This window comes from Phacochoerus africanus, chromosome 13, assembly GCF_016906955.1.
Source record: "Phacochoerus africanus isolate WHEZ1 chromosome 13, ROS_Pafr_v1, whole genome shotgun sequence".
NCBI classification, from domain to species: Eukaryota; Metazoa; Chordata; class Mammalia; order Artiodactyla; family Suidae; genus Phacochoerus; species Phacochoerus africanus.
The window spans coordinates 63,515,718-63,659,896 of record NC_062556.1 but is presented as its reverse complement, the minus strand read 5'-3'; the positions used below and the strand labels follow the sequence as shown (position 1 = coordinate 63,659,896).

At 41.6% G+C, this 144,179-nt stretch overlaps 2 protein-coding genes and 1 non-coding gene across 5 annotated transcripts; 2 read left to right on the top strand and 1 right to left on the bottom strand.

The window, feature by feature from the left end:
- Positions 1-44,179: 44,179 nt before the first annotated feature.
- GPR180 (G protein-coupled receptor 180) lies at positions 44,180-77,699 on the bottom strand. The gene is made up of 9 exons (XM_047756179.1): positions 77,221-77,699; positions 74,357-74,515; positions 65,425-65,625; positions 57,551-57,731; positions 57,357-57,406; positions 53,683-53,840; positions 50,653-50,844; positions 48,756-48,833; positions 44,180-46,855 (listed from the first exon to the last, which is right to left on the bottom strand). Exons 1-9 carry the CDS (start codon positions 77,363-77,365, stop codon positions 46,697-46,699), a joined length of 1,323 nt encoding a protein of 440 aa, XP_047612135.1. The 5' UTR covers positions 77,366-77,699; the 3' UTR covers positions 44,180-46,696.
- Positions 77,700-80,861: 3,162 nt separating this feature from the next.
- Positions 80,862-101,372, top strand: TGDS (TDP-glucose 4,6-dehydratase). Of its 3 annotated transcripts, none has more exons than XM_047756180.1 (12): positions 80,862-81,070; positions 83,062-83,128; positions 84,379-84,447; positions 85,819-85,909; positions 88,342-88,484; positions 90,800-90,898; positions 92,096-92,155; positions 94,147-94,190; positions 95,222-95,387; positions 97,101-97,159; positions 98,042-98,139; positions 99,651-101,372. In XM_047756180.1, the coding sequence occupies exons 1-12, from the start codon at positions 80,985-80,987 to the stop codon at positions 99,734-99,736; spliced, it is 1,068 nt and encodes a 355-aa protein (XP_047612136.1). In that variant the 5' UTR covers positions 80,862-80,984; the 3' UTR covers positions 99,737-101,372. The 3 variants fall into 3 exon arrangements, with proteins under 3 accessions (XP_047612136.1, XP_047612138.1, XP_047612137.1); XM_047756181.1 differs by having other exon boundaries at positions 81,037-81,074; positions 99,651-99,923; XM_047756182.1 differs by lacking the exon at positions 98,042-98,139 and having other exon boundaries at positions 80,933-81,070; positions 99,651-99,745.
- A 17,779-nt stretch (positions 101,373-119,151) lies between these two features.
- On the top strand, positions 119,152-119,224 carry TRNAF-GAA (transfer RNA phenylalanine (anticodon GAA)). Its single transcript has one exon. It is a non-coding gene; the product is annotated as a tRNA-Phe (tRNA).
- Positions 119,225-144,179: the final 24,955 nt, after the last annotated feature.

Sequence of the window (144,179 nt, the reverse complement as noted above, 5' to 3'; positions counted from 1 at the left end):
GCAGACGCAAGGGTGTTCTTGCCTCAGTTAAAATTTCCCCCTGGGTGTTGAGAAATGTGTAGCTCTGGCCTCTCTGCATTCATGCTAAGCTCACCACAGTAAGGCACAGTACCCTAGGCCTGGAGACGCGTGAGGGGACACTCCTCATTCTCTTCTGCATTTTAGTTCTTTTTTTTTGTCTTTTTTTTTTTTTTTTTGTCTTTTTGCCATTTCTAGGGCCGCTCCCACAGCCGATGGAGGTCAAATTGGAGCTGTAGCCGCAGGCCTATACCAGAGCCACAGCAACGCAGGATCCGAGCCGTGTCTGCGACCTACACCACAGTTCACAGCAATGCCAGGTCCTTAACCCACCAAGCAAGGCCAGGGATCGAACCCGAAACCTCACGGTTCCTAGTCGGTTTTGTTAACCACTGAGCCATGACGGGAACTCCTGCATTTTGGTTCTGACCACAATAGGGATACCTGGTCCTGAAGAGGCTGTAGTGGTTTTAAAAACAGCCCTATAGTGTCTTCCCTGCTCTCTGCAGCCAGGAGTGCATTTCATCTCAAGGGCCTTCCCCTCTTGGGCTGCATCTCAGCTCACTGTATCCCTGCAGGAGTGAAGTGCTCTCCTTGTCTCCGTGGAGGCTGCTGGGCACTCAAAATCTCACATGCCAGCGTCACAGCAGTGAATGTTCTCCCTAAAGACATCTGAGTAGACAATGCCTCTGTCCCGTCTCATCTTGCTTTCCTCCCTCTTTGGGGGAAGAACCATGGGGGGAAAAAAAAAACTTCATCAGGAAAGCAACACCAGATGCTCAAGGATGTCAGGTCTTCTTTTTTCTTTTCTTTTTCTATCTCTACCTCCTCTTTTTTTCTTCCCTTTAAACATATTTCAGGAAGTTCCCCTTGTGGCTCAGCGGGATACGAACCCAACTGGCATCTATGAGGATGGAGGTTCAATCCCTGGCCTTGCTCAGTGGGTTAAGGAGTTGGCGTTGCTGTGAGCTGCGGCATAGGTCACAGACACAGCTCCAATCCCGTGTTGCTGTGGCTGTGACGCAGGCTGGCAGCTGCAGTTCCCATTCGACCCCTAGCCTGGGAACTTCTGTATGCAGTGGGTGCTGCCCTAAAAAGAAAAAAAAAAATAAATAGACATATTTCACCGGGGAACAGGTGTGCATAAGTCCTGGTTCTGGAAGCCAGAGACACAAATGATTACCGCTGCAGTTGGCATGACCCTGGTCACCAGCCAGAAACTTTTCCATGTCATTGTGTCTCTACTAGACCTCTGTCACTCAAAGGAGCCCCCCCCAGGGTGAGCTGATGCCCTTTGACCTGTTTGTCCCATGGGTCCCAAAGGGTGCTGCAACAGTTTTTGTTTCTTCTAAAAGAACATCAGAAATGTTATTTCAGGAGTTCCCGTCGTGGCGCAGTGGTTAACGAATCCGACTAGGAACCATGAGGTTGCGGGTTCGATCCCTGCCCTTGCTCAGTGGGTTAACGATCCGGCATTGCCGTGAGCTGTGGCGTAGGTCGCGGACACGGCTCGGATCCAGCTTGCTGTGGCTGTGGCATAGGCTGGTGGCTACAGCTCCAATTAGACCCCTAGCCTGGGAACCTCCATATGCCATGGGAGCGGCCCAAGAAATGGCAAAAAGACAAAAAAAAAAACTAAAAATAAAACTACCATATGATCTTGCAATCCCATTCCTGGGCATATATCCAGAGAAAACCCTAATTCAAAAAGATGTGTGCACCCCAAAGTTCATTGCAGCACTGTTTACAACAGCCGAACATGGAAGCGACGTAAATGTCCATCAACAGAGGAATAAAGACAATATTTTATTTTTCACACAAAATGAATTATTACTCAGCCATAAAAAAGAACAAAACATGGGTTTCTCTTGTGATTCAGTGTGTTAAGGATCCAGCATCGTCACTGCAGTGGCCTGGGTCACTGCTGAGGTGTGGGTTTGACCGCTGTTCCAGGAATTTCCATCATGGGTGTGCCCCCCTCCAAAAAGAAGAAAATAACGCCATTTGCAGCAACATGGATGGACCTAGAGATTATCATACTAAATCAGAAAGGGAAAGATAGATATCATATGATATCACTTACATGTGGAATATAAACAATGATACTTATAATCTAAACTTATTTGCAGAATAGAAACAGACTCACAGACACAGAAAATAAATTATGGTTACCAAAGGGGAAACGTGGTGGAGGAAAGATAAATTAGGAGTTTGAGATTAACACATACACACTACTATATATATATATATATAAAATAGATAACCATCATGGACCTACTATAGAGCACAGAGAACTCTTCTCAATACTCTGTAGTAAGCTATATGAGAAAAGAATCTGAAAAAAAATGGATATATGAATATGTATAAGTGAATCACTTTTCTGTACACCTGAAACTAACAACATTGTAAGTCAACTATAATATAAAATAAAAATTACTGGAGTTCCCGTCATGGCGCAGTGGTTAACGAATCCGACTAGGAACCATGAGGTTGCGGGTTTGGTCCCTGCCCTTGCTCAGTGGGTTAACGATCCGGCGGTGCCGTGAGCTGTGGTGTAGTTTGCAGATGCGGCTCGGATCCCGCGTTGCTGTGGCTCTGGCATAGGCTGGTGGCTACAGCTCCAATTAGACCCCTATCCTGGGAACCTCCATATGCTGTGGGAGCAGCCCAAAGAAATAGCAAAAAGACAAAAAAATAAAATAAAATAAAATAAAAATTACTTCACTCAGTATGAGAGTCTCTGGTTCCATCCATGTTGCTGCAAATGGCATTATTTTGTTCTTTTTTATGGCTGAGTAGTATTCCACTGTGTATATATACCACATCTTCCTAATCCAATCATCTGGCGATGGACAGTCACTTACGATGGAGCATGACAATGTGAGAAAATAGAATGTATACATGTATGTGTAACTGGGTCACCATGCTGTACAGTAGAAAAAAAAATGTACTGGGGAATAACAATTAAAAAAAATAAAATAAAAATTAAACAAAAAAAAATTTTCGTCAGTGAGATCTCAGGTCATATTTTGTGTGCAAGACACCCAGAAGACATCATTTTCAAGAGTTTGAAATCGTTCTGAGCAGGTGAACTGACCCTCACATCACTTGTCCCCAGTTAAGGTGACAGATAAACATTTTTAGACACTGCAAATACTACAGAGCATACGGCTTAAGGAAGTAATCTGTGTTAAAAAGCTGTCCTAAAAGAGGTAGGTTTTGATGCAGATGAAAGTGGAAGAGAGTGGTATATAAAAAGATATATTGCTGAGTCAGCGTAATTCCTACAAGGATGACAGGAGTTTGAATAACACACGGAATTCCAGATGAAAGTTCCCTTTCTCATTGGGCTTGAAGCACAGATTTATCCAATCCATCTTCATATCCATAGCAACCAGCACAGTGCCAGGCACAATAAATGGGCTATAAATGTCTGGTAAATTAACGCATGAAAATTTAATTGTTGCAGGATCACTATATCTAATAAAAAGTTAACTAGTGTATTTCTAACTTTCTTCTATCTTGGTATAAGGGTTTTTTTCCCCCTTCCCCTATTGTCTGCTGCTGAACTTTTTGAGTTTATGACAAAGTCGAGTGGTGAATGCCCAGATTATTATTATTTGCACATCTGTAAAGTTCCATTTGACCCATGGGGGTGTGTGATATCAGAATGATAATGCACTTTGATCCCTTCCCAGTGGAGAGGCTATGTCAATGCTTAAGAGAGATAATAATACCACCAACGTGTATTTAAAAGCTTTTTGTTATTGGATGGACATTAAGGTTCTCAGAGACCTTCCAGATCATTTATGTTCCATGGGGATCTTCTCTATAAAAAATTCAACTTACCCAGAGTTTTATTCCCCAAGTCAAAGTAACAATTGCCACGACCCTTACTTGTCTGAATCCAAACCTTACATAATATAACCTCCTAATCTAAAGAGGTAATCACGACAATTTCACTACAATTCGAAGGTCATACATAGCGCAGAGCAGAAATAGGAGTAGAACAATCATTCTTTAGAGGGGAGAAAAGATGGAAGCCTTTCCCTCCGTGTGACCTTGCAAGTCTCCATAGTAACTGCGTGCTAATTGGCAAATGGTGCATCCTCAGAGGAGGGGCGACAGCTCCCTGACCTCCAGGCCCATGAGCGCCACCTAGTGAGAAAATTTCTCTTCAAAACTCTTCAAACAAAACACCCTCAACTTGTCTCACGTCACTTGCCCTTGAAAAAGGATTAAGTTCACGCGGACAGGTATATAATTTTAAATATTTTAACCAAGAACCCTAATTTAGGAGTCAAAAGACTAGAGCTAGTTAAAGAAACTGAGAGTTAGGAAATTTAAAAATTCAATCAACACTTTGTATCGCAATTTAAGATTTCTTTTCACTCCCGTATATTTTCAAAAGCCCCGATAATATGTTATTTTTCAAATATAAAGAAAAATTTCAAAACGCTGGAAGAAAACAAAAGAGGTGGGGATGAGTGGGTGAGAATAGGGTGCAGGGGGGACAGTAGCGAGGTCTTTCACTATGTGCTATGTTGTTTACTTCAAACCACATGCCTGTATTGCTGATCAATAAATTAGATTTAAAAAGAACAGTCAGCATATATTCATATGGCAAGCAGCTGTGTAGTTTCAGCAAAAGCAGTATCACTTTGTCACATTAAATTTACTTGCTAAATTTAAAAATAATGCGTCCTCGTGAGGTCAAAGGACTTTCGCCATGTAAAAGTACTTGTCTGCGAAACATAAATGGTACATATAGAAACTTCATCTCAGTCACACACACACACACACATACACACACACACACACCCCTCCTCTGAGTTTCTTACATCGTACGTAGGCACACATCTCAGCTACTGATTTTTTAAAAAACACTTATGTCAATGGTACTCAACTTCCCTGAACAAGCTCTACCAAGTACTTTACCTAATTTGATCCTTGGACATACTAACTAAAAAAGTAAGTGGATGTTAAAAGCTACAAAGCAAAGCTCAAAGGACGCGTCCTTCAGGTTGCCACAATGGCTGAAAGAAGACTTCCATTTTTCTTCTGCAACTTAGAAAAGGCGCATGGAAGCCTATGTCAAATGCAGCTTACTGTAGTGACAAAGACGCAGACGCAGACCTAAAAACATCAGGCTGGCCTTGTCCATGTTCCTGGGATTCCGGGCCACCCGTCAGTGTGTTCACGCCTCCCATCACACCACTAAATGTATGACGACTTGCTTTGAGGTCATTTTATAACAAACTTAACTGTCTGGTTAAAAAGAAAAAGGAAAAGTAGAATACCGTGTAGTCCTGAAGATATTTTGCCTTTTAATTGTGATTGAATTTTGTCTGTCTACAGATCACTTTAGGATTAGGTCAAAGACTCTGGAGACTCCACAACTGTTCCCACAAAATTAAAACAGAGAGAGCTACGAGCAAAACTGAACAGCTTCTGCTAAGCAAGTGGGTGGAGTTTTTTTTTTTTTCAAGTTCCTTTGGGGATTTTGAACCAGATCTTCAGTGAATAAAAACCACAGCATGACCATATTTTAGTTTGGATGAATATTTGGGAAAAATGCATTTCTGTCCTATTGAAAGCATAACAATAGAAAATAAAAATACAGGTTTGGGATTTTGCATATTTTAGCTATATTTAGAGATTGTGACAGCGACCTCATCTAATCTTAATAGCATTTGTTGGTGTACCTAATGTCAAATATAAGTACTATCTTCATATTATACAAACGAATAAAATGTAGAAAATATTAACTTCAGCGATTATTATATGACATGTGTTCACATTTTTCCCTTACTTATATTCCCTTCAAGAATTACACTGAACAGAGGCTGATAGCTAAAAAGAAAAAAAAAAAAAAGTTGAAGTGAGGGTGTTTGGAGATTTTAGATACATGCATGTCTATCTTTTACTATATAAGCTTGTAATTTTTGCAAAAAACTATAAAATGGGTAGAATCAGTGATAACATCATTATCCTGTAAAAATGTACTAAAATGAGCGATTTTTATTTAACCGACAGTTGGTTTTAGCATTATTTTTAAAAGGGGGAAATATGTACAACTGCCACTGCTGAATGATATCCAATTTACAGCCCTCGTCACATGGCTACAAAGCTAAAAAGAAGTGAAATTGAACCATCCTCCAGTAAATTAAACTCATGCCAATATCCCATCAAAACTGTTGGTCCAGCCATTCTCTTCATTTCCTCTGAGTTGATCCAACCCTAACCTGTGTGTCCTGAAATTGTTCTTAGATCAACAGCCAGGATCCAACATTTAGTAATGGAGCATTAAATGGGGGGGGGGGGAACCCCACAAATCAATCAGAACTTGATCGTGGATTCTCAATTAGAAAATATTCTTCTTGCTAGAGCTATCAGCAGTATGAGAAAAATCTTTGCTATGCCTGTATCTCTGTGATTTTGAAGTTATTATTTTCTCGCAAAGTATAAGCCATTTGGTTACTTAGTTCTTACAGCTGAGGAGAACCTAACATTCTCCATTAAATATTATAACTCTTTTCTTTTAAAAAAATACTGTATAAGACATATTTTACCACTTCCTGGAGGGGTTCACATGTCCAACTGAAGGAACTATTTACAGCTCACTCTCTAATTAATGGAGAGGAACGCCAATTGTTTCAACTTGACCATTTAAACAACTGAATTGGGGTTAATAACTCTTCTATTCAGAATTCTACCTTAGAACAAACAGCAGCTCTATTAGCAAGATTATTTGAATTAGATAAAGCTCTGGTTCATATACAGTTCCTTGAACATCTACTTTCAAAGATGTAATTACATACCACATGATCTGAGATATTTCAACACTATACTCTCAACAGATGCTGTGAAAATTCCATTAACTTCCTGAAGAATCACATTTTTCTCTGTAAACCTGTTTAAATCATTAGCTCTTCAATCAAACAAATTAACTAGAAATAAAGCAAGACAAGGAAATCTTCTCAGTTAGACTTTCCCTTCTCCATTCACTTATTCATTCATCCGTTCAATGCATCAATATTTATTGTCTAATAAGTGCCAGGCACTGGGTATTATAATAGCAAACAAGAGGCATAATCCCTGCCTTCATGGGGAAGACAGACTTGAATCAAATAAACACAAAAATAAAAATCTATAGTTACAAAGCAGGCAATGTGAATGCGGTGCTGGAGGAGGGGGTGGCCTGGAGGAGATTAATAGACTACCCTACTTTGGCTGAGGCTTAGAGGGTGTGTCTTCGAGGAAGTGGCACTTAAAGCACCTGAAGGATGAACCCGAGGCAGCCTGTGATGAGTGAGGCAGGATGGGCTTTCAATAAACAACACATAATTTTTTAGTGTAAGTCTGCGATATTTGGGACATGCTTCAACCAAGAAAGTTTTGTTGTTTCTCTGAAACCTGAATTTAACTGGGCATCCTGAATTTCATCTGACAATGCCAGGTGGGTACCTGAGGCAGGTGAGAAGGCCCTGACGTGAGCCAGGTTCCCACCACTTGGGAGGAGGTGAGGCGGCTGACATGAGGTGGTGGAAGGGGGAGTGGGTGAGTTGAGACTGGGGAGCCAAGAGCCCAAGATTTCTGCACGGCCTGTAGGTATCATTCTTTCATGCCTTCGATTTTACCTGGAGCAAAGTTTGGCAGCACACTAACCAAAGGCTAATTTCAATTTGATATAACTTTTCAATTAACACAAAAACCTGAGAAACATGCTCAGCAAATATGTGAGCTATGAATTCCAAGGAGATTTGCTTATTTTCTTGAAAGACAAGCTTATGAGGCACCAGTGGATAAACCTATAGATGCCCAGTCTCTGCTTTCCACTTGGCTACTTCATCCTGAATTGGCTGAGTCTGACATTGTACGTGCAGGGGTCCTGAAAGATGCTGTCTGGGACACTATTGCACTGGGGGGCTGAGGGGTCCTGCAGCAGCATGTGGTTCAACTCTTGCCTATTCAATGCCATCCACTTCAGCCCCCTCGGCAAGTCTCACATAAACCTCCCTGAGTAGTACAGGTGATTTAGCCTTTTCTGATCTCCGAGTCAAGTAAACACGCCTAGCTTCCGTTTTATAATTTTCTACTAGGTGTTGAAATTATATAATTACACAACCTCCCCTGCTGTCTTTCTCCCACCTTCCCCAAAAGTGTGTACAAGTGTCAAAAAGTTTATCCTATATTTCAAATTCATTAACAGTTAGCTAGTAGCTTTTTAAAAAAAATTTTTTTTAAGTATTTACAATGTTGTGTCAATTTCCACTGTACAGTGAAGTGACCCAGTCATGTACGTGTATATATATATACATATATACACATTCTTTTTCTTATACTATCTATTTATGAGATCTATTATTTAATTTTATATTAAATAATATCACAAAGTCTTTTGGTCCCAACACTGAAATATGCTAGAAAATAATAGAAAACTCTACAAAGAATTAAGCTATTTCCACCTTGCAAAGAACTAAAATACTCTCAAGCTGCTACAAAATCTCCCGGCCTGTCAGATGTGTATATGCCTGCCTCTTCTGGAATTCATGCACTCAATATAGATAAAGCTCCCTGGAATTCCTGTCGTGGCTCAGTGGTTAATGAACCCAACTAGTATCCATGAGATTGCAGGTTCGATCCCTGGCCTCGCTCAGTGAGATGAGGATCTGGCGTTGCCATGAGCTGTGGTGTAGGTTGCAGATGCAGCTTGGATCTGGTGTTGCTGTGGCTGTGGCACAGGACGGCAGCTACAGCTCCGATTCGACCCCTAGCCTGGGAACCTCCATGTGCTTTGAGTGTGGCCCTAAAAAGAAACACACACACACACACACACACACACTAAGCTCCCACTATGGGCCACACAAAGTATTTCTGGCACTTTCAAATACAGCTTTATTAAATTTACTAAATAACTCATGCATTGAGGGTCTATCAGGTTGAAAACCAAGCACAGTAACAAATTCTAGGGGTACTTATTAGATCATATTTAGAAATAAAGATGAAATAATACTGGAAATTCAAAGAATCCCTAAAAAAACAGTTTAAATAGTTATGAGCAAAGGGTTACAAACCTCCTTTCCTTTTTTTTAGATCACCAAGGGTGCTTTTCTCCAAATATATGTAAGACTTGCAACCTCACAACTGCCTTCAGCAAAAGAAAAAAACCAAACACACACGATGGAGCCCACAAAAAGAAATCTGTGTTTCATATTCCTTTGGGGCTTCCTGAGGCTGTGGTGCAGAGTACCAAGCCTGGGTGAATTAAACAACAGAAACTCATTGTCTCGCAGTCCCTGAGGTTGGCAGTCTGGGATCAAGGTGTCACCAGGTCTGGTTCTTTAGGAGACTGCGAGGGAGAATCTGCTCCAGGCCTCTTCCCAGCTTCTGGTGTCTTGCTGGCCATTGGTGGCTCTCCTTGGCTTGTAGCTGCATCACTGCAGTTCTCTGTCTTAACCAGCCATCCTTCCTGTGTCCTCACATTCTCTTCCCACCCAAACTTCCCCCTCATAAGGACATGGTCATGGTGGAATAAGGCCCATCCTAATGACCTCCTCTTAACTTGTTTATCTGCAAACAGCCTATTTCCAAATAAGGCCACATTCGCAGATCCTGAGAATTAGGACTTCAGCATATTTGGGGGGAAGACAATTCAACTCAGAACAAGGGGGCTTGGACAACAAACCAAGTACTTCTGGGTTTACAAAAAGGAAACGATGCTAAGCTGGTATGATTTGTTTTAATGTCAGTTTTGATTCATGAACAATGAATGTTTGAGTCCAAAAGCATCTTAACGTAGACAGTCACAAGAAGGCACGTGTCACACCACAAGACACAACACAAGATGCTCTTAGATCAGACGGCCATATGGGAGCTGATGACAACGCATGTCCTGACCCAGTGACCAAAAATAAACTATCAAAAGCTTCAAAAAGACCGATTTAAAAGGCTACTAGTAAAGTCTGATTTTTGACAAGTCACGATTCCTCATAGAGACAGATTGCCTAGTTATGCAGGGAAAGGGGACACAGGACAAAGAGGCAGAGCTCTGCTTTCCAGTCATGGTTTCCTCAGAGAGCTGGTAGATTTAGGCAGAAATTTACAGAGGCCCTTGTATTTGTGGGTTCCACATCCTTGGATTCAACCAGCCATGAATAGAAAATACTTGGGGAAAAAAATTTCCAGAAAGTTCCAAAAAGCAAATTTTGAATTTCCTACTTGCCGGTAACTATTCCCACGGCATTTAGATGGCATTAGGTATTATAAGTAATCAAGAGATGATTTAAAGTACATGGGAGGATGTGCATACGTTATGGTACACAAACCACACCATTTTCTATAAGGCACTTGGGCATCCACAGATTTTGGTATCTTCAGGGGGGTCCTGGAACCAATCCCCCTTGGATACATAAGGATGACTGTAGTTTTTATCAGTCTCAGCATCCTTAGGAGAAGTTGGACAATGATCTCTAATTGCTTCCCCAACTTGTGTATCTGTCACCACTGCACACTCAAAGACCTGGTGAGGGAGTTCCCGTCGTGGCGCAGTGGTTAATGAATCCGACTAGGAACCATGAGGTTGCGAGTTCCGTCCCTGCCCTTGCTCAGTGGGTTAACGATCCGGCGTTGCCGTGAGCTGTGGTGTAGGTTGCAGACGCAGCTCGGATCCAGCGTTGCTGTGGCTCTGGCGTAGGCCGGTGACTACAGCTCCGATTCAACCCCTAGCCTGGGAACCTCCATATGCCGCGGGGGCGGCCCAAGAAATAGCAACAACAACAACAACAACAACAATAACAACAACAACAAAAAGACAAAAAAAAAAAAGACCTGGTGAGATACACTCATGCATACCTGAGACAGGGCAAGAAGCAGCTCTTCCCATCGCGCTAAGGTGAGATCCTCAGGCCCTAACCCATGTTGTCTGCACACTGTGGGCTCCACTGACTGAACTTCGACTTGCCAATAGATGTGACTTGTGCTCCCACAAACAGTGAGGGGATGGGGGGCAGGGAAATATCAGATCCCATGAAATGAAAAACTTAGACCAACTCTTACTAGGCACCACGTCCAGATGCTCCTCTTGTTTCTTCATGGCTTCCTCTCCACTCACTCATCAGCCCTGGGGAGTCACTCTGAACAGCCTGACCAGGGACACAGGAGCTAAGGCCTTCGCCCTTGACAGACTAGGTAGCCTATGTGGATGATTCAACAAACAAAGGTGTCCGTGAACTAAAAGGATCATGACCAGAGTTCCCGTCTTGGTGCAGTGGAAACGAACCTGACTAGGAACCTTGAGGTTTCGGGTTCGATCCCTGGCCTTGCGCAGTGCTAAGGATCTGGCATTGCCGTGAGCTGTGGTGTGGGGTCATAGACGCAGCTCGATCCTGCATTGCGGTGGCTGTGGCGTAGGCTGGCAGCTACAGCTCTGATTCGACCGCTAGCCTGGGAACCTCCATATGCCTCGGTTTGGGCCCTAAAAAGCAAAAAATAAAATAAATAAAAATAAAAATAAAAGGCTCATGACCACATGGACAAGGGTCCACGGAAGTAGAGAGGAAGAGTCATTTCATAGGGCAGTCGGGTCTGGGGACTCTGGCCACCTTCACTGGGATGATTCAGAAATGCGTAATGGCGAGGTTGAGAGACTGACTTGTGTCTTTTCAGAACAAGGAAACCACCGTCCACAGAGCAGGCGGTAACACCTGCATGTCTGCGTGACTGTGAATCCACTGATGGCGGTCATTAGCTGAACGACTGCTTTCACACAGTTTTCACCAGGATTCCAGCTCATAGTGACTGAACAGTGTCTTGAGAGCCTCAGCAAAGTCCCCAAAACTGGCTTCCATTTGAATCCCTGAAAACCTCCTCAAAACACACAGAGCTGGGCCTCTGTACATCTATGGATGAAGACGCCTCAAGACTATCTCCTTCCCAACATCCTGGGCAGGGTGGTACTAGAATTCTTCGCAAAATTGTCTAGAAGATAGTCTTTTCCCCAAATATCATTTGCTGATGAAGGGTAAGTCAAGCTTCTTGAGGGCAATTCCTCCAGAGAGGTGGGAATGAAGTTAGATTTGGTCTAGTAAATTGCTCTGAATTTCCAGAAGGGTATCTGAAGAGCCCAGCTTTCCTTCCAATGTCTATTGGAAAAAAGGCTCTTTGGAGCCCTTGCATATCAGAAATAGGAACTGCTGTTTTCCCATCCAGACCACATTTGAAGGGGTTTCTTCTTTCTACTTTTCTTTCTTTCTTCCTTTTTTTGAGGGGGAACCACACCAATGGGTCGCAGCAGCGACCTACGTGGCAAGGCAGGATCCTTGACCCACTGTGCTAGGCCAGAGATCAAACCTGGGCCCGAACCTGTGTCCCAGGGCTCCAGAGATGCCACGGATCCCGTGACACCACAGCAGGAACTCCTGACGGGACTCCTTTTCAGCCAACAGTCATAAAGCTTCCAGCATTCCATGGAGGGAAACAATTCTTCTTTGGCTGGATGTTTAGACTAGCTACTTGGTTATGAGGATAGAGCAGTGATTTTTGTCGGAGAGCAAGTTGTTGGTTCCCCTGGAGTGGGAAAACTGGAATGGCGTGTCACTACTCAAATCAGTAAGACTAAGATTGTCAAGTGATTTGTCCGCTGCCACTAAGATGGCATGCGGATGCCGCTGTCAAGACTTTTCTGGCATATGGCACATTGCAGACGTCAGAGTGGGGAGCATATGTGTGTTTTTTACAAAGGCACATACTATGGTGTTGATCGAAGGCACACGGTATGAGAAAAGAAATCTGCTGAGGGACTCAGTGCAGCTTCTTCTCATGGAGAGACTTGATCAGATGCGAGCCATCCTCAGGTGCAGATGCTCAGGTGTGCGGTGTCAGGTGTGCTTTTGAATTTGCATGGGGCTTTATGCTTGGTAAGGGAAAACACAAAAAATAAACAAACAAAAAAAGCAGCCACACAAATATACACAGGAATCCTTGATGAATCTCTGCAAATACAAATCCCTCGTCCTTTATCCAGACCAAGGCAGTGAGGTGCTCTCTTCGTTGTCATAATTACTTTCAGTTACATGTGTGTGCAAGTTGTCACCAGTGCTTCCTCACTCACCCAGCTTCCCACAGCGGTGACGGTCCCTGGTTATGAGGGCATCTCAGCGGGTGTGTCGTACAGAGACACGGCAGCATAGGAAGCGCTACTTTAGGCGGAGAGACTCGCGATCACTAATGGCAAGACGAACAACAGTGGGTGTAAAGAAAAGTTGGGATGCGGAAGGAAACAGTCCTTTATCACCAGCTGATCTTCCCCATCAGAGGTAAAGGGGGTCCTTGGACTGGATGGTTCAGATCGGCTGTCATTTTGGCTGCAGCTCACCCCTTTCTCGGTCCCATTTATCTTTCACTTGATATTGTCTGTGACTCAAAGACTCCCACCCGCAACAGAGACTCTGAATAGGTGGGGAGGAGAACTAGGGGCTTGTGGGCACCCAATGGGAGGCGACTGGGATTTAGGCTGAGACGTTACAGGATCTCCATTTTAACACCTCAAAGTGTTCATTTTGTGCGGTTTGGAATGTGATTTTCAAAGATGACCCTAATCTCGGGGGAAGAGAGAGTCTGTAGGACAGATGTGAGTTGCGCCAGACAGCCCACTTTGGCTTCCCTGCGAAGAATTAAAGTAGATATGCTAAAAGGTTGTACCTCTTTCAAGGCTGATTCTCCCTGTAAGAAAGTGTTAAACCACAGTCGGTGATGGAAAAGGCTGATAAGGCGTCTAGTCGGTGCCACCGCCTCCGTGGGTGGCTGCTCTTTTGACATATCTGAATTCAAAGTGAGGGGCTGTTTGTAACAGTCTCATGTACAAGATTTCCGTGGTCAGAAAGGTCTGCAGTATAACGAACACCAGTATCAGCGTTCGAATCTTCACAACTGCTTGGATGACTTTTTAATTGGGGCTTAATTCAGTTAATGACGGCAACCCTTCCCCATTTTCCAGGATGATGAATTAATATTACAGATCATTAATGTTACTAAATTGGCATAATGATAGAGTAGATTTAACGTCTCGGTGACGTTAAGGCCTGCTTTATAATTTGGCTCTTTTGTGATGTGCCTTAAACAGGAAAAGCATGCAAGCAAGCCTCTTCATAGGAGGCTGCATGTAACGACTTGTGTCATTTTCCTTAATAAATTATTGATATAGAAAATCCCAAATGGAAGACTTCTTCATCTTCAGACTGTCCGTGAAGCCCACATTTTCTTTCTAATATCCACTTCATCAGTGTAAAAGTTAGAAAGCGACAGCGCCTGAGCCAGGTTTTCTAATTAGACAAGACTGTATTTTACATCTGCAAAATACTCGTGCTTAGCGAGGAAAAAATGAGAAACGCGATATGTTCCATTCTGTTGCAATGGTTATACCATTTTAATCTCTTAAGTTCAATATATATCCTCTAGCAGGCTATACTTCTAGGATTTCATTTTTAGATCCTTAAGGCTGCATATATCTGTCAAACCGACATAATGAATTTAAAGTGCTAATGCCTAGAAGACCAGAAAAAACATTGAAATATATCCTTGGTTGATTAAATTACCACCTCCAGCTACTTTCCATCCTTATGTCCAAATAGATTTTCTTTTTACTTACCAAGTGCTGGATCTGGAAGATGTGGAAGATGTAATTTTATGGTAAAAACATGCACATGGCTTTAGACAAGAGCATTTTATTTAAGCATCTTTTTAAAGTCTGTAGAGTATTTCTGCGATAGGGCCTGCAATTTGATTACGGGTCCTTTCAATTATGCTCAACCTGCAGGTTAACCAGGAACTTTCACGTGTATTCTCGGAATGGAATTTATGTTAAACATCTGGAATGCTAATAATATTCAAATGCTCATGACGGCAATATCTAAAATAATGTGAACTTGTTTTGCAAAAATATAAGGCAACCATGAGTACTAATCTTCATATTAAAAGTTGTTCCTTCAAGGACTGCTTAGATTGACAGACCGACAACGTAAGGCAGCAAAAATGACTCAAGAGACATGCCTTTCTCCTAAACAGGGTGTCTTGGGTGTCTACGTGGTCTGTCACAAAAATGGGACTGGGTGCAAAATCTTATTTTTCCTTGCAAAAGGGGCAGTCGAAATAACCCTAGACCTAAAAACGCTACAGACCTAAGTAGGGAGAAAATACTGGTCCACTCAACTTTTACTGCTGGAATTTAAGGTAGATTCACATCTGGAAGATATGTCATATCTTTCTATATGCCTGTATTCAAAGGCAGTACACTGCCTTCAACACACAATCTGTACGCACTCATCACATACTCCAACGCAGACACACGTACACACTCAATTACACAATCACAGAACTCAAATATACACGTATTTCAGGAACTGCTCTCACACAAAGGAAAAGGAGCAGCAGATGCAGCTGCAAGGTGTGGGGCTCCTTTTCCATTGGAAGATGGCTCATTATAAGCATCCACTGGCGGACACCCTGTCCTGGTCACCAGGCCCTGGAAGGACCAATTCTGACCACACGGTCACTGGTCACACCCCTCAGAACCTGACCAAGGGCATGAGAGAACAATTCTGCTATCCCCAGGGGGACGTTTCTAGAACCTGGAAGTATTGCCACACAGTGCAAGGACAGTGAGTATCAGTGGTTAGACCTTGGGGTGCTGTGATGTCTGGGGGTGAAACGAAAGACCAAAATGAATGCAAAATAAAAGGACAAGTATCAGAGGAAACTGGGGCAGGGACGGAAGGCAAGAGAGCAGATTTGTAGCGCTTTGAAATGAAACGTTATAATCCCTGACGATCCTGTTGACTGTGAGCTATAGCACTAGGAGTACAACACAGGAGAAAAGATACATTGTGGGATAAACAGCTTCTTATAAGGTAAAACTGAATGGCCCCAATAGATGAATAAGGACGCACAATGGAGAGGAAAGAAGAAATGAGTCAGTGGCAATATGAGAAAAAGGCAAAAGTGAACAGAGGACAGAAAGGCAGAAAAGAAAAAAAATGTAAATGAGTGAGACAAAAAAGCCAAAAGACGAAAAAGAAAAAAGAGAACAAGAGGGGGAAAGAAGTAATATTTTCCTTGATAAAAATGCACAAAAGGGAAGATGAACTTTGTTCTTTTTCTCTTTCTACTCTCCTCTCTTTTTCTGCTTTTCGCCTCGCAGCACGCCAGCCTAAGCTGAGAGCTGTAATGTCATTAAATTGCAAATGCTTTTTCATTTCCGACACACACTGTTTACTTATCTGGCAAAAACATATGTTGGAAGGAATCCGTTAAATTCTGCCCATTGCCTTGGGTAAAAGTGCAATGGAAACGGACCCACCGAGCGTCCTCTTTCTTCTTCTTTAGCACTGCCCTTATCTACAAGACGGCTTCGCAGAAAACTGGCTAGTTCAATGAAAAATGAAGATACAGCGGGAGATTAGGGAAGAACACTGAGCACAAAATTCCTGGAGAGAGGGTCACTCCATTGCAAATGATTTCACTCCTCTAGATCTGCATAAATTACTATTTTTAAGGCATCTCCAAAGTCTGTATATTTTTCTCACTCTGTCAAACATTTAATTTCACGCCCCGTGTTCTGAATATGCTAAAATGCATATCTCTGATGCACCTTTAAGCCAGAAAAACGAATGCAAAATTGAAGATAAAATGATGTGATTTGCACTACAAGCCTATTACTTGAGGTATTTACATATAGTTTACCTCTGCAGTTCTGAGGATGATTTATTAAAAAAAATCTGGATTAAGCTCATATAAATATGTATAAATCTTTGTTTAGAAAATAGATTTTGCAGCTGTTGTGTCAAAAAAGTTCTTTAAGATTCTGTGAAGAATTTTCCTTTTAGCATGCTTTAAGAGGGGGGAAAAAAGGGGGGGACAGAATTTGACATTCTGCTTGGTGGGGTGGGGGAGAAGAGAGTATTCCACCACCCGGCAGTTATAAAGACTCCTTTATTGCCCTTCTTGGCCCAAAGCAGGTTGGCCCCTCCTCGCTCTTTTACTATATTTATTTAATTTTCTCCCCCCCCCCTTTTTTTTTGCTTGAGCCCACATAATAGTGCCCTGGATTACTAAACTCAAATTAAATATCGGTGTTTAATGACTGAAACAATCACGAGCCTTTTGGATTCGCGTCCCCCCGCTCCCCCCCGCACCATCCAGCCCCTTCTCACGTCTTTTCCTAACATGTTCTTTTCCAACCCATCCTCCAAGGGTCTCCTCACTGACACCAAGCTCTGGACCTGCCAAGCAACTTCCAGCTACTGATTTGAAAATGATTGTTAACACACTGCAAGCAAGAGATCTTATCTGATGCAAAAGCTATTCTAAAAATACTGGTGCTTCCTCTAAACAATGCCCATGTGTGTGTGTTGGCTTCTCTCTCTCTCTCTCTTTCTCTCTCTCTCATCTAGAGTTTTGCCTCTTTGTCTGAAAAATGCTTCATTTAGTCCGGCCTCTCACATACCCCTCTGATCCCTGTCCCTCTGTAATCATTGCGAGGGAATTACTCTTTGCTGTTTTCTTGTTAGGCTTTGGGTTTAGGAGAATTTAGATAACAAAGTTGACTAATTCAGGGCTGAACACACATTGGACTCTGCAAATATACCTCCCGCCACACGATAAGGGCAGGGCCAGCTTCTGGGCTGCACCTGCCGAGATGCTGTGGGAACAGCTGCTTCTGGAAGCAGGTACTGCGAACAGCTATTTCTTCAAAGCCTGCATTAATCCGTTTGCAATTAAACAAGAAAGGGATGTTTACAGGCATTTGATCGCTTTCAGGGGGAGATACGAGCTTGCTTACAGAGATTGAATTCCAGTTCTGGTGTGCTGCGCCTGCTTTAAGTTGGCTAATGACAATTGAAAAGAATGAAACTGCAGTCATTTTTAAAAGTTAAGAGTCATTCTTTTCACACAGAATGGCTTAACAATCCCCCCTAGTGGTCTGTTTCCTGTTACTGTGATTTATGAACACTCTCCTTTCCAAAACTGCCCACTCGGTTTGTTTATAGGTTCATAGCAAAGAAACTGGGAGAAAAAAAAGAAAAGGAAAAAAAAAAGTCAGACTATTTAGAGTTGAGATGCGCTTTCACTGAATTCCTCCTTTCCTACGCCCAGACAGAACCTAATTTCCCACACAGTGATTGGACTAAATCCGACCATAAAGCCAACTTTCGATCTCGAGGGTTTTCTCAGAACTGAAGCGTAACCTCAGAGCGGTGGGGTCCACACCTCCTCACTGAAATCGAGGAAGCGCCCAGGGCTGTGATGCACCCAAAATGCTGGCTCTGGGCTTCGGAACGGAAAAGGAGTACATCATAGAAATGGCCTGTGCCCTTCTTTCCAGAAGGTTCGGCCCGAACTGGATTATTTCAGTCCTTTAGGATGAAATTACCTTTACGTGATTAAAGAATCCTATCTATTTCTCAAGAAGAACCACTAGGAAAATGCCTGGTCATGGATGCCATCCAGTGTCCAATCCTTTTCTTTATTCTGCGCCCCAAGGGGGCGAGTCCTGCCACCTCCAGTGTTTGCAGGTGGGGTGAACCGCCTGACGCCCTCCGTGGCTTCCTTGGAGGACCCCGCCTATGCACGAGGCCAGCTCTAACTGGGCTGAGGCCACCCACGTTTTCCCAGCTTTGAGTGCTGAGATGAGGTGATATCCCACTCCCCTGACAGCCGGCTTCCTTTCCCCTGGCTGGGCCCACTCATGCTCCCTTTCTGGACTAGACAGAAATAGAATCTAGGGCAGGCACTGATCGTGGAAGAGGCTAGACAGCACTGCCCCTGGACAGCTCAGATGGGAAGAGTGTCAAGACTTCTTATATGACTGGATATCTTTGTTCCGACTGTCGGGACAAAATACCACACCCTGGGCAGCCTATAAACAGCACACATTCACTGCTCACAGTTGTAGGGCTCAACATCAAGATCACGGTGCCAACATGATCGGGTCCGGGGAAGGTCCTCTTCGGACGGCTGACTTCTCACTCACATGGTGAAAGGAGGAGGGAGCTAATTTAATACTAATGCCATTCCTGAGGGCTGAGCCTTCACGACCCAGTCACCTCCCAAAGGCCCCAGCTCCTCACACCATCATATTGGGGGTTAGGAGTTCCACATTTGAATTTGAGAGGGGGAGGCACAAATATTCAAAGCACAGCAGTGGAACACGGAAGAAGAAGAATACCAGATTTTGACTAAATACGCATCTGTCAAAAACAGTGCAAAATAATCCTGAAACCCTAAGCCCTGACCCATAAGAAGCTTATGACATTTGGAAAAAGTAACATCGAAAAATGAATCAGCTGCTAACCTCCTCACATGTCCGCACGGAAAGCTTGGCTTTTAAGTCTGGTTTTCTCCCAAATGTCTAGACTATCTTTTTTTTTTCCTAAGAACAGCTGGACTTGGCTTCATTTCCTTCCTTTCAGTTTCTGCAGTCTTTATTCTGGTCTATAAATTATCATTTCTTGCTAGAAATATCTCTGGGAGCCCCAGGGCCTCCTTTATTTATTTATTTATTTATTTATTTATTTATTTATTTAATTCATGTTAATCCCAGTGGCAAAAAGATTTACCTAACTATGCAACCTTCCTTTTCAGCATTGTGCTCTAGTTCCCAACTACATCATCATGAAACTGAATCTCCTTAGCTTTGAGGCTCCCAAAAAGGACTGGGGTCTCTTCAATCCATCATTTAGGAATGCAATTGTCACCTTCCTCTAGACACGAGGCCATAGTTAGTGAAAACTGCTTGCTCTGCCTTGAACCATGACTTAGTTTTTGACACGTACACATTTCCGTCCTGCAGAGACATGTTCCCTGTCGAGCTGGTGAAGCTTAGGCCTCAGGGACTACTGCAGAGGTCATTTCTAAGGACTTACACCTCATTCTGCCTTTCTTTTCTTTCTTTCTTTCTTTTTTTTTTTTTTTTTTTGCTTTTTAGGGCCACACCCGTGGCATATGGAAGTTCCCAGGCTAGGGGTCAAAGTGGAGCTACCATCACACATCACACAGCAAAGCAGGATCTGAGCTGCGTCTGTGATTTACACCACAGCTCATGCCAACACCAGATCCTTAACCCACTGAGCGAGGCCAGGGATTGAACCCGCATCCTCATGGATCCTAGTCAGGTTAGTTAACGGCTGAGCCAGGAAGGGAACTCCTGCCTTTGCTTTCTTAAAAAGGATCCCTTCCCCTCAAACTGCATAGACTTCAGGCCCCACAAAATCAGTGTCTGCCCCAGCCCTTTATCACTCCACCTGGATGTGGGCATTCACTCAGTCCAGAACCTTCTTAGGAGCCACATACATGCCAGCCCATCCTCTTTTTGAACAACCTGGCCTGTCTCGCTTGTGCATAAGGTAAGTTTTAGGAGCTTGAGGGCTTTCCCCTACGATTATGTTACCTTTTCCATAAGACCATCTAACAAATGACTCCTCAGTAGAGACTAACTCTTCTTTACGTTCTGTACCAAAATATCAAAGTGCTATTTTAATATTTTTAACGTACTGAAGAAAACATCTGACTATTTCTGAGGAAGCTGGAAATTATTTATTTATAGGTTTTTCATTTTTATTTATTTATTTTTTTAATAAAAATTTGTCTTTATAGGGCTGCACCCACAGCATATGGAGGTTCCCAGGTTAGGGGGTCCAATCAGAGCTACAGCTGCTGCCCTACACCACAGCCAAGCAACGCCAGATCCTTAACCCGCAGGGCGAGGCCAGGGATGGAACCTGCAACCTCATGGTTCCTAGTCAGGTTCGCTTCCGCTGCGCCATGACGGGAACTCCCTATAGGTATTTTATTAAAGATTATTAGAGGCTAAAGCTGTAACTTCCCAATCTCAAGGTCATTCAAAGACGCATTAAAACAAGCAAACATTCGTGGAGCGTATTCATGGCTGTATCTTTAAACCCAGCATGGGGGGTGGTAATGAATGCTTCTTGAATAAGTCAGGACTGGAGGTGGTGAGTGGAGATGGTTACCCACTGGTTGGTACCACTGAAGAAGCAGGGGAATTTAACTGGCTTCTGGCATGGGATGCATCCGGACATCAACCTCTTCCCCTGCTGGTTCAGCTGTCTTCGGCGTTGGATTCATTGCGGGTCTAACTCTGTATGCTAGCATGGCCCTCAGTATCTCTAAGCATATATCCTAATGAGCACAGAAGCCCCAGAATAAAAAAACAAAAACAAAACAAACAACTACAATAAAACTCCTTTTCCCTTAAAATTTCCAACACAAAGTTGTGAAATCAAGTCTCACTGGGCCAACTTGAGGTACAAACTGAGTTACTGCCCCTCCTGGCCTGTGCCTGGGGAATGGGCCACCACTGGGCTGTATGTGTGTCTGGGGAGTGGGAAGGGGACCAGCCCCCCACTGAGACTACGTGATTGAGGAAACGGGGAGAGGGTTTCCTAACAGAAAACTGAGGAGGCCACTTTCATTTCTCTATAAAAAAATGTAAAGAATAATTACAGAGTGATGGAAATCTCCATAAATGGCTGGTTGGAGTGTAAGTTGGTAGAACCCTTGTAAAAGATACTTTGGGATCATCTTGTGAGGTTGAACTTGTGCATTGGCTGTGACCCAGCCGTCCCCTGCCTTGAGTGTGTCCCAGAGAACTGCTTCCACACACACACAGGAATGTCCACAACAGCATTACTCAGACTACCTCTTGGTTACCTGGAGGCCCAGCACGGTGACAGTTCATCATCCCAACCCTTCTTCATTTATGAGCTGGAAGACTTGTACAAAGAGAAATGTCCCCTCATCTATTAATACAGTTCATGTAGGTAAGACAGGGTAAACATTTGACTTTGTTCCCCTTTATCAATTTTCAAAATCAAGATTTAGTTTTGCAATGGCAACCAATTTTTTGGTATCCTTATGAACTCAATGCGTTTAGCCATGTTGGACGCATTTCAATACATTGCGGTTTCTGCTCTTACTGGTGCTCAAACTGATCCACCTTTGGCTGCCGGGAGACTTTTCAAGTTGGCTCCTAAGTCCATTAGACAAGACCTTGGTAATCTTTGATAGTTTCCTTTCTTTTTGGTTTGACAAGATGCTCTGAAATCATTTTGGACCTTCCATGCCCCAGTCCTGGGGCAGCAAGTTCTCCAAGGAGCCCTAGCTCCTTTGAGTGAGAAATGATATATGGAGCTGGCACTAGAGGTGCCATTGCTACTGGCCTCACCATTGTTTCTGGATTTTTCCGGTGGATAGCACTAGGCATGAATATATACTAAAGATAAACTATATCAAGAGTTCACATGAGGGTTTTAATTTAAATTCAGGACCGCAAGGCTTTACCGAGCTCTTTCTATATCACACCGTATCTTTCTCCCACATTGAGAATGCGGATTCTCAAAACACTTTGCTTTTAGTAGTTGATCATTTTTACTAATGGGACAATTTAATTGGCAATACTGTTTCAATTGTTCTTACAGTTCTAATTAAGGTCATTCAAAGAAAATTATCTTAAAGATATCACTATTTTCCTACAGAAAAAATTAAATTGCGATATTTTATACTTCAAAACATTATGGGATATCCCATTTTATCTTCTGGTAATGTTGGTGATACATAAAGTTGGCAGTCTTAGTATTTTCCTGTTAGGGGTCTGAAGTTCAAAAAACATGCCTTTTGCCTTTTAGTCAAATTTAGTCGTAGAAGTGTTTCATTCACACATTTCACATGTCCTTCCATGTAAGACATGTGGGACTAAGCCAGAGCAATGATTATTTGGTGTTGCATTAAAGAATGTCTGTGAGACAGCCTGCTGATGGCGTACAATGGGATCAATATATTAAAAAGATAGACCCAGACTTTCAGTTCCTCATTGGTACATTAAACGTTTTTATCCCTCTCCCTAGCAGGTTAGGTAGGATTAAATGCCTGAAGGGTGGCGGGTGCTTTCCTTAGAAGGCCCTTCTCCCTTCAGAAGAGAGTAGGAATTTAGGAGTTCCCCACGTGGCTCAGCAGGTAACGAACCCAAATAGCATCCATGAGGACAGGGGTTTGATCCCTGGCCTAAGTCAGTGGGTTAAGGATCTGGTGTTGCCAGGAGCTGTGGTGTAGGTTGAAGATGCAGCTCAGATCCCAAGTCGCTGTGGCTGTGGTGTAGGCCTGTGGCTACAGCTTCGATTGGACCCCTAGCCTAGGTTCCCATATGCTGCAGGTGCGGCCCTAAAAAGACAAAAAGAAAAAAAGAAAAGAAAACTGTAGGAATTTAAATAACATGCCCAATGTTACACCATTAAGTGATAGAGCTGGAGTGATCCTTGAGCAATAGAGGCCACACATGTTCTTTTCACTAAGATAAACTGTTGTGACTTTAAAATACATGAGCCATCCACGTGCCTCGCTCTCCCTTTATTTCACCCTTTGTATTATTTGTGTAGTTGAAGGTGTACACCTGTGTATGAGTAAAGCTCATCTATAAGCATCTATGAACATGGATATACATACACACATATATTCATACATAAATAAGATAAAGGTAAGTTTGTAGAGAGCCAGGCATTTATACAATTCACAGATATGTCTAATACATACATAGAGCTAACGCAGCCTCTTCAGGTAATGAGCTTTTTTTATATTAACTATGTGTCTGTTTGTTTGTTTTTTGTCTGTCTTTTCTAGGGCCACTCCAGAAGCATATGGAGGTTCCCAGGCTAGGGGTCGAACTGGAGCTGTACCTGCCGGCCTACACCACAGCCACAGCAACGCCAGATCCTTAACCCACTGAGCGAGGCCAGGGATCGAACCCGAAACCTCATGGTTCCTAGTTGGATTCGTTAACCACTGAGCCACAACGGGAACTTCTGATCTGAACTTTTCTAACCAAGACAGATGCTAAGAAAAAGAACAATGCTCCAAGGAGAGGACGCACTGCAGGAAGTGTACTGATTTCTGAAATCCCTACTTATGCAGATGCTTAGTCTGGCCCCTGAAGAAGGGTGGAGCAACTTAATTTTAGCATTTGATCCTAACTTTAAATTTCTCACAATTCAGAAATCTACTAGATGTACTTTTAAGCAAACCTCCTAGTTTTTGTAATACATTAGACCTCACACCTAGTAAATACAAATTCTCATCTGTTGCAATTTGGCAAAAGCAGATGGTACGAAATTTTGTGTCTCCTGGTTGGATGTAAGGAGAGTGGGCTAAAGCTTCCACTACACCATTCCACAAATGTGGAATCCAATGAGTGAACATAAAATACAATGAGACACATCTGAAAAGTAGCTGCTGTACTTAATCACACCTCAAAGCATAACATTGTTTGTTGTTGGGTGTTTTTTTTTTTTTTTGAATAACATAAGCAATAAAATCCTATTACAGATTAATCTTGTGCCAAATTTCGTTTTTTAATCAAATCTATTTTGAGCTAAAGAAAATACAAAAATGCAAATGAAGGGCCTGACCCTCAGATCTTGTGAACATGTAAGGAGTGATACACTTCAAAGACATTTTTTTTAAGTCAAAAATTAAAGCCATCAGGCAACCCAGCAAAACATACTTGTTTGTAAATATTTTAATTTTATATTCCATGTGAAGTTTCACCCTAATCAGTCTTTAGGAGGGAGGGTTTTTAAAATCCTGAAATTAGATGTTTACTAAATAAATACTGACCTAATTTCACTTCTCACACTCTCAGACAGCAAGTGAGAATTTAGTCGTTTCATGTGACGAACCAAAGCAAACAACAGCAAGAAAAGCCACGTTTGAAAAGAGTCAGTGCTCTCGAATGCGCAGCCCCATGCTCTCCGCACACAGCCCTTGAACACAAAGGGTGGGTGAGTTCACGGAAGGGTTGCTTGTGAGGCATTCCCCTGTGGGGTCCCTCCAGTGGGGATGAAATATTCCTTAGTCAACCTGCACAAACTCTTCAGAACATTTGCATCTCAAAGTGAGAAAATGCTGTTCAAACGGGATGTGGAGTTCCTGTCATGGCTCAGTGGAAACGAATCCGACTAGGAACCATGAGGTTGCAGGTTCGATCCCTGGCCTCGCTCAGTGGGTTGGGGATCCGGCGTTGCCATTGAGCTGTGGTGTAGGTCGCAGAGGCGGCTTGGATCTGGCGTTGCTGTGGCTGTGGTGTAGGCCAGCGGCAACAGCTCTGATTAGACCCCTGGCCTGGGAACCTCCACATGCCGGCGAGTGCAGCTTTAAAAAAGATAAAAAGACAAAACAAAACAAAAACCAAACAGGATGCTAATGAAGCCGTCCACCACCTTGTTTGATGTTGTTCTTGAAGTTAAGCGAGCTCTGAAAGGCTCCGGGACATGTACCTACTTGTGGCTGGCACCTGTTTTAACCTTTGTGGGGCAGCTGTGTAGCTGTGACACAGACTCTTCTCATAAAAGGCCAACCCACACGCCGTAAATGTACAATATAACAGTATTTGTGGACATCAACCATATAATACCAAATATCACATAAACTACACTTTACTGCGTGAGATTATACTCTGCAGAAGGACATAACCTATCATTACAAGGATGCTTCTTCTTAGAATTCAAAGCATAAGGAAGAATGCGTTTTGGTTTCTGTCCTAAAGCAGGGGAACCCAGAAAATATTAGGAAATAAATGTATACTGTCGATGAAACACGTTAAACAAGTGGTTGGTGCATCCATCTTTCCTACTTAGAAGTAAATATATGACGGGAAAGAACTTGGTATTATTTCAAGATATGTACACACACATAGGCACAAAAGTATAAAGTGTACAAAGTTGAAAACTTACGTCAAGGCTGCAATGATACAGTCAAAGAAATTTTAAGATGTTCTTAATCATTTGTGTGATTACTACTTCTGCCTCATTGGATGGGTGCAGTTATTCAGAAGATGATTTTGCAGTATTTGTGCACAAGTGGAACAGTATTCTACATCCAGGGGACACACAGGCATTGCAAACTCAAAACCTCAGATATTAAACTCAATATGTGACATGAATAAAACAGCCCCTCTTCATGTATTTTCTCTTCTGCTTCATGACACATTATCTGTGGTGGGCAGAAGTCTAAGGTGACCCCCATGGACCCACACTCTTGATGTGGGCAGCATCTGTAAATACGGTGGGATTCCACTCTCAGCATTAAGTTACATTGTGTGGCAAAGGGGAAGGGATTTTGCAGATGTAATTAAAGCCCCTCATTGGAAGACTTTGAGTTAATCAAAAGAGAGAGAAAACTGAAAGGATCTGATTTAATCAGGTGAGCCCTTTAAAAGAGGGTAGAAGTCAGAGAGATCCTCCTTCTGGCTCTGAGGAAGAAAGCCACTATGTGGGGGAATCTGTGAGAGGACCGTGTATGGATGGCCTCTAGGAGATGACAGTGACCTCTGGCTGACAGCCAGCAAGGGACTGAATCGTGCCAGCAACTGCATGAACTTGGAAGAAGAACTTGGGCTCCAGAAAGGAAGATGGCCCAGCTGATACCATAATTGTAGCTTTATAAGCCTCTGGGCAGAGGATCCAGCGAAGCCATGCCTGGTCTCCCAACCCATGGAAACTGACATAATCAATGTATATTGTTTTAATCCACTAAGTTTGTGATTATTTGAAAATTGGAAAACTTGATACAACATATATATACTAAGGCGAGCACCAATAAGCAGAATCATAACTGGGGGATGTCTAAAAAAGTCTGGGGGAAGGGGGAGCTAGTGAGGCTTCCCAGAGGAGTTAACACTTAAGTTGGTCCCAAAGATCAAAATTCAGGGGATTCTTTTTTTTTTTTTTTTTGTCTTTTAGGGCTGTACCCATGGCATATGGAGGTTCCCAGGCTAGGGGTCCAATCAGAGCCACAGCTGCTGGCCTACACCACAGCCACAGCAATGAGGGATCTGAGCCATGTCTGCAACCTACACCAAGCTCAAGGCAACACTGGATCCTTAACCCACTTAGCAAGGCCAGGGATCAAATCCCAGTCTTTAGGGATACTGCAAGTTCATTACCGCTGAGCCATGACAGGAACTCCTCAGGGGATTCTTGTTAATTAAACAATTAACACTTTCCTTCCTTCCACAGTTCACAAGAACCAAAATGAGTGAGGCTGTGTACTGATGTAGGGGTTTCCTCTAGTGCATCCCAGATGTTCACCAGTTCAGGGCGGTGAGGGGCCCTCAAAGGCCAGTACTTCTTCCTGTGCTTGTAGGTAACCCCACTAACATTGAACTTTTAAGGCTCCAGTGTCTGACCTTTGGCAGGTGCGAGCATGTTCAGTCACTACGTTCTTTCTAGAAACCTAAATTAAATTGCTCTTACTATAGCTTTGGATTTTTGCATACAATTGTCATTTTGAAATATCAAAGAGCTATTTGTTCCATACACTCTTTTACTCATATTGTTTGTTTGTTTTTTAAGAAGCCCCCTCCGCCATTTCTTATACTGCAATTGTCCTTCCTTTCACATTTTCTCATAGGACATAATTCACATTGCTTTGTCTTCTACCCTCTTCAATATATCCACAGTCCTGTCAAAATACTAAAATCCAATCGAACTTGTTTCGGTAAAAAAATAATGCCTTTCCAGCTCTTCCATGGAAGGTTTCTATTTACTATATCCAGGTCTTATAGAGTAAAATATACTCCGCTGCTCTGTAATATTCAACAGCAGTCCAACATGAATTTTGCTTCCATATCCTGTGTCTACTTAGTTATGCCCCCATTTTATGTGAAACATATTTGTTAGCTACCTTCATAGCTATGAGTACAACGGCATCTTTTAAAAATACTTTTTAAGGTAAAAATTATATAGAGTAGAATGCATCAATCTTTTAAGTGTACAATTTGGTGAATTTTGATAAACGTGTACATCCATGTAATAAACATCGCGTCAAGGTAAGAACATTTCTAGCACCCCACAAAGTTCTCTCTGTCCCCTCTAATCACTTCACTCACTGGTCTTGTTTCTATCACCATAGATTAGTTTCGCCTCTTCTAAAACTTAATGTGAATATGAGCAAACTCCTTCATGTATGGCTTCTTTCGTTTAACCTAATATTTTTGTGATTCACTCATATTGTTGCATGTATCATTGTTTGTTCCTTTTTAATGCTGAGTGATACTGAATTACATGAATATAGCACTATTTGTTAATTCATTCCCCTATTTATGGATATTAAGGTTGTTCCCAGGTTTGGGCCATTTTGAACTTTTTCTTTTTTTCTTTTCTTTTTTTTTTTTTTTTTGGTCTTTTTAGGCATCTGGAAGTTCTCAGGCTAGGGGTTGAATCGGGGCTGCAGCTGCTGGCCTATACTGCAGCCACAGCAGTGCCAGATCTGAGCTGCGTCTGCGACCTACACCACAGCTCAACACCAGATCCTTAACCCACTGAGCAAGGCTAGGGATCGTACCTGCATCGTCATGGATACTAGTCAGGTTCTTTACTGCTGAGCTATCAGGGGAACTCCCGCTCGATATTTTTTTTTTTATGGAATAAAAGGTTGTGTATTGCAAAGGGATAAATAAAATGCTTAAAAATTACACTTGTTAATAATGGGATTAGTAAATACACAACTTAAAAACATACTAACAGGAGTTCCTGCTGTGGCACAGTGGTTTAAGGATCCGACTGCAGCAGCTCAGGTCATTGCAGAGGTGCAGGTTTAATCCCCTCTGTTGCTGCAGCTGCAGCACAGGTCACAGCTGTGGCTTGAATTCCATATGCTGTGGGTGCAGCCGCTAAAATTTTTTTTAAATCATAATAACAAAATAAAAGGTTCTTATTTAACTGGCCTCAATAAAAGTGTCATATTCAATAAAAAAAGGAGTGATAATATGGTTGATGGAGCAGACTGACCTAGGAGATTTGAATGCCTTTTCTTTCCCTTCCCCACAAATACAGCACAACAGCATCAGTCAGAGATTCCTCCCAACAAATGCTGCCCTTCCTATCCCTCTCCCAGCTGCGCCTATGAATGTTCTGACAAGTCTGTCAAAGTGTCTTTTGCAGACATGAGAGGCCTAGGATGTCCGTCCTCCATGCAGCACAAAATACTTCACTTGAAGTTTGTTTTAATCAAAAGGGAGTAGAGTGTCGCAGTTAATAAGCTTTAGAGCCGACACACTCTCAATTCTGTCACTTAACTGTGTAACATCAGGTAAATTACTTAATCTGTCTGAACTCATTACCCCTCAAGGTCGTCAAGAGGATTACCTTATACGAAGTTCTTGGCGACCAGTGAACCCCATGAGTGATATACATCCGTCATCACTGCTCGTTTCCTTTTTTAGATGTTTTTTTCCCAAAGTCAATGAAGCAAACACTTACAAATACGCTAAAATAAACATATAGCTTACAGATTCAGTGCACTTACAATTACTTAATCACCATAATCTTCATCATATCTCTGAATACTGGGAAAGTTAACAGTGGAAAGGGTAGGACTGGGAGCCCCGGGGGCCTGGATTCTAGTCTTGGCTCTGCCTCTGTGTGACCTGTGTGATCTTGAGCAAATTATTTAGCCCCTAGAGGCTCTAGATTGCTTATCTGCAAAATGAAGGGATTAAGAGAGTCCCTGACACTCCTTTACAAATCTATGATTTTAATTTGGATGAAGTAACATAATTGCCACTCTGCTCAGATCTGACTAGTCAAACATTTATGATAAAATGTTTCACATCCCCTCACTCCCCTCTAGCACTTAGGGAAGAAGCCAAAGCTATGGCAAAGTGGGTGCCTTGATCATTTGGCCAATTAGAAAGCTTTTGCTGAAGAACTCTTATTAGCAAGAAGACTTTACACTTAATATGGCAGAAACAAATACCTCCAAACAGGTAATTCAAGTGTCCCTTGGATTGGTGGGAAGACTTGGCCGCTGGTCTTTCTCAGGGTGACCTTTCACAATACTTTTATCATCCAGACTAAACACGTCTCCTGACAAATTATCAGATGAATCCTTTCTTCACCAATCTCAGTTACAACATTTACAAATTAATGGTCCACTGGTATAAAACAATTTGGATATTAAAGTTTAAATCCTGGATGTATTGGAAAAGAAAGTCTCCTCATCTTTCTGTATTCTCATTTAAAGAGAAAAATGCCTATATTTCATTTCTAAGGTGCATATATGTTTCAAATTTTAAGATCCTAAAGTTGAATGCACCTGGAAGTTCCTGTTTTCGCAGCAGGTTAAGGATCTGGCATTGCCACAGCTGTGGCACGGGCTGCAATTGCAGCAGGGGTTTGATCTCTGGCCTGGGAACTTCCACATGCTGCAGGTGTGACCAAAAAAAGAAAAGAAATTGAATGCACCTAATAGTGTGTATACCTTTTTTTTTCTTAGTAAAATTAATACTAAATCTTGGAATTCCCTTGCAGCTTGGCGGGTTAAGGCTCTTGAGTTTTGTCACTGCAGTGGCTCAGGTCTGGCCTGGGAACTTGCATGAGCTCCGGTGAAAGAAATGGTCTTCATAAAGTCTTGGCAACTGTCAACATAGCAACAAGGACCTACTGGACAGCATAGGGAACTATATTCAGTATCTTGTAATAACAAAAATGGAGAGGAATCTGGAAAAGGATATATACACACAACTGAATCACCTTGCTGTATACCTGAAATTAACACAACTTTGTAAATCGATTATACTTTAATTAAAATTTTTTTTTTGTCAACAGGAAACTGGATTGAATGTTTTTTGTTTTGTTTTGTTTGTCTTTTTTGTCTTTTTAGGGCGGCACCCATGGCATAGGGAGGTTCCCAGGCTAGGGGTTGAACCAGAGCTGTAGCTGCTGGCCCAAGCCACAGCCACAACAGCAACGCAGGATCCAGCCACATCTGCAACCTACACCACAGCTCATGGCAATGCCAGATCCTTAACCCACGGAGCAAGGCCAGGGATTGAAGCTGCATCCTCATGGATACTAGTCAGGTTCCTTAACCACTGAGCCACGACTTTGACGGGAACTCCTGAATGTTGTTTAAATCTCAAAATTCCTAATGTTTACAGAAATCCTACATGAATGTAAGATCTCATTATTAAATTGAATCCCTTCTGCAAAATGGAAAAATGTGCTAACACAAGCTAAGATAAAACCATATTGGCCACTATGATTTCTCATTGGCCAAAGAACTCAGTTGCTGAACTATACAGATTCTCTTTGCCAATCTTGCCAAAACTGTATTTTATTCTCAGAGATAAGTTGGTGGTAAAAAGAAAACATGTGATAAAATCAGTAATAATTTAAATCAATACATGGCTAACAAATAACCATGTATTTGTTTATAAAAATATAAGCAGCAAACAATAAAACTTATGGATGCAAGTACAATGTTCTTACCTTATATCTTCCTAAGCCACAGACTTAATTTAATGCAACTGTCATAGTTTAAATATTTCCCATACACTTCTATGTACCATTTAAAAAATAATGTCTAGAAATTAATCTTTTCAAAAATTAAAGTCCTTTTGCAACTAATTTTTCTTATTATAAAGGGCAATAAATGTTCCTTGTAGAGAATTTGGAAAATGCAGAAAAGAATAAATAAGTTCGAATCCCACCATCCTGAGATACTCATCACTAAGATTGGAATGTATTGTTCAGTCTTTCGTGTAATGCCATATACATTAGTGTAAGGCTGGAATCAGAAGTTATTGGTATTCACGCACACATGTGTAAAGTTTATGTCATTTTTTCACTTACACCTATTTTATTGTGACCATTTTCTTATTAGTAAATATTCTTCAAAAACATCTTTGTAAGGTAGATTGGAACAATTTGGATAAACAAAACATTGGACCCATACTTGACTCTTTAAATAGTGGTTCTACTTAGAAATCTATACATAGAACTTCCATATGACCCCGCAATCCCACTCTTGGGCATCTATCCGGACAAAACTCTACTTAAAAGAGACACGTGCACCCGCATGTTCATTGCAGCACTCTTCACAATAGCCAGGACATGGAAACAACCCAAATGTCCATCAACAGATGATTGGATTCGGAAGATGTGGTATATATACACAATGGAATACTACTCAGCCATAAAAAAGAATGACATAATGCCATTTGCAGCAACATGGATGGAGCTAGAGAATCTCATACTGAGTGAAATGAGCCAGAAAGACAAAGACAAATACCATATGATATCACTCATAAGTGGAATCTAATATCCAGCACAAATGAACATCTCCTCAGAAAAGAAAATCATGGACTTACTTGGAGAAGAGACTTGTGGCTGCCTGATGGGAGGGGGAGGGAGTGGGAGGATCGGGAGCTTGGGCTTATCAGACACAACTTAGAATAGATTTACAAGGAGATCCTGCTGAATAGCATTGAGAACTTTGTCTAGATACTCATGTTGCAACAGAAGAAAGGGTGGGGGAAAAAATGTAATTGTAATGTATACATGTAAGGATAACCTGACCCCCTTGCTGTACAGTGGGAAAATTAAAAAAATTATTAAAAAAAAAATAAATAAATAGTGGTTCTAGACTCTGGTTGTACATCACAAATCATTTGAAGAAATCCAAATACAATAGCCAGACCTCACCCTCAGAAATTCTAAGTGAATTAGTCTGGGATGGCATCTAGACACATAAATTTTTCTTTATATAATTCTAATGCATAGCCCTGGAAGAGAACTACTGTTTTACATCCAGATAACTTCCAAGGAGATTAAAAAGTTGATTGTAAAACAAAAGGAACCATTGAATTAGTGAATAAAAATATAACTGTACATATCGTCTCAGGGAACTAAAGAACTCTAAAGGCAGAAATGGCAAAGGAAAATACTCATATATTTAACTACATGAAAGCTTTAAATTCCTGAATGCCAAAAAAAAAATCACAAACAAAACAGGAAAGCAAATCACAAACCAGGAAAAATACTTCCGATATACATTGTAAGCAAAGCTCTCGAAAAGTATAAAGGAAAGGATGAAGAACTAAATAGAAAAGGTCAGCTATAGGTACATCACCCAGAAAAAAAGAAAAGTCACTACATGTATGGAGATTAAAAAAAAAAAAAAACATTTCTTTTTTAAATGAAAAATAAGCCGATCTTCACTCCAGAATATATTCCTCCTGCCCTGAATCCTCCCCTGCCACTCATAACTCAGGGGCTATACAGTGGCGTTTACATTTATACCCTGCGGCTTTACCTCATTAAAAAAAAAACAAACTCTGAGCAAATACGTTAAAACTGAAATATGAATACATAAAGAGGAGAGTCACACCGCCACATAAAGGTCTCATCAAATCAGATGCAAAGGAACGTCACCCCGCTTTATTACTGCCCGAGTCCAGCTCTGCACAGGTTCAACTGGCAATAAAAGGAAGTCTTTTCAATCTGCTGCGGTGACTTTCCCTTATTAGAATGCATACTCATTATTTTCTGATTACTCCTCGACATAAAGCATACCATTTTGTACCTTGGTTTCCACACCCCTTGTACAGTATTCATATTTTATCTCTAAAGATTGTAATAAATCACTTCAAACACAATCGCCCATTTAAGCATGGATTTTATAGGCAAAAAGGCACACCTTTGGTGATGTGATCACAGTCCTCAGATGTGCCAATGCTCCTCAAGCACGTATTATGCGATGTGTGCATAAATGAGGCAGCATGGAAAGGAGAGGCGATTACAGGCGGAATGAGTCAACGCGACCCAATGTGTACTTCCCGGTTTCAGGGTGTATCCATGGGAACCTTTTGAAATGTTTTGTTTTTTATTAATTTGGCTCCTTTCTATTTTTCACTAGTGCCAACACTTTCAAGATAACGCAGTTTAGACATGTCACAGCTGTTGAAACTCATAGCATGAGCCTGAGCTGACAGAGGTGTATCATCAAGAACTAGAAACACCAAAACAACATCATGATAAAGAGTTAGAAGTATGGGAAATAAGAAGACAAAGGGCAGGAAATATGGCCTTACCGTCTTAAAGCAGAGCCCTGGGGGAAAACATCTGGTTTGGAGCAAAGCGATTCTTTCAGCACAGGGAAGGGGTCCTTCTGGCTAGAGTGAGAAGTGGCCAGATGAGGGAGATGGGCTCCTGGAAGCTGAAAGGCAGGCAGTGAAAGGTTGCTTTCTGGAAAGGAATTTATATTTAAAAAGGTAAGAGGTCTACAACCTCAAAATCTAGATAGAAGCCATAACTTGTGATTTTTTGCTCATGCGCTTAAAACCTGACTTTACTACATCTGGAATGATTTCCATCTTGATTCTCAAATTAAGCTTATGAACCACTCTATATGCTTTGAGGAACAATCAAAGATGGAATATACAGGGGCTTTTTTTAAAGGACGGTCAGTTTGAAAATACTAAACTTTAACACTTATTGAATGTTGTTTATTTCTAAAGAAGCTGATGTCTTTACAAGAGGAACTAAAGAATGTTTCAGTTTACTAATGTGATATAGAACTTCAGTCATAGAAATGAGTGTATCAGAGAAGAAATCACTTTCCACCTTAACACCCACCTTCCCCCGCCAAAAAAAAAAAATCTTTTACAAACACTCTAACTTCTGGGTAAGTCTTACAAACTAATCTTCTGAAAGATCTATAAGGCTCACAGGCTAGGCAAGAGATTTAAAAGTTTATTTTGTGTGGGTGGATGCTGGAATGTAGTGGTGTGTGAATTAGATAGAATCTTGAATATATTCCAAACACACCTACTTTCTGTTCTAACCACATATGTTTGATTATTTAAAATAAACACTTTCATCTCATGGACATTTAAATATTATCCTTATGAATGAAGAGATTAGGGAGAATGTCAGGTTCACTGAAAGTTTTGCACACAAGCTTCAGGCCTTTAAATAAAGAACACTACACTGGGGAGGCGCAAGCACCATACGTCATCTTTACACTAATCCCACGGGTTAGTAATATCAGAAGCCATCCCTCACATCTGGACACTCCTCATTCTATTTAGAAAGGCCCCTCCTCCATGCTAAAGGAATCTCTGTTTGCTCCAAAGCCAGATTACACATGAGAAAAATCAATGAAAAAAGGCAGAGCTACAATTTGAAGTCAGTCTGTCTTGCCAAAAAGTCCCTGTTCTTTCCCGTACATCATCATCATATCACCTAAATATGAAAGACTTTGGCACTTTTTACACCTAAGCAACTATATTCTAAAGCATCTAGTGGCAAAAAACAAAACAAACAAACAAAAAAACCAAGCCAAACAAAAAACACCTGAAATATAAGTGATGCATAAAGCAAAAATTCAAAATACAGTTGATTTTAAACTCATTTTCCAGAACGCATATGATTCTTGTCTTTCAAAGACATCTAAAGGAATGAAGGAATCTGAATAGTTTCCTTCTCCAAACTGCTGACGTTTATACGTTGTCTCATCAGTATGGGTTAGTAAAACTAACAAAAATGTATTGAATGATGGTTCTACATCAGGAAATCTGTTAATACTACCCATTATTCAATAAAACAAAAGAAAAAAATCATATCACCATATTCTTGGATGCTGAAAAGCATTAGGCAACATCCAACACCCATTTTTTAAAAAAATTATTTTTGGAGTTCCCGTCATGGTGCAGTGGTTAACGAATCCGACTAGGAACCCTGAGGTTGCGGGTTCGGTCCCTGCCCTTGCTCAGTGGGTTAACGATCCGGCATTGTGGTGAGCTGTGGTGTAGGTTGCAGACGCGGCTCAGAACCCACGTTGCTGTGGCTCTGGTGTAGGCTGGCAGCTAAAGCTCCGATTAGACCCCTAGCCTGGGAACCTCCATATGCTGCGGGAGCGGCCCAAGAAATGGCAAAAAGACAAAAAAAAAAAAAATTATTTTTGTCTCAATTATGACACAATAAAATTGACTTTTTTTAGCGTGCAGCTCTTTGAATTTTAACACATGTATAGATTGCTGTAATCACAACCACAATCAGGATAAGGAAACATTCCATCAACCCTCCAAAAACTCTTTGGTATTAACCCTTCATAGTCACACCCTTCTCTCACCTGTAACTCCTGGCAACCCCTGATCTTCTCTCCAACACTACGGTTTTTGTCCATTAGAAAAGTGCCATTGAAAGGGAATCATACGGTATATAACTTTTTAAGACAGGCTTTTAAAAATCAACCTAAAGCCTCTGAGACTCATCCAAGTTGTGTGAATCAACAGCTTGCTTCTTTTTATTACTAACAGTATTCCTTTGCATATATATGTCATATTTTGTAAATTAATACATGTGGGCTGTTTCTGTTTTTTAATGATTAGGAATAGAGCTGATATAAACATTTGTCTACAGATTCTTTTTTTTTTTTTTTTTGGCTACGCCTGCAGCACACAGAAGTTCTGGGACCAGGGGTCAAACCCGTGCCACAGCTGTGACCCAAGCCACAGTAGTGACAATGCCAGATCCCCAACCCACTACCCCACCAGGGAACTTCTGTGCACAGATTTTGGTGTGCACGTGTTTCTATTTTCCTAGGGTTACCATCAGAGGTGGGTGTGCTGTGTCATTTATTTAACATTATAAGCATCTGCAAAACTACTTTTCCAGAATGGCTGTGCCACTTTGCATTTCTCCCAGCAACACAGGAGAGTTCCCTGGTAGGGCTTGGTATTTTTATTTTAGCATTCTAACAGGTATGTAGAGGTATCACGCCATGCTTTTATGTATATTCCTCTAATGAACATCTATTCACGTGCTAATGTGCCATCTCTATATTCTCTTTGGGGAAGTTCTTGTTCAAGACTTTGGTCCATTTTTAATTGCATTGTCTTCTCACTGTAGGGTTTTAAGAGCTCTTTAAACATTTTAAAATATAGAGCCCTTTGTTGGATATGTGACTTAACAAAAAATTAAGGCTCCCAGACTCAAGCTTGTCTATTCACTCTCTTAACTGTGTCTTTTGCAGAGCAAAAGTTTTAAATTCTAATGAAGTCAAATATATAGATACGTTCTTTTGCTTTTGGTGTCTAAGAACACTTTGCCTCACCTTAAGGCATGAAGAGTTCATTCTATATATTCTAAAAGTTTTATAGTTTGTTTTACATTTAAATCAATGCTTCATTTTGAGTTAATTTTTGTATAAGCTGTGAGGTTGATGTTGAGGTTCATCTATTTCGCATACGCATGTCTCATAGTTTCAACACGGTTGAAGACATTCGTTTCTCCACTAAACTGCCTTTGTACCTTCCTCTCTCTCCTCCTATATTTTTCTGAAGATGTTGTGTAGAACTGGTACTATTTCTTCTTAAATGTTTGGTAGAATTCACCAGCAAAACCATCTGGACCTTCAGAGTTCTATTTTGGAAGGCTTAGACATTTTAAACAAGAATTCCTAAGTCGTTATAGGACGATTTGGGATATTTAGTTCACCTTGACCCTTAACCTGCTGTGCCTCAAGGTTTTAGTGATTTGTAGTATATGGAAGCAATAATCCATCAGGGGCCCTATGAATCCCTGCATGCCTTTGCTGGGTATGTCAAGAATGCAAGGCTCCAACCCCTCTTGATCTGGACTCTTTCTCAGGATTGTGTTTGTAGCGAGCAAGATGAGGGAACCTTTCTCTCTCAACACAAAGCCAGTTGTAAAAGAGAAACTCCCCAGGTTCAAAGTTCCTTGGAGCTACATGCATCCATTGCATGTGTGGCGTCCATCTAGTCCCATCAGTACTGCCCCCATGGACTTAGAGGGTATGTGTAACCAATGCGAAACAACCTAAAGCTCATGATGCTTGCCGTGTTCTGAGTAGTTAAGTCCTTTATCTCTGACCTAGGAGTCTCATGTGTTCCTCAGCCTTTGTAAAGCAGTAACAGGCTAACTACTTAGGTAGTAAGTAGGCTAAAATCTCAAGACCCCTCGCAGTTCTTTACACGTGGTTTTCAATGAATGACCTTAATCTAAATCGTCATATTTATGTTAGTAGAGGTTTTGTTTTTGTTTTGTTTTCTAGTATTTCCTTGTTAGCGTCTTTATGTCTTCAGAGTCTATCTTCTTTTTTACTCTTGATAACCGAAATTGTGTGTCTCTCTCTCTCTCTCTTTTTTTTTTTATCAATGTTGTTAGAAGTTTATCAATTTCACTGATTTTTTTTCAAAGAACGAGTTTGGGTTCTGTTGATTTTCTTCATGGTTTTTCTGTGATCAAGTTCACTGATAACTGTTCTTACCTTATTTCCTTCTGATAGCTTTGGGGTTTTCATTTCCTTTTTATTTCCTTCAGTTGGAAGCTGAGATTATTAATTTGATACTTTTCTTCTTTTCTATACAAGCATTTGATGCAATAAATTTCCTTCTAAGAAATAATTTTCCTTCCTCCCACTGACTTCCATATGCTTTATCTTCATTTTCTGTCAATTCAAAATATATTTGGTAAACCATGATTCATTTAAAAAGTGTTTGGTTTTCAAGTGTTTGTAGATTTTCTAGTTATCTTTCTGCTCCTGATTATGATCAGAGAACACATTTTGCATACATTCAATTTCTTAGATTTATGACCCGGGGCATGGTCTATCTTAATGAATGGCCCACGTGCACCCGAAAAGAATGTCTATTTTTCTGCTGCTGTCTTCAATGACTATGAATATCAACTAGATCTGGTTGATTAGCAGGGGTGTTCTGTTCTATACTCTAGTTGATTTTTTTCTAGTTCTGTTGATCACTGAGAGAAGAGTGTTGAAGTCTCCAACTACCGAGTTTGTCTACTTCTCCTTTCAGGTCTGTCAGTTTTTGATGTATTTTGAAGATCTATTGTTTGATGCATACATTTAGGGGTGCAATGCTGTCTTAGTGAATTGACCCTTTTATCTTTCCATTCTTTCTTTATCCTTGGTCATTGTTGTTACTCTGATGTCTACTTTGCTATTAATATAGCGATTCCAGCTTTCAGGTGATCATTGTTTGCATGTGTATATCTTTCCCATTATTCTATTTTAACTTACCTATATCATTATATTTGAAGTGAGTCTCTTATAGATAGCATATAGTTGGGACATTAAAAAAAATCTATTCTGACAATCTCTATCTTTAATTGGTATATTTAGAACACTTACATTTAACATAATTATTGATGTGTTTGGATTTAGGCCTACCATTTTGTAATTTTCTGGCTTTCTCTCTCTCTTCTTTTTTTTTGTTTTCTTTTTTAGGGTCACACCGGAGGCATATGGAAGTTCCCAGGCTAGGGGTCAAATCGAACCTGCAGCTGCCGGCCTAAGTCATAGCCATAGCGGCACTGCATCCGAGCCACGTCTGACCTACACCACAGCTCATGGCAACACCAGATCTTTAACCCACTGAACTAGGCCAGGAATCAAACCTATATCCTCATGGATACTAGCCAGGTTTGTTACTGCTGAGCCACAGCAGGAACTCCTATTTTGTGACAAAATGTACAGTTTGGGTTTTTTTTGGGGGGTGGTTTGCTATTTCTTGGGCCACTCCCGCAGCATATGGAGATTCCCAGGCTAGGGGTCAAATCAGAGCTGTAGCCTCTGGCCTACACCAGAGCCACACCAACATGGGATCCGAGCCGCATCTGCAACCTACACCACAGCTCATGGCAACGCCGGATCGTCAACCCACTGAGCAAGGGCAGGGACTGAATCCGCAACCTCATGGTTCCTAGTCGGATTCGTTAACCACTGCGCCACGACGGGAACTCCCAGTTTGGTTTTTTTCACAGTTGCTCTTGGGATTACACTATACATATGGGGTGAACTTTTCACAGTCCACTTGGGACCATTTCATGTGGAATGCAGAAATCTCACCACCATGTTACCAAAACGAATTAACATTGTTCTGGAGATACTAGCAATAAGGAGTAAAAACAAGAGGTAAAAAGGGAAAGGACAGAATTAAAATGAGCATTATTTGCAGATGACATGATTATTTATCTAGAAAGTAAAAGAGAACCAACTAGAATGTTACTACAACTGTGAGGAGATTTCAGTTGGGTGATTGAAAGCAAAATTAAAATACAGAAACCAACAGTCTTCATATTGTAAACAACAGCCATACGCAACATATAATGAAACAAAACATTGAAATATCCAGGGGTGTCAAGAGATGTTCGTTTTATATGAAGAAGTTTTTAAAAACTGACTGACAAACACACGCTTATATTAAAGAAATAGAAAGGTATTTCATACCAGTTTCTTGGATCACTATGGAAGCAACCACAGTTCAGACAGTTGATGACATGCTTGGCTAAGGAGCCAAAAGGACGAGCTACCATCTGTGAAATTAACATCCAACATGTTAAGGAAGTCAAATCTCCCTAAATTGATATGGAAATTTACTTCATCCCATTAAAAACAGTCAATAGGACTTGTTTTCTTTTGAAAAATCAGGGGAAAAAATTGTTGCTAAAGCTCACATGAAAAAACTAGCAAGAATAATCAAGAAAACTATGAAAAAGGAGAGTACTAACAAGAAATTATCCCTTCCAGACAGTAAGGCATATTTTAAAGCTACAATAATTAAAACACTGTGGTACCAGATCATGAATCAACAGTTTATTTAAAAGGCTTAAAAGTCCCAAAATAGATTAGCTACGAATCAATAAAGAAAAGGTTAATTACACAATAGATGATGTTTCGATGAGTGGGCAACCATCATCATCTGAAAAAAATTAAATTGCATTCCTGGTTTATATTTCACAGCAAAATAAATTCCAGGTGGATCAAAACTTTAAACATAAAAAGTAAACATAAGACTGCTAGAAGAAAGTTTGGGGGGTAGGTGTTTAACATGATCTCCAAGAGGTAAGGCTTTTCTACCTGTGACAGGTAGAATACAGTGGCCGTTAAAACAAACAAAGTTAAAATTCTACTTGCTTAAAAAAACCCTACAAGCTCATCGAGCCTCAATGTGCAGAGTTGTTGGAGGGTTTCACTACATCGGCTTGATAGGTTGGGTCACTGACCATAAGGCTGAATTTAATCCTCATCCTCTCTTCCCTTCTCAGAGGCCAGGCTGACAGCCCTGTGACTCAAAGCTGGACCCTCTAATCACGCGCGTTTGGTCTTTCTGGTGGTGAGCCTTCAACCTGAGTCATCTCATTAGCATAAACTGTCAGTTTCTCCGTGAATAACAAAGACTTTCCTATCACTCTGGAAATTCCAATGATTTAGATCCTGGAAAGTGGGGTGGGGGTAGGGCAGGGAGGGTCTGGGAGTAGGGGGAGAGGGTCAGGCAAATTTTTTATTCCAAGAGTTTCGGGGCTACCTGTAATAGCAAAAGGCTAGAAACCGACAAGGTCCAGTAACAGAGGATGAATCCATAAAAGGGAGTGCTAAGCAATCCACGAAAAGATGGGGCAGCTCAGTAGGTAGGGATACACAATATGCTGCTGAATGTGCAAAACAACCCGTGTGCTATGCTCCAATTTGTGTTTCACATGTTTATACAGACATGGGACCATCTCTGGAAAAACACACAAGAAACTATAACAGAGATTGAACCCAGGGAAGGGAAACGAGTGGGTAGCTGTGAGGACTCACGTTTTTACCTTTTCAATCTTCTAATTTTTGTACTATCAATGTACATGTACTACTAATTTAACAAGAATGAAATGTTGAACAAGATATTTGAAAACTTTTATGAGGATATGAACTTAATTTATAATTTAGCCTTTGAATACTAAAGGCTGTCATGGGCTATATAGAACAATGAAGCTTTAAGTGTCTACTGAGGCACGCAGGGCTATTTTCACCCACATCAAATAACCCCAGGCTGCTGTGATTTGAGTGCTAATGTTATTTTTGGTTTTTGTGTCTTCTTCCAGCTGCTTCTATCAGCATTCCTTTCTCTAGCAAACTACAGCAGTTTTTTTTTTTTTTTTTTTGGCCTCGCCCATGGCATACGGAAATTCCTGGCCCAGGGATTGAGCCTGTGCCACAGTGGCAACCAGAGCCACAGCAGTGACAATGCTAGATCCTTAACCTGCTGAGCCATGAGGGAACTCCTTAAGCATCTTTTCAATTGGAGCTTTTATCTGTGGTGGGCTAAGATGCTTGTCACATGGTCCTAACACAGCCTAGATAAAATAGAGGGGAACTGCCTCTTTGACAACTTGAGGAATCCTATTATAATTGATGAGCTTTAAAGAGTAGTCTTTATTAACAACCACTTGACTATTCAAGATTTTTACACATTCTCAATTCTCTATAACTTAAGGACAGGAAAGTCATTACTGAAGTCACTGTATCGGAGGCTCTCATTTAATTAATGCTATATCATTAAGTACGTGATTGAAACTTTCTCAGAATTACTTTCATCCATTCATTCCAAAGTATTACCCAGCACCGACTGTGCACCAGAGGTGTTCCAGGTACGAGGGACAGAGCAATGAACAATACAGATAATGGCCAAACTCCCTCAGAATTTACAGTCTAATGGGGAGAGAGGCGACAGGCAAAGACAAAGCACTAAGAAGAGAGAAGAAAATAGTGTAATATAGATTAGGATGCGGAGCAGCATTGGATAGGGTGATGTAGCTGTAAGGTCTGACCAGAAAAGGAGAACCGCTAGGACATCACACACACACACACACCACACACACACACACACACATTCTCCATCTTTAATATATAAACGAGGGATTTATTATAGGGATTTTTAGGAGGCTGTTCTTGAGTGTCCGACAAGTGAGAAGGGAGGAGGGATGGGAGGTGGGGAAAGCAAGGATCCACTGGGACCTGCCGGGATGACAGAACCCATGGGACCTGAGCAGAACTCATGAGGATGGACTGGAACACAGGCCAGTCTCTCACTGCCTTCAAGCCTTTAACCTCAGTGATGGGGCTGTACTGCAGAGCCTGGCGCCCTCTGCCACACAGTGATACATACACCTGGCCCAGGAGTCAGAGAAGCTGAAGGAGGTGACCCAGCAGCAGCCGTGACCAAGATGAGCCCGCAGATAAGCAATAATGTGGGTGAGCGGCAACAGCGCCTGCCCTGCTTGACCTTTCCATTGTAAAAAGAATCTGGATCTGGCTACTTTACTTTTAGACCACAAAACCTCATGCCAAACACCTCTTTGACCCATAATCTTCTGCAATTATGAGAGGTAACTCTGAGGAACAAATGCCCAGCGTAGCTACAGGGGCCCATATAAATCCACCACAGATGGTCAGAGGTCCCTGGAAGATACTTGAACTGAGAAACTGAAGAATGAGGATTCAACCAGGCAACCATGGCAAGATTTGGAAGAGAATATTCCAGGCAGAAGAAATAAAGCAAAGGCTCTAAGGCAGTGATATAAATGAGGTATTTTTTGGATAAAAATGAGGCTGGGGCATGGTGAGAGGGAGAGTGGTATGAAATGAGACCAGAGGGGAAGGGACCAGATCACATGGGGACTTGCAAAACAGTCATGAGCATGAATCACTTTTTCTAAGTGCCATGGGAAGCAATGGAGAGTTTCTAATCAAGTAGTAGTAGTTGATCTGATTTACATTTCTAAACTTGATTTTAAAATAATTTCAAATGGGACCCCCAAATAAGGTATAAGGTTAGCAGAAAGGACTGCATCATCCCGTGGATTTCCCTTTGCTTGGTGGAGATTGGGCGGTAGCGGGCAGGACCCCTCCCTGGTGGTCTAGGTAACTGTCACTCCCAGGGCACAATGTGCAGGATGGCCTTGGAGTTGGGCAGAGAAGGCGTCCAAGTGCGGACGCAGCAATATTAGAAAATTGCTACACAAGTTCAGGCTGGCGTGCATGAGTTTTCAGATCTCATGGGAAAACAAATGTCGTTATTTTAGTTCTCAATTCATAAATACATGTTTGAACAAAAACCGCTATTACCTCTTCAGATCTAGTCTCAAACTGACTGGCTATCATATCACTTCTCAAAAACAAAGAATCTCAAAAATGTGACACCACTGAAGCTATTGAAAGTGAACACTTCACAAATAATTCCAGAGACGATGCACAACCTCCTAAGGGAAACATGCTCTGCAGGGGCCAATGTTTATGTTGATGTATAGATTCTGGTCTCCTTATGTAAGAACTGGCCTTAGACGTGCATATCTTCTATTTTCATCAGGCGAGGCTTACTTTACCTGAGATCATGAAAATTTTTCCTAAAGCAAGCTCTTCTACCTGGATTATCTCTCCCTGCTTAGTAATACTGCCTGGCGGAAAGCCAAGGTTCAAATATTGAAGGGAGCTGAGGTGCACACAGATATTGAAGCTCGTTTCTCATTTCAGCACAATTCTAGGTTTAATGTGAAAAATCAACAGCTAACATTAACTACTGATAGCCATTCATTTTCACTACAGTTTAACACAACATCGAATAGGTGCTCATTAAGTCAAGAGGGTAAAGAAGAAACATAAAAGCAGTCAGGTGACTCCAGGGAATCATTTTTCTCTCTTACACTCGGTTAAAGGGGAGCGTGGTTACTGCACTAGAGCTCAGGGGTGAGTGTGAAGGCCTGATGCACAGCAGGCCCTCAAATTAAGTACAGGCTAACATTATACATGTCAACAAAAATGAACATCATATATCTATCTTCCTAAGGGAAGAACGAAAATGCTTCTAAAAAAAAGCTCTGGACAGACCATTCATTCTTCCTTAATAAAAAATGTAAGAATAGATTTTTTAAAAAGCATTATCTGACAGAGAAAGGAGAAAAATTTTGATCTTTAATTAGTTTGCAGTATACACTTATCTTTCCATAATCTGTGGTGACAACGCTCCATGTAAACATTCCGAGAGAGAGAGAAAGAGGCCAAGCTGTACCACGACTTGGGAACTGGAAATTCTGAGCTCTGATTACTAAACTTTATTCACAACTGTTTTCCTTCATTTATCAATGGCGCTCGAACAACAAATTACCAGCAAATTCAACCACAGATTTAAAAATAAATTAAAAAAAAACATCTGTTCAAGCCTCAGAAATGCAAGCACATCCATCTGTTTCATAAATGTTGATTACAGTTTCAAGGCTCTTTGGGGAAGTAACACAAAGATTATCCTCTTCCCACTGTTGCAAGTTCACAACATTTATGAAAAGGCTTCACCTTTTTTTTTTTCTCAGCTCAATTAACTGCACCTCAGTTGAACACAACAGGCAATAACTGGGGTTATTAGTGAGACGTGGTAAAAGAAAAGGTCATGACCACTCAGAAGATCACGTAAACCTAAAATACACCTCAGACTTTCTAGTCTCAACCTGTAGCTCTCATTTATTAAATAATTTACAAAGAACTGTTAGATGATTTAATGAGCAGGCTGAACTGTCACGCTGCCATTTTGCTAGTCACACACACACATATTTTGCCTTTAAAGTGAAGCAGAATACTATTTATTTCCAACGAGACTAGGTGTAAAAGAAAAACAAAGACGAAGCCATAGATGTTTTTATGTTGTGCTGTTACTTTAACTGTTTAATCAGAGAGTTTAATTAGCAGATCAGCACACCATTTCTTACTTAAAAACACAATAGCCTTGAAAGTAGATAAAAAATATGTTTAAAATAAGCCAGAGGTAAAAGTGCAAAGGCCTGAATGACGTGAAAAACAGAAACAGAATAATTTCCAATCAGTGACTGCTGATGGGAACAGACATTTTACACAGCAAGTACTAAGGACTACTTCGCAATCCTTTAAGCGGGCACTTGATAGAGTATTTTTTAGCTAATATACTCAGTACTGGGGCATCATACACACAAATATGGCTTCATTACAAAGGAGTCAAGATGGCAACTACTTAGAATCCAATGCCAACACGGATTATAACAAATCCAGTGAGTATTTTGTTTCTCAATTATTCATAGAAAATTTAATCCTGATTAAGTATCCTTGGGCAGGAATTCATGGGTAGTTGATGACTGAAACCAACATTTATGTGAAATGCTTCTGTTAATTTAATCTGTGTATACAGCTTAATTATGATTGGGGATTCAATGTAAGAGAAATGAATTATATCAGGATTAAAATTTTAGTACCATATCACATAGTACTTTTTCTTTCTTTTTAAATATGTAAACCCGCTTGTCCCTTCACCTAAGTGCTCAGATTTTAAAACCCTTTGTACAACCGACACAGCCTATCTTTTTCATAATCTATCAAAACCCTTTGATAATCAAGCTTAAACCTAACTAGAGCCAAAATAGAAGAAAATGAAAAATAACCCCACCCACAAATAAACAAAAGCTTATTCATTTAATATGAATGCATTTATATTAATTTTCTGAAGTAACTTAATTTTCAATTCCTTTCATCTTCAATATGAAATGCATTTTCCTTAAAGCATAAAAAGCAGCAGTTTTTAACCAGTGTATTACACTGATTTCATAATGGGACTTAGTTTAGATATGCTTAAGCAAGTAATCATTTAACTGATCACTTTTTATAAGACTATCAAACCTGAGTTAACTATCGATATAAGATGAAGCATTAAAAGTGGTGAATTTCTTATGAAAATATCATATAATTCTGTTCATCTTTATTTCCATATGGAAATTTGTTAAATCATCTTATAACAACACTCTTTCTTCAAAGTTTATTAAGTATATTTCAAAACACTTATTACCTTTTTTTCAGTTTTGGGACTGCTTAAATGCAGTTGTATAAATAACATGCTCTGCTTTCTCTGTTCAATTTTTCATACCAAAAGTATGAAAAAAGAGTCACTGTATTTGGCTCCTTATTGCACTCTGGTAAATCAATTCACTTTTCCTCTAAAGAACATCAAGTATCAGAAATGAGGCCGACTTTTGTGTCCAGATGATATGGTCAGTGGAAGTGTTACAGAGGAAAGTGAAGAAACTTCCCAGTATAGACTGTGGGATAGAAAGAGTCTGTAGAGAATGACCATGGAAACAGACTGGCAAAGGATAACACCTATTGTGACGACCTGAAAAGAAAGAAAACGGAATGATTTACTAGATGCAAACACAGAGAAATTACATTCACTTTCTCATGAACCTGTCTATACTTCATACATATATAAACTTACACATACTTTACTTACACATATATAAACTTACATATACTTTATATAAATAAAAAACTGTATCCTCCCCATCTTTACTGAGGGTGCATTTTATCAAGGAAATTTTCAGTAGGAAAATGCAACCAATGTTCAGAACTGTAATTGTCCAAAAGTAAAATTCTTTTAACCATTATAGATGTTAAAATAAGACACAAAAGAATAATTTGCTGAATGATTCTCTCCTCAGGGTGCAAGCACTAAAGAAAGTAATAAGAAAAATCAGGCTCCTTGACTAATCTAGTAATAGGAATAAAGCATGCCCCTACCTGAATCTTGAAGAGTACCCTAAAAACCCTTTCAGAAATTCTGAAGTTGCTTCTCTATTTTCATAGACTACCTTCCCATTTACCCTTTGTAAATACCTCAGGTTCACGAAACATTTGTGCATTCAAGCACATACCGCATTGCTTGTAAAGGGCTCCTGGCAGAGCTCCACTTTGAAATAAGAAGGTAGGTATCGGGAGTTCCCATTATAGCTCAGCGGTTAGCGAACCCAAGTAGCATCCATGAGGATGTGGGTTTGATCCCTGGCCTCGCTCGGTGGGTTAAAGATCCAGTGTTGCCTTGAGCTGTGGTGTAGGTCACAGATGCAGCTGAGATTCTGAGCTGCTGTGGCTCTGATGTCAACTGGCGGCTATAGTTCTGATTGGACCCATAGCCTGGGAACCTCCTTGTGCTGCAGGTGTGGTCCTAAAAGACAAAAAGAAAAAAAAAGAAGGTAGGTATCAACACAACCAAATTGTTGCATATTTGAGCATGGCATTCTAGTCTGCAGGCTGCCAAGGCAACCAGACTGATTTTTAGAAAGCTATCATGATTTTTAACATTATGCAACAAGAAATTTTAATCATTTTTTAACAAAGATGTGTTATAAATTCTATAAATTCTTTTTGGCCGCATCTGTGGAAGTTCCTGGATCAGGGATCAAATCCCAGCCTCTGCTGCAACCTACCCCACAGCTGCAGCCATGCCAGATCCTTAACCCACTGCACCATAGCAGGAACTCCTGTGCATTCTATAACTTAATTTATAAAACAATGCTATGAAATAGGCTAAAGTAATAATTACAAGCTATTTGCCATCATTTTGCTTATAAACTAAATTTAAATACTTGCTAGTTCAAGATTTTGTTTCAAAGTTTTATTTTAAAAAAACAAAGAAATCTTTGAATGGATAAATAGGCCCATCTACCTTAACTTTAACAATTTCCCAATAAAAGCTATAAAAAACTATTCTTTTTTTTTTGTCTTTTTTTAGGGCTGCACCCATGGTATATGAAGGCTCCCAGGCTAGGGGTTGAGTCAGAGCTACAGCTGGTGCCCTACACCACAGCCACAGCAACGCCGGATCCTTAACCCACTGAGTGAGGCCAGGGATCAAACATGCAACCTCATGGCTCCTAGTCAGATTCGCTTCTGCTGAGCCATGATGGGAACTCCTAAAAAACTATTCTTTTTTTTTTTTGTCTTTTTTGTTGTTGTTGTTGTTGCTATTTCTTGGGCCCCTCCCACGGCATATGGAGCTTCCCAGGCTAGGGGTCGAATCGGAGCTGTAGCCACCGGCCTACACCAGAGCCACAGCAACACGGGATCCAAGCCGTGTCTGCAACCTACACCACAGCTCACAGCAACGCCGGATCATTAACCCACTGAGCAAGGGCAGGGACCGAACCTGCAACCTCATGGTTCCTAGTCGGATTTGTTAACCACTGCGCCACGACGGGAACTCCCTAAAAAACTATTCGATAATGTATATTATTTACCTTTTCTCTTTGGTAGTCATTAAAAATGAAAGAAATGCATGCAAGACCTGGATGGCATAAAAACCACAAGATACAGCCCTGAAACAAATGAAAAATAAGTCAAATAAGCACAGCTATACTTTTGTTTTCAGCATGTACCAGATAAAAAGCATTTTTAGCATATTTAAGGTCCCAATTAATCTCAATTGGCCTTTAGAGTAGAACTTGCAATAAAATGTAGAAATAAATTTGCTTTTGTTGTGATAATGATATTTCATTTCTAATCAAATGAGTGTTTTTCAGAGTACTTAAAACCTTACATCTTTCACACGTATTTTGACATACTACATATATGTTAATATAAATAATATATTGATAATTGAGAAGATCCAAGTACAAATGTGTAATATTTCTGTAAAAAATAAAGAATGTACATTCATATTTGCATATAGATACACAAAAAAGTTCTGCAAAAATACACAAATAATTAGTAGTTGAGATTTAGTACAGACGACATTGGACAAGTAGGAATGGGAAACTTCTTAACATGATAATTTTCACATATATCTTTTCTACTTTTCCTAGAACATGGCAACATATCTTTTTTCAAAACTAAATTCAAAATAAAATAATAAGTTAATGCTAGTAGCTGTTGAGATGCTTTGTACATTGAGGATATAGGGGGAAAAAAAGCAAATGTAGAAAAATGTGTTTGGTATGCTACTATCTGTAGAAAAGTGAAGGAAAATATCAAGTACCACATGTTTTAAATTCCCTGAAAAATAAATTAGGAATTAATCGCAGTAATTACATGAGGAGGCGATAACTGCGTAGATGCGAGAGAGGTGAAACACGTTTGGTGTTCTTTAAATACCTTCGGATGTTTAAGCCTATTCTGATAGACAGTTAAATTAAACCATATGAAAATAAAAAATTTTGGTACTGTTTTAAACATAGGAAAAAGAGGAAATTTAGGTTTTAAATACCTGAGTATGTAAACAATAAGCACTCCTGTCTCTGTAAAGAACTCCAAAGTGAAACAGCATATTCTTGCCTGTTCGGTACTGAGAAGCCTGAGATGGATTTGCAGGGCTGCAGCAGCAGCTTTAAAATGCTCCACATTAGGAATGAAGAGGGAGCTTGGCCCTCCTTCCATTGCCGTGCTGGAGTGCCCAGAGACTCTCTCTGGACCAGGGTGGGCTGACCACGCAGCTTATCAGAATGCTGCTTTGAGCTGCCAAGAGGATGGGTTATGGACTCCCCATCCAGCAAGAAAATATAACCTTCTAGGGTGGGAAGTTTCTGTAATGGCACTGTCCCCACCCTGTCCTGATCTTTTCCTTCATTAACCTCTTACAGGAAAAAAAAGTCAGTTTGCTCTTATATCTCACTGGCACAAGAAGGACGTGAAGAAGGGGAATGAAGTAACATGATCTTGCGTGGATGCCACGAAACGGCTGAAACACGCTCTCTGTTCCCAGCCTCCTGGTCCCCTCTGCTTATGCTGAGGGACAGCTCCTCACGGTTTGTCATAAAACACTGGATAATTCTAGGAGTGACAGTTCCTAGTCAATCAATAACTTTTTTGAGAAATGCAAACTGCATTCTAATTTTTTATGAAAAAATTTTGACACTACAGAAAAAATATAAAATTCCTATTGATAAAGAAATTGTAATCCAGGCAAACTGACCTGCCAAAGATTACATGGAAACTGCCGTTTCATGGATTCTGTAAAATGGGGACAGTATCATTTACACCTCATCGGTCATGAAGATTAAATGAGCTGAAGCACAGAAAGGGCTTAGAGCAGCGCCTGACACCGTAAAAGTTTACTAAATATCAGCATTGCTTGTTAACTTCCCAAATAAGGCAAAGCGAAGCTGATAATCGGAAGTCATTTTCTAACCAAACCCATACTTTCGCAAATGTGATGTAGAACTCCCTTTTGAGTGTACTTCTCTCCACTGTGATGATCTGGTAGAGTCCACAGCCTAATGACAGTGCTAGGCAGATTCTTAAAACAATCAGAAGGATCCCTGCTAAGTTGTGGTGGGAATGGTGGCTGTGAGGACTGGTATCTTCAAACTGTTCCCAAAGCAGCAAAATACTCTGCAAAAAACAAGGTTACATTCAGAGGGAAAAGGTCATACTTACTTACAATGAAGTACTTTTTTCAACACTTTTATATATCCCCTTAAGCAGTATGTCAACATTCCTAAGAGGTTCTAAGTTTTATCAGATTATAAAAGATGCCAATAAAGCAAGGCAGTTTTTCCCTCGTGGATACTCTTAACTGAAGAGAAGGGACTGTTATCAAATGAGACCACATACACGAGATAAAAAATGCTACTGCCAACCAAGATTCAAGGAAGCCTTCTCTAATGACGAAAGTAAGTTGAAAAGATGAGAGAATAAATACAAACTTTCTTCTAAATCAATCTCTTTCTTATTTCAACACCTTATTAGGAATCAAACTATGCTGCATTCAAATCCATTATCTCAGGATAAACTTCCGAATAGCTCAGTATTGTCTGTAATCCAGAAGTTAACAAGTCAGAATCGCTGATTTCAGAGCTCACTCTTTCCACTGTAACCTCCCTGGATAAAGGAGGGTATTTTCAGTATTCGACCTAACATCCAGGGCATAGTCACTCATCTTTTTTTGTTTGTTCACCTTTCTCCCATATTGTTACTATAACGATAAACAAGTTTCTCACTGTTCTGTTCTGTTCATTGCTATTTAGTAGAAATCAGTGCCCACATGCCCTCCATCTTCACCAAACGTCAATCACTTAAATTACTATAATTTTTACCACCACACATGTCAGTAGCCCTCTGTGCTCCCTTCATTTGCCCACTCAGCCCTCAGAATTGGGTCTTCAGTGGCTTCCAAAGAATTAAATCAAAACACCTTCACTACATCCAATTTTTAGGCTTTAAGGGGCTTACCAGCAACCTCTTCCTTACCTCGTTTTCAACTCCTCCACCCTAATTTTACTCCTGCTACCATTCTTGCTAGCCTTGTCATCCTGCACACATGAAGCTTCTTCTTAGACAGGCTGTTTGCTCTTTATTACTGAGAGTGGTGCTTCTCTGCTCCACCAAATTATACCTTTCTGATTCCTTACCGTTTCTAAACTTAACTTTTTATAACAAAGAAGTACTATTACAGAATTTCCAACTATGTGAGGTGATGGATATGTGAACTGGTTTGGTGGTGGTGATCATTTCACAATGTGTGTGTGTGTGTGTGTGTATCAAATCATCACATTGCATACCTTAAATCTACACAATTTCGATTTGTCAGTTATAGAGCAGGGAAAAAACCCTACATTTCCCATGATTATGCATATTTTCACATATCCATACTCCTGTATTTTCGCCTCCCTGTGCCGACACATGACCTGTGGACGACCCTGTGTGTTATTTCTGTGGTTTCTCCCTGCCCGTCTCATCCACCACGGCTGGCTGTTGAGGATCAGGACCATGTCTAACACACTCTGCACAAATTCTGATATAAACTCCAGAGTAGTGTTACAAGCACAATTTGCATTTGTTCATGGTAATGAATTTAAATCACAATGAAATAATGAAAATTCAATTTTTAAAGAAGTTATTGAGAAATGAGAATTCAACTTGATATTAACACTACTCTTCATAAATCCTGGGTTAGAAATATTAAGTTGGCAGAATCTTGCCCTTATTTTAATCACCTCTAATTCAGTTCTTCTCATTAACCCTCCCTTCCTGGCATTATCTCCTTTTTTAAGTATCAGTACTTGTGATATGGTCTTTTCCTAAATCAATCATGTAAATTCAATAGACCTTTCACTCAGCACCTACAGAGATGAGCAAAGCACAGACCTTAGCCACCATCAGTGAGTATTTCAGTTTATCTAATGCATTAAAATTCAGGTTATACTGTCCTTTATAGAGCACAAGTATATACTTCATTTTCATCTATAGCTAATTATGGTCAAAAACGTAGTACAAATTTTTATGTTTATATCTTTCTTAATTATATTAAGTCCATTGCACACAGACATACAGAGCATACAGAGATCCTAAAATAATATCTAGAGATTGTTATAGAGGAAAATGAAACAAAAGAAGGCAGAGAGGGCCTTTCTGAAAGACCAAATTTGTTTTTGAATTTGTTTTTAAAAACAAGATCCCATTCTTTTTTATTTTACATTTTGTTTTTTCATTAATCTGATATTCACTTAGATTCTTTCATGTACAAAGTAGATCTTGCCAATGAATGAATCTCAAATTCATTAACTGAGTTAATATTGAGTATTTACTGTATGTTAGAAGATAGGAAAGAAAGCTCTTAATTAGGAAGTGAGAATCTAACTGCATATTAAACACACGCTACTTAAATAAGCTGATATGAAGTTCAGATTCATATAAATTACAACGAAATTCTACAATCTACATATACCAGTACTTAGAACAGTGTTGAGTTAGTTGCTGGTATACAGCAAAGTGATTCAATCACACACACACACACTTTTTTTTTCATATTCCTTTCCATTTTGGTTTATTACAAGATTCTTAATAAGGTTCCCTGTGCTATACAGTAGGACTTTGCTGTTTATCTATTTTATACATGGTTTGTATTTGCTAATCCCAAACTCCTAATCTATCCCTTCCTCCCTTTCCCCGTCTGTAACCTTAAGTTTGTTTTCTATGTCCATGAATCTGTTTCTGTTTCATAAGTAAGCACATCTGTGTCATATTTTAGATGCCACATATAAGTGATACCATGTGGCATTTGTTTTTCTCTCCCTAACTTGCTTCACTTGCGATCCATCACTCTTTAAATCCATACTTTAAAATGACACAATTTCCTCATGGCTCCTAGGTTTCAATTTTGACATGAGACATGTTTAAGTTTCTATTTCTGAATATCGCAAAGCAGAAATCTTGAGTCTCACCGCTCACCTGTGTAATGACAATGAATACAGCAATGCCAGTGGACGCAGGAGTGGAATCCCACTGGAGGGGTCTGCTCTGAGACTTCTTCATTCTGACTATTGTCCAGCCCATGCAGAGGCTCAGAAGCAAGTATAACATTTGAATTTGGGAAGCGATGTCAAAAACTAATGGGAAATGAAAATCAAAGTCAGTTGAGTTTTCGCAATACAAAGAAATTGATTCTTTTTATGTTGAGAATATAACTATTTTTTGAGAATATAATCATTTTATTAACCACAAAGAAACAGGGATTTTCAAAAAGAAACTGATGAAGTTCCATAAGAGAGAGCCATATGTAATAATTCTAAAGAATTAAAATTTTGCCATTAAATTTGTAAATATTTCTGAAAATCTTTAAAAAAAATAGCAATACACCTATTTTTAAATATATATATGTGCCTGTAGCGCATCTTATGAAGGCCAACTTTAAATCTCTTCGTGTTTCTTATTCTTCTTAACTTTTCTAACTACAGTCTACAACTCATGGCTTATTTAAAAGAAACACATTTTAAATATAACTTCTGACATATGGAAAATACTAGTGCCTACATTTCTGGGTTGTTCACTTTTTTTTATGGCTGCACTGTAATGTGAAGAGTTTAGTTGTTTTCTAAAATGATTAATAAGAAATAGCGTGAAAATAAAATGCACGGGTGCTGTAACAACCAGTTATGTTGGCTTTGGTGTCAGAGTCCCGAGGACAAATGAGAGGCTCTACCCATAGTATAATGTGCCCCCAGGTGGCCATCACTTACACTGCAGGAAAAGCCTGATGCTGGAAAAAGGAGGCAACCAAACCGCCTGCATCCAGCCCAGCACTTAAAAGAAAACAACCATCAGGAATACTTCAACTTCCATGCGTATTTATTTTAGAAGGTATGTGTATTGGCTTTTTTAAAATTATCAATTTTTCATCATAGTGTATTTTCATGTGGGTTTAGGAATAAACGTGTGATCACAATTTAATAAAATAAAGCTTTCTTCAGATTGTCATTTATAACTTTGACATCTACAACTTTTACTTCTTTTATATAAATGTATTCTTAGAGAAACAGATACAATTAGCTGTAGTATAACACTTAAATCAAAAGTTACAAGCCAAAAACCTATTAATAAAAGACCTTTCAGGATTTGACATATTTTTTCCAGCTCTACCACCTAAATTAAAACCAAATACTTTACACTTAGTATATTTGTAATAGCGAAGTCTAATAATGAACTGTCACCATATTTCAATGATATAAAACGTCATGACCTTTCAGATCAAGCACAACTTTCTTTCACCATAGATTTATGACTGTGATGCCAATTATTATTCTTTCTTCTTTTTTTTTTTGCTTTTTAGGGCTGCACCTGTGGCATATGGAAGTTCCCAGGCTAGGGGTTGAATGAGAGCTACAGCTGCTGGCCTACACCACAGCCACAGCAATGCTGGATCCAAGCCACGTCTGCAACCTACACCACAGCTCACAGCAACACTGGATCTCTGACCTACTGAGCAAGGCCTGCATCCTCACAGATACTAGTCAGATTTGTTTCCGCTGCGCCACAAAGGGAACTCCTGATGCCAATTATTTTATTGAACACTTTACAAATAGATATTCAGTTACCTAAAGAAGTTAGCCAAAGGAATATCCCTATGTAAGTTGCTAAATAAATACCAGGGCTGAGGGAACACTGCTTTTTCTGGATCGCTTTTTATGTATTAAGCAATGTATACATTGATATAATACCCTACCTGTCGACAGGTAGAACTCTGCTTATCTATTCCTGAAAAGTAACTAATTATAGATAAAATACACAGATCACACAAAAATCCCATTCTGTGGAATCTGACTAAAAATCTTGAAACTTTAATCATTTAATGAACCAAACCTGTTGTTAGAACTACCAAAAATGATCAATACTGACTTATTGTTGTTTTTTTAAAAAAGACTTTTGTGGAGTTCCTGTTAGGGGTTATAAACCTGACTAGTATCCATGAGGACGTGGGTTAAGGATCCAGCGTTGCCATGAGCTGCAGCGTAGGCTGCAGACTTGGCTCAGATCTGGCATTGCTGTGGTTATGGTGTAGGCTGGCAGCTGAAGCTCTGATTCGAACCCCTAGCCTGGAAACCACCATATGCTGTGGGTGCGGCCCTAAAAAAGCAAAAAAAGAAAAAGACCTGCTTTTTAACCTACCAGGAGGATGCCTAAAACACTGCTTTAAATAGAGCAGACACTCACAAACTTCAAATGTCCTTGATGTTAGTAACAGCTTCGCTACTGTCTGGGCGCTCTGCCTCACTGGACTTCAACTCCCTCATCTAAAACACAGAAGCTAAACTATTTCTGCGCTCTGTCCAGAATTTTATGAAATATCCTGAGTTATCTAAGAGAACACAGTGTAAGAAACCAGGGTTGCAGATAACGCCAAAAAAGGAGAAGCAACTCACGTGCGGGTCTAAGAGGTGAGGAGTGTGTATCCTCGTCACAAGGAAAATGAAAGGTTATAGAAATTTTACAATCTTAAAATAGGCAGCAAGATCAGGATAAGTGGGTCCTGAGACAATTACAGAGTTACCATAAGATAACTAGTAAAGAGTGAGGCGACTGGAAAAGAAATATGGAAATACAAGGAAAGAAACCCTAGAATGGTTTTGTAGTTGGAATCCGCTTTTTTTTTTTTTTTTTGGCTTTTTGCCTTTTCTAGGGCTGCTCCCATGGCATGTGGAGGTTCCCAGGCTAGGGGTCCAACCAGGGCTGTAGCCGCCAGCCTACGCCAGAGCCACAGCAACACCGGATCCTTAACCCACTGAGCGAGGCCAGGGATCGAACCTGCAACCACTGCACCACGACAGGAACTCCTGGAATCTGCTTTTTTAAGAGCAAATCTTGTTTCCAAGATTGAGAATGACATGTGACCTCTGCAGTTCTCTTTAAAAAGCCAAGACTACAGGAACTTTTATTTTTAACTGTCATGCTTAATTGAAAAATTACCTCATAACAGTTCCTCTTATAAATTAAGGGTACTGCAAAATTGAGCCATTCCAAAAAATTATATTTCAAACAGTACTCTTAAGAATTTAAGGCATGGTAGTGGACAATGAACAAAATAACAACAATTAAAATAAAAACAAGAAAAAAAAGAGTTCCTCTTATAAATTAAAGAACAAAGCTGAGAGGTCAGCTCAATTACAGGTGTACTCTATGGCTCTGGGTCAGAAAGAGAGACAAAGATTCAAAAAAGGAATAAAAAAGGAAAGAAAATTCAGTTTTGTGGTCAGAAAACTTGGCTTTACCACGCACTAGCTGACTGACATATGGAAATGTGCTTCCTGTCATTGAGCCCAGATTCTTTATCTGCAAAATATGGATACGAGTACCTACTTCACTGAGCTTTTATTGAAGATAAAAAGAGGGAATGCATATAAATATGCTCTAAAGACAATGAAGAGCTACACACATTACCTATTACATAGAAGAAAGGAAATAGGATATATGGAAACTAAATCTGTAATCTTGTTTTCAGTGGAGCTGAATCTAACCGACCTTGGATAAAATAAATTGTATTATCACAAAAAATAATTTACAAAAAAGGAAAACATACAAGAAGCAGATAGAAAGTTTATTAAAAAAAAAATGCTCAGTAAGGTACTCACATTCTGCCAAACTTCCCATAAAAGGTACCCCTATTCCATCTTTGGAGTAACTGAGGAATGGAAGAAGAGAGTATTAGTATAAATTACAAATGTGAAATAAAAACTGTTCACAATCAAAGTAAGCATAATTTTGGTGGACTAATTAGGATTAATTAGATGTAATGATGAACACAGTTTTAATGGTTTTGAGTTACCTGGAGAAATGAATGTAATTAGCGAAAGCTGAACCAGCTTGTAACAGCAATGCAGTTGTCAGAACCTTTAAAACCATGTGCATGGGTCCTCCTTTCTTAATAGCCTGCCACAATGATTGAGCATAAATGCAAGCAATCACAAAGTACACTAGGACTAGGAGGAAAAAGAACTCATGTAACCCTGCGAAGAGAACAAAGGAACAAGCCAGTTATGTGTTGGGCTGCTTTTAAACATTCCCATCAATATATTTTCAGAAATTGTTTTTTAATAGGAGGCATAGCATTTATTTTTGTAAGAAAAAAAAGGGAGATTATTGAAACAAATAATTGTCTACTTTGGGATAAAGTGTTCACTATAAGAATGCAGATTAAACTAAACTAAAGTCAATCTATAAAAAAGCATGGTAGTCAGGGAATAGGCCCAAAGACTAACCACAAGATCATAGTTTTGTTCAAAATAGTAAATTAAAACACAGTGATTTCAGCTTTCAGTTAGATACGCTTTTTATACTCAAAGTGAACTTCTTTCCTAAGACGTTTAAAAACAGATTTAGTCAGTCAACAAAGTTTAGTATACTCTGCCAATGATTCTCAAAGTGCGAGCCCTGGGCTAGCAGCAACACCATAACCAGGAACCAGTTAGAAATCCAGATTATTGGGTCTCACCCACATCTACTGAATGAGGGACTCTGGGAGTGGGGCCCAGCACTCTGAGTTCTGACAATTCCTCCAGTGATTCCGATGCAGCTAAAGCATGAGAACCATAACTCTGGAATTACTCATGACCTTAAATTTCCAGCTGGACAAAGGGTAGCATCTATCATGACCACAGACTCCCTCTAAAGTAAACAGCCTTCACCTCTTGTCAAAGAGGAAAACCTATGGAGATCACTAAACTCTACTCCACAGGTAACTGACACTAAAACACCTGACCAGTGGCTACCAATCCAGAGACCAGTCACTGGCCAGCGGCATCACTCTGTTCTCAAAGATAAGAGGCTAATCATATTCTCTTGGCAAATCAATGCATAAAACATGGAAAGGAGGAACTAAGAGAAACTGAGTTGAGTCCCTCTTTTCTCTCTTTCCGGGGTTTGGTTCCCCCTTTTTCCTCCCCTTATCCTCCACCTTCCCAAGCTCCTCCCCCACCCCACCCCCGGTTCCCCCTGCTCCCCTCCCTTGAACCCTGGGGAAACCCTCTGAAAAGGGAAAAAAAAAAAAAAAGGAAAGAAAGAAACTGAAGTTGAAAGGGGCTGATATTGGGACAGGTCAAAGGGGTTAAACCAGACTGCTATAAAATAAACATTTCGAGCAAGCAAAAATTTTGACTGAGCAAAAGAAGGTGGTTATAAAGATAAAAACAATGTAAATGTACAGACTTTATATTAAAAATGGTGCCAGTCATTAAGCGGCCTCTAGTTCCTACAGTACTTTTCAGGATAATCTTCATGCATCCTTCACATAAACACACCTTTTCCTGTGTTCCCTGGAATCTTTTGACTGTGTTGTCATTTTTTAAGAAAATTCTTGTTATAAACCAGAGAGCAAGCTTTGAGTTTAATGGCTTACATTTACCTGGTTACATCTAAAGCTAATCCCTAATATGGCCTTTTTTTTTTTTTTTTTTAGGGCCGCAGTCGTGGCACATGGAAGTTACCAGGCTAGGGGTCAAATCAAAGCTGCAGCTGCCAGCCTACACCACAGTCACAGCTACACAGCCACATCTTCAACCTACACCACAGCTTATGGCAATGCCGGATCCCTGACCCACTGAGTGAGGCCACAGATCCTGACGGATTCTAGCCCGATTCCTTTCCACTGCGCCACAATGGGAACTCGCCCTAATACGGCTCTGACATTCTATCTACATAACGCCAGACTGAGTGGTAATGGCTACGAAGAGAGCTGTCTCTACTGAATCTATGGATGAACAGTCTAAATTGTACTTACTTCCATTCCAACGGCAACCCCTGAACCCACTCCAGCTTCCCATCTGGGATAAACTCCAACAACAGGCAAAGAAGGGAATATTTCCATTACATGGAAAATAATTTTGGAAAGTAATCCAGAAGATACAAGTAGTAGGAAAAAATGCTCAATAAACAGTTGTATCTCAATCACGCTTTTGGCATCATGAGGAGAAAAGAGAGAGAAAAAGACATCAAGAGAGAAAGATAAAGAGAAAGCAAAAGAGAGAAGTATTTCAACCACTGGGTGTCTCTCCTGCTCTATGTATAGAAATGCCGATAGGCTGCTTCCCTAGCTCAGGTGAGAAAGCATGTTTAGACTTCAGAAGAGAAGATCAAATAATAGAAAGGGTGTATTTTCTTTTAAAATTCCTGACACAGAGACATATTCTAGCTTTAGAAATAATGGGGCAATGAGGCTGGGATTGTTATAGTAATGGAACAAAGCAGAAAATAAGCTAAACATATAACTGTGGGTCAGGAAGAGTCTTTATGCTATCCTGTGTGCCACATCTTAGCTTTTATCTTTCCTTCTTAGTATAAAGAATCAAACATGGCATTCTATTTAAAATTTTATTTATTTATAATACTTTACAGAATATTTATCACAAGACTCCATTAGGTTAGAAATATACCATGAAAAGAAAATCCTCAGACTGCTTATTCACCAGAATAATATAAGAAGGGACTTTTGAAAATAAGACAATATGTCACTAGCAAAAAAAAGTTTCAGAATTATTCAAGATTAAATGTATCTTACTAAAAAAGCTAACATTATAAGCAACAAATTATTTCACGGAGATCCCGTATCACCCTGAATGCGCTCGATCTTGTCTGATCTTGGAAGCTAAGCAGGGTCGGGCCTGATCGGTACTTGGATGGGAGAGAATACATTCAGTAACGTGAACTAGGGCATTCATCCTACGCTTTGTTCACTGTATTCTGCATAAATTATTCTTAGCTTGACCCTGATATTTTATAGATAAAACTCCAGTGCTATACACAGGGTTCTTTTGAATAAACCACCTCCAGGGGAAAAAAGTCTGTTTATTTTTCTTTCCGGCCATCAAGTTTACTTTTGATCTACCACCATCTTTCACAGGAAAGCAATCTATGTTCACCTTGAAATTAAAATCTAATTTTAAAACAGCTGGATACTAGGTATTAAATCTTACCCATCCACAAAAGAAGAAAGACATTCTTAAAATGAGTGTCCAACAGGCAACAAGCACTTATAAGGGAATGTGTAGATTTCAAGGCAAACTTAATGGGAAGAAGCGTTAGCCAAATTCAGTAGGAAAAAAACTTCCAGGATAGCTTCAAAAAAATTCAGCCTCAGCCAAATGATGGGAGACGGGAGAACAGAGCATAAGAAAAGGGGAGAGTCAGCAGGTCACGGGGCAGCACCTGCAACACTCTCACCTACCTGTGATGCTCGCTGTCTCAGAAGCCCAAAGCCCAGCCCACCCTCAAGTGCCTCAAGATACATCCTGATCAGTCTAAACCAGTTAGAGAAATTCCAATATTCCCCTTGCCCAAAGAGGTAAAGCTGTCCCTTGACTCTGGCATACTGGCTTACCCTTATCTCCTTTCTGACACCCTCACTTATATTCCTCTTATGACATGTACAGCAAGATCATGCGTCGGGTTCTAGCCAAGAAAATGTGAAGAGAAAGCTTCTGGGAAAGGTTTCCTTTCTCTTAAAAAAGAGCCACTGAATCCTCCCATTATCTAGATGTAAGACCCAGAACTGCTGCAGTTAACTTTGAACACGAGGAAACAGATAAAGCTGACAATCAGAGGATAAAAGGGTTGAGAGATGCTAAAATAAACCTCCCTGAAGAAGCCTCGGAAATCAGTGTTCTGTAAGAGAATTAATTTCCTCTTTGTCTACACCACTTGCACTAGAGTTTTCTGTTACTCTAAGTTACAGAGCTAAAGGTAAGATCCAACCCATTATCTTTTGGGATAACAGAGGGGAAAAAAGGAACAAGAGGAAAGAGTGAACGTATCTGGAATGTTAAGAACAGTGAGATGGCAGGTATGACAGAGGCTGTAATACTATGAAAACTAGCCTACTTTAGCCTTTAGACAATAATGCTTTAGCTCTCAGGATTCTGAGTACTTCTTTTGGTCTTTAACAAGAGCAGAAACAGTTAACAAGGATCCTCATTTTTTAAGAGGCAGTTTTATTTTATTCTATCTTGAAGCATGATTTTCTATGCAGTATTCTGTCAAATAACATAAAACCTGCCTTAGTCTAGATTTTAAAAAAAGAATAAGTCCAAAAATATATAAAATATATGATTAATCAAAGTCTGGTAGATATAAAATACATAACCAGTTTGAAAGAAAACAAACTATAAAATTTAACCAGAGTAACATGTACCATTAATTGTAGCTTTTTGCACCAGGTTATTCTACTTCAAACCTCTAAAATACATGGTTTGTCAATTCTCAGGAAAAAGCATAGGAAATCAATTTTTCTCTACCGAGGGCAGAAAATCAGTCAAATGAGCAAAAGTTTCTAAAATGAACTAGTTGGGAATTATTCCCTGGAAACAAATTCTATACCTGAGGCTACAGAATAGAAGAATCCATCTTGAGGCTCTACTTTAAAACCAACACATTACCAAAACAATGCAGAATATGGACGTTTAGATATGTGGTTTTGCACAGCAGAATCAACCTCAGAGCTTTGACCAACTACAAACGCCTGGCTTCCATGCTAAAACCAAATCTATCTCCGTCTCTGGTGGCAGACATCCCTATTTTTTTCAAAGCTCTTTGGATGGAAATACAATGGTGGGTTGAGAACCACCAATTTAGACTTCAATGTAGAATTAATCCTATTTTAAGGCTTTTAGGAATTTAAATAATAAAGTGATCTTTAGAAATTATGCCGACCACAGAGCAACGAATACTTTTGAATACCTATGGCACACATCTCACTAATCAATCCCCACAGATCAGCCTTGCGCAGAATCCCATGCTTAATGAAAATTCATACTATAGTGAGATTTTTGTTCCTCATTTAAATACATGGCCAAAGTAACCCTCCCCATTCTAGCATAAGAAAGACTGACCTTATACATAAGCATAAGCATCAAATCAAAATCAGTCACAGGAGGAGGTAGGTCAGAAGGAGTCAAGACTGAGAACCGAATCAGAATGGTTAGTGGGAACCTTAAAGTAAAAGGCAATCATAATTCAGGATGTTGAAAAAAAACACTAGAAGATACGGGCAAGGTTCAGGAAGAGCCAGTGTATGACTGACGTTCAGTGGTCCAAGCACGGCATAGGCACCAATGTGATTACCATATGGCCTACAGTCAAAGTTCAGATGTCAAAATAGAAAGAGGAAGAGAGTCTGGAAGCGAGGGCCCTGATAAGGAGGCAAGAAAAAGCACATCAGGATCCAGAGTCTCATGGGTCCACACAATAAAGAAAACAACCTCTCAAGCTAAAGGCCTATAGCCTGGAAGGCAGGAGGGGGAAGGGCTATGAGCTCGGGACTCCACTAGAGACACTAGGTTTGCATGTACAGTGACCACAGAAGAGCATCAGTTCTTGCTGAAGCTTGACCAGTCCTAGAGCTAAGTGTCACATGAAATAATGAAGCCTTATAGCCAAAAGGAACCTTAGAAGCAAGTTAGTCCAACCACACATCTAATGCTACCAGTAGACCTGGGTTTCACCGATGCCCTTCCAAACTATGGAAAATAAATGTCAACATCTTTTATTAAAGATATAAGACATGGAAACAACCTAAATGTCCATTAACAGACATACGGATAAAGAAGATGTGGTACATATACAATGAAATACTACTCAGCCATAAAAAATAATGAAATAATGCCAGTTGCAGCAACATGGATAGATCTAGAGATTCTCATACTAAATGAAGTCAGTCAGAAAGAGAATACCATACAATATCACTTGCATGTGGAATCTAAAATATAACACAAATGAACTTAACTACAAAACCGACTCAGACACAGAATAGATCTGTGGTTGCCAAGGCAGAAGGCAAGTGGGGGAGGGATGGATTGGGAGTTTGGGATTAGCAGATGCAAACTATTATATACAGAATGGATGAACAATAAGGTCCAGGAGCTCCCACTGTGGCTCAGAGGTTAGCAAACCCGACTAGCATCCATGAGAACGTGGGTTCGATACCTGGCCTCGATCAGCGGGTTAAGGATCTGGCATTCCCGTGAACTGTGGTGTAGGTTGCAGATGGGGCTTGGATCCCGAGTTGCTGTGGCCGGCAGCTGCAGCTCCAATTTGACCTCTAGACTGGGAACCTCCATGTGCTGCGGGTTCGGCCCTAAAAAGACAAAAAAAACAAAATGACAGGAAAAAAAAAAAAACCAATACAGTCCACTGAATAGCAGGGAATGATGTTCACTATCCTGCGATAAACCATCATGGAAAAAAATATGAAAAAGAATGTATATGTGTGTATAGCTGAATCACTTTGCTGTACAACAGAAATTAACACAACTTGTAAGTCAACTATACTTGAATAAAATAAATGTTTAAAAAGATAAAAGAAATGGTAGGGCAGGATTAACTTTCCATAAATGATTCACAGATCCGAAGTACCATTAAGAGAAATTTAATCTTTACATTCATTTGAATTCAAAAACAATTTAGGAATGACTATTTTAAAACATTTAGGACTCCAACCTATCACAACGTATGTACTTTCTCAAACTAAAGGATATTAAAAAAAAAAAAAAAGTTTCTCTCTTGACACATTAAGTTACTTATGACCTATCACCTAAAGCACAAGCTCCTTGAGTTGCCTTTCTAGGTACAGCAATCTACTCTTTGAACTAAACAACTGGTTTAGTCTAATGTGGCCTCAACTCCTGTCATACCTCCATCCACCCACCCTGATGGCAAATGTCATGAGACTGAATTTTTCTCTAAGCAGACTGACTCTTCCAAATGGGTAATGAAGAGGTAACTCCTAACCCTTTTCTTTGACAGATGGCCTAGAGATAGTTTTCATTCTGACATGCTAATTTACAAATCCATAATGATACTTTATGGCATGTCTACTAATCACAAGAAGTCATTCATTCTTGTTTGGGCTAGGAATCTCGCTTCAGTAGGGCGGAACTCAAAATTCTGCCAACCTAAAATTTTGATAAAATATTTTATGGGGGTAGATTTGATTTTGGAAAATTTTATCCACTTTGATCATTCCTAAAATGGTTATAAGCACTAATGAAATCTCTAAAATATGTTCAGACAACCTGGTAAAAGGAGAGCTATACAAAGGAATGAAGTTTCTCTCTCACTTAGGCATTGGGTTTCCAGTTTGGATTGCTCAGCTTATTAACATTTTTCTGTTTATAAAATGAAAGCGACAGTGGGTTAAGGATCTGGATGTTGCCATGAGTGGTGGTGTAGGTCGCAGATGTGGCTTGGATCCTGCACTGCTGTGGCTCTGGCGTAGGCTGGCGGCTGCAGCTCTGATTAGCACCCTAGCCTGGGAACCTCCATATGCCGCACGTGTGGCCCTAGAAAAGACAAAAAAATTAAAAAATAAGAAAATAAAGCAAGCTTATCACAAAAAAACAACAAAAAGACTTAGAATGTAGAGACAAACTAAAAACTATCCATATATGGAAACAATCTGTTAATATCTTTGTACTTCTGTTTATTCTCTGCATTTTTTAAACACTTGAGAGCATACAATATAAAATTTCCAGTTCTGCTTTTTTAACTTAATAGTGCAGCCATTACAATGCTATAAGATTTATTTAACCATTTCTCTACTGTTGGACACGTACGTTGTTTTTAATTTCCAATGTTCTAAAAACACAACATGAAGATACTTATGCATAAATCTTTTTCTATATTTAAGACATATATTTAAAGACATGTTCTTACCAGATTCCCCAGCACTGAAATGATCAAATGGATTCCCTTCAGCATCTGGGTTTAGTAACATCATTTCAAACGGGATATCTTCTCCCTGAGAATTCTCATCGTCCTCTTTGCACGTATACTTGTCTGCATAAAACACGTGCCACGTTTGTGGATGTGGAATCTGGGACACTGTCAGATTATGTTCAGTCTGATTCATGGTCACTTTAAAGAGAAAAATAGCATTTTCAACGCAAAACTCTCAAATGTATTCATTGTTTTAGTCACATAATCAATTGGAAATTAGATTTTTTTTTTTATTTAGTTCTTACTGCCTCAACTGTCCAAGCCCTGATATGGTACTGGAATAAGGTCTATAAGTCATAAAGCAGATAACAATATTTTAACTGACCAAAAGAGTCACTATAAAAAGATCTACGAAATACCACAAATGACTAGAATGGTTTCACTGCAACTACGAATTTCAATTTTACCTGCTTTCAAAATTTTCAAGTTGGTTAGCACCATTTTAAAAAAACTGGGCGGGGGGAGGTCCCCATGTGATACAGTGGGTTATGGATCTATGTTGTCACTGAAATGGCTGGGGCGCTTCTGTGGCACGAGTTCTATCCCTGGCCTGGGAAACGCCACATGCCATGGCCGAAGCCAAAGTTTTTTTTTGTTATGGTTAAATGTGGTTAAACAACACAAAAGTTACCATTTTAACAATTTTTCTGTTTTTTTTTTTTTTTTTTTTAGGGATGCACCTGCAGCATATGGAGTTTCCCAGGCTAGGGGTCACATCGGAGCTGCAGCTGCCAGCCTACACCACAGCCACAGCAACATGGGATCTGAGCTGCATCTGCAACCCACGTCACAGCTCACAGCAATGCTGGATCCTTAATCCACTAAGTGAGGTCAGGGATCAAACCCGCATCCTCACGGATACTAGCTGGGTTTGTAACCTGCCAGGCCACAGTGGGAACTCCCCATTTTAACAACATTTAGGTGTATAGTTCTATATTAAGTACATTCACAATGCTGTGTAACCATCAAAGTGATATTTCTGAAAATTACTTATTTGAGTTAAAATGGAGCATTCAACTTTGGAAATTATAATATCTAAAAACTATGACTGACAAACACCTTCAAAAGATTTTCCAAAATCTCTTCCAGATTTGTTAGTCTTTAGAAATGGACTAAAAGTAGAAAAGCAGAAATTACAGGAATATAAGAGTTGTTATACTGGGTCAGATCTATATAGTGTGTGTATGGGGGGCAAGGGGGACTCATGAATGCTGGCCTCACACAGACCTGTGTATGAATCCTGGCTCCAGTACTTACCTTCTATATGACTTTGGGCTAGTTACATAAGCAATGACACTTCCTTCCTTCATCTATAAAATGAAGGTAATGCTTAGGGCAAAGAGCTGATGCAAGGATTAAGAGTCACTTAGCATGGCATCCATAACATAGAATTTGCTGAATAAAGTTAATTGTCCCTTCAATTGTCCTTCTCCTTGATTTATTTATTTATTTATTTATTTTGCTTTTTCAGTGCCACACTTGCAGCTTATGGAAGTTCCCAGGCTAGGGGTCGACCGGAGCTCCACCTGATGGCCACAGCCACAACCACAGCAAATGCAGGATCTGAGCCATGTCAGCGACCTACACCACAGCTCATGGCAGATCCTTAATCCACTGAATGAGACCAGGGATCAAACCCACGGCCTCAAGGAGACGAGCTGGGTTTGTAACCCAGTCAGTCACAAAGGGAACTCCTCCTTTTCCTTTCTTTAAAACAAAGCGGTTATACCAACAAGTGGTTATCACTCCAGGGTACTTCTGTTCCCATGCAGGGCATTTTGAAAATGTGTAGGGACAGTTTCTTTGTCACAGCAGTTGGGAAATACTTGAAGTGAGGCTGTGCTAAACCTCATGCAATCCAAGACAAAGTCTCATGCAATAACGACCTGTTCTACCCGAATGCCAATAGCACCCTCTTTGAGCAACACTAAATGATGTCCAAGATCCTTTCTTGATCTAAAACTATGATTCTGACCTACGAGGAACTGCCCACCACCATCACGGTGTTGCAGGAGAGCAGGATCTCAAACAAAAACACGTAATAGACAGTAGAAGAGGGAGAGGAGAAAGCCTTGGCCCAGCTACTTCCCAACTTCATGACTCGTCATACACATGACTTAACCTCTCTAAATTTGCTTCTTCAGTAGGAAACAAAATACTTGCCTGTCTGGCTCAGAGTTCTTGTGAGGCGCAAATGAGACAGTATATGAAAATCCGATGTAAGAGGGTCTGCTTCTATACAAAGTAGAGTATTCTTAAAATACAGGACTATGATGGGCCTAATGCCCAAGTCTAAACTGCCTCCCCTGCATGCTGGTTAGTCTTGATCTTTTCCTCAAATGGGAAAAAAAAAAAAAAAAAACCCAAACAGACCTTTTTAATAAATAAAAGACAGGACTTCCCATTATGGCTCAGTGGTAATGAACCTGACTAGTATCCATAAGGATGTGGGTTCGATCCCTGGCCTCAATCACTGGGTTAAGGATCCTGCGTTGCTGTGGCTGTGGTGTAGGCTGGCAGCTGTAGCTCTGTCTCAACCCCTAGCCTGGGAACTTCCATATGACATCAGTGTGGCCCTAAAAAGACAAAAAAATAAAAATAAAAAATAAATAAAAGACATTTCTTGAGGTACCTGTGGAAATTTGCATATGGAAGAGATTTTGGAGGACATTATGAAATTAGTCATTTTCTTAGGTGAGTAATGGTATTGTTATGCTAACAGTAAAGATTATGGAGAATAATGTCCTTACTCTTGTAAGACGTATGCTGAAATATGGTGAACTGCTCAAGACACCCACAACTTATTTTTATTTCAATTAAAGGCAAGAATCACACTAGGCAGAATGACCCTCATCAAAAAAACCTACAAACGAAAAATGCTGGAGAGGGTGTGAACAAAACAGAACCCTCTTACACTATGGTGGGAATGTAAATGGGTGCAACCACTGGGGAGGATAGTATGGAGGTTCCTTAAAAGACTAAACAGGAGTTCCCGTTGTGGCTCAGTGGGTTAAGAATCCAACTAGTATCCATGAGGATGGGGGTTCAATCCCTGGCCTCAATCAGTGGGTTAAAGGATCTGGCATTGCTGCAAGCTACAGTATAGTCTGAAGGTGCAGTTCAGCTCTGGCATTGCTGTGGCTGTGGCGGAGGTCAGCAGTTGCAGCTCTGATTTGACTCCTAGCCTGAGAACCTCCATATGCCATGGGTCTGGCCCTAAAAATGAAAAAAAAAAAAAAAAAAAAAAGACTAAATATAGAACTACCATATGATCCAGGAATCCTACTCTTGGGGCCCATATCCAGAGAAAACCATAATTTGAAAAGATACATGCACCCCAAGGTTCACTGAAGCACTATTTAAATAGCCAAGACATGGAAGCAACCTAAATGTCTATTGACAGAAGAATGGATAAAGAATGGTACATATATATAATGGAATATTACTCAACCATAAGAACGAATGAAATAATGCCATCTACAGCAACATGAATGGACTAAGAGATTACCATACTAAGTGAAGTAAGTCCAAAAAAGACAAATATCATATGATATTGCTTATATGTGGAATCCAATGAAAATGATATAAAATAATTTATTTGCAAAACAGAAAGGGACTCAAAATCAAATTTATGGTTACCAAAGGAGAAAGGTGGTGAGGGGGGGTAAATTAGGAGTTCGGGATTAACATCTACATACTGCTATACATAAAAAGGATAACTAACAAGGACCGACTATATAGCACAGAAAAATCTACTCAATACTCTGTAACACCCTACATGGGAAAAGAATCTGAAAAAGAATGGATATACGTAACAACTGATTCACTTCACTGTACACCTGAAATTAACACAACCTTGTAAGTCAACTATATTCTAAGAGAATTTTTTTTAAAAATGACATAATACAAATATAAAGCAAACATAACAAAATATTAAAAGTACGAAATCTAAGCCAAGTGTATACAGATGTTGGTTGTACTATACTTTCAACCTTTTTGTATAACTGAAAATTTTCCTGACAAAAAGTTGGAAAAATATTATTTATAGGTTATCTTCATAAATGAGGTGCAGGTGCATCTAATAAGGATTCAAATTTTGAGAACTTAAACTTTACATTTGGGAATTTCATTACAGTAGTTAAACTGGAAAAAATGATTTTGTTAATAACACCACAGCATTTTTTTTTTTGGATATCTTAATTTAGCTGGCATTTAAACTGTTTTCTTACTCCACAGCTTCTGGACAAATGCAGCAAAGACTCTAGCTTCTGTGAAATATTTGAAGACCTTTAATAAGAATGCAACATATGATCAATAAGACACTCAGAAATAAGGCTTTTGAAATGTGCCCTCGCAATTTTGTAATCTGGACTTGATTACAGAAGGGCTCTGCTATGCTGAGATTTTCTCATTTGCACTTTTTCTCTTAGATAAAACAATATAAAAATTAACCATTATATTTTTACCAATATGCTTTTTCATGTTTCATTTTTAATTATGTGGCTCTACAGCAAATAAAAACAAAAGTGTGCTTCATAAAGTGATATTGGCCTTAGTTTTTGTCTTTGCTGTGTTTTTCAGTAAGCCTAGGAAACAAGCCTCTTGACAAAACTGTGTGGTCATTGTTTTTGAGACAAAAGACTACAGCCCAGCATGCTTATTCTATGCTGATATAATTAGTATTTCGAATATTAACAAAACTTGACTTGCAGAGAATGGGGTTGAATGGCTAATTGCCCAATAATATTATGAAAGGAAATGAATGCTGTTAACAAAAATACCCAGAATAATACACTAACACCTTTAAGTACTTTATAAATATAGCAAGTGTACAAAAGAAAATATATGCCTATGATGTAAAAAGACAGTACTGAAAATGTTTTATGTACAAAATTAACTTAATTCTTGTAATCTGACGGCAAATTTTTTGCATAGAAACTCATCATTTTCAGAACATTTAAATATCTTGTTTGCTTTAAAAACCTACAAAATAGTTTTTGTCATTAAAAAAATCTGATGTTCTATAACGTTACTAAAAGAGAAAACAGGAAGACTAAAAAGTAATTTCTCAAATGTTAGTTTGGGAGGACATATAATCACAAGCAACATTCAACAATACGAGATTTTTCAAATCTACTCATCTTTTCATAGTTCACTGGCAGCAATAACGTTTTACATAGGAGTTAGGCAGAGTTAATGAGCTTTTCACCAAATAGGTGAAAGGCTATTAATTCTTAAAAGTCTCATTAATGGCCAGGAAATGAGAATTATTTCTATAAAGAACTATTTTCAAGTATGTGATAATTCTACATTGTCATGAATTTAAGGATATACTCTTCGTCTCAATGCATCAGAGCTTCTAAAAAATAACATGCTATAATAATAATACTATGACTATGACACATAACGTATAAAAGTTGAAGAATACATATATTGTTAAGACAGCTTTTGTTACTGGAAAAAGAATTGATTAAATACATAGAAAGTGGTGTATATGCTACTAGTATTTAATTTGTTTCAGGCCTCCAAATTTAACAAAAATTCCTCATTCCTCAAAAATTCCTGTTTCCTGAGATCTCCCATTTCAGTAATTCCAAAGAATATCTCTGCACTTATCAAAGTAGGGAAGGTTCGGAAGGGAAAATAGAAAAAGAATAAACAGCAAGAGGTTTTTTAAATGATAGTTCTCTACATATGCAACGCCACCTGAAGAGTTATAATTAGACTCACAGCATTTTAGGACTTTCAGGAACTTTAAAGAAAACAAACCCAACTTCCTTGGTGTAAAGATAGGTAAGGGGCAGCTCAAAGATAACAAAAGCTTGTTATAAGTCACAAGCAGTGATTCTTAATCTAGCTCTCTTTCCAATGCACCAAGTCTCCCTGTATACATAAGTTCTGGGAGTGAAAGTATTTGACTGATACGAAAATCACATTTTTGCAAGTATATGGCATAATATTGATCATGTAAATTTAAAAAATCAATTCCTATGGGTCAAAGCATCAAACAGCCTGATAAGTTTTTAATAGACAAAGGAAAAAATTTTTGAGGTGCCAAGTACAAAGCAAATGACCCACCAAACAAAAACCCTTCAAGCACAAAGCGCAATGACAATTCATCCTACAAATACTTAGTCAATGCTAATCTGAGCACTAAATTATCATAAATTCTCACTCAGACTATCATAAATTTCCACTCATAGTACCATGTAACTAACATTCATAATTCATATCACCACTGCAATTTCACAGTGATCAGATTCACACCCTCAGGAGCCTTAAGGACTGAGAAAGTGTCAGTATTTCAGTCCCTTGATTTATCACTAGTGCCTAGAATAGTATGGGAAGCGCTCAGTGAATGAATGAATGAATGAATGAACAGAACAAAAGAGCCCTGCTGCTCTCACTGATTGTTTTATAACAAATTAATAGGATGAAAAGTAGTACCTATAATAAATGCTGTGGAGGAAAATAAGAGTTATAAAGACCCAAATGTTGGAGTTCCTGATGTGGCGCAGTGGTTAACGAATCCGAGTAAGAACCATGAGGTGGCAGATTCGGTCCCTGGCCTTGCTCGGTGGGTTAAGGATCGGTGTTGCCGTGAGCTGTGGTGTAGGTCGCAGACACAGCTCGGATCCCGTGTTGCTGTGGCTCTGGCATAGGCTGGTGGCTGCAGCTCCAATTAGACTCCTAGCCTGGGAACCTCCATGTGCCTCGGGAGCGGCCCTAGAAAAGGCATAAAGACAAAAAATAAATAAATAAATAAATAAATAAATAAATAAATAAAGACTCAAATGTTAAGCTCATAGATGAAGGAACTAAAACAGGAAAGGAAGAACAAGTGGAGGAAATGCCTAACCAAGGCCCAGGGCGGCACTAAAACAAAACCGGCACTACAAATAAAATGAGGCAGGAGGGGGCGATGCTCTGAGATGAAGCTGGGGAGCATACAATGGCCAGACTCAGAGGGCTTTGCTCACAGGTTAAGGAGGGCCGCCTTTGTCCTAAGAGCAGTAGGAACCCACTGAAGTATTTAACAGTGTGCTGAGGCGTTCCCATTGTGGCACAGCAGTAACAAACCTAACGAGTATCCATGAGGATGTGGGTTGGATCCCTGGCCTCCCTCAGTGGGTTAAGGATCCAGCGTTGTGGTGAGCTGTGGTGTAGGTTGCAGACGAGGCTCCAATCTCACATTGCTGTGGCTGTGGTGTAGGCCAGCAGCTGTAGCTCCAATTCGACCCCAAGCCTGGGGACCTCCATATGCTGTGTGTGCCCCCCCCCCAAAAAAAGCATAAGTAAATACATAAATAAATAAAAATAAAAGTGTGGTGAGGGTGTGAATGTGACAGATCAGACCAGCAGTTCCGAAGGATCACTCTGGTTACAGAAGGGGACCGGAACAGCAGCAGTGGCCAGCCACGAGCTACAGTTAAGAGATTATGGCAGCCGGGGATAACACGGTGAGGGGAGAGATGAAGAAAGGTAGATGAATTCAAGAGACATTTAGAGGTAACTTACTAGATTGAAAGGGAGTAAAGAGATCAAAGCGGGGAGTGGGGGAAGACTCCCTGGATCTGGTTGTTCACTGGACAGTTCGCGGTGCCAGGGCCTGAAAGGGGAACACTGGAAGAGGACAGGTTTGGATGGGCAAGGGTGGGCGTTCAGTTTTGGATATTACCAGCCTGGGAACAGAAGGCTAAAACTTCTCATACATATAGAGAACACTTAGCTGAGAAAACTGGTATAGGAAGGAAAAGATAATTGCTAATGAGCATCTGCAAGAATTTCCCAGGAAAGTTCTGAAATTCAGGGTTGGGGTAAATATCTTTATGTAAATAACTGTCTTTTTAATATCTGAATCCAGTCATTCAGACTTCTTCAGCGTACTGTCAATGTCATCTCACAAACCTAGAGAAAAGATCCCCATGACGGGTGGCAAGGACTGGGGGCTTGTACTCTCATCCCTATTCAGGCGGTAGAGGAACCAGACAGCTGCTAAGCCGAGGAAGAATGAATGCTTGGTAAAGGCAGTGTTTTACCAACTAGACTAAAAGAAGATTCAGAGACTTACAGATATGCAAAACATGGTAAGGGAAATGGGAGCAAGGGGGGGGGATAATTCCTATTTTTTCTCATGGATGTTTCACATTCCTAATTAACAACCAACTGACTTCCAAGGGGTAAAAATGGGTAACAGGACACATGCTCTTCACTTCTACAGCCAAAACATTTGCACGCATTCTGGATGGCTAACACTCTCATGCATGGGACAGTGCTGATGAGAATGGAAGAACCCAAGGACTGAAGCAATTAGAATAATAAAAACAGAGCCTCTCTTGAGGCAGACCTAGGGGTTTACAAACGATGTGGTGCTAGCATATTCCAAAATGACATATTGTGTCACCAGATGACTAGGTCCCATGTTCCAATAACACATTGCAAAACAGCATCACTTGGGCTAAATTACACAATTAACTGAGATAAAGCATGCTTAGTGTTTAGCTCAGTTCTACCAGACAATAAACATTCAACAAATGTTATCAGTCACTCCATGCTGCCACTGGGTCAAAATATATCTGCCACATGGTATGAATTATGTGACATGTAAGAAGTCTGAATGAAGAAAAGCACATCTTTATAAATTATCTAAATTATTATAGTTTTTTCCCAAATATTCTGAATAAGAAGGGGAAAAGGTATTCTGTCTTTTGATCAAGGAAAAGATTAGTTTCCTTAAACTTCATGGAAAGTGCACCAGACAAGGTGTCAACTGAGTGCGATGTGTGTTGTGCCATGAAATATCTTGATCTACTCAAACAGTGAGGAAAAAAACCATACATAATGATCAAAGCAAACAGGACATACTCACTTGTCAACTGAGCTTTGGATAGTTTTTCACTACAACTATAACCATTACTGCCTTCCCGCAGCTTCAGCAATTCCCGGGCTTGGAACAGGTAGAGTTTAGCTTCCTTTCCGACAGCTACCGCTATGTTGTTGATTCTGACACACAGAAGAGCATGGTCACCTGGACATTAAAACAAAAATTATTAACTAGTGTGGTCTTGTATGGAACCGAGATGGGCAGGCAATTCAATACCTCTGTTTATCAAGATGGGAACTGAAAGAGCACAATTTTTCCTAAATCTCACTTTCACCACCAGGTAAATCACATTAGGTAGACCGTCCCATTCAGATACAAGTCACCAGATTACTCGCATTAATTATCCAAAACAACATGTGGTGTTTCCTTGTACTTTAGCTGATAACTGATGGCTTTTCACTGAATAAACAGCAGCATCTGCCCTATGCAGACATTTACTGTCATAGAATTTTGCCTCGTTTTACAACCATGCGGCATCTTTAACATTTGTTTACAAACTATAGAAATCTCCTGACAAAGTTTCTTTTGTTTTTAATATAACATAGCTGTTAATATTTATTCTTTTACTATAAAAATAAACACAGCTCATAATAAGAAAGTTTAATAAATGAGTCTGAAGGGAGACCTTTTAGACCCGATATAAAGTTTGACATCTGTGACTTTTGCAAAAGAATTTTCAGAACACTGTATGTTGTAAGACAAGTCTAGAGGGAGTCTTGTTGCACACAGCAAGTGCATTTAAGGACTAGAACAGAAATGGCAAAAAGTAGCTGTCTCTAGGGAAAGGGACTCTGGGTGAGCAGGGGACTGTTTTTTCCATCTAAAGAGTGTTTATCCTCCTATTATTGTTGTTTTTATTTTACTATTATCACTTTGGATTAAACATTTTAAACAAATTCGGAGTTCCCTTTGTGGCGCAGTGGTTAACGAATCTGACTAGGAACCATGAGGTTGCGGGTTCGATCCCTGGCCTTGCTCAGTGGGTTAAGGATCCGGCGTTGCCGTAGGTCGCAGACCCGGCTCGGATCCCATGTTGTTGCAGCTCTGGTGGTGGAGGCCGGTGGCTACAGCTCCAATTAGACCCCTAGCCTGGGAACCTCCACATGCTGCGGGAGCGGCCCTAGAAAAGGCAAAAAGACAAAACAACAACAACAAAAACCATTTTAAATAAATTTAAATGTATAGTATGCATCACAAAATGCCTAAGTCTCCTATATGAACTGATTACATTATAAATTAGCAACAGCTTTAAAAGGGACTCCAAGGCCCTAATAACATCTAAAAATCACATTCTGATTTAGAGCTCATTATTTCAGTACGGTATAGTCTTAGCACTGAATTCTAATTCATTGAAAATTGGTATCAGTAAAATATACACACAGAGAAAAGTGTGTATGTTAATATACTTGGACACGGTATTCCTCAACCTTTCCTGAGAAATCTGGATTTACTACATGGTTCTCCTTTGTGTTTGCCATTTAATTATTATGAAATATCGGTGTTGTCTAAGCCTGAGTACAAGTCATGAGAAACAAGTCAAGTGACAGCTTCCATACATGCCAAATTTTCTAGGGCTGTCCAGATTGTGCCATTCATTGTGGTGACATTACTATCCCTGTCAATGGTCATAATTACAGCCAATTGATTCAGAAACTGAAAATATTACCTAAAAAAATAAAAAACTGAACTCTTTCTAGAGTTTCTTCTTCATTCACCCAAGGTCTATTTCACATTGGATTTTGGAAAATGGGTTATATCTCCTTTTCTCAGTTATTTTTAAAACTTCAGATTAAAAATAATAAATTAAGTTTCTTCTACCTTCATACCAACAATTCTGTAATTCAAGACTTTCAATTTCTTTCCCAACCATTTAGCTTCTCACTTTTATTATACTCTCCTAAGGATCCTCTCTAGGATAATGCTCTGATCTTGCATCTTCTAACGCTAAAGACCCTATGGGATCTTTATAGGATCCTAAAACCTCACCAAGGCAAATAATTATTTTGAAATACAGTAGTAGTCAAATTAAAAGTACCAAGAATATGTACCAAGAACAACACTCCAATCTCGAGGGTGCAAATAAATAAAGTGGAGAATGAATGCAGATTCTTTCATTTAACAATTATGGATTTTTGCGGGAGACCTAGAAGGGAAGAATCAAATGCAATCTAATTTCAGAAGGACCACCATGGATACAAACGATGAAGCTTCCAGGGCACACTTGCATGCATTTCTGTCAAATTAGTTCTAGGCCTCGTGGTCCATGGTAAAGCTACTCCTTTAGCAGGGACATAACCAAACGGTTCTGGCACTTGTGACGAGATATCAAATTTTTATTTGGTTTCCAAAACCTCTCTGCTGCAAGTAGGTTTTAGCAAATTTATCTTAAAAACAACAAAACCTAGCAAATCTAAGTTCTGGGACTTCAAGTCACACGTGATTACGGTGCCTTAGTGTATACAATGAGGCTGAGACAGGAGTGAGCAAATGATGCTTGGAGGGAAAGATCTGGAAACATCCAGCAGGGGAGTCATCTGCACATTCGTTAGTACGGAGGGGACTGGGGGAAAGGGTCTTTTAGGCGCAGAGTACAGCCACTAATGGGGGGAGGGTACTGACAAGGATCTGGGGAACAGCAACAGAGGGCTTGGCAATAAATGCACGCCACGCTTGCGAGGAGCTACGGTGGGGGTGGCTGCAGGTTATGCGGGAGCGGGAAGCGCGGGTGAGTTGGGTGAAGTCTCCGGCCTCGTCGCTGCCGGCTCCAGGCTCCCCACGCGGGGCGGGAAGGGAGGGGCCCGCGGGGTGGGCCCACACGCCTTTACCCCTCTCCTCGCCCCCGCACCTACCGTGGAACTCGAAGTGGCCGATGCTCTGGCCCTGAGCGTCTCGGGCCGCGGCGCTGCTGAAGCTGCCCCGCAGGGTCTTACCCTGGCTGCCCTGCGGCCACCAGCAGCAGGTGAGAGCCACCGCCAGCAGCCGCAGCCCCCCCATCCCCTCCTCCAGCTCGGCAGGCACACCCAGACCCCTGACAGCCTGCGGCCGCGGCCCCACGTCGACAGCTCCCGGGTGGGGGGCGAAGAGAGCAGGACCGGCGCCGCGGGCCCGTCCCTGGAGACTGCCAGCCAATCAGAAGGACCTCTCCGCCACGAGCCAAAGATATTCGCCAATCAGATGCTGAAATGGGCGGGGCGTGCAGAAACGGGCGTCCCATCACTCCCCAGCCTCTAGGCTAGTTCCCGCCTTTTTTATGGAGAAACCAGGAGGATGTTGCTTCATGTTACGGAAAAATTATTGCCCTCCTCCTCGCCCGGCGCGCGGTGCCACTGCACATGCGCAGGCACGCTGGCCAGGGCTGAAAGATCTTTCAAGGATGTGCGGGATTCGGAAAAAAAAAAACAAAACTAAAAAAGACATACAACAGCACCATTTCTGGTGGAGAGGAATACTCCAGAAAAGCGCATATGTAACTTACTGGACGTTAGTAAGTAACGTCCACTTTAATGTCTCCAAGGCACTTAACTCTACCTGTCTACAATTTAACGCGTGGTCTCTCGGCACCAACCGATTTTCCCTTCTAGGTTTCCTGTCTTCTTGCGTTATGCCATCATCCAGCAGAGGAGACAGCTGAGAATTGGTGGGACACACCCCAGACCCTACCCCTTACACCCCTACATCTATCCAATTCCGTGAAACAGCTTATTGGCGCCTCTTCTGGATAGTTAGGTTAAGAAGTGGCGGCCACGATCCCATCCAGGCCACCAGCTTACCATCATTTATTTGGCCTATGGTAACTGATCTGACAACAGTAATTTTCTCCAAGTGGTTACACACAGTCCATCTATACCCTAGAGCCACAGAAAGCTTTGGAAAATGCAGTATGACTGCATCACTTTCCTTCAAAGGCTCTCAGTTGCCTCAGGACACAACCCTAACTCTTTACAACATGACTTTCAAGTCTCTCAAATTTCCATCTGTTTTTAATGTCTATCCTTACTGAGCCACTGTCAGTTCGCTAAACACACTGCAAGTTCTTCCCTCTGGACTTGTAGCACTTGCCTATCCCTCTGGCTAGAATACTTAACATTATCTACCATTCAACCCCCACATCATCTCACTTTCCTAATTTACTCTTCTTTCCCAAGGCTTAAGGTTAAGAAGCCTTTCTCAAACCCTCAAATCTGTGTTAGAATCAGATTCTCTTACTGCCCTACCAGGGCACTTACCATACTGTCCTGCAAGTGTGTATCTGTATCCCTTACTATATTATAAGCTCCAGCTCATCACAGCTTAGACGACTATGCCTGTCTTGATGAAAGTAGAAACTCAAAATCATTTCATGAAGAGATGTTTATGAATAATGTTCACTTGAACACAAGCTTTTGTTACATATAAGCAAGGTCTCACAACAGACCTCAAAATTTAGAAAAAGAAATCTTTAGGGAACACTTCATGTGCCCGGCATTTTCAGTATCTCTGGCTGACCAGGAATAAACTGGATGTATTAATATTATTTAAAAATAATTTTTAAAATAGCACTTTTCAAATTATAAAAGTAATTCATACAGTTTAGGAAAAAAATGTATGAAGTAAAAATGGAAGTCCTTGTTTCCTCCTTTCCCTGCTTATACTGATACCCAAAGTTATTCCTTGTTAATAGTTTAGGATGGATCCTTTGCATCATGCATTTACAAATATATGGTATCTCACCAAGGTCAGGAATAAAATTGGCCCTGAAAAAAAAATCAGAACTTGGGCCTTGAGTACTTGAGGCTTCTTCTCTTTCTTGTCTTCATAATCAATGTTGTTTTTTGTCTCACTGAAGACAGGTTTCTTGATTCCTCACCTCATTTGAATGAGCACGGCTACAAACAAGTCCCAAATTTATACGTCCTTGGAGTTCAAGAAGAGCAACCAGACTATGCTAAATCCTTAGTGCAATTCCAAATCTCAGGAGGGGGATTCAATAGACCTACTGTGTGTCAGATGCACATCCTGTGGTCTGCCTAATTGGGTCAACTTGTGGAGATCATAAAGGGTAGGGAAGTCTGATCAGATAAAACTGCAAGTATCCACTACAATATATTTTGGTCCTCATTCCATTTTGGTACATTCTTTTCAAAGGCTATAAATTAGTCCATTCTATTTTAAAAAGTGAGATCATACTAGTGGACTTTTTTTTTTTTTTTGTCTTTTTGCTGTTTCTTTGGGCTGCTTCCGCGGCATGTGGAAGTTCCCAGGCTAGGGGTCTAATCGGAGCTGTAGCCACCGGCCTAGCCAGAGCCACAGCAATGCAGGATCCGAGCCGCGTCTTTGACCTACACCACAGCTCATGGCAACGCCGGATCGTTAACCCACTGAGCAAGGGCAGGGACCGAACCCGCAACCTCATGGTCGGATTCGTTAACCACTGCGCCACGACGGGAACTCCGACATTTAAATTGTATACAGTTTTTCATCATTATAAGCAATATAACAATGAACATACGTTTTTCTGCAATTATCTATATTATGCCTCATGGAGTATCATAAACTGTAGGGACATTTGAACTTTTTGTTCATGTAACCATTTGGCCTCCCAAAATGGTTGTTAACAAATGACACTTTCACATATACTGGATAGTCCCCTTCTTGGGCTTTGCCAACACACCATGTGGAAAACAAAAACCCGAGATATTTATTCATCTAAATAAACAATACTTACTGCTGGTTTATTCTCCACCGGGCCTGGTCCTGGAGTCTTGATAGTAGAAGGAAGCAAAACAAAGCTCCTACCCTCATGAAGCAGTAACAATGAGCAATTCAACATAGATGTTGAAGACAGCTAAATAAAGAACAGTAAAATGGCTGAGCAGGGCTCGGGTACAGCTTGCTGTTTTAACTGGAGTGGTCAAGAAGGGACTATCCACTGGGGTGGCATTCAAGCTGCGACCTTAAGGGTAAAAACTAGGCAGCCATCTGGGGAAAGGATATCCAAGCCCAAGAGAAGCCTGGGAAAATCACAGAAAAGCAACGAGGGCATGGAGGTGGGGGTAGAGTGAGCAAGAGGAACAATAGTAGGAAAAGATCTAAGAGTAGGATCTAGGGAACATCTTTACCATGATGTAGTGCAGGCAGCCTGTACTGTCTGTAATAATATCAACGACAACGTAAAAGGCCATTTTGCAATTTCAACCTTCCATCTTCAACTTTGCAAGAAGAGAACTACCTGGAGTTCTCTGTTCAACCAAAGAGTAATCTGTGGGGATCGCTGTAGTTCAAGAATGAAAAAAAGGTAATCATTCCTAAAGCTGACCATCTGTGTAACTAAGTAAAGCCTAATCCACGATGGTGACACTTGCCCTGAAACATTTCATTCCCAGCCATCCGAGTTAGTCCTATTTCTCCAGGTGTTGGCAGAGAAGAGCTGCACCTGCGCAGTGGCGCCGCGCAGCCCGCGCACTCGAGAGCCCCGCCCATCCCTCCAGTGGGCGGGGACACGCTCCGGAAGTGGCTGCTGCCTGACCTATTAATGAGTGGGAGGAGCGAGGCGCGTCGCAAAAAGTCGTAGTGGAACTTTCCTACGATCTACAACCTGGCGCTTTACGGTGCCCAAGCACTGCTGAGCTGGGAGATGACGACTGCAGTCCGGGCTGAGCCCTTGGGTCCTCCTAACAGCTTTGCGAAGCGGGTCCTGGTGACCGGGGGTGCTGGTTTCATGTAGGTAACGGTGCTTCTAGTCGAGTAGTGGCTTCCCAGAACCCCAACCTTTTCCTGCGCCTCTGCTTGCCCTTGGCAACTCGGGATCGGCTTTGGGGATCTGATTGACATGGGGAGGGTCTTAATGCACGAGAAGGATTATTCCACCTTCCCGACGAAGACGTGACTCCTCTGAAGCTACGACTTCTTTTAACGCCTCCCAGCCAAAGCAAAAGTGCTGTGGTACTGTCCACCTTTCTGCCTTGCCCGAAATGTACCTGTCAGTCTTTTGTGGGCGCCCACTTTGCCCCCACCTCAGCCCAGCACCCCTGACCCCCTCTCAGCCTCCTACGGTACACAGGCCTTGTATATATAGGCGCCAAGAAATGGTTTCTGGTTTATGATAGGAGTTTCATTTACTCAGCAAACTTTTAAAAATCCTCTGCCAGTGCTTTGATCTGTATCAGTCGTTTGAAGCCTCCTTTCTGCTCACACTCACATTTAATCAACAGGTCTTCTCTTAGTACTTCCAAAGCGACCACGTCTCCTCGTCCTCCCCTTTCTATCCTATCTCATGTTACTTGTGTCTGCTTTTGCCTGAACTGCTATTATAGCCACTCATTAGTCACTACTTACACTCTTGTTCCCTTAAAGTCTGTTCACACGCAGAAGTCAGTGTTTATTAAGTAAATAAGTGCGTAGTTTCACTCCAGTGGTTCCTGTCAGATTTAGAATAAAATCTAAACCCTTTACGGTACCTAGAAGACTCTCAAGTGCCCAAGCTCCAACGTGGTCTGTTATTCTACCTCTTTTATGTGCCTGCCACTCTTAGCGTCGTGCAGTTCGTGGACACCGGAGGCTAGTTGCAGCTATTTTGAGGCCTTTGCACTTGCTTCCCCTTTGCTTAGGCTGTTTGCTTCACTTAGTTCAGGTGTTTACTCAGACATCACCTCCTCCTGGCCTTACCTGAAGAGCCCCTCTCCCAACTAACCCACTTATCACTACCTGAAATTATACTGTGTAGTTTCACTTGCCTGTTGTGTTTCACTTGCCTATTGTCTGCATCCCCACCCTCCGATGTAAACCAGATGAGGGCACAGACTGGTTCCCTAAACACCTGGGAAAATTTACTCCCCCCCCCCCCCCCCCCCCCCCCCCGCCTCTGTTAGCATGTTAGATCACCTCTTCTTATCCCAGTGACTTGGAGGAGGGTACCAGGCAGGCACGTTTTCACTTAATGAAAAGAGGAGCATGGATATAAAAAGGTGGTACAGTGCTAGTGCAGGACCGGTCCGTCCTGGGAAATTCTGTGAAAGGGCTGTCAAGTGCAAACTCTGAGTTCATAATTTGGTCCTAGGAGGCCAACATTTTGGTGTATGTGATACAATCTGGTCATTATCAGGGTCCTCTGAAACCCAGTGTGCTACTGTGGATATTCAACTCAGGATGGTGTCAGCAAGTATTAGCATGGGAAACCTAAGTTTACTCTGGAACAACCCCCCCCCCCCCCCCCGTTCTAATGTATACCACCAAATTCTCTTATGCCAAGAAATAGCAATGGCAGTGGGATTTCTGTGGACACGGTCAACTCCTATGCTCATGACAACTTAATTTTTACATAGTTATACCTACTGTCTGTGAAAAGGCATGTTATAGTTTAAGTCCATCTGCACTGACCATCACCCATTGTATTTATGATATGGCTTTACTCCCACTCTCAGTGTGTGCCTGGGCAGCATATTTGGTTGGTGACATCCTTATACCCAGGATCAGTATATTCTCTCTTGACCAGAGTGTAAAGGGAGTGTACGACTCTGCATAGCCATACTGTTGAAAAGATGAGTGAAAAATATAGGTGTGTGTATATTCAATGTAGTTTTATTATTTCTATTGTCCCACAACAATGTAAAGGTATCTACTGAGTTTCCTAATACTGGACAGCTTAGGGTAACATTTGAGAACTTAAGGAAAAGGTTAAGTTTTCTACTAATGGGTTATACTTTTTCCTATAGTGCATCACATGTGATTGTCTCTCTAGTAGAAGATTATCCAAACTATATGATCGTAAATCTAGACAAGGTAAGCTTTATAAAAATGAACTGCATGTGTTGAAACTTACTTATATTTTTTAAAAGCATTAGAATCCTGTTATGCCGATATTTTAGTTTTGTATTTAGTCATTTGAGAAACTTAAGGGCCATATATAGTCATGTGTTCATACAGTTTTTTACTCTTAAATTCTTGAAACTTTTTCGTTTGTTATGATAGTGCATAACCTAAAGGTTTTAAGTGCAGTATTTTTACTAAAAGAAATTCTTCTCTGAATTCAACATTTAGTGTAACCTTGTGATGTTTTTGTTTGTTTTCAGTGTTGAGATACTCTGATTATTTTATTATATGGTTTTATAACCACCAGCTCCTGGAAAATTATATATTTACTCTAAAAATTGAAGTACAGTTCCTTTGGTTTTGAGAGTTTTTCTGTAATAGTTGCTCCCTGGAGATTATGAAGGCCAGGATTGGTGATCCACTACATTGTTGACTTTAAACACAAGATGCAATTAGTTACCTTAATTTCATAAAACCTAATAGTAAAAATATATAGACAAAAAATGATCTGTTTGTCTTACTTGTTTTTGCCTTCAATAATATCATGAACAGTAATTTTTCCCCCATCTGTATACCAATTTACCAACAGGTAACTTAGGAAAAAGTGTAATGAGGAGTTCCCCTTGTGGCTCAGCAGTAATGAACCCAGCTAGTATCCATGAGGATGCAGGTTCCACCCCTGGCCTTGCTCAATGGATTAAGGATCCAGTGCTGCCATGAGCTGTGGTGTAGGTCGAAACACAGCTCAGATCCTGCATTGCTGTGGCTGTGACATAGGCTGGCAACTACAGCTCCAATTCGACCCCTAGGCTGGGAACTTCTGTATGCTGGAGGTGCGGCCCTAAAAAGAAAAAAAGAAAAGGTGTAATGAGTTTTAATATGTGTAACACAGGTATAGTTGTATTCAATCACTAATTCTTTTTAGTAAATGGTAAACTCCTACAGTCTCAGTGGCGGAGGCAAACCTGGGCAGGACAATTTTTTAAAGGAGAGGCTTATAAAATAACTTTTTTTAATTGAAAAGGTAAGAAAATTACATGGTTTTTTAATTTATTTTTTACTTTTAAGATACCAGAAACTTCTAAAAACACTGAGAGCAAACACTTTAAGAAGACATTTTTTGTGTTATAATCAGAACATTGTCAGTATTTAAAATAAATTGACATATAGGAAAAGCTGTTATCACTCTTTGTTGTTTCTCCCCCCTTACTTATTTTAAGCTGGATTACTGTGCAAGCCTGAAGAACCTTGAAACTATTTCTGATAAACAAAATTACAAATTTATACAGGTATGAAAGTGTTCTTATATATGTATTTTTTAGTATGCCTCTGTAGTCATTCAGATATCATATCTTTCTACTTTTTAAATTTCAGTAATATGGAGGTAGGAAAGCACACTTATTAAAGGCCTTTTTAATTTCCAGAAGTACCCCATGAGAATATCACTTGTAGGTTGATACCACATATAGAGCTACATGCAATTTTTGGTGCCTTAGCAGGTCTATGAGTAGCCGATTGAACTTCCATGGTTTGTGATTTTAGGTCCTCACTGAGATTTGAAGAGATTGGTACAAAATAGGGTGTTACTCAGGTAGCCGGTAGTCGGAAACCCACCCTACAGCCCATAGTACTTTTCTTCACTAGGATTGACTAAAATCGGCCCTCAGTGGCTGATTCTTACTAGGCATTCTCAGAAGAGTCCAGAGTACAAACCAAGAGCCAGGTCATCAACTCAGAAAGGGAAATCTTAATGTCATTTGTAACTATCTTACGATTTATGTTTTTTAAGGGATTCTATAGACGTTATAACCACAAATCTTAATGTACTAAGCAAACATTTCATAATTTTTTCCTTCTATATGAAAGTGTTTCCTCAGTCACTGAAGAATTGTTGAGAATACATATTTTTAGAAGATCTAAGTGTATAAAATACTCATAGATTGAGAGTTCTCGTTGTGGCTCAGCAGGTTAAGGACCCAGTGTTGTCTCTGTGAGGATGCAGGTTCCATCCCTGGCACTTAATTCACTCAGTGGGTTAAGGATCTGGCCTTGCCGCAAGCAGCAGCATAGGTTGCAGGAGTGGCTCCGATCAGCTGTGGCAATGGTGTAGAAGGCCACAGCGGCAGCTCCAGTTTGACCCCTCGCCTGGCAACTTCCATATGGCACAAACGGGACCAGAAAGAGAAGGAAAAAAAGAAAAGAAAAGAAAGGAAAAAACCACCTCATAACTTACTGCTTAGTTGTAGTGAAATACATCATTCCAGTTGTTACACTTACTTTAAATACATTTCAGTAATGCTTATATCAAACTTTTAAAAAAGAATTTTTTTCTTGTTAACATAGTTACCTTAGGTTGGCGAGAATGTTAAGGAAAAAAAGCTCACAGAGTCCATAGTAGTAGTTGGTACTCAGTAAAATACTATTTTAGACACTTTGCAAAAATGTATTTTGTATTGAATATCTTACATGCTAGGATGCTGAAGAAATAAATCATTATTTTGCCCTCAGTTGAATTTTCAAGATACTCTTTTTATACCTGGGTGGGTGGTGAAGGGAGAATTAATTTTGTTCTTATGATTTTTGTTCATGAAGTAAAACGGTTATTATGAATGAGAGTGTTCAATGAAACTTGGCTTTTTCATCTTTGCTTTTTTATATAGGGTGACATATGTGATTCTCACTTTGTGAAACTACTTTTTGAAACAGAAAAAATAGACATAGTGCTACATTTTGCTGCACAAACACATGTAGGTAAGCATTGTTTTATGTTACAGTTATGACAGGCAATTTTTTTTTTTTTCCAAATGGCTAACTAACCAAATCAAAGTCTATTAATGGGGCTGAACAGGTAGGTACTTTGAAAGAACATATATCAGGTTTTATCAGAAAAGCCCATGGTCACTGTGTCATCATGATGCTTAGTGTTTCTCAGATCAGGTGTTAGTGTAGCCTTGAATGTTATCCTAAAACTGAGTTTAACCAAATCCAGAATAGTAATTACTTCTGGGGATATGGGCCTTCAACTGTATTTTTTAGTATGTTTTTCTTAAGCTAGGTGGTGGACACAATTGAATGTTATTATCTATACTGTTTTGTTCTTAGATATTTTCTAATAATTTGTCTGACATTTTATATTATAAAATATAGCATATATTCAGAAGAATTTAGAGGTAAGGTTAAATGAATGATGGCAATTTGAATACCCATATAGCCATCACCTAAACAAAAGATAGAATGTTGCTGAGCCCTCTCAAGTAGTAGTAGTATTGCTGCCTTATTACCTGACTTTTAAGTTATAATTTCCCTTGGTTTTCTCTACAGTTTTACTGTCTCTGTACTTTTCTCCAAATAGTATAGGTTAGTTTTTCCTGGTTTTAAATTTTATAAAAATGTATACATGGAAGCTCCCTGGTGGTGCAGTGGATCTGGCATTGGTCACTGCTGTGGTGGATGTTCTGTCCTTGGCCCAAGGACTTCCATATGTCCTGGGCATAGCCAAAATAAACCAGTAAATACGTAAATAAATAAAACTGGCTTATTAACCTTTTTCTCATTGATTTGTAAGAGTTGATACACATGATATACACGTGTGCATGTACACACACACACATATACTGAATACTAATTGTTATGTGTATTACCAATATCTTCTCCCACTCTGTGCTGTATCTTTTAATATTTTTGCAAGCGTGTTTTGATGAGCAGATGTTCTTATATAAATTCTTAATGAATTTATGTATCTTTTATGTTATGGTTAATGCTTATTGGGTCTTAAGCAATTCCCTGTTGCCCCAAGGTCATGAAGATATTCTCCTACATTATCTTTGAAGAGCTCTAGAGTTTTGCCTTTCACATTTAGGTTTGTAATCCATTTGAAATTGATTTTTGTAGGAAGTATGAGATAATAATCCAATTTCTTTTTTTCTATATGAATACCAATTGCATCTCTGCCACTTGTGGGAAAGCTCACCAGTTTCCACTGCCCTGTCATATATCAAGTATCTTTATACGAGTATCTGTTTCTCAACTCTTTGTTTGTTTGTCTGTGCCTGTGCTGATTACACAATATATTGACTAATTTAGTGCTTTCATTATCTGGTAGAGCAAATCCTTCTACTTGGTTAATGATCAAGCACTTTTCCTTCCAGCAAGGTATGAGATGTTTACCAGTACTTCTGTTGTCAATCTTTGGTGGTTTTTATTATATTTTCCCCTGATTATTAATGAAGTAAAAAAAAACAACAAAACCCTTTATGTTTGTTTATTGGATTATCCTCCTCCCTTTCTTATTGGTGTATCTTCTTTACAGAGACTTCTAAATGGCAAGGCTGTTTACCATTTTCTAGTGGATGTTTATTCCTTGTAGATTTTTATAAGTCCTTTGTATATTCTGAATTCATGCCATTTGCCACTACCTTTTTTCAATCTGTCATTTGCCTTGTCACTTTCTTAAAAATATCTTTTGATCAATTGAAATTCTTCACTTCCGTGTGGTCCAGTTTATCCCCTTTTCCTTTAGGGTTCGCGCACTTGGTGTTCTCTGTAAGGACTCTTTTCCTACCTCCAGTCATGGAGATAATTCTCTTACATTTTTTTCATAAAAATTACTGCTTTGCTTTCCACATTCACATTTTTTCCCCACATCAATATCCCTTTGACCCAACACCGTTTATTGAAAAGACTCAACCTTTCCTCATCACCACCTTTGTTGGAGATCAAGGACCTCTATATCCATGGTTCTGTCTCTGGGCTCCTGTCTTGTTCCACCGGTCTTCATGTATCCTTATGCCATTACCATACTTTAATTACTGGAACTTTATAATAATTCTTGGTCCCAGCAAAGCAAACCCTCCTACCTTTTTGTTGTTCCAGATTTTTTTTTAAGTTTAAGAGCACTTCACTTTTAAAAGTATCATTTCTCCTCTTTTCTATTTCTTTTTAGAATTAAACAAAAAAAAGTGCTTCCTGCAAATATAGGGCTGATAGTTTTCTAAATTCTAAGAACTTACATGTATGATGTAATTTGGGTTTAGTGAAATCATAAACAGCAATGCATTTTTATGTCATTTTTACCACTGTTGCAATTGTGCTGAAGGAAGAGAAGTGAATAGAGCTCTCCTTAAATCTGAGTCTACAGGTTGGTGCTTGGGTGGAATTGGTCTAGCTTTTTCTTCTTTTTTTAGATCTTTCATTTGTCCGTGCCTTTGAATTTACCTATGTTAATGTTTACGGCACTCACGTTTTGCTAAGTGCTGCACATGAAGCCAGAGTGGAGAAATTTATTTATGTCAGCACAGATGAGGTGTATGGAGGCAGCCTTGATAAGGTGAGCTTACACAATGTCTGTTTCACCTCCTTCCCCTGTACCGTGATGCAAAGCTGGCTTACTAAAACCTACCCTGGACTTTTTTCATCCTCTGATTATACACACGTGAGGCTTTCAAAATGTTCTTCCATTGTGTCTCTCTCTCTCTCTTTTTTTTTTTTTTTGTCTTTCTAGGGCCGCACTTGCAGCATATGGAGGTTCCCAGGCTAGGGGTCCAATCAGAGCTACAGCTGCCAGCCTCCACCAGAGCCACAGCAACACAAGATCCGAGCCGCGTCTGCAACCTACACCACAGCTCACAGCAACGCCAGGTCCTTAACCTACTGAGCAAGGCCAGGGATTGAACCTGAAACCTCATGGTTCCTAGTCAGATTCATTTCCGCTGCGCCATGACGGGGACTCCTCCGTTGTGTCTTGTTCAAATCAAATAGTACCACCCCAAATGGGAAACGACAGGCTAATCTGACACAGATTTATATGTAACTTGACTGACAATACTTTGCAAGCAGCAGCTCACGCCTAATCACTCATTCTTTTTTCTTTTTTTCTTCTTAGGGCCACGCCCAAGGCATGTGGAGGTTCCCAGGCTAGAGGTCAAATTAGAGCTGCAGCTACCGGCATACGCCACAGCCACAGCAACACCAGATCCAAGCCATGCCTGCCAGCTACGCTGCAGCTTGAGGCAATGCTGGATCCTTAACCCACTGAGCTAGGCCAGGGATCGAACCCACAGCCTCATAGATACTAGTCGGATTCGTTTCTGCTGAGCTGTGACGGGAACTCCTGATCAGTCATTGTTCGTGATGAATGCCGTTGCCATGGACCAAAGCATGTGTCAGTTAAGCTGCAGGTGATGCCTCTGCCTCCTGTTCTATTCAGGAAAGCATACTGCTGTGTCACGGAGTGGGAATAAAATTACTAGAAACTGGAATCTGTTCTTCTTTGTTAATCATTTGTAAATACTATAGTTTTTATATTAAAAAATGGCTCCATTCTCCAGGCTGTATTTTCATAGTGTTTACAGTGACCTCACTTTGTTTTGTTTTGTTTTAATATATTAATTTACCAAAACACATACATAGTGGGAAAATACAAGTAGTTTGAAAAGACTTATGAGAAAAAGCAGACCCTGACCACGTTGGTTCAGTGCATAATCCCACTTCTGAGAAACAACCATGCGTATCTCTCTTTGCAGCTTTTTTCAGGTAAGCCTCTACCTTCTGGTCCTCCTACTCCCCCTATATCAGATCTGATACAGTAGGCAGGATGCTTTTTAAAGTATAAGTCAGATCGTGATATGTAAGTCAGATCATGATATTTGAACCCATCAGTGTTTTGACAGTGGCCTCCAGGGTTCCACACAGGGTTCTCTGGCTCTTAGCTTTCCGACCCCATCCCCCATTTCTCTTCCTTCATTCCAGCCTCCTTATAGTTCCACTGGACACATTTCTATCTCAGGGCCTTTGCACTTGCTGTTCTCTCTGCCTGCCTTGTAGGGTCATTGTGAACTTTAAGGAAGTTACTATATGTGAAGTGCTTAGAAAGATGCCAGACATGTATTTGGGTTTCAGTAAATGTTTTTTAAATGTAGTCCTTAAGGAGTTTCCACTGTGGCACGATGGGATGAGCAGCATCTCTGCAGTGATGGGACACAGGTTTGATCCCCGGCCCAGCACAGTGTAGTTGTGATCTAAGCTGCAGTTGCCACAGCTGCAGCATAGATACCGCTGTGGTTCAAGTCTAATCCCTGGCCCAAGAACTCCATATGCCGAGGGGTGGCCAAAAAAAGGAAAAAACAAAAACAAAAAAAGCATGGTGATTAACATTTCAAGTTCGGGAGTTCCCATCGTGGTGCAGCTGAAATGAATCTGACTAGTATCCATGAGGATGTGGGTTTGATCCCTGGCCTTGCTCTGTGGGTTAAGGATCCAGCATTGCCATGAGCTGTGGTATAGGTAGCAGATGCAGCTCAGATATGGTGTTGCTGTGGCTGTGATGTAGGCCAGCAGCTGTAGCTCCCATTCGGCCCCTAGCCTGGAAACCTCCATATGCTGCAGGTACGGCCCTAAAAAGCAAAAAAAAAAAATTTCAAGTTTGTAATATGTTCTCTGATTTTTCTGCTTAGAAAGTATGCATATATATATATATACACACACACATATATAAATATTTGTACATGTACAACTGGGTCACTTTGCTGCACAGCAGAAATTGACAGAACATTGTTAAATCGACTATAATAAAATTTTTAAAATAAAAAAACGAAAAAAGTATGCATAATACTTACTTTGTTTAACATATCTTTTTAAAATTAGGAATTTGATGAATCTTCACCCAAACAACCTACAAATCCTTATGCCTCATCTAAAGCAGCTGCTGAGTGTTTTGTACAGTCTTACTGGGAACGATATAAGGTAAGAACTGACTTCAGAAACCCTTGAGTCATTTTTCTTTGGATTTAGGTGTTAAAACTCCAAGTTAGCATTAGCAATATTTCATTTTTCAAATAGGGGACATAGATTGAGGAAAGTTATATATTAAGGAATTTTAAAATCTAAATTACTACATTGTATGAAAAGTAGGAACCTACTTCTTATCCAGTTCACCATTTAAAGGAACAATTCCTATTTTTTCTACTTCAGTAATAGGTAGATTATTACAGCTAGAGTGAAAAGCCCTGTTGGGGGACTTCCCATTGTGGCTCAGTGTGTTAACAAACCCGGCTAGCACCCATGAGGACTCAGGTTCAATCCCTGTCCTCTCTCAGTGGGTTAAGGATCAGGCATTGCTGTGAGCTGTGTTGTAGGTCACAGACACAGCTTGGATCCTAAGTTGCTGTGACTGTGGTTAGGCCGGCAGCTGCAGCTCCGGTTCAACCCCTAGCCTGGGAACTTCCATATGGTGCAGAGTGCAGCCCCAAAAAGAAAAAAAAAGGCCTGTTGGAATATCCTGATTCCCAGGAGTCTTCTAAGGCAGGGGGGTTGTTGGGGGTGCAGATTCCCTTACCTGCTCTTCACAGCCCCTCACAAGTGGGAGGTGGACTTGCCCTAGGGGCTGTGTCAGTGTCCCCGTGGGAGCCTTGCTCTCCGGGAATCATCAGCTTGAGCCCTGCACTTGGCTTCCCTCTGAACTCCAAGAATTATTAGGGACTGGGTCAGACAGGCAAGCGACAGTGACTTCAGGTTCTGTAACCTTTTGTGTTCCGGGAGAGTGGTCCTCTCCCTCCTTGGTAGCCCTTTGCCTTTGTGAGGGTTGGTACAACAGAGAAAGCCGATTTGAAGTGTAACATCTAAGGAGCTCTCTGAACTAATTGGGGAGAAATGTCTTTAGTTTCCTGCTATCAAACAGACCCGCTTCCATCTATATTCACCCTTTAAGGAGACTATGCCTCTTCTTCCTTTTGGAATCTCTGCCTTTATCTGAATCCTGTCCTCTACTGTCTTTTCAGGAACCTTGCATTAGGAAAAAAAAAAAAAAAAATCCCTTGACTTCACTCCTTATGGTGTGTGGATTATTTAGCCAAAAAAATACCCATATTTTAAAACTGCTCATCTTTGGGTAATCCTTATTATTGGACCTTTTCATTACCTTAACATCCAATATTCTTTAAGTTTCCAGTTGTCATCACCCGAAGCAGTAATGTTTATGGACCCCATCAATATCCAGAAAAGGTACATTTCACTTCTGAATTCATAGAGTGTTTTAGTGATCGTAACTTTTCATTATTTAAGCTATCTCTTTGGTTATTTGTCTGAAATAATTTATGTTGTGATTAACCCTAATTATAAATGCTATATAGACCACATGCCAGTCTTAGCAGGTTTAGGGCTTGAAGACTTGTTTTGAAGCTCAGTTTTGATAATCACCAGGTGGCATGGCCTTAGGCGCTTTGAGCATCATCTCTAAATTAATGGGTAATGATAATACTTAGGAAGGGTTTGAAGGATACAGTGAGATGATGTCTGTGAAATGCTGTCCTTGCAGGATTCTAGCGCACTGCAGAAGGCTCCCAGTGAAGGCTTCTTCCTGGTTTGCAGTCAGACTGATATGTCAGGCTCTACAGCAGTGTAAACAGTAATTAGAGTGATGTGGGACCCTTGTACATAAATTTAACTTAGAGCCTGCCGATTAACTGCTCCCCAGCTCCTTGGTGTTGTTGCAGACCTGCGTGTCTTCCAGGACAGAGGTTTTGTGAATTTAAAAAAATGTAGTTAAAAGGCTGAAAATGCCTGTGCAGTTGATTCTGTGTCATTAAGCCCAGTGCTAAGTAACCACTAGTCTCTGCCTAAATTTTTTTTTTTTTTTTTTTTTTTGCTATTTCTTGGGCCGCTCCCGCGGCATATGGAGGTTCCCAGGCTAGGGGTCGAATCAGAGCTGTAGCCACTGGCCTACGCCAGAGCCACAGCAACGCAGGATCCGAGCCAAGTCTGCAACCTACACCACAGCTCACGGCAACGCCGGATCGTTAACCCACTGAGCAAGGGCAGGGACCGAACCCGCAATCTCATGGTTCCTAGTCGAATTCGTTAACCACTGCGCCATGACGGGAACTCCATCTCTGCCTAAATTTAGAGCTGGGTTTCTCACTTCACAGACGGTTGCGTTGATCTTTCTGCCCAAAAGAAAGGGCCATATCATGATATGCTGATATTTACGTGGCTTAATTTTTGGACTATTTTTAACAAACTTATTACACATTTAATAATTTCTTATCTCCTCTTTAACATAAATTTTCTTTGAATCCCGTGGCACTGAAATTACTTTTTATTAATTTCACAATCACTTATTGAAAGGGACCATATGTAAAGTAATAAGATATGATTCTTGCCTGTATAAAATCAATGCAGAAGTGAGCTTTGTGATGAGAGCCTTTTTCTGAACTTTTTCGTTATTTATATCATTTTATATTCATTTTTATTTAGCACATAACTGGTTTTTATGAAACAGGAAGTGCTCTTAGAGTTCTTTTACTTATCAAAATTATAATAAGTATTTCTTGAACTCCTGTTAAGAATTAGAATTTCTTGGGAGTTCCCATTGTGGCTCAGTGGTAACAAACCCAACTATTATCCATGAGGACGTGGGCTTGATCCCTGACCTTGCTCAGTGGGTTAAAGATCCAGTGTTGCTGTGAGCTGTGGTATAAGTCGCAGACACAGCTCGGATCCCGAGTTTCTGTGGCTGTGGTATATAGGCCAGCAACCACAGCCTCCAATTTGATCTCTAGCTTGGGAATTTCCATGTGCCGTGAGTGCGGCCCTAAGAAAGAAAGAAAAAAAAAAAGAATTAGAATTTATCCATAAATGTATTTTTTTGGCTTTTTTTTTTTTTTAGGGCCACACCTGCAGTATATGGAGGTTCCCAGGCTAGGGGTCCAATCAGAGCTACAGCTGCCGGCCTTTACCACAGCCACAGCAACGCCAGATCCAAGCCACGTCTGTGACCTACACCACAGCTTGTGGCAACGCCAGATCCTTCACCCACTGAGAGAGGCCAGGGATCGAACCGGTAACCTCATGGTTTCTAGTCGGATTCATTTCTACTGGGCCACAATGGGAACTCCTATTTCTTAATAATAATCTTTTTAATCTTATGATGAGTCCAGGTTTATATTACTGAATGAAATTGCAAAGTCTGAAATTATTTTTAAATATTCTTTTAGGTTATTCCAAAATTTATATCTTTACTACAACACAACAGGAAATGGTATGTTATTTACCTTTATACTCACTTTTTTTGGGTAAATTATAGTATTTGGTGTCAGTCTTTCTTGAAAATCAAGAGGCCTTAGATTTAATGTCCCAACAAATTTAAGAATTCCTTCTATAATCAGTGTAATAGTTTTAAAAATAATTATAATGTATAATTCATCTTTATAATTTGATTACTAAGATAATTTTAATTATTAAATAATCTATCCTAAAATTTTGAGTTATAGCATTACAATTTGTCGTCTATCTTCTTTATATAATTTTACTTTTTACTTTTTTTTTTTAATGGCTACACTGCACGTGGAAATTCCCAGGCCAGAAACTGAATCCAAGCCACAGCTGCGACCTAGGCTGGATCTTTTAACCTCCTGCGCCAAGCTAAGGATCTAACCTGCACCTCTGCAGCGATCAGAACCACTACACTCAGATTCTTAACCCACTGAGCCACAGTGAAAACTCATAATTTTTCTTTTTCTTTTTTCTTTTTCCTTTTTAGGGACAAACCCAGGGCATATGGAAGTTCCGAGGCTAGGGGTCAAATCGGAGCTACAGCTGTCGGCCTATACCGCAGGCACAGCAACACTAGATCCAAGCTGCATCTGCCACCTGTGCCATAGCCACAGCAGCAGTGGATCCTTAACCCCCTGATCGAGGCCAGGGATCAGACCTGCATCCCCGCATGTCAGGTTCTTAACCGGCTGAGCCACAACAGGAACTCCCTCCTTTTTTAAAGAATTTATTTAATTCATACAACTTAGATATTCTTCAAAATGAACTTTAAAATGGGTGGATAAATATTTTTCAGGGGTCACTTACATGTTTACCACTGAGTACCCACAGAGGGTTTGGAGATCAGTTAAAGATTATGGATAAATTTAAAAGTCTTGAGAATTTATTTTCAATAAAAGATACCTAGGATCTTCCTGGCAATTGACTTCTCTAGAATTGCACCCAGTGCTCGTCTTACCCTGCTTTGGAGAGCTTACTTGTTTACACTCTTTGATTCCCTTTCATTTCATCTTTTAGCTGCATTCATGGATCAGGGCTTCAAACAAGAAATTTCCTTTATGCTACTGATGTAGTGGAAGCATTTCTCACTGTCCTCAAAAAGGGAAAACCTGGTGAAATTTATAACATTGGGACCAATTTTGAAATGTCAGTTCTCCAGCTTGCCAAAGAACTAATACAACTGGTATGTATATATTATAAAAGGGTTAATATTTTCAGAATTGTCACTAAGTTAGTGACAGTAATCACTAATTTTGTTAAAGTCAATGATTTATGGTTTGCTCATTTGGAAACTAAACAAGTGAAAAAAAGGAAATTCATAATTATAATTACATATGTATGCTGAGATAGGTTATTATTGAAACTGCATTGCTCATTTAGTAGTAGCTTTTCAGGAAAAAAAAAGTCTGAAACATTAAAAGTACATCCCCATTATAAGACATATTCAATTGCAGAAAATTAAATATTAAATTCATGCCCTAGAATCAAGGAACGGTGATATATAACTAATAGTTATGCATACATGTATGTATTAGCATCAGTTAAAATCTCAGGATACAGTGGAAAGAATGACAGAGTGAGTGAATGGGAAAACTTCTTTTCCTTTTTTTTTTTGTCTTTTTGCCTTTTCTAGGGTCACTCCCACGGCACATGGAGGTTCCCAGGCTAGGGGTCCAGTTGGAGCTGCAGCCACCCGCCTACGCCACAGCCACAGCAACCAGATCCGAGCCGTGTCTGTGACCTACACCACAGCTCACAGCAACGCCGGATCCTCAACCCACTGAGCGAGGCCAGAGATCGAACCTTCCACCTCCTGGTTCCTAGTCGGATTCGTTAACCACTGAGCCACAGTGGGAACCCCCAAACTTCCTTTCCTTTACGGTATTCCCAGAGTGCGCTGTTCTCACGTTGTGTGGGTTTTCCACACCACGCTATTCTCAGAAACCAGCTCGGTGTCCTCCTGTTTAACTCAATTCTGACATTATCTACCTGGAGATGGCGTAAGATGTCCCCGGTTAAGGGCTCGGTCCTATAAGGCTCCCTCACTTCCTATGTCAGTCCCGAGACCTGGTTGTCACGTGTGCTTCTGGTCCCCCAGCTCTATGTCTGAGGTGATCTGCTAGAGGGGCTCACAGAACTCAGGTAGACAGGCCATTCCCTAGATTACTGGTGTGTTACAAAGGCTGGAGGCCATGCACAGGGCAAGGCATGAGAGAAGGGCACAGGGCTTCCATGCCCTCTCCAGGCATGTCACCTTCCCAGCACCTCCATGTGTCCAGCAGCCTAGAAGCTCTCCTCTTGGGTTTTTATGGAGGTGTCATTAAGTAGGCATGGTTAATTAAACCATTAGCGCTGATGATTAACTCAACTTCCAGTCCCCTTCCCCTTCCCAGAGGCAGGGGCAGGGAGGCTAAGGTCCGTCCTTCTAATCTGAGGGTAGGTTGCCTTGGCAACCAGTCTTCATCCTCCAGGGCTTTCCAGAAGTCACTTACTAACAAACTCTGGTGTGGTCGAGAGGGCCTTGTTATCCATACCAAAAACACGTTCTCTCTCAATACTTGGAAATTCCAAGAATTTTAGGAGCTCTGCCAGGAACGAGGATGGACACCAAATATATATTTCTTATTTTAAGTCACAGTATTACACTGAGTAATAACCAAAACCCCCCAAAAATTCATTTTCTCCTGTAGTTTATGTAATGTGTATTCCTTCTGAGCATCAGGTGGAATTTAGGTTATAAAGTATAGAAAGTGATCATAAAATGCTACTTGTCTTAGCTGTCTTCCCCACTTGGAGGAAGTTGTTTTTCTTGCCTTTTGAATCAGTTGTTGAATGCCATTTTTATTCTCTGGTCTCATTTTATAATTTGACTCAATGATCTTCTCCATTCTGACAGATCAAAGAGACCAAATCAGAGTCCGAAATGGAAAACTGGGTAGATTATGTTAATGACAGGTGAGTAACAGGTTAAAGCATTGGGGATAGGTTGTGAAATCTTAGGTACTTGTAAGACTGTAAAATGTATGGACTTACCCAGAAGAAAAGTTTATCTCTTTTTAGTTTTATGCTAAAATGTTTTTTCCTAATTATAAGTGGCATAAGAATAAAATTGTTACTTACTAGCTGTGTGATTTAAAGGAAATTATTGACTCCAAGTCTGAGGTTTCTTTGAATATGAAATAGAGATAGTAATACCTTACCTTTGGAAGTATTTTAAAATTTAATTTATATGTATGTAAACTACCAGACTTGGGGTGTGGAACATAAGAGTCCTAACAGATTTATATGTGTTTATTTATTCATTCATCAAACATTTAAGTATGAGCCATTGCATTCATACCTAGATTTTGGTTGAAATAAGAAAAGAATAAGCCATAGAAAGGGTTAGGCATCTGGATTAGTGGTGATTTTTTTTTTTTTTGGCTTTTTAGGGCCACACCCAAGGCATATGGAGGTTCCCAGGCTAGGGGTCTAATTGGAGCTGTAGCTGCCGGCCTACACCACAGCCACAGCAACACCAGATCGGAGCCACGTCTGCAACTTACACCACAGCTCATGGCAACACAGGATCCTTAACCCACTGAGCGAGGCCAGGGATTGAACCTGCAACCTCATGGTTCCTAGTCAGATTCACTAACCACTGAGCCACGACGGGAACTCCATTATTAATGATTTTTAACATATACTTTATTTTCCAAATTTTCTATAATACGTGTGTCATCAGGGAGAATTTCTTGAGAAAAAATTTGAATTCTGAGCACATGATTATTTTTCTCAGTATTTAAATTTGTAAATATATGTCCACAATATCATTTTAAATCTGTTTTGTTTTCCAAGACCTACCAATGACATGAGATATCCAATGAAGTCAGAGAAAATACATGGATTAGGATGGAGACCCAAAGTGCCTTGGAAGGAGGGAATAAAGAAAACAAGTATGTTATGAATTGATCATTTTATTTTTAATTTAAAAATTTTTTTTTGTCTTTTCCTGAGAATGCACATGCACAGGCAGCATATGGAGGTTCCCAGGCTAGGGGTCGAATCAGAGCTATAGCTGCTGGCCTGCAGCACAGGCAGAGCAACGCCAGATCTGAGCCTCATCTCCGGCCTTCACCACAGCTCACAGCAATGCCTTAATCTGCTGAACAAGATCAGGAATCAAACCTGTGTCCTCATGGATACTAGTCAGATTCATTTCCACTGAGCCACAGTAAGTCCTGAATTGATCTTTTTTTTTTTTTTTTTTGATCATTTTAGATGAAGGGGATTCAGAAACATTTTAAGGAACAGTAATTTATTTTCATAACACTATAAATTCATCAGAATTTTGTGGTGATTCACTTTCACCTTTCAAACCCTTACATTTAATATGTTTCTAACATTAGTGATTAAATATCTTGAATGTCATAGACTAACTTCCGAACAGGCTTCCTCTGTCTTATTACCAGATACCTATTTCATTGATTTGTAGATGCACATTTTTTCACATCCTTGAAAAGTATGTGTTTTATAGTTATTATTTCAATTTTTTTCTTTCTTACTGGTATGTAAAGTAATGGTCCATCTTAAGGCATCTTAGATTTGATGGAATAGAGACAATTGCAGTCTTTGAGCATCTTTGGTCTTTTTATGCTGAAACAAATTGGAAACAAATTTAGTATGTGTGAAACTATCCATAAGTATATATAGAGTCTATGTATATATGTTAAAATTGTGTTTAGAAATGTACTTATGAGAAGAATTATTCAAGTATAGAAAAAAAGTCTTGGTTTAGAGCTTGATGTATAAAATACTTGTGTTGAATTTTTAAAAACAAATTCCAAGATAATTTATCATTTTTTCAACTAAAAAAAACTTTATTATAGAATAGCAATAGGAGACCCTGTGTCTGTGGGGATGTGGGTTTGATCCCCGGCCTGGCTCAGTTGGGTTAAGGATCTGGCATTGCTGTGGCTGTGGTGTAGGTTCCATGTGGTTGTGGTCCCGTAGCCTGGGATCTTCCATATGCTGCAGGCGCAGCCCTAAAATGAAAAAAAAAAAAAAAATTAGACTAGCAACATAAAATATTTTTATGTTATGCTTATTAACACAGTGATCTCACTATGCCTGTCATTGTGACATTTACATGGACAAAATACTATACTTTTTTCCCTCTGACTTTGTAAATGACTTTTCTCCAACCACGGTAAATGACCTATCTCCCTTTCCCCCTGACTTCCCTAAAATCAGAATGTTTTAACTCCTTATTTGATGTTTAAATCTAAGTTTTCCGGTGATGAAATATTTTCTGATTAACATCACTGGTCAGTTCAGAATCAAATTGTTTTTCATTGTTAGGCAGTTTTTGCTTGCAGATTAGCTGATGAGTAAGACTTTTTCACTTAACAGAAAGTTAGTAAATGTTGGTTATTTTTTTTATTTTTATTTTTTTGTCTTTTACCAGTTGAGTGGTACAGAGAGAACTTTCACAACTGGAAGAATGCAGAGAAGGCATTAGAACCCTTTCCGGTACAACCATCATTTGTGTAGTCAGGACCGTTTCCAGAGAAGGAAGAAAATTATCCTACCTCGACAAGTGATATGAAATCAAGTGACCAAATGAAGTGTCCTCTTTCATTTGGAATTAGAATACGAGTTTTTGCATAAAATTCAAATATAAAATGCCTCAATCTTGGAGTTCCCATCGTGGCTCAGTGGTTAACGAATCCAACTAGGAACCATGAGGTTGTGGGTTCGGTCCCTGCCCTTGCTCAGTGGGTTAATGATCCGGCGTTGCCGTGAGCTGTGGTGTAGGTTGCAGACTCGGCTTGGATCCTGTGTTGCTGTGGCTCTGGCATAGGCTGGCAGCTACAGCTCCGTTTCAACCCCTAGCCTGGGAACCTCCATATGCCTGGGAACCTCCATATGCCGCGGGAGCGGCCCAAAGAAATAGCAAAAAAAAAAAAAAAGACAAAAAAAAATGCCTCAATCTTTAGAGGAGGTTCAGTATCAGCATAGGATTTAACTATCAAATTCTCTCAGAAACCTTTTCTCCTGAAAATTAGGTGCTGATAGGTATGGAAAGTTTCCTCGGTAGAGGTGAGCTGAGGAGGAAGAATGCCCTGGTTCTGAGAACAAAGGTGAATAGCTCTGGGAAGATGGCAGCCTTCATTGGCATTGAACTCGGCTTCCCAGCCTTACCCATTGCCTAGAAAGTCGCTGAAGTTTTTTAAGCAATATAGGCTGAGCCTAATGCCCTAATTTATCTTTTTTTAAGGTCTGATATCATGCTATGATTGCTTTAAAAGTGGAACAAAATGGAAGCATATCTAGCTAGCACTTTTTAACTTTTGATAATTTTGTAAAATTAAGTATTTTTTAAAAGAAGGACGTAGTTTTTATATTTTCAAAATTGGTCATTGGATTATGTAAGTAACCTTGTTCCAGAGAAATTTCATCATGTATTTACTGTTTAAAGTGATTTTATTTATAAAATTATCAGTATTTTAATGTATTTAATGTAGAATGTGGCTTTAAAAAATAATGTATGTTTTTATTTTGCTGTAGAAAATTTTTTTAAATACTTGATTATCATATATTTTTAATTCCTCTCTCCCCTGAAGGCTTTAAGATGATTTAAAAAGGTAATTGATTGGATATTCCATTGAGTAAAGAGAAGAAGTCAAAGATTCTTTGCAGCTTTCTGACTTCAGTGTCTGGTGGCTTGTTTTCTCAATGGAGTAGGAAGCAAAATTACTCACTCAGAGGTGGTTGAGGGGCATGGGGATACGAGTGGGGTACAGGCTTTGGGGAAAAGAGTAAAAAGCAAATCCAGAATTAGGAAGGGGATTTGCAAACTGGAATGAAACACAAACTGAAGTTGAAACTGTAATTTCAGAATTTTGATATATGTGAAAATAAATTAAGCCAGAGTTGGGGACTTATGGGGCACAAGAACTAGAGTTGAGTGAGAGTGATTGAAATGAGTTTCCCCTGGTCTTAACTGTATGGGGAAGAAAAGGCTTCTTGGGGGGAGCCTGTACCTCTAGAAGAAATGGAGAGGGGAGAAAGGACGTGAGAGCTCAGGGCAAGTTACAGGCAGAAGATGGGACCAACTGAAAACAAATCGTCTTTGTTGGAGTTTGGTCATTGATGATGACAAAATAAAAACACTTATTCTGTGTCACTTGTTCTATTTCGTTTTTTTCTTGCACATATTTTTGTGTACACCTTTATTTCCCGATTTAATATTCACAATATGATTTACCTTTATCATTTATCTAATTTCATGAGATGACTTTAACAGACCTTAGGAACATAAAATGAAAAAAAACAGTTAAAAAAAAAACTTGGAGTTCCTGGTGTGGCACAGCAGAAACGAATCTGACTAGGAAACCATGAGGTTTCAGGTTCGCTCCCTAGCCTCACTCAGTGGGTTAAGGATCCAGCGTTGCTGTGAGCTGTGGTGTAGGTCGCAGACGCAGCTCAGATCTGGCATTGCTGTGGCTGTGGCATAGCCCGGTGGCTACAGCTCCGATTAGACCCTTAGCCTGGGAACCTCCGTATGCCTCGGGTGTGGCCCTAAAAAGACAAAAAGACAAAAAAAAAACCTTTTTGCAGAAAGTATTAAAAAAATTTGTTCCATGTCATATGTCATCAGGGAAATGCAAATTAAAACAACAAGGAGGTACTGCTAGAATGGCCAAAATGTGATCCCACCAAATGCTGACAAGGATGTGGAGCAGCAGGGATGCTCTCTCCTACATGGCTGGTGGGAATGCAAAATGTTACAGCCCTATGGAATTCTCCCTGCAGTCATCAGCATCAAGAACCCTCCTGAGAAATGTCATCTACTCTCATTGCTTTAATTATCCTTTTTTTTTTTTCCAACTAGAAGAAATTTGGCAGTTTCTTACAAAACTAAGCATAATGTTATCCTACAATCCACCAGTCACATTCCTAGCTATTTACTCAAAGGGTTTGACTTAATGTTTGCACTAAAACCTGTCCAAGGATGTTTATAGTAGTGTTATTCATAATTGCCAAAACTTGGAGGCAGCCACTGTGTCCTTCAGTAGGTGATTAGGTAAATAAACTCTATCCAGACAGTGGGACATTATTCAGCCATAAGAAGAAATTAGCTGTGGGAGTTCCCTGGTGGCCTAACAGTTAAGGATCGGGCATTGTCACTGCTGTGGCCTGGGTCACAGATGCGTTGCGAGTTCCCTGGCCCAGCAACTTCTGTATGCCATGGGCATGGCCAAAAAGAAGAAAGTAAATGAGCTGTCAGGCCATGCAAAGACATGGAGAACTCAAGTGCATATTACTAAGTGGGAGAAGCCAATCTGAAAAGGGTATATACCGTATGATTCCAACTATATGACATTCTGGAAAAGGCAAACCTATGGATACAATAAAAAGGTCAGTGTTTGTCACGGGTGAGGAAGGGAGATAAATAGGGCACAGAGGATTTTTCAGGCAGTGAAAATACCCTCTATGATAATGTTCATTTTTTTTCCTTTTTTTTTTTTTATTTAACTTTTTAGGGCTGCATCTGTGGCATATGGAAGTTCCCAGGCTAGGGGGTGAATCAGAGCTACAGCTGCCGGCCTATACCACAGCCAGAGCAATTTGGGATCCAAGCCACTTCTTAGACCTTCACTACAGCTCTAGGCAACGCCAGATCCCCGGTTCACTGAACGAGGCCAGGGATGGAACTTGCATCCTCATGGATGCAAGAGGATTTGTTTCCACTGCACCACAGCAGGTACTCCTGTGATGTCCATTTTTCAATTTGCATTTGTCCAAACCCAGAGAGTGTGAAACGCCAAAAATGAACTCTAAGATAAAACTACGGTCTTGGGGTGATTATATATCAATTTGGATTCACCCGTGGTTTAAAACAAAAAAACAAACACCCTTCTGGTGAATGATATTGATAACGAGTCAGGCAATGCTTGTGTGGGGACAGAGGGTGTATGGGAAACCTTACCTCCCTCTCAATTTTGTGGTAAACCTAAGACCACTCTTAAAAAAAATTGTCTCAAAAAAAAAGTAACCTTAGAAATAAAGAAATTGGCTGAGTCAAAAAAAAAAAAAAAGAGTTCTCGTCATGTCTCAGTGGTTATGAGGATGCGGGTTCGATCCTGGCCTCGCTCAGTGGGTCGGGGATCCAGCATTGCCATGAGCTGTGGTGTAGCTCGAAGACGTGGCTTGGATCCTCAGTTGCTGTGGCTGTGGCTGTGGTTTAGGCTGGCAGCTACAGGTCTGATTTGACCCCTAGCCTGGGAACTTCCATATGCTGTGGGTGCGACCCTAAGAAGATAATAAGTAAATAAAATGGCTGAGTCAAGTTGAAGGCTTTTGGTCTTCAAGAGCCCTTTGAAAGCTGCCTTGCTTTCCTCCCCTGCTGTGTCTTCAGCTTGCTTCCATCTGGCTTCCATTCCCTCTCCACGCAGGGATTCTCCCGACGACGGTCATTGCTTGAATTACCATCTTTTAAAACATTTTTTAAAAATGTATTATCTCCAGCCAAGATCTCTTTCCTGAGCTTCTGATCTCCAGTTTGAAATCAGTTTGATAGGGCCTCAAAAATGTAAACAGAATTACCATATGACCCGGCAATTCCACATATCCAAAAAAACTCGAAAGCAGGATCTCAGCTACCTATACCCCAATGTTCACTGCAGCATTATTCACACTGGCCAGAACGTGGAAAGAACCCAAATGCACATCTGCAGCTGAAGGGATAAATAAGATGTACAAACAATGAAATGGTATGGTTCCAGTTAAATGAAGTACCTAGAAAAGACGAAGTCATGGACATGGAAAGGAGATTAGAGGTTTACCTGGGGCTGGGAGGAGGGAGATAGATGTGAGTTTAATGGCTACCGAGTTAAAGTTTGTGATGATGAAAAAGTTCTAAAAGTGGGTGGTGATGATGATTGCACAACATTGTGAATATACTCAATGCCACTGAATCATACACTTTGAAATAATTAACATGGATAGAGTTCCCACTGTGGCATAGTGGGGTAAGAATCTGACTGCAGCAGCTCACCTCACTTCAGAGGCTCTGGTTCAATCCCTGACCTGACAAAGTGTTTTAAAGGATTTCATGTTGCCCCAGCTGTGGCTTGGATTCTGTCCCTGGCCTGAGAACTTCCATATGCCATGGGTGCAGCCATTAAAAAAATAAAAAATAAAAGTTAACATGGTAAATTTTTTGATTATGTATATTTTAGCACAATAATAATTTTTTAAACTGTGGGCCCAGACCAACAGCTTTTTTTTTTTTTGTCTTTTTTTGCTATTTCTTTGGGCCGCTCCCGCGGCATATGGAGATTCCCAGGCTAGGGGTCGAATCGGAGCTGTAGCCACCGGCCTACACCACAGCCACAGCACCGCAGGATCTGAGCTGCATCTGCGACCCACACCACAGCTCCCGGCAACGCTGGATGGTTAACCCACTGAGCAAGGGCAGGGACCGAACCACAACCTCATGGTTCCCTAGTCAGATTTGTTAAGCACTGTGCCACAATGGGAACTCCCCAACAGCATTTTTATCCGTTGTTAGACCTGCAAATTCCTGGACCCCATCTTGGGCTTACAAAATCAGAAACTTTGGGGATGGGGCCTAGTGGTTCTGATACACCCTAATATTTGAGAACCCCTGCTCTATAAGGTGAGATGGGGAGATGAGGCCAGAGAGAAGCATGGTGGCCAGGTCTTGGAGGGCCTCGTTTGCCATGGAAAAGGTGCTTTGACCTCATCAGGATTTTAAGCAAGTCATCAACACAGTTAGTTATATTTGTGAGATTTATCTAATTTCTAATTTCAAAACTAAAATGTGCATATTGCAGACTGCTTGGAAGACTAAATCAATAAAAAACGCAAGCCACCCATTGTCTACAGCTGGAAGTAACCCCTGCTGATAGTTAGATGTATGTTCTTCATTTCATTTCTTGGAACATATATAAACATTTTAAAAAGCCAAAATAGAATCATAATGGACACACTGTTTGGGAGCCCGCTTTTTTTCACTGAGCAATATATCATGAACGCTTTTACATATTATGAGATCTTTTGCCATTTTTATTGACTGCAGAATTACGTTTTTGATAGCTCATTCTGGCAACAGTGTGAAAGATGAATTTAAAGGAAGGCAAAGATTGAGCTCCCAGAGGGATCCGAGTGATGAAGCTGTTGCAGTAAATCAGACTGGCGATGATAAGGCCTAAAGCACAGCACTGCCAACGGGTAGCATCAGCGACAGATGCGAGAACTCTGCAGATTAAAAAACTTGTTGATTGATTATACGTGGGAGGTGCACTTTCTTGACTCGGGTGGTATTTTAAGGTTTTAAATGCTGAATTGGAAAGCGTGGAGAAGGTAAGAAATATTTGGGAGATGTTGAGCTTTAGGATCTGTGGGCCAACCAAGTGGAAATGGTAATACTTAAGCGTATGCATCTGATGTTTGGATGGGTGGACAGGGTTTGAGATCTACAGACACATATTTGGGAGTTAAGTGGCTATGAGAACCCTCAGACTGGGTTCAATCCCCCAAGGAGAACAGATGAAATGGCAAAGTTGATGGTGGGCAGCATGATTCATAGACCAACCGTGAGAAATACCAAGGTCTTAACTGCAGGCAGGGGAGCCAGGAAGAAGAGTAAGAAGGGATGGTTAAAAATAAATAAGCAAAAATAGCGGAGTAGAAGAAATAATACCACAGAAGACAACGGGACATTCAATAACAAGCAAGTGGCTAGCTGAAGTTCAGGAAGGCGAAGAACCATTGGTTTTGTCAACGTGCAGGCAAATTTCCTAGAGTTATTTTAGTGGAGGGGGTGGGTGGGGACGAATATCTGGATAGCAAAGAACTGAGTAGTGATTCGGGATAGAGGGATGGAGAAATGGAATTTAGACCATTCTTTCAAGGAGCTGAGTAAAGTTAGGGCCAGCCCTAAGGAGGATGCAGGGCCAGTGAAGCCCTAAGGAGGATGTGGTACAGTAAGAAACCTATGAGGTCGTTGTCATAGGCTCCTAAAACCTTGGTCTTTCCTAAGTGATTGGAGTGTCTTTGTTATTCCTGAGGAGCCCCTTTAAATCACGCTTGTTTATGCTACTGAAGTGACTTAGGGTGGTGCCTCTAGCTGGGATCTGGGGAGGGTGTTTCCTGGAAAGGCCAAGGGAGGGGAGACTGGGATCTTTCAGCTCCACCCACTGACCTAGAGGAAGCCGGGAGATTGGAGGTGGGGGGCGGGGTGCCTGAAGATTAAACTATAAAAACTCTTGACCAGCAAGGTGTGACAAGCCTTCAGGTTGGTGAACAGGTGGAGGTGCTGGGAGAAGGGTACACCTGGAGAAGCTTTCCCCCCGGTCTTGTGCTTGCTGCTGATTTCATTCACATGTTGTTGCTATTTGGGACGGATCTTTAATCCTTCCTTGGATTAGACAGTAGAAACTTCTATTTTGGAATAATTCTTCTTTGATCTTTTCTTAGCTTCACAGGTCGGCTTTTCTAATGCGGTTGTGTTTATAGACAAACACATTATGTTCCAACTGACAGACTCTGAAAAAACAAGTTTTATCCCACGGCGGAAAAGATTCTATTGTAATCTTACTATCCTAAATGCAGAAATAAGAAGCCCCCTTTTCATCAACCTGACTTAGGCCAATTTTGAGAAGCAAAGGTAACAATTCTAATTCATGGTCTCTCTCTTGGCTCTAAACTGCTGGAAAACCCTCTAATCAAAAGTCTAGGAATAGTTCTATAACTTTGCTTAGTTCCTCATCTATTAACTTGGAATGAAAACACTGTTCACTTAATGACAGTAGTTGGGAGAAAGATCTATAGGGGTGAAAGAGGAGGGAAATCACTTTTTCAAATTAAAATGCTGAATAAAATTTACAGAGATAAGGAATTTAAAATGATAGGCCAAAGAAGCCCTTGAGAAACATCTTTCTATGTCCAGCAAATTTAAAACTTTTATTAATGGTTCTGGGGGTCTGCCCTTCAGATATTTTAAATAGAAGAAACTAGGGTGAAAATACAAAGCAAGGGGTGCGAGAGGATTGTCGGCATCTCTGGAGCACCAGGACGCAGGTGTGATCCCCAGCCTGGACCGGTGGGTTAAAGGATCCAGTGTTGCTGCAGCCGCGGTGTAGGCTTGTAGGCTGCAATCGTGGCTCGGATCTGATCCCTGGCCGGGGAACTCCATATACCACGGGGTGGCCAAAAAAGAAAAACCAAACCAAACCTATTTGGGAGTTCCTGTTGTGTCTCAGGGTTTAAAAACTTGATATTGTGTCCGTGAGGATGCAGGTTTAATCCTTGGCTTCACTCACTGGGTTAAGGATCTGCCGTTGCCCTGAGCTGCTGCAGCATTGGCTGAAGATGCCTCTTGGATCTGGTGTTGCTGGGGCTGTGGTGTAGGCCTGCAGCTGCAGCTCTGGCCCTGAGAACTTCCATGTGCTGCAGGTACGGCCCTAAAAAGAAAATACAAAGCAGTATTTCTTTGCCTGGAGAACAGCATCCAAAGTCAAACTTTCATTTTAGCTATTTGAATGTAACATGTCAAGCGAAAATCCCATGTGTATTTAATAATTAGAAACTGCACATTTCCCTTAAATTAATCTGCTACTCCAAGTTTTCCTTTTGCCCTCATAACATTCTAAGCAAGTGTGCTACCTCTGTCTTATTGTGCAAATATTTCAGCTATCATAAAAAGAGAATAGTGTACAAAATAGCTAAAATCAAATCAGTTCAAAATTCTCAGGAGTTGAAATGTGGTTGCTTAAGTTCACGGGCTCATCACACCATAGTTTTAGATGATGTTTCTGCAATATTCTAATTACTGCAATCTGATTTTCCTTAGTAATTACGAAGGTCAAAAATGAAAGCCTTATTCAAAAAGGAAATTAAAAGTTAAGAATAAAAGACGAGAAAGACATTTTTATCCCCAGCATACGTCATGATAGATTATTGAGTTGACCTTGTAAAGCTAAAGAAAGATTTTGCTGTAAATCACATTGGAAATGACTACAGTCTTCCTGAAACAGCATAATTTCATTTAATTGTGTTATTTTTTCAAGAAAGGTGATGCACTGTATATTAAACAAATGAAATCATATCTACACGTTTTGAATTTTATGTCTTTGTAAGGCTTTTGTGTTCGTAACAGCAAAAGTAAAAAAAAAAAAAAAGAAATCTAGAGTGCCCGTCATGGCTCAGTCGTTAACGAACCTGACTAGCATCCGTGAGGATGGGGGTTCAATCCCTGACCTCACTTGATCTGGCGTTGCTGTGAGCTGTGGTGTAGGTCAAAGACACAGCTCAGATCCCGAGTTGCTGTGGCTGTGGCATAGGCCAGTGACTACAGCTCTGATTTGACCCCTAGCCTAGGAACCTCCATATGCTGCAGGTGCAGCCCTAAAAAGACAAAAGGAAAAATAAAAAAAAAAACGTAAAAGAAATCCTTTGTCAGACCATATGTCCTGATTGGGTGATTCCAAAAATATGGTCCTGGAATATAGAAGACAAACCTCAGCCTTAGATGGACAAAGGGGCTGCTTAGACTGATTATGGGTTTGGGGAAGGGCCTCTAATTCTCACACATATATATATGCTTTTCAGGGCTGCACCTGCGGCATATGGAAGTTCCCTGGCTATGGGTTGAATCGGAGCTGCAGCTGCCAGCATGTGCCACAAACTGATCGAGCCACATCTGTGACCTACACCACAGCAATGCCAGATCCTTAACCCACTGAGAGAGGCCAGGGATCGAACCCCCATCCTCATGAATACTTGTTGGGCTCCTTACTGCTGAGCCACAACAGTAATCTCCACAAAGTATATTTCTAGTTACATTCTGATGCCCAAGGTCCCACTAATAAGGAACAAAGTTTTACAATCTCTAGTAAAAAAAAAAAAAAAAGTACCATTGAAATTCAGACATTTCCAGGATCTGGGAAACTAATATTTATCTTTTTTCAAAGTTTTATTATGAGTGATTTAAAACATACAGAAAAATGGGAAGATGTAGTGCTTCACCTAGAATCAAGTATTAGTAACATTTTGCTATACAGATTTTATCTGTGTGTGTATTTGAGACATTTAAACGTTGTAGACATCATAGCATTTCAACCCTAAATATTTCAGCATAAATCTCCTAAAAATTATGGCATTCTTCTGCATAGTGACAATACCATTTTCACTCTTAAGTAAATTAATAATCATTTTCTAATATACATATTTAAATTTCTCCATATTTCCCAGAAAGCTGCTGGAATATGCCACCAACACATGCCACTTTGGCATAAGATATTTTGAGCTGAAGGCAATTGAGAAGATAAAGATATAAGCTAAGCTCTCTGTCCTCCTCCGTTTGCTTAAAAGCAGGACATTAAGGTGTAAAGATGTCCCCGCTTCCCTCCCTGCCAGGAAGGACAGAAGTTAATCCCCAAAGACAACTGGACACTCCAATCAGCCCACAAATGGCACCAGAAGAATCTATGTAACGAACTTCACAAAAAGGTCCTATATTCCATCGTTTCCCTGTATGTTTACTGTCCCACAATTTGCTACCCTGGCAACGTGGTGTTTTGCTTTTGTCTTATTACCTATGTAAGATGCCATATAAGCCCAAGTTCTTTTTTTCTTTCTTTCTTTTTTTTTTTTTTTAATTTGTCTTTTTAGGGACGCACCCACAGCACATGGAGGTTCCCAGGCTAGGGGGTGAATCAGAGCTACAGCCGCTGGCCTACACCACAGCCACAGCCACAGCCATGCGGGATCTGAGCCACACCTGTGACCTACACCACAGCTCACGGTAACACTGGATCCTTAACCCACGAAACCAGGCCAGGAATGGAAACCAGGTCCCTCATGGGTACCAGTTGAGTTCATTACCACCGAGCCAGGACAGGACTCCTGAAGCCCAGGTTCTAACCACCCCTTTGAGCTACTCATCACTGGCTAGTCCCATGTGTATATGAAGCCCATAGGTTCATAAACTTCTGTTCGTTTTTCTCTTGTTAATCTGTGTTTTGTCAGCCTAACTTAGAAGCCTCCATCCAGGGAAGCTAAAATGGGTAGAGAAAAACAAATTTTTTCAACCAGTCATAGTTGTTTTTTGTTTGTGTTTTTCTTCTTCTGTACCATGCTCCAGGAACAGTTCGCACATTACTTTTGGTTATGTCTTGTTAGTCTCTTAAATATAAAGCGCTCTCCCTGTCTTTGTGATTTTTTTTCATAACATAGGTATTTTGAGGACAGAAGACCAGATGTCTTAGAGAATGTCTCATACTCTGGGTTTGTCTAGTTATGTCTTCATGGTGTCATTGAATGTATTTCTCCATTTCCTGAATTTCATGTAAACTGGATGTTATGTCTACCTAGAGGCTTGCATCGTTTCAGGTCAAACGTTTTTTTGGCAAGAAGGCTTCATAGGTCATGCTACTCACATTATATTACAGCACCAGGAGGCCCAGAAAAATGGGTTGAAAGACTTTTATTTACACTGAAGTATAAATAATTCCTAGCAGGTCCTTTGCTGAACCTGGAGTTTTATTAGGAGGCAGTGAACTAAAAGGAATTAGGCCTCAAGAGTCTCAGAGCAACAGTGGTATAAAGTTTCCTCCAGTGCTGGGCGAATAAGCCAGGTTAGTGTAAATAGCAAGATTCCATGTTAACCCGAGGGCAAGACCACTTGCCTCAAAACCTAACATCCCTGGAGTGCCACCCTGGTGTAGCTCGCAGATGTGGCTTGGATCTGGCATTGCTGTTGCTGTGGCTGTGGTGTAGGCTGGCAGCTGCAGCTCCAATTTGACCCTAGCCTGGGAACTTCCATATGCCTAAGATGTGGCCCTAAACCCCCCCCCCAAAAAAAAATATAACATCCCCCAAATGCATGTGAACCATAGATTTTTTGAAACAATTTTTTCTTTTTCAGGGCTGCACCCGAGGCATATGGAGGTTCCCAGGCTAGAGGTCGAATTGGAGCTGCAGCTGCCAGCCTACACCACAGCCACAGCAACGCTGGATCCTTAACCCACTGAGTGAGGCCAGGAATCGAATCTGCAACCTCATGGTTCCTAGTCAGATTCGTTTCTGCTGTGCCATGATGGGAACTCCAACAGAAACTCCACATGTTTTTTTTTTGTTTGTTTGGGTTTTTTTTGTTTTGTTTTGTTTTTGCCACACAGGCAGTATGTGGCAGGCAGTATGTGGAAGTTCCTGGGCCAGGGATTGAACCTATGTCACACAGCAGCAACCAGAGCCACAGCAGTGAGAATGCAGGAGCTTCAACCTGCTAGGCCATCAGAGAACTCCCTAAAACAATTTTTAAAGTATAGTTGATTTACAATTTTGTGCCAATTTCTGCTATACAACATTGTGACTCAGTTATACATATAGATGCATTCTTTTTAAATATTATTTTCCATCATGGTCTATCCCAGGAGACTGAATATAGTCCCTGTGTTACACAGTAGGACCTCATTGCTTATCCATTCTAAATGTAATGGTTTGCATCTACTAACCCCAAAGTCCCCATTCATCCCACCCCCTCCCCTTTCCCTGTTGGCAACCACAAGTGTGTTCTCCATGTCTGTAAGTCTGTTTCTGTTTGCAGGCACGATCTCAAAAATTGTGCTGTATTTGAGATTCCACATATAAGCAATATCATATGGTATTTGTGGACCATAGATTTGAATAAACTGTGTAATTCAATAAAGCTGGTCTAATATGGGGGAAGCATAGTGCCGTGTGACAGCCATAGCCTGTGGGTTCAGAACTGAATTCCAGTGCCACCCCTGTCACCAAATGACTGTGTAACACTGACAATCGTTAGCCTCTCTGGGCTTTTATCAACTCACACATGGGATAGAGGCCACTGTCCCAGCCCATCAAAATGAGGTCATTTTGTAAATATTACATAAGCACTGATGTGATTAAATGTTAGGGCTCACTTCTTGTAGGAATGAGAGAAAAACATACTTTGATTTTACTTATATTCCTTATGGGGCAAGCAGGGACATCTCAGTCATTCCCAAGTCAAAGCATTCTTCCTTTTCCAATCTCTCAGTCATTATCATTATTATTATCATTGTCTTTTTTTTTTTTTTGTCTTTTCTATGGCTCCACCTTCGGTATACGGAGGTTCCCAGACTAGGTAGGGGTCTAATCGGAGCTGTAGCCGCTGGCCTACACCAGAGCCACAGAAACGCCAGATCTGAGCTGCATCTGTGACCTACACCACAGCTCACAGCAATGACGGATCCTTAACCCACTGATCGAGGCCAGGAATCGAACCCACAACCTCATGGTTCTTAGATCAGATTCGTTAACCACTGAGCCATGATGGGAACTCCTCTCAATCATTATGAAGAAGGCAATAAATTAAGAATGTGAATAGGGCTCTTCCATCTGTGATGTGATGGATTCCTTCCTGCCCCTTCGAAGCTTTGGACACTGGACTCTCAATGGGAAAACTGTACACTGGTGGGTTGGAGCTGCAGCCCCTTCTGAATCCTATGCGGCCTTGTGGAGTTGAGGAAAACCGACTGTAGTCAATTTTCCAATAGCTAATAATGGGAATGGGCTGGATAGCTTCGTGGGTTAGGACCCTGCTTACTGTCCCCCGTAGAAGAGCCCTGGAGATGCTCCCCACAGCTCCACCTGGAGGACAGAGGAGAGAGCGTCCCACCGAGCTCCCGCCTCCCACTGCGGAGCTCAGAGCACCGAAACAGCCCAGCTCCGAAGCCCCTCTCTCCCTTCATTCCCTCCCACCCAAAGCATCCTAGAGAGGAACTCTGGCCTCTGCACAAGGAAGACGGAGGAAGGGAAGAGAAGAGCTGACTTGTCGCCCAGGGTCCCAAGCAAACGTGAGGTGCATCAGGAAGTGGCCCGTGGAGGGAGTTGAGCTGGGGTGTATGGATACAGAAAGCGGGACTTGAAAAAGTGGATGAAAGCAAGGGAGAGCCAAGAGGGCGAGGCACCCGGGAGGGTGGAAGAGCATCAGGACCAGATAGCACAGGGGCCTCTGTGGCCTCCTTTTCTGAGCCGCTGGTCCTTTAATGCCATCTTGTGCTTCTTCAGTGGGGCAAAGAAAGAGACTGATTTATTTCTTGGGGTTTTGTTTTGTTTTGTTTCATTAACAAGGGATTTAGGAAAGCCCTGTCTTAAGTTTATTTTGCCTTCTTTCTTTGGGTGAATAACCAGCCTTGCTCTTTAATCGATTGCTGGAGAGGACGAGGGTGGGAAGATGGAGCAGAGATGCAGCTGGGAGGCTGGCCCAGTTCATCAAAAAGGAGAAACAAGCAATTAAGCTGACAAGTATTTAAAGGGCGCCCAAGCCTCTGAAACTCAAGCTCTGGAGTCCAAGTTTTCTGGCCTTTAGGGCATTGAGCAAAATCCACATGGTTAGTTAGGCGTTTGCTTGATGGATGTGGGAGGGTTGGATTAGAACATAGGAAAAGCTTGGAAGGTTGTTCTTGAGTATAATTTACTTAATTGTTTCTGGCCTGGTAAGTATACCCTGAGGCTTCATATTGATGTCTGTGATTCAATAAAAACAGAAACCAATAAGGTCTTTATCGACTTGTGGTTTAATGGCTTTAAATAAATTAACTTCTTTTGGATCAATTCAGCTCACTGATGATATTTGTAACCTATTAACTTTATACTTCTCCTCTAAGTTACAGTGTTAATACGTAACTTTGGAAAAATCCCTTTCCATCTATCAAGGCAAGGTATGGTTTCCTATATACAGATAACGTCAAAAGTATAGACATGCCCACAAAAAAGCATCTGCAAGAAAAAGCTGAGCCCTGACCTCCAGATTCCAGATTTAGACTTAATCTCACACCAATTTTTAACTGATGTAGGGTCTTTCTTTAACAAAAAAATTAAAAGCTTTTGGTGCAAGCTATAGAATATGCATTATCAATCAATAGTTCTGCTCCAAATTAATTGTGTCATTGATATGGACTGAATTGTCACGTTGAAACCCTAGGCCCCACTGTGACTGCATTTGGAGTTAGGGCTTTTAAGGGGTAAAGTTAAGGAGGTCATGAGGGTGGGTGCTAACCATGTAGGATTGATGGCTTTATAAAACAGGAAGAGAGACACCCCTCTCTCTGTGCACGTCGCCAGGAAAGTCCACCTGAAGACACAAAGGAAAGACAGCCATCGGCAAGCCAGGAAGCGAGCTCTCACGAGGAACCTCATGGGCGGGCACCTTGAACTTGGACTTCCCACCCTCTGAACTGAGAGAAAATAAATTTCTGTTGTTAAAGTGTCCCACACCACCCTCCCAATGTCTCCGGTGCTTTTTATGGCAGCCCAAGCCGACTAGAACAGTAACCTTAAGCAAGCTGCTTACAGCGTATCTGGGCCTCAGTTTCCTGATATGTAAAATCTGTGGGTCAGGCTAAATAAAGTCTGTATTCTCTTCCATAGCTAGCCCTGCTATGATTCTAACAGGGTGTCTGGCTCCAGAAGAAAAGCACACTTTTTATATTAAAAAAAATCTGAATTTCCAAATTACAAAAGGGTACAAAAAAGTCCCATGTATCTTTTACCCAGATTCAGCTACTTTTATTTTTTTTTCCATTTACATTTTCATATTCTTTCTATTGCTGGGTCTGGGTATGTGTGTATTTGCACCCACATTGTTAGTTTATTTTTCTGAATCACTTGGGAGTAAATTGCAGATATGGTATCTCGTTATCCCTAAATACATCAGTCTAAATTTCCTAAAAACAAGGATATTCTCTCACCTAACTGTGATTGCCAACTGCAGGGAATTTAACATTGATATGACACTTTTATGTAACCTATAGCCCATGTTCCAATTTCTTTCATTGTCCTAATAGCAACCTTTAAAGCATTTCCCCTGCTGAATAGGAACCAGACCAGGATCATGTATTATGTTTAGTTATCATGTCTCTATAGCCTCCCTTCACTTGGAACAGTTGCCCAGCTCTTTGTTTTCATAAGCTGCAGCATGTGGAAGTTCCCGGGCTAGGGGCTGAACTGGAGCTGCAGCTGCCAGCCTACACCACAGTCACAGCAACATCTGCGACCTACACCACAGCTCACGGCAACACCAGACCTGAACCTTGTCTGCAACCTACAGCGCAGCTCAAGGGAACTCCTGATCCTTGAGGGAGGCCAGGGATTGAACCCACATCCTTGTGGATACTCATCAGGTTTGTAATCTGCTGAGCTACAACGGAAACTCCTAACTTGAACAGTTTTAAGGAATACATGCCAGTCATTTACTAGAATGCCTTATTTTGGGATTTGTTTAATGTTGCCTCATGATTTTTCCTTTCCTTTCTTTTCTTTTTTGGCCCATGCCTGAGGCACACAGAAGTTCCAGGGCCAGGGATTGAACCTGTGCCATAGGAGCAACCCAAGCCACAGCAGTGACAATGCCAGAACCTTAACCTACTGAGCCAGCAGGGAACTCCTGCTGCCTCATGTAGATTCAGATTATGCATCTCTGGCTGGACCAGGGTGTAAGTAACAAGTTGTGTCCTTGTGAGGACAGTGCTTTAATGTTCTTCATTGGTGAAGTTCATCTTGGTGGCCAGATCACAGTTTGTTCTGTTTTCCCACCGTATAGTTTCGATCCCTCCCCTGCCCCCCACAACTATTAAGAAATCTGCGGAGATATACTGTAAGATGGAGCAACGATCCTGCTCATCATGCAACTTTCCCCTCAAACTTAGCATCATCCATTGATGAGTCTCGACCGAACTGTGATGTTTTACTGTGATGCTTGGAAAATGGTGATTTCCAAGGCCACCACTCCCTCCACCCTTCTCCGCTGATGGCAGTTTTTCATCTGTAAACCAGAACCTTCAGTCTCCTTCTCCCTCCATTATTGTACTCATGGATTTTTATTTTATTCAAGGGGTAGATAATCTATCACTTCGCTTATTTTGGTGCTCGTATGGTCCCAGATCTGGACAGTAAGCCCCCTTTCAATCTGGCGCCTATGTCCTTTTACTATCCTCCCATATTTTTAATGCTTTTAAGAAATATTGATTCAAATCAGAGGCAAATAAAAATAAGTGCTACTTTTTGGGACTGGGGGGGCCTCACAAGCAAAGTTAAGGACAGAGTATCATTTGATAGCCGTTCATAAATTTATTAGATATGATAACTCTATACAACATACTGCCTTTAATTTTGTTATCCTTAGATCTTCCATTTAGTTCTCATAATTAGTCTCCGTGGTTATCATAGGTAATTAGACCGGAGTTGGCCGGAATCCTTGCACTCATTTGGAAGACAGGACTACAGCCAAAGCGTCTTTTCAACATGGAATCCTTCTTCGACATCCATTTACTGATTTGAATGCCAACTTCTTTATCATTTATTCCCTCTTACTGTGATGTGCGTTCATGGATTTTTCGCTTCACTTTAGCCCTTGGCACTCGGTCTCTGTGGAAGATCTGATGGTTCTTTTTGCCTCTATAATTTTGCCGAGCAAAGCAGATTTTCTCCCAAACACAGTAATAACTTTCATTCTTGCTATCAACACTAAAGCACTACCCGAGAGGTTTCCATACTTCCCCTGTTCTTAATGCACTTAGTGTCTCAGTAAATTTTTCCAATGCACTCGAGCCAAAAGAAATACCAAATAGTTCCTTTTTTGAAGTACTCAGACCCAAACAACTTATTAAGTATTTATGTCCAATGACTTTGTAACTGTTTGGAAAAAATTATACACATAAATCCGAAGAGAAGTTACAGTTTTATTTCGTTCTTATACACCCATCATTACTTACCAATGCAAGGTGTGTGCCTGTTGGGTAGGGCCCACGTTCTCCAGTCTTGCAAGCAGATTGGACACTGCTCGTCTCATTTCCTGCTGCACATTTATTGCCATGGGCCCTTGATTTTTATCACAACAGCTGAAAACCTAGCTTTGCAAAGAGATGACGTCACCGAAAGGACGGTAGAGTGAGCTGTGGCTGAAATCATGAACCACGTAGCAGCTTGTGCCGTGTCCCACAGATGTCCAGCATCGCTGTTTCCCTGAAAATCGTAAACTATTCTGCAGCCCCCTGTGAATGCACAGAGTGTCCCAGGGTGTTTTGCTGCACGTTTTGGGAACTATGACACTAAATCCTGGAAGCTTTCAGTCTCCTTTGTAAAATACCAATGACAAACATTGAGATGATATTAAAAATCGTTCCAGTAGTGACAAACCTAGTAGGGCTCATTATGTAGCCCCACGTTGTGATTCTTTTGCATAGTTTATTAGTTGGGTGATCACACCATTTATTTTCCATTCACCCGAGGATACTTTTACCAGTGAAAGGGGGGAGGGGACTACCACGACAGGACCCTGGGACAACAGATGTAAACAAAGACTGTCCTGGGCAAGCTGGGTTGTGTGGCCACCCAGGAAATCCATGCTACACATCACAACACTTACATTCGGAAAGCCACCTTTACTCAGTGAAAGGTCGCTATTACAGCACAGTTTCTATTGTCTTGTCCTTTGCCCAAGGATCTTATCACATTAGATTGTGAAACATGAAGTTTATTGATTGTAGCTTCCTTCACTTTTCTCTCCAATCTCCCATCCATTTCCCTTCAGACTCTGGACCTCTTCCTCTCCTTCGACCCCAGTCCCATCAAAACGTACCTGCCACTTTGCTAGTCATCCCGGTTCAAGCCTTTCCTGCAGTGTTTTGAGGATATGAAAGGTAGCGCCATGCACACAAGAAAGCCTGTAAAACCCTCTTTCCTATATCTTTATGTTTGACCCACACAAGGCAACTGCTCCAAATTTCTCCTACTTCCACCCAAGCCTCCCTAAGCCTACGCAGAACTCTGTCCATCTCCGAGCTTTGATCCCTTTTCCTTCCTTATTAGCCAGTCGCTTCTTTTAAATCTCAAGCTCCTCCGTTTGGATTAGACAAAACAACATAACTCAGAAAGCGACTCAACACCTTAGAGCCTGCAAACACTTCCTACATTCAAAACGTTTCCCTTTTTCGTTCTCATTGGTATATATGCATCATCCACCCATCCCAGAAAATTGCCTGTGAAACTTCCACTCAAGCAGGTAAAAAGACAGTGAGATAATCACCTCTGCCTTCAGAGAATTACAATTTAATTGGAGAGAAAAAACAACAATAGGCTGTTTGGGCATTGCAGAATGTCTGTACTTGGCACGTAGCGGGTGCCTCGGAGACATCTGTCAGCAGGTGTAGGAAGTAGTATTGACACTGGATGAGCGTCCTCCATGAGCTCGCCAAGCTTCTACCGCGCGCCTGGCTTGCTCGGTGCAAAGTGGTGGTAGGTTAAGGGGGCCTTTCCCGGACCCGGGTTCACAAGGAGGCGGCAATCCTGCCTCCATGCCCTGATCTACTTCTTGTCCAGTCCAATCGGGACAAAAGTGTGCAGTCACAGCTGGAGGGGTCTACCTCCTTGGGCCGGGGCCTCGCCAAAGGGACCATACTGCACTGGAATCGCAGCCAAGGGAGGACGGAACCCGGGTCCGGAGGAGGAGAGGACCCTAAGACCTGCCGGGCCCTGGGGGCGGGGGGCGGGGAGCGGAGCGTGAGGGGTGGGAGGTGGGCGGGGCACGCAGGCCGCCCCCTGCTACGTAGCGGCTGCCGCCGCTTTCGAGCGCTGCTCCGCCTGGCTGCCGCCGCCCGGGCCAAGCCAACCCATCCCTGCAGTCCCGCCGCGGGGACACCGACTCGTTTACGATGCCCGCTGTTGAGGATTAGAGGTTCAGATTATTGGGGAAAAAGTAAGTAATGTATAGAGTGCACTCAGTCATGGTTTGCGAAAAGCATGGAGAATTTTGATACGTATAACCGTTTAAATGACAAAAAAGAAACACTACAAATGGTTGCTACGACGGGACAGAAGGGGCGGATGTGAAGAGTTCAGTGATAGTTTACTCTAGAGGAAGTGGACAGGGCGCCGAAATAGCTCAGTTGGGAGAGCGTTAGACTGAAGATCTAAAGGTCCCTGGTTCGATCCCGGGTTTCGGCACAGCTGTTCCTTTTTAATTTACAGGGATTCGGATTTCATGTGATTCACCTGTGTAACCTGGTCTATTAATTCCAGCGTAGGGAGAAATGGGGACTGGAAGGGCGAGCGAGAAATGCAAAAAGCCATTCCCAGTCACCTCCAAGGGGGCGGCCCGCAAGCAGCCGCTTCCGGGGCGCGCAGGTGGGGTGGGGGTGCACCGGGTTGCGAGGCAGCGCTGCTGCGCACGCGCAGGGCTGAAACTGGGTGGGTGAGGGCGAGGCACCCCCCCCCCCACACACACACCTGAGACTCGGAGGTGCGGCGGTCCCAGGCCCCGCCCATTCTATCAGGTGCGCCCCCGCGTGGCGAGAGGGAGCCGCGTACTAGTATTCTTGAGTGAGGAGCTAAGTTAACTCCGTCCCAGATTTCAATCTCAAAGCATTTCACACTGAATAGCAAAACTGCTCTTTAATCAAAGGCATGCCCACCCCCCAGCTGGCTTTGCCGGAGGAGGGAACCGGGCAGTTAGGTATTTCTGGTTTGAACTCGCGAAGCGCGGCCCTGGGGCACAGCCAGAGTTACTTGCCCGATGGTATAGGCCTGGCAGCTTTACAGTCGTGTCTAGACCAGAGGTTCTCCACGTGTGGTCCCGGGACCAGCAGCCAGGGCATCACCTAGGAACTACTTAGAAATGCAAATTCTCTGCCCAATGGGGGGTAACTCCGGAGGTGGGCCCAGCTCCTGGTGTTTTAACAAGCCTTCCAGGGGGATTCTGAGGCAGCTGAAGTTTGAGAGCCACTTATCCAGACATTCCTTTCAATTTCTAAAAAAGCCCTTTCTTAAGACTTTTTGTGAACAACCTTTTTCCCTTTGTTGTCTTTTACCTTGCAAGGGTGAAATAAAACTTGGATGCGTGCTGAGAATTAATTTTCCCGGCAGTCTTTGCTTTTGTGGCGAGTGTGTGTTTTGGTGGTGGAAAGTCATCAGCTGATAGCTATCTGTGGGACTATCCAAGGCTAATCTAGGTGCTGTGGGGTAAAGAAAATGAAGCCCAGGGGCCTGATTATATATTATGTGTCTCCTGGGAGCCGAGCCAGGATCCAGAGGTAGAAATTGCAAGGACAGAGATTTGAATTAAAAGAGGAAGAACCTTCAATCTATTGGAGACACCAGAAAAGGGAAGATGCAAGTTTAGTAGGATGATGAGTTGCTGGTCAGCAGATGAAAGACAATCACTTTTGGGATTTGTGCATTAAGCCTTGCAGTTATTCTGGTTCTCTTGGTTTGAAAGGGAAAGCATATTTATGAAGTTCTCTGTGCACTGAAGTTGTTAATTCATTCATCAATTGGACATCAATTATATGCCTCCCATATAATACCAGGCATCATGTGTTCTTAATAACCACTCTATGAAGTTGCCTATTGTTATTTTCATTTTACACGTTCTTGTAGAAGTGCAAGGATTAAACATAATACATGTCAGGCATCTAACTTCTTCCATGTCCTAAATGTTACTAAAAGTGAATAGTTGTTGGGATATTTGTGTACATAACAATGAGAGTCCTCGTAGAAGGAAACAAAAAGCTTTTGCAGGCTCATCAGAAAAAGCTCTGTTGGCCTTGATTGGCCCTCGGAGGAAGATTTCTTGGGTGGAGGACCAAACTGGAGCGCAGCCAGTCCTCCGTATGTTTAGATGGATGGGGAATGAATGGTGCGGGGGTCAGAAATGAGAGTGACTGTTCACTTCAGGCAGCCTGAGGCCTGACTGCCCTGTGGACAGACACAGTAAGACCGCGTATTTGCTGCAGGACTGGGACGGGGGAGATGTGGTATATGGGGAGGCTGGAGGCACATCGCTGATTGGAAGTCTGAAGAGGTGTGAAAAAACGCATTTTAGCGGAGTAAATTTTAAAGATCTTACTGGCTTTCTTCAGTGATTCAGGCATCAGGCAGGAGTAGTGTAAGTAACCTGCAGAACACTTAAGACATGACAAAAGGAGTTCCCGTTGTGGTTCCCTGGGTTAAGAACTTGACATAGTGTCTGTGAGGATGTGGGTTCCATCCCTGCTCAGGGGGTTAAGGATCCGGCGTTGCCGCAAGCTGTGGCATAGTTTACAGACACGGCTCAGATCTGGCGTGGCTGTGGCTGGCTGTGGTGTAGGCTGGCAGCTCCAGCTCAGATTGGACGCCTAGCCTGGGAACCTCCATATGCTGCTAATGTGGCCCTAAAAAAAAAAAAAAAAAAAAAAGGAAGTGATATCTAAAGCTGTAATCTGAATCACTTTTATTGCCTTTTACAGGCCTGCTCTCTTAGGTGTCACTTCCTGGGAGGGGAGGCTGAGTGAGGGGGGTTAAAGGGTGCAGAGTGAAGTGTGCAGTCACCCCTTACTTTGGAAAAGAAATGCTTTCAGTGGAAAGAACACTGTCAACATTAAACATTTATAGGAGTTAATGCTCAGCCCCGCTCTCTGTTGTCACAGAGAGATTGTGAATATCTCCTCTTTTTTCAAGCCGTTTATCCTGGGTGGGAGGGGAAGGGCATCTTCTCAAGTTTCCTTGGTAAGCTTTTGGACAGAAACCTGGGACATTTGGCTCATGTGACACATTTCTAAGGTGACAGGCAAGCATATTGCTAAATGACTGTTTATCTCTTAATTATTCCAATCCTATATTCATTTTAGGTCAGAACTGGGATATAAAAAAGCTGTTATAGGAGTTCCCGTCATGGCTCAGTGATTAACAAATCCGACTAGGAACTATGAGGTTGCAGGTTCGATCCCTGCCCTTGCCCAGTGGGTTAAGGATCTGGTGTTGCCGTGAGCTGTGGTGTAGGTTGCAGATGTGGCTTGGATCCCGTGTTGCTATGGCTCTGGCATAGGCCAGTGGCTACAGCTCCGATTAGACCCCTCGCCTGGGAACCTCCGTATGCCGCGGGTGCAGCCCTAGAAAAGACAAAAAGACAAAAAAAAAAAGAAGCTGTTATAATTGTTATATACAGTAAAACTAGATGAGCATTTAATAATTCATTGGGGCCTTCTTGTAATCAATGTGTACCTGCATTAATGCCTGTTTTATTAGTCTCGGGTCATATTTCTACTCATTTAAATGTCTGATGGTTTATAGTTGTTTAGTTTCATTATTAGTTATATTATTTGTCACATCTCAGATTTGTTTGATGTTGGTCAGAAATACGGCTCCTATTTGGATTTGCCTCCAATTCCAGGAACATAGGGTCCTGGACAACCATCCTTAATAGGTTTGTCAGTGTGGATTACTCTGTTTAAGCATAGCTCACTTATCTAACTGGAAATCCTGGAGGGTTGTTTACATTCGCCAGCTTTTAGAGTGTGTGGTTTGGGAGAAGCCAGCAGATGGCCTGGGGAATAAGGCAGGACAGTCTGATCAAGGGCAGGGCTCTTCCAGACACCTATGTCTCATACGAGTTCCATAAATTGAAATTCTCATATAATGAATTGTCTTGAAGCTGGGTGTACAAATATTTGACTATTCACTACCTAAATATAGTCTATAGTGCCCCTAAATACTTCACTGACTCTCTTGTCCAGAGCATCAAGAATGACTAGAGGAGGAGTTCCCCTTGCAGCTCATGGTGTTAGAACCCAACTAGTATCCATGAGGACGTAGGTTCGATCCCTGGCCTCACTCAGTGGGTTAAGGATCCAGCATTGCCACAAGCTTCAGCGTAGGTCGCAGATGCGGTTTGGATCTGGCGTTGCTGTGGCTGTGGTGTAGGCTACCACCTGCAGCTCTGATTCTACTCCTAGCCTGGGAATTTCCATATGCTTCAGGTGTGGCCCTAAAAAGAAAGAGGAAAAAAAAAAAAAAGAATGACAGTGACCAGAGGAGTTCCCTTGTGGTGCAGTGAATTAAGGACCTGGTGTTTCCACTGTAGCACCCAAGGAGCTGCAACATGTAGCGGATGTAGAGTTGCCATTTCTGGAGTGCTCTCTATGTGCCAGGCATTCTGATGAACATGCTTTATACATAATCCCACTGAACTTGTCACTAACTCTTCCAAGAAGGAAGCACAGTGGATATGAATTTTTTTAAAAGTTACATACTAATGCAGTTTGAAAAGCCAGCATGATTCTGAGATGTATTAACATGGAACATGAGCCATAAAAATAAAGCAGTAGTTCTTGTATTCATTGCATTAGTGAGATCCATGTTAGAGCATTCTGTTCGTTTTTGACTAAATTTAAGAGGAAAAGGTTAGCAAAAATCAAAAACACAGGAAGAGGAGATTTCTTTTAAAAACAACAACCAAAGGGTATGAAATAGGTTTGTCTGGATAGAAAAGCTGAGGGTAACTTGATTACAGTCATCGAATTATTGTTTTTTGGGGGCATATATAGTTTCCAGGGAAATGCCACAAGAAGAAGTGTGTTTAGATGAAGGCAGGAGAGATTTCTGTTAGACAGAAGGAATTGTAATAAGATATTTGATCTAGTTTTATGGTGGAGAATTGTCTGCTACCCTTAAGACACTTTAAAAAAATCTACTGCGTTGTGGTTTCTTTGTGGTTATTGTTGCTGATAATAACTCAGGAAGGAAGAGGGTGGAGAAGAAACAGGTGTGGACATTGCTGGTAGGGACCATAAAAATCATGGGGTTCTTGTCAGGCTGGATCTTACTATCTCTTAACCCTAAGTTTGTCTAGAAGCAATACCTGCCTTTTTTTTTTTTTTTTTTTTTTTTTTGCTTTTCAGGGCTGCACCCTCAGCATATGAAAGTTCCCAGGCTAGGGGTCTAATCAGAGCTGTAGCCGCCGGCCTTCCCCACGGCCACAGCAATGCCAGATCTGCTGCACCACAATGGGAACTCCTATTTATTTATTTTTAACAAATTGATCATTGAAGTCAGTGATGAGGAGGAATTCAAATGAGAAAGGAGCCATATGATAAAAGGTACATCTTGGTTTTAACTCTGCCTGGTTCCCGTTGCAGAGATCATTACTGTCAGTAGCTTCTAGTGTATCCTTCAGTAAATAAATCTCACATACATGAGTACCTATTTCTTTTTTCTTTTTCTCTCTCTCTCTCTTTTTTTTTTTGTCTTTTTCCCTTTTCTAGGGCCGCTCCCGCGGCATATGGAGATTCCCAGGCTAGGGGTCTAATTGGAGCTGTAGCCACTGGCCTACACCACAGCCACAGCACCGCAGGATCTGAGCTGCATCTGCGACCCACACCACAGCTCCCGGTAACGCCAGATCCTTAACCCACTGAGCAAGGCCAGGGACCGAACCTGCAACATCATGGTTCCTAGTCGGATTCGTTAACCACTGTGCCACAAAGGGAACTCCTCTTTTTTTTATGGCCTCACCTGCGCCATATGGAAGTTCCCAGGCGAGGGGTCAAGTTGGAGCTGCAGCTGCAGCCTACACCACAGCCATGGCAACAGCAGATCCTACCTGCATCTGTGACCTATGGCGCAGCTTGCGGCAATGCCAGATCCATCATAACCCACTGCAAGAGGTCAGGGATAGAACCTAAATCCTCACAGAGATGGTGTCAGGTCCTTAAGCTGCTGAGCCACAATGGAAACTCCCAAGCATGTATTTTTATAGCTCATTTTACACAAATGGTATCATTATTGTAAAGCTGTTTTCTAAAGGTGCACATTACTTCTCCTTGCTACATAAAAACTACACTTTCCTTTCTTCTTTCTCTTTTTTTCTCAAATGACTCTAAACCTGAGCTGAACTCTTAAACCATGTTTAGTGTCCTGAAAAGTATTCGGGATCATCTCACCCAATAGCAACGATGTTTACATTCTCTAGTTGAGCGCTAATGGGTTTTAATATTAAGCCCATGAACGGTGTCTAGATTTGAATGGTCTGATCTCTTATGCTAGGAGCCTTATTACCAGAAAAAGTTGGCTTCCTTCCTTTTGCAGAATGAAGACTTGATTTGTTGAGGGGGTTCAGCTGTTGCATGGGCAAGACTGAAATACAGGTAGGGGGCAGCATAGAACTATTTCCCTTTGAAGTATTTTCTGTTGTCAGGTTGGTAAATTGCTCAGAGGAGAATATAATCAGGTGTCACGTCTTATTCTGTTAGGGTCTCCTTAATTCATGTTCATCTTCCAAGTTCTCTCTCAAGTTTTGCCTCCTCAAGAAACCTTTCCCCATAGTTTAAGCGAATACTGATCTCTCCGTGTTTTGAGCTCCCACGGTGCTCTGTGCTCTGGGCGTGTGGTGCTTCCCCATCTTTCATTTTCTGTTTTGAATGTGCTCATTTCCTTTTTTTCTTTCTTTTTTTATAGTTTTTTTTATGTTTATTTTTGCTTTTTAGGGCCGCGCCCGCAGCATATGGAGGTTCCCAGCCTAGGGGTTGAATCAGAGCTGCAGCCCCTGTCCTACACCACAGCCACCACAACGAGGGATCCAAGCCACATCTGTGATCTACACCACAGCTCACAGCGACGCCAGATCCTTAACCCACTGATCGAGGCCAGGGGTCAAACCCGTGTCCTCATGGATACTAGTTGGATTCACTTCTGCTGCACCACAGCAGGAACGCCTCTTTTTTCAGTGATTTTTATTTTTTTCATTATAGTTGTTTTACAGTGTTCTGTCAATTTCTACTGTACAGCAAAGCGACCTAGTCATACATACATATATATATATGTTCTTTTTCTCACATTATCCTCTATCATGTTCTATCACAAGTGGCTAGATATAGTTCTCTCTGCTATACAGCAGGATCTCAATGCTTATTCTCCAAATGCAATAGTTGCATCTATTAACCCCAAACTCCCAGTCCATCCCACTCCTTTCCCCTCCCCCTTGGCAACCACAAGTCTGTTCTCCAAGTCAATGAGTTTCTTTTCTGTGGAAAGTTTCAATTGTGCCGTATATTAGATTCCAGATATAAGTGATATCATGTGGTGTTTGTCTTTCTCTTTCTGACCTACTCCACTTAGTATGAGAGTCTCTCTTCCATCCGTGTTGCTGCAAATGGCTTCTTTTGTTCTTTTTATGGCTGAGTAGTATTCCATTGTGTATACATATCACATCTTCTTAATCCGTTCATCTGTTGATGGACATTTAGGTTGTTTCCCATGCTCATTTCCTTATGGCAAAATGCTACCTCATCAGAAAAGGTGATTCGGACAACAGGAAGGGATGCTACAGAGTCTCCATGTTCTCGTGAGAAAATGTGTTATTGGTGGTGCTCTGAAAGGTCTCGTGACCAGAAATGGCTGGAGGCAAGTGAGAATGTGGAGGGGTGCTGCATGCACAGAACAAAAGGAAAAGGGTAAAGACAACAGAGAGAACCAGGCAAGGTGGAGTAAGGGATGTCAGATCCTCCCCCCATTTCTGGAGACAAACTTCGGGAGAGCCCGAATGCAACTTTATCCCTTTTATTGTTATTGTTTTTTGACCATGCTCATGGCATGTGGAAATTTCCAGGTCTGGGATTGAACCCAAGCCACAGCAGTGATAAGTGCCAAGTCCTTAACTGGTTGGCCACCAGGGAACTCTCCAACTTTACCCTTTTGACTCTGAGTTCTCAGCTGCATTCCTGATAGCCAGTGGTGGGCCCGTCACCCTCAACCAACCTGGCTGAAGGATCTGAATTCAGGGTCATTGCAACAGTTTTGGTTTAGAGCCTTGACCACTCACATTGTAAAAACAGATGGGAGGGGCACCAAAGCCTCATGCTTTTTTTACTGCAGTGGGTGAAGAGGAGGATGTGTGGCCTGCAGGAGGCAGAGGGGGAGGCTAGAAGCTCAATGGGTGCTGCTGTTCTGTGGGCACACGTGGGTGGGGAGTGAGCACAGCCCCGGGAGGCAGGCGGCCTGGGTCTGAGCTCTGACTCCATCTATTGCTTGTGTAATATTCATAAGTTCTAGAACCTTCTCAGTTTCAGCTTCCCCATCTATAAAATATAGACAACAACAACAACAACAAAAAACCCAGAACTGGAGTTCCTTCCCGTCGTGGCTCAGTGGTTAACGAATCCGACTAGGAACCATGAGGATGTGGGTTCGATCCCTGGCCTTGCTCAGTGGGTTAAGGATCTGGTGTTGCCATGAGCTGTGGTATAGGTTGCAGACGCGGCTCGGATCCCGTATTGTTGTGGCCCTGGCGTAGGTAGGCTGGTGGCTACAGCTCCGATTAGACCCCTAGCCTGGGAACCTCCATGTGCTGCAGGAGCGGTCCAAGAAATGGCAAAAAGCCAAACAAACAAAAAAACCCAACTTTCTGGCTTGCATAATTTAAAAAAAAATAGGAAGAAAAATAAGGCTCTAAACTTTCTTCAACAGAGGAGCAGGAAGCTGGACCTCTGCGTTAGTGTTCCAGATGGAGTTTGGGGTTATCTTAGTGTAACAGAGACAAGTTGAGGCATTTTGGGGCCTGGGACCTGCCAGGGCACTAACCTGCCTTCATGCAGGTCTTATACCCATGAGGTGGGATCATAGTCAAACATCACATGGTTGACATTCAATAAATGTTTAACGACAACAGTAATGTTCTCTCCATCTTTCAAGTTCCTTAAGATGTTCTGGTTGCTATTTTTAAGTGGGAGATTTACATAACTTTCTAGATAAACAGGTTTTAGAAAACCATTCAGATGTCGCTGAGAGATTAAGAGCTAAATAAAGATTTTGTGTTCCAAGAGATACAAGGAAAACAAACAGTCCAACACAAATAGAAACACGTCTTAGGAGTGGAAACGTTTTATTGAATCCACCAATTATCGGCTCATTCACTCTTGTGGGTTATGAGGCTGTGCAGGTGTTGGCCCCTCAGCAGGTGTGCTTGGGAGGTCTCCTTTGAAGAGACATCATCTGGACATCACAGGTCCTGGCAGCTTCCAGGACATTTTTCTGTCACAGTGTCAATGTTAAGTCACCTGGTCCAGGCCTATTGGTACCTGGTATTTTTGAGGGTTGGACCTGTCAATGCCGGATCCTGGACTGTATCTGCCAGTGCCCTGGTGGCTGCCACATTTCTGTGCCCATGCTTTGGTTCACTGGGCCTGAAAGAAAGGGCTCACTTTCTCTAGCTGTACAAGGATTTTGGGTCACTTACCAGCTTTGATCTGGTTCTTTTTTTTTTTCCTTTAAACATTTTATTTGGAGGTAATTTCAAGTTTACAAAAGAGTTGCAAGAAGAGTGCGGAGAACTGTGTCATCATTTGCCCAGAGTTACTAATTTAACTTGTAATCACATTGGGTTATCACTCTACCCCCCCCCCCACCAGATGTACATATTTATATTTCTGAACCCACGGAGGTTCAGAAAACCCTTAAATACTTCAGGGCATATTTCCCAGGAATGAGGACATTCTCTTACATAACCACAGAACTGTGGAAATAGGATCCCACCACATGAAAAAAGCGAAGCCTGTTTATTTTGATCTCGCTCTATACCAAGGGCGTAGGCCACCATCACTGAATTTTGGCAGAGACTGAGAGGCAGAGGAGTGGAAAGGAGTGTCCTTTATAGTGGAGACAAGGAAGGCTTCAGATGTGCTCCGATTAGAGGCTGCTGGCTTGAGGAAGCGGGGCGGTGGGGGGGGATCTACATGATTGGTTAGTGAACTGGGTTCTTGACACCATATTGGAAGCACAGCCCAACCTTTCCCTGGAGTTGAGGGTGATAATGCTGCCGGAAAGATGGTACCAGAATCCGGGTTCTTGTTCACGGCAGTCGAATGAACTCTGCGAACACACAGGCAGCAAGCAAGCCAAGTCTTTATTACAGGAAAGCAGAGCGCTCCCAGGACAGCTGGGAGGGGGGAGAAGAGCCCCCTCTCTCCATTGTCCTATAGGGGTTTTTATCCCTTAAAGATGTGGGGGGTACCAGTGTGGGGTCCAGAGAGATGTGGTTTTCTCCCATTGGCCTTGTATCAGTCCTTGTCCATGAGGGCTTTTAGGGTTGGAAATGTCCCCACAGTTTTATGGGTTTTTTGTCCTTTTCTTTCCTTAGTTTAAATCACCACTCCTCTCTTTCCTTTTTTTATCAGTTGAGGAGTGGGCTAGAGATTCACATTTCCTACAGTAAACAAAGTCTGTGGGGAATATGTATGTCCTTGAATAAAACAAGGCCTGTGGAGATGTTTCTCCCTGGAGCCCTTAAGCCACAGAGGTTAATCAATATCCATATCAAAAGAATGTATTGGAGCCCATGCTCCCCCCCCCCCCCCCCCCCCCGCCCTTTGCCATTTCTTGGGCTGCTCCCACGGCATATGGAGGGTCCCAGGCTAGGGGCTGAATCAGAACTGTAGCCACTGGCCTATGCCAGAGCCACAGCAATGAAGGATTTGAGCCGCATCTGTGACCTACACCACAGCTCACGGCAACACCAGATCCTTAACCCACTGGGCGAGGGCAGGGATCGAACCCGCAACCTCATGATTCCCAGTCGGATTCGCTAACCACTGAGCCACAACGGGAACTCCAGGAGCCCATGTTCCTATACGAACTATGTGAGTTAGTATTCTGTCTCAATAATATTTCTATATAATGCCTCTTTGGGATGCCTGATGAAAGGCTGAATTGACTTCAGTTTGCCATAGAGCCTCTGTGGGAGTGGCGGAAGGTATTTGCCATCGAAGAGGGCAACCTGAGCCGGGCTGTGCCACTTAGAAATATCGGTGTATTATTAGTGCTTATTTGCCGTGCAATAATCATAATAATAGTTTCTCCCACATGGAGATGGATGGCCGTGGATCATTAAATTGCTAAGATATGCAAGCAAAACAAAGTCTGGGAGTTCCTGCCTGGCCCAATAGGTTAAGAATCCGACTGCAGAGGCTCTGGTTGCTGCAAAGGTGCATGTTCGATATATGACCTGGTACAGTTGGGTAAGAGGATCCAGCATTGTGTGTCTGTCCAAACTTCTCCTTTTTATAAGGACACCAATCGTATTGGGTTGGTGCCCACTCCAGTGACCTCTTTTTACATCTGCAACAACCCTATTTCCAAACAGGATCACATGCTGAGATACTGGGGGTTAGGACTTTAGCATACATATTTGGGAGGAATAAAATTCAATCCTTCACGAAGCCCTGCTGGGGTTCTCCAAAAACAACCACTGAAGATGAACCAGGAGGAGAGTCTATTATTCCTTGGGGGAGAAAACAACTGGCTCTGTCCAGGAGCTTCAAATGGAACACAGTCTTCCTTTTTTCATCGAGGATGAGAGAACAGAGCAGTTCAGTGATGCTGGCTCAGTGGGTGCTCTCCCACCTCAGTGCCCAGGACTGTGAGCCCAGGTGGCTGAAGGGCCCCAAGGCCACTGGCAAGTGGCTCCAGCGAGGGTCTGAGCGGCTGACTATGGTGAAGGTCAAAGGCTGGCCCTGGTCCAGGAATCCCTGCAGCCCCACACCCTTCTCCTCTTGAGCAGACCCAAGGCCATGCAGGCAGTGGCTCCCTGCATCCTGCCATGCTTTGTGCAGCGATGCTTCTAATTATGGAGCCATTCGGAAGGTGCTATAGCCCGCTGAACTTCCTGTGCCCAGGATGAGCTTTGCTGGATTGACTACAGTTTCTGAGAGAAGTGAGCAACTGACAGTTCTTGGTTACAGCTTCCACCCTTCTGTAGCCAGTCCCAGCTGGTTTTGTGTTTTGCAGCTGAAGGTTTTTCCTGGATAGAACAGTCTAGATCATCTTGTCCAGGTATAAAGGAGGAGTTGTCAGTTCATTTTACTGAATTTAAATCTACAGGTGGGTTGTACCCCTGTTTTTTTCTTCTCCCTCCCCTTCTCCAGAGTGTTTCCAGCTTTTGTATATACACATTGGTACACACGACAGTTGGGTCCATGAATGGTTATCGTTGACACATCACTTTGTTTTGGGCTTGAGGGAAATGAAAAATGATGGAAAAAGTGAAGTTTTTAGAACATTTTCTGAAAAGTAAAATAATTTGGGTTTTTTTTTTTTTTTGGTCTTTTTGCCATTTCTAGGGCCGCTTCCCGTGGCACATGGAGGTTCCCAGGCTACGGGTCAAAGTGGAGCTGTAGCCACCGGCAGGATCCGAGCCGCGTCTGCAACGTACACAACAGCTCACAGCAACGCTGGATCCTTAACCCACTGAGCAAGGGCAGGGACCGAACCCGCAACCTCATGGTTCCTAGTCGGATTCATTAACCACTCAGCCACAATGGGAACTCCAATTTGGGGTCATTTTTGCCCAGCCAAAGGAGCAGGAAAATTTATGAAATAGGAGGGAGCAGGCTGTTGTGCGTGTTTGCAACCAAGCATAGGGGGTTCAACGAGGGATGTAATAAATACAGAAGAAGGAGCTGATCCCCGCCCGCCATCCCCCATGAGGCTGTGGGACCAGAGCCAAGATGTGTGTGCGCTTGCAGTGGGGCCTGCTTAGAAATGGCCTAGTTGTAATATCTCAACTAGGGGCTTGGCCAGGGCTTATGACAATGGAACTGTTTAATGAAAGAACTGTGGTTTTGCTTCCCCAACGATTGGGTCAACCCCTGTGGAAGCTTTGATGTATTCACTTTGAAGTCGGAAAGCTAAGATTCCCCCACCCCGGCTCCGTGGTGGTGGTGGTGGTGGTGGCCGCATTTGGGGGCAAACAGAGATTATGGAAACGATCTCCTTTCAGCTCCCTCCAGGGCACAGAAAGTGTGTCCTAACACTCAACCTCCACACACCCATTGCTGTGTGACAGGTTGGCTCACTGCAGCTCAGCAGTATCAGGGACTCTGTTCAGAAGGTCTGACTTTGAGTTCCAGCTCTTCAGATAACTGCATGGCTCTGTCCCCTTTGCTGAGGTGTCTGATTTCTTTGGGCTTATCTCTAACAGGTGAAACAATGCCTACCACCCAGGATTGCTGTGAGCTGCAGATACAGCCATTCATGTTCAAAGGAAGTCATGTATGCCAACCCACCTGTGGGCTAGGATGTGTTGGTGATGGTTGGTACTATGTGTTATGATGCTTTTATTATTTAGCACTGAATTTACAATGACTCCATCAAAGAATAAGAGCAATGGATAAGCAAAATGTCGTATATCCATGCCATGGAATATTATTCAGCCATAAAAAGAAATGAAGTCCTGGTATAGGCTATAGCGCGAATGAGCCTTGAAGACATTATGCTAAGTGAATGCAATCAGTCACAAAAAGATCACATATTCTGTGATTCAGTTCATAAGACACATCCAAAACAAGCACATCTACGGAGATAGAAGGTGATTAGTGGTTGCTTAGAGCTGGGAGGAATGGAGGGATTGGCGAGTGACAGCCAGTGGATCTGGGGATTTTGTATAGTGCGGAAACTGTTCTAAAGCTGATCCTGGTGAAGGTTGTGAAACTCTTGAATATGCTGAAAGACATGGAAGTGGACACTTTACATGAGTTCATTGAGTGGTATGCAAATTACTTCTCCATAAAGCTGAAAAACAAAGAGCAGCAATTGGAATTACGCAAGGGTTCTGAACAGGAAACAGCCTCTTTCTCTTTTTTGTACTTGCAAAAGGTATCTGGGTTCCTCTGGTGACAACAGCAGCAGTTCATCTTAATGAGCAGTTGTGTGAAGAGCCAGGTTCTGTTTCATCCTCACCACACACGTTTTTGTCCTCAGTTTAGAGATAGGTAACAAAAGCTCAGGGAGGTTCAACAGCTTGCCCAGATCACCCAGCCGCACTGGGGTTTGAAAGCGGGCACATGGACTCCACAGCCTCCAGCCTACCCATCACCGCCTCCTGTCCTCATTGAGAGTGTATGTTGAAAGGTTTGGGACTCAATTTTGTCTCTATGAGCTTTCCACTACATTTTGATGGCTATGACTTGTCCTATTTAAATATTTACTGGAATTTCCATTGTAGCTTGACAGGTTAAGAACCCAACTAGTGTCCCTAAGAACTCAGGTTCCATCCGTGGCCTCGGTCAGTGGGTTAAGGATCCAGTGGGAGCTGTGGTGTAGGTCTTAGATGTGACTCAGATCTGGTGTTGCCGTGGCTGTGGTGTAGGCTGGTAGCTGCAGCCCCGATTTGACCCCTAGCCTGGCAACTTCTATCGGCCAGAGGCGTGGCCTTAAAAAGGGGAAAAAAAAAAAATCTGCTTACCATGAGAACTGCCCTCAGGGGAAAAAAAGCAGGGTCTACCTTTGGCAGGGGGGAAAATTATTCTAGAAAAGCATAAGCTGAATACCAGCAGCTCCATCTAACTTTCCTTTTTTTTTTTTTTAAAATTTTTTTTTTTCATCTAACTTTCCTGCCGGGCGTATGTTTGATCTCGAGATTATGCCAGGAAGGTGTGCGTTTCTTGGCCTTTTCTCCCACCTCCCTGGAGAGCCAGCGCTTTGGATGTTATTCAAAGCCCTTACAAATCTATCTGTTTTTAGAGAGAAAAAAACAAACGAGGGTGGTTAGGTTGACTAGCTGGGGAATTGTTTAACGTTTTTGTAAGGTTTGGGGGCCCGAGATGGCCTGGGGATCTGATTTGTGCACCCCGAAGGCTATCCTCAGGAATCTGAGTCCCCTGCATGCTCCAGGCGCTTCCCTTGTGAGGCGGACCGGGACCAGGGACCCTTTCCCAGCGCCGTGGCAGGCCTCCCCACCCAAAGAGATTAATTTTGTCATTACCCTTTGTCAACGTCTGTCTTTGACCAGAAAAAAGAGGTTAATTGTGTGCCATTTCTCGGGGGAATGAGGTATCAGCATTTTAATTCCTGATAGTTTATGAATCGTGGGCAGCTAATTAAAACTTAAAGATTAGAGGCGCTATTTTGGCTAAGAGGCCTTTTGCAGGATTGTGAAACGGAGAGAACAAAGGGTTGTCTTTTCTTTTTATTCCGACGGCTTAAATGAAACCTCAGGCTGCAATAGAGCCTTGAATTGTTTTACATACTGAGTGTTCATTGTATTGATTCTAATTTTAATTTTGCAGCCAGTCCTGCGGTATCTGAAAGCTGTTGAGGGGTTAATGCTGAGATTATTGGGGATATTAAACGGCAAGATTTGTGTTTGGAGGCTCCGTTTGACCCTTCTTGACTTCTGGGAGGCATCTTAAAGTCAGATAGGAACCACTTACAGATTCTATTAGATGTTCTTAATTGCCGTCTTAGAACTCAGTTGGAATTTAGATCTTCTCTTCTGTTCGCCTTCACAGTTAACTGTTTGAGTTGTTCCATGGATCTGCCACAAGCAGTGAATTTTCCTTGGTTCCTTCACTGTTTGGCTTTCAGGCCATTGCATTTGTGTGGGCACCACGGACATCACCAAGAGCCCACATCACTGGGAAGGAAACCACTAGTCCCTGCCCTACTGTGTACACATCAGGAAAGGCACCTCTCCAGCTGATGCCGTTTCCATAGACACGTAGCTTGGCAAGTCAAGTGTGGGTGGATTTCAGCCCCTACCCACCTCCTGATGACGTTCCCTTGAGCAAGACAGAACCCACACAACAGATTCCAGGGGCCATGATTCAAACAACTCTCCATTGTAAATTTCTTAGCCATGTGTCTCAATATGCCTCTTGATGTAAAGTGATTTCTTCTCTCTGAGGTGGGGTTATGTTAGATGAGATTCCCCCCTCCCCCAGCTTGATAGGGCCGCATCCTTGGCACATGAAAGTTCCCAGGCTAGGGGTTGAATCAGAGCTATAGCTGCTGGTCTAGACCACAGCCACCTGCAACGTAGGATCTGAGCCGCGTCTGCAGCCCTCTCCTCAGCTCACAGCAACGCTGGATCCCCCACCCACTACGTGAGGCCTGGCATTGAACCCGCATCCTCAGGTTCATTTCCACTGTGCCACAACAGGAACTCCCCGTTCGATGAGATTGAACAAGTGCCCAGAGGTGGACTCCTTGGGTGCAAAAGCAGGCAGGGGTCATCTTTTATGTCCCCAACTCCTAGATTTTTCCTGTCATGAAAATTGAATAAGCAGCTGCTTAGGGCCAAGAAATAACCAGATTAGGGGAGGGAGTATCGAAGGGGCAAAGGAGAAAGGACTTGTCAGCCAATCAGGAGAGTGTGGGCAAAGACTCCGCAGCAGCTCGAAGGAATTTGATGCATTCTAGAATTGAAGTAAGACCAGCAATATTGAAGCTTAGAGATGAGAGAGAAGCACGAGGCAAGAAGAAACTGCAGGGAGGGGAGGAGGACACATCACGGGGGCGGGGGGGGGGGCTCTTCTAGTCCATGCCAGGGTTTGGGACTTTATCCTGCAAGGAGCTGGAATCTATCCAGATATTTAGTTCTAAGCATAGGCATAAGATAGATGGTCAAACTTGTCTTTTCCACGTGGCTGCCAAGGGCCGGGGGGAGTGGGATGGATGAGGAGTCTGGGGTTAGTAGATGCAAACTACTACATTTAGAATGGACAAGCAGGATTTCCCGCTGTGGCGCAGCAGAAACAGACCCAGCTGGTATCCATGAGGACTCGAGTTCGATCCCTGGCCTCCCTGGCCTCGCTCAGTGCGTCAAGCATCCGGCATTGCTGTGAGCTGTGGCGTAGGTCACAGACGTGGCTTGGATCTGGCATTACTCTGTCTGTGGTATAGGCTGGCAGCTGTAGCTCCAATTCGATCCCTAGCCTGGGAACTTCTACATGCTGTGGGTACAGCCCTAAAAAGAAAAAAAAAAAAAAGAATGGATAAGCAGTGAGGTCCTCTTGTATAACACAGGGAACTATATTCAGTCACTTGTGATAGAACATGATGGAAGATAATATGAGAAAAAGAACGTGTATATGTATGTATGACTGGGTCACTTTGCTAAACAGCAGAAATTGCCGGAACATTGTAAATCAGCTACATTTTAATAAAAAAAATTTTTTTTAAACCTTGTCTTTTATTTATTTATTAATTTTTTAGGGCCGAAATCTAGGGGTTGAATTGGAGCTGCAGCTGCTGGCCTACACCATAGCCACAGCAACGCCAGATCTGAGCTGTGTCTGTGACCTACACCACAGCTCACGGGAATGCCAGATCCTTAACCCACTGATCGAGGGCCAGGGATTGAACCTGCACCCTCATGGATGCTGGTCAAGTTCATTACCACTGAGCCACAATTGGAACGCCTTAAAGAAACTTGTCTTTAAAACAGTAACTCTGGTCGTGAACCATGAACCAACTGGAAGAGGGCAGGAAATCTTTTTGGAGGCCACGGTCCCAATTCAGGCAGCAGACTGTGGAGAGTGGAACGTGGCATTGGTGGAAAGCAGGCAAAAGTGAACCGTGTTGAGAAACCTTGAGAAATTAAAGTCAACAAGAGGATGTGGTGATGGATGGACCGAGGCCCTGAGAAGTTTGCAGAAGCCTCCCAAGTTTCCGGCATGAGTAACTAGACAGTATGAGTGCCATACCCTGAACCGTGGAACCCTGACAAGTAGGTTTGGAAAGTGAGATCCTGAGGTCAGTTGTGGATACGTTGGATTTAAAGTGCCCGTGTGTGTGGTGTAGGTCGCAGATGTGGCTCGGATCTCACGTTGCTGTGGCTGTGGCGTAGGTTGGCAGCTGTTGCTCCGATTGGACCCCTAGTCTGGGAGCCTCTATGTGCCTCGAGTGCGGCCCTAAAAAGCAAAAAAAATAAAAACATAAAAATGAAAGAATAAAGTGCCTGTGTGTCCTCCAGGTTGAAGTGGATATTTGCTCGGCACGTAACTGAAGGCAAGTAGCATGAAAGGCCCGCTTGAGGCTCACATCAGTCATTTTGGGTGGCTTCCATCCACCTGGTTGAATGATTTTTCTGCAGTAACACTTCGTTGTTCAGGCGCTGGCACAGCGATGGCCAGTGGGTAGCTTAATCTAGACCGGAGGGTAAGTCAGCTGGCTTTGGAAGCAGAGAAGGGCAGGGGAATTATGAGCATTTGAAATATTGTAATGATGGAAAATGGAGTTGAGGCTGCCTAGGGAAGGAAGAGAACACCAGGGGAGAGGGAGCCAAGGGTCTGGTGGTCCCATGAGACTAATGAAACATCAGATGACAAGGGTAACAAACATAAATGAGATGACGTCTACAGATTCTAGGGCTTAGAACCTGTTATCTCTGGAGGCCATTGTTCAGCCTTCTACAGAGTCCTTGAGCAAGGGAGCAGGAGGGATGGGAGCTTGAGCTCACGGAATGGGGGTATTTCCATGTCTTCACGGCTTCACCTCCCAGATTACACAGAGCTGTCATTTTTGGAAGCAGCCCAGTTTCAGGTGACGCTAACGTCAAAAGCAGGACCATGAGGATGCCGTCTAAGCGAGAGGAAAGGAGGAATTTCTTGGAGATGAGCTCAAGGAGATGAGAGCCGGGTATCAGACAGATGTTCACGTGGGCCTTGAAGTCACACCGAATGGATGCAGAAATGGCGGTGGTCAATTCTCAGAGTCTTCAGGGAGCGAGAAAACGTGATTATGAGCTAGAAAAGGAGCACATGTTGGCGGGTGGGTGGAATGAAACTCAGAGCAGGCGAGCAATTGTCTGGAAACCATTTCCAGTCTGCATTCCCTCTCAGTCCTGTATTTCACCACGTGTGCGCTTGTGATTGAGCAAATGATCACATTTTTTTTTGGGGGGGGGGGAACCTTTAAAAATTACGTCATTAGTATGGCTCGATATATCTGATTTGCAACAGTGCGTCTTTGTACAAACTTTGTTTGTTAGAACACGCTTTCCATGCTGGTTTATTTTGCCTCTCTCTGAATGGTCTCATAAATTGCTTGGTGGGTATTAGCATGGGTTGCTTCTGAAAGGTTTTTTGTTCTCCCTACCGCAAGTGACACAAACCATGAAATCTCGAGCCCAAAGAAAGATCGCTTAGTTCACTTAGCTTGAATCATGTGGTTTTCATCAGACATACTTCTGGGCAGCAGTTATAGAAGGCTTTCAATTTAATGTAGAAAATAGTCAACCCAGTTTGTACCCTAAGCCTCAATTCTGCCAGTTTTCCTCTTCACCCACCTACCCTCAATCATCATCTCCTCCTACTGTGAGCTAATGCAGGCTCACAGTACCTGCCGGTAACACTAAACACATCCCTTTGCATGCACGCGCTTGGTTAGTAGCATGCACCAGATAACAGGAGGTTTGGGAGATGCTAGGAGCAGCGGAATCTGGTTCCCAAGTCCTGTTCTGTAAGACGAGGGTGTGGTTAGAGGGGGTGCGCAGCATCCTGGAGCAAGGGTTACTGCGTATCAATGTCACAGTGTCCACTGTGGACACGCTCCTTATTGTTTCTCATTTTCCTCTCCACAGTCTCTTGGAAACCTTCTTATTTTTCAGCCCCATACCTCTCAGATCTGTTTGTAGCCTAGAAGCCTGGGCCAAGCATCCCATGAGGTGCTCACACCGCATAGCCCAGCTCCCCTTTCCATTCCGCATCTGAGTTCCCGGGTGAGTGCTCGAGGCTGCGCTATAGGCGGTCTGCGCAGCCGCTTGCCACTCCTTGGGCACCACCTGCGCTGGTGCTGCTGTGTCCTTGGGAGTGATGGGTACTCATCAGAAAGACGCATCCCTCCCCCTGCGCCACAGATGAGACAGAAACACAGACATGAGTCAGAGGAAAGGAGGAAAACAGCCCTTTGCAGCTTTTTGAGACATGAGTAAGAATTTGCCTGGGCAGAGGAGACAAGCCATGGTCTCCGAATATGCTCCTGGCCTCTCCCACGCTGTGGCTCAACTCACCTGCGCCTGGAAACCCTTCCTCCCGCCTTTCTTTTTCTTTCTTTTTTTTTTGTCTTTTGTTGTTGTTGTTGTTGCTATTTCTTGGGCCGCTCCCGTGGCATATGGAGGTTCCCAGGCTAGAGGTCGAATCGGAGCTGCAGCCACCAGCCTACGCCAGAGCCACAGCAACTCGGGATCCGAGCTGCGTCTGCAACCTACACCACAGCTCACGGCAACGCCGGATCGTTAACCCACTGAGCAAGGGCAGGGACCGAACCCGCAACCTCATCGTTCCCAGTCGGATTCCTTAACCACTGCGCCACGACGGGAACTCCCCTCCCGCCTTTCTCTGCTTTCAGTTCCCCAATTCCCTCTTCCCACTTTACTACCTGCATGAAGTCTCACTGGCTACCATGGTCCACACTCATTTCGCCCTGTTCAGAAGTTCTGCTGGACTTGGATACTTTATTTAGCTGTTTTTGTCTTAAATGTTTCATATATTTCTTTCCTATCTAAACAAATACTTATTTTCACATGTATAGACACATACGTGTGTGTGTATAGAAGTGTCTGTGCATGTGCATATGTACCTAGGTGTATATTTCGGGAAGTGTAATATTCCTTGGCATATTGTACTATAAATTTTGCATAGACCATTGAATGGATAAACCAATGTGAGTTACTTTTTTTTTTTTTTTTGTCTTTTTAGGGCCTCACTCATGGCATACGGAGGTTCCCAGGCTAGGGGTCGAAATTGGACCTGCAGATCCGAGCCTGGGATCCACGATGTGTCTACCTATGAGCCGCATCTGTGATCTACATCACAGCTCACACAACGCCACATCCTTAGCCCACTGAGGGAGGCCAGGGATCAAACCCGAGTCCTCATGGACACTAGTCAGGTTCATCAACTGCTGAGCCCTGACGGGAACTCCACTAATGTGAATTATTTAAGATTGAGTGGAAACATCCCATGCTTAGTCAGTGTGGGTGAACAAAGTTAGATCAGGTGTACAGTTTTTGTTGTATTAAACACTTTGCATCCTTCCTCATTTCTGGGTTCTCAACTCTTCATAATAATCAGAATTTTTAAACAAATTTCTGGAATCATGGTATTTTATTAATCTGTAAGTTACCTTTATAAATTAAAAAAATTTATTATCATTTATTTACAATGTTCTGCCAATTTCTGCTATACAGCAGTGACCCGGTTATACATATATATATACATATAGACATTATTTTTTCTCACATTCTCCTCCTTCATGTTCTATCACAAGTGAGTGGATAGAGTTCCCTGTGCTATACAGCAGGACCTCATTGTTTGTCCACTCCAAATGCAATAGTTTGCATCTACTAACCCAAACTCCCCGTCCATCCCACTCCCCCTCCCCATTGGCAACCACATATCTGTTCTCCAAGTCCATGAGTTTGTTTCTGTTCTGTTAATAGGTTCTTCTGTGCCGTATATTAGATTCCAGATATAAGTGATATCATATGGTATTTGTCTTTCTGACTTAATTCACTTAGTATGAGAGTGTCTGGTTCCATCCATGTTGCTGCAAATGGCATTATTTTGTTCTTTTTGATGGCTGAGTAGTATTCCATTGTGCATATATACCACATCTTCTTAATCCATTCATCCGTTGATGGACATGTTGTTTCCATGTCTTGGCTATTGTGAATAGTGCTGCAGTGACATGGGGTGTGTATGTATTTCTTTTTCAATGAAGGTTTTGTCCAGATAGGTGCCCAGGACTGGGATTTCTGGGTCATACGGTAGTTCTATATTTAGTTTTCTGAGGCACCTCCGTACTGTTTTCCATAGTGGTTGTATCCATTTACATTCCCACCCACAGTGCAGGAGGATACCCTTTTCTCCACACCCTCTCCAGCATTTATTATTTGTTGACTTGTTAATGACGGTCATTCTGACGTGTGCAAGGTGGTACCTCATAGTAATTTTGATTTGCATTTCTCCAATAATTAGTGATGTTGAGCATTTTTTCATGTGCTTGTTGGCCATCTTTATGTCTTCTTAGAAGAAGTGTCTCTTCAGATCTTCTGCCCATTTTTCAATTGGGTTTTTTTTTTTTTTGAGTTGTATAAGTTGTTTGTATATTTTAGAGATTAAGCCCTTGTTGGTTGCATTGTTTGGAACTATTTTCTCCCATTCTATAGGTTGTCTTTCTTTTTTTTTTTATGGTTAGGGGAGGGGTTTCTAATCCTGCTGTGAAGGAGGAAAGATCTGCTTCTGTCAGGAGGTGGGAGCCAGGATTTGCACCGAGGCAGGCTAAGTCCAGAGCTGACTCTGCATAGAGGATGCTCACAACTTACCACCGCACACTGCATGGCCTTCCACTTGCAGATGAAGGCTGGCCACGACCACTGGGGAGCGAAGTTCACAAAGGTGTTTCAAATTTAGACCTCGTGTAGGTCCCTCTTGACTCTGAAGGACTTTGAGGTCGATCCTCTTGGTTGTCTAAGTTGGCCTCTTATCGTCAAACCTGTGTTCATTTTGCTTCTCTGCACTCAACGCAGAAGCAGACTAGAGCTATGACGCCAAGGAGCAAGGAGCTGAGAATTGCCAGCTCTCAGAATGATCTCATCCACTAGCAGAGCAGAAACTCCAAATTCCTCCTGGAGCTTGTTGGCTAGAAGAGACTTCCAAGGTTGTCTGATTTAAGTACTAATCCCCTTCGTTTATCCTTGGAGAGCTGGACACCCACCTCCTCTGGAGCCATCTCTGGGACCAGGGCGCACCAAGCCCCCAGGCAGCCTCGCCTGGGCTTGGGCTTCCCGGCTAGAAAGGGTTTCCAAATACTGAGCTGAATTGTGTCTCTCTCAGCTTCCTTCTCAGACCACAGACAACAATTCAAATCCCCTTCTCCCAAACCAGCCTTTCACATTTTTAAAGATGGCTTTAATGTTCCCCCTGCGTCTTTTTCCTCCAAGTGGAACCTTTTCTCCAATTTATTTTTATTTATTTATTTATTTATTTTGTCTTTTTTTTGCTATTTCTTGGGCCACTCCTGGGGCATATGGAGGTTCCCAGGCTAGGGGTCGAATCAGAGCTGTAGCCACCGGCCTACGCCAGAGCCACAGCAACGCGGGATCCGAGCTGCGTCTGCAACCTACACCACAGCTCACGGCAATGCCGGATCGTTAACCCACTGAGCAAGGGCAGGGACCAAACCCGAAACCTCATGGTTCCCAGTCGGATTCGTTAACCACTGCGCCACGATGGGAACTCCCCTTTTCTCCAATTTAAAACACATCAAAGTTCCTCTTTGATGACAACATTCAAATGCTTCATGCAGCTGGAGACGTTTCTTCCCTTCCTCTCTTCCTTCCCTCCACGCCTCTACCCCCCCCCCCCCCCCCATCAATGCTAATAGAGTAATCATCTGATTTAAAAGAGAGAACGACAAGGGGACTGATCAAATAAGGGACATGCCTGTGGCAGCTCCGTCACTTCCCCAGGTCAGAACTCGCACAAGGCCCAGTGTACACCCACCCAGCTCTTCCTCTGAAGCCAGGTATCATTAGCGAATGTAATGTGTTGTCTCATCTCTGCCGACCTCATTGGGCTCTTGAAGGATTACAGGAAATAATCCATAAAGTGTTCTGCTCAGTGCACGGTATGTGTTAAGAATAAAATGTAAGTTGTTACAACTAATTAGGGCGATGGTAGATTGCTTCTACCGCCACCATGGTACATAATGAATGATAATCACTTTTCCTCATGATATTATGAAAGATAGCATATGCTATGTACATTCTGGACTTATTTGCAAATCACTGGGGTCTGACTGTGTAAGTCACATAAAAAAACATGTAAAAACATGACTAAACAGCAGTATGGAGGGGCGTTGATATGCACGTTTTTTTCTTTGGCTAGTGATTGGAATTTGCAATTCTCTCTGTTATAAGTGATGTGAAAGACAGAAACTAAAACCTGTGGATTCTTTTTTTTTTTCTCTCTCTTTTTGCTTTTTAGGGCTGCACCTGTGGCATATGGAGATTCCCACGCTAGGGGTCAAATTGGAGTTACAGTGGCCCGCCTATGCCACAGGCACAGCAACACCAGATCCGAGCTGTGTCTGCGACCTACACCACAGCTCACGGTAACGCTGGATCCTTAACCCAGTGAGCAAGGCCAGGGATTAAATCTGCATCCTCGTAGATGCTAATTAGATTCGTTTCCACTGCCACAACAGGAACTCTGAGAACCTGTAGATTCTTGACTTTGTAAAATTAGAAGAGACTAATTAAAACTGAGCTAATGTCTTCTAGGGGTGTAGATAAAAATAGTCAATATACCAGAAACACAAACTGCACCTGCTGTTCAAAAGCAGAATGTCCTTTGATATGCGATAATACACAATCACCAAGAAGAGACTCCTTTATAGCTTAGATCAAGAGTCCTGCACCTGTTAAACTGTGGTGTGAGGCTGGGAAACTATCATGTCCCATCTTAGAATGCCAGGTGGACCTTTGTATTTTAAAACTTTTTATCTTGAAATAACTTTGGACTTGCAGAAAAGTTGCAAAAAAAGAGCAGAAAAGGAGTTCCCGTCGTGGCGCAGTGGTTAACGAATCCGACTAGGAACCATGAGGTTGCGGGTTCGGTCCCTGCCCTTGCTCAGTGGGTTAACGATCCGGCATTGCCGTGAGCTGTGGTGTAGGTTGCAGACGCAGCTCGGATCCCGCGTTGCTGTGGCTCTGGCGTAGGCCGGTGGCTACAGGTCCGATTCGACCCCTAGCCTGGGAACCTCCATATGCCGAGGGAGCGGCCCAAGAAATAGCAACAACAACAATAACAACAACAAAAGACAAAAAAAAAAAAGCAGAAAGACTTGCCAAGTGGCTTACCCTTATGTAACTATCTTACATAACCACAGGGGAGTTCCCTGGTGGCTCAGTGGGATAAGGATCTGGTGGTGTCACTGCTGTGGCTTGGGTCACTGCTGTGGCGTGGGTTTGATCCCTGGCTCTGGAACGTCCACGTTCTGTGGGCATGGCCAGGAAAAAAATATAGGAAAATGATCAAAACTAGAAAATTAACGTTGACAATGATATGAACTAGAGACCTTATTCAGATTTTACCAGTATCCCCTCCAATGTCAGATCCCATGTGGCACTTAGTTGTCATGTCTCTTTATTCTCCTCTGACCTGTGACAATCCTCAGTCTGTCTTTGTCTCCTTGACTTTGACACTTTTTGAAGAATACTTATTTTCCAGGTAAAGAAACCAAGACCCAAAGAACACCTCATAGTAAGATAAGAGTAAAACTCTCACTGTGCATCTGTCTGATTTTTTTTTTTTTTTCCATAAACAGATAGAAGTTAGGCAAGAACTTTTGGCACGAATACCATCTAAGTGAC

Bases quoted from the DNA above. Each gene is read 5' to 3' on its own strand.
- GPR180 (XM_047756179.1), bottom strand. From the start codon at position 77,365: ATGGGGGGGCTGCGGCTGCTGGCGGTGGCTCTCACCTGCTGCTGGTGG. The intron at 57,732-65,424 runs GTAAGAACATGT...TTCTCTTCGCAG, and splicing joins TTTCAGTGCTGGGGAATCTG to GGTTACATGAGTTCTTTTTC. The intron at 50,845-53,682 runs GTGAGCGGTGAG...TGTTTTTTGCAG, and splicing joins TATTCATTGTCATTACACAG to AGTATTTTGCTGCTTTGGGA.
- TGDS (XM_047756180.1), top strand. From the start codon at position 80,985: ATGACGACTGCAGTCCGGGCTGAGCCCTTGGGTCCTCCTAACAGCTTT. The intron at 95,388-97,100 runs GTATGTATATAT...CCATTCTGACAG, and splicing joins CCAAAGAACTAATACAACTG to ATCAAAGAGACCAAATCAGA. The intron at 98,140-99,650 runs GTATGTTATGAA...GTCTTTTACCAG, and splicing joins GGAGGGAATAAAGAAAACAA to TTGAGTGGTACAGAGAGAAC.